We start from the raw sequence: 142,705 nt of genomic DNA, 5'->3' as shown, positions 1-142,705 counted from the left end.
TGCCATCAAATGAGTTACCAAAAAATATTTTCATTTGCATAGATTTTCCGGATTTCAGACATTCCGGTAAGTGATTTTTGATATGTGATCTAATTTGTGCTGATGGAGGCTATAGACATTCACAACATACCTGGAAGAAAAGATTGTGCAAAGACTGGGGCTGCGTAACAAATCTTCACAGAAGGGGAACCTGAAAAGGAGTTAGGAAAGATCTGGTGTCTACTAAGGAATGGAAGCCTGAGAGAGTGTGGCATGTCTGAAGAAGAGTAAAATTTTCAGGATGGCTGGAATATGTACATGAGAAAGCATCAGGGGCCAGATCATGAAGAGTCTTAGAAACCATATTGTGGAATCTGGATTTCATCTTGTAGAGACAGTGTGAGTCCAATTAACGATTTTAAGCAGGAGAGGGATGTGATCATATTTGCTCTTCAGAATGACTGTTTTTGGTGCCGGACTGTAGATCACGGGAAATGAGAATGGAATTCACTGAAGAAGCTCCTCAGCAGGCAGCTGGAGTTGATGCCTGCCCAATATAAGAGCAAGGAAGAACTGTTGCATTTAGCTGCCATTTCTTTTTGTGCTATAGGTCAGAATAAATTAAGAAAAGCACAATGGGAGTTCCCGTCGTGGTGCAGTGGTTAACGAATCCGACTAGGAACCATGAGGTTGTGAGTTCAGTCCCTGCCCTTGTTCAGTGGGTTAAGGATCCGGCGTTGCCGTGAGCTGTGGTGTAGGTTGCAGACGCGGCTCAGATCCTGCGTTGCTGTGGCTCTGGTGTAGGCCAGTGGCTACAGCTCCGATTAGACCCCTAGCCTGGGAACCTCCATATGCCGCGGGAGCAGCCCAAGAAATGGCAAAAAGACAAAAAAAAAAAAAAAAAAAAAAAAAAAAAAAAAAAGAAAAAGAAAGAAAGAAAAAGAAAAAAAAGAAAAGCACAATGTGGGGATGGACATAGGTTGTCAGACTGTCCCTTTTCTAATTTATTTTTTTTTTATCCAAGCAGTGTGTATGTCTTTACAATGTGAAATAGCACAAGGCATAGAATGAAAACCAATACCACATCTCTGTACCACATCTCATTATGCATAGTCTTACTCTATAAAAGCTCCCATTTTCACTCCTTTCAATGGTTTCTTCTTGGATTTACCTCCATGATCTATGTAATGTGTTACATATGTTACAAGTAACAGGAAAAAAAAAAGTGAAAATGACTTAAGTAATAACACTTATTCTCACATAACAAGAAATTCAGATTGGACAAGCTTCGGACCCTGTGAGTGCCTTCATCTCAACTGGCTCCTCTCATGATCATAAGATGAATTCTTTGGTTCCAGGACTCACATGGGGAAAAAAATAATCCCGTAGGAGCTGAAGAGGGACTGTTGTATGATTCTTTGTTTGATTTAGTTTATCAGCAAATAAATCTTTTTTAGATACCCTCCAGCTTCCTTTCCCTCCTGTACCTTTGGCTGATTTGGGTCACATGCCCTGTGTTGGATTATCCGTTATCACCACCCTTTCTGAGGTCTCCTTTGCTTTGAAGAGGAGAAGCCAGGAGCTACATTTGCCAGAATCCCACTTGTCCTATGGTTCCAAGCTAGAAAATGTTGAGCCAGAGTAATGGAGAGATTTGTGAGTCTGTTTCAGCCAGGATTTTGACTGGAGGTGGTACTCAGAGAAACTTCAAGGTGAGTTTTGAGAGCAATCTGCTGGAGTGCCTCAAGTTGAGAAGTGCCTCAAGTTATCTGACCATTGCTCCCTTAGGCCTTTTTTCTGGGTAAGCCACAAATTTTGTGTATTAAAACCCTTTCTATCTAGCCTGCAAAGAGTAGCTTTTGGTTTCCTGACTGATATATGACCCTTCCTAAACATATCACTGAAGCAGGAGAAATGAATTACAAGATGGACACAGACAAATCAGGATTTACCCCCAGAGATATGTGGGAGAAAGATGGACATTTTAATAAAATTCCTGTTCTGCTAACAATGAAAAATGGGGTGGGGAATGGAGTGTGAGTCCAACATAGAGCAAAATAGTAATCCTGGGAAATCTGACTTCTGGTAATGCTGGAATAGCTTGGTTAGACTAACCCTCCCTTAGAGAACATAATAAATCTGGGTGGAAATATTAAGAATCAAGTATTTGTAAACACTGGACAGATACTAAAAGCAGGCAGAAATTGGAGAAGAGTCTACACTTCAGAGATTAGATTACACCCTTGTGATTTTGAGTTTATAGTTTTTGCCCAGAAATGCTCACTGGTCCACTAGGTAGCTCAGGATGAAATTGCCGTCCTTTCTGGCTGGTATTGTCAGAGTACAGAGTTCAGGACTGGAGGAAAAACTTGGAAGGTAGGGGGGTATCTTAGAAGGGAGGAAGCTGTAGAGGTGATGAGCCCCAAATCTGCGTATAAACTATGCCCACATTCTTTTCTGACCACTGGAATGTGTATAAGTGGAGGAGACCACAAAAAATGCAGTGAAAAGGGGCAACTCGAAACTGAAAGAATTGAGCAGAGGTTTCAGCTACAGCCTGAAGCAGAGGTGACAGACTTAGGAGTTTGAGTCTAGCCAAGGCAATAATCTGGGAGAACAGAAATCACATTCTTCTGAGCAAATAACAGAATTCAGAGTCTATAGTGTAATGTCCATATACAATAAAAATGACCAACCATGTAAAGAATCAGGGAAATGTGACCCATGTGCAAGAAAAAGAAAAAAAAAAACCTGTCAGTGGAAACCAAACCTAAGGTGATACTTAGCAGATAAAGACTTTAAAGCAGCTCTTGTAAATATGTTCAAGGACTTATAGGAAAATGTGCTCATAGTGAATGAACAGATGTAAATCTTAGGAGTAAAATATAAACAGTGAAAAGATTCCGTCTGGGCTGCTATAACAAAAATATCATAACAACAAACATTTGTTGCTCATCGTTCTGGAAGCTTGGAAGTCCAAGATCAAGGTATTTGGCAGATACGGTGTCTGGTGAGGCCCAGTTCCTGGTTCATAGATGGCTGTCTTCTCCCTGTATCCTCACATGGTTTAAGAAGTAAAGGAGCGCTCCTGGTTCTCTTTCATTTATTATTATTTTTTGTCTTTTGTCTTTTTAGGGCTGCACCTGCGGTAAACGGAGGTTCCCAGGCCAGGGGTTGAATTGGAGCTGAAGCTGCTGGCCTATGCCACAGCCACAGCAACGTGGGACCTGAGCCATGTCTGCACCTACACCAGAGCTCATGGCAACACTGGATCCTTAACCCACCAAGCAAGGCCAGGGATCGAACCTGCATCCTCCTGGGTACTAGACAGTTCATTAACCACTGAGCCATGAGGGGAACTCCAGGTTCTCTTTTATAACAGCACCAATCCCATTGATGAGGACTCCACTTTCATGTCCTAATCACCTCTCCGAGGTCTCACCTTCTAATACCATCACATTTGAGGGCCAGTGTTTCAACATATAAATTTTCAGAGAAGCACAAACATTCAGTCTATAGCAAATTCAAGTTAAAATTCTAAAAGGAAATACAGTAACTAAAATGAAAACTGCACTGGATATGAATAATGGCAGATTGAAGATGGCACAAGAATCATTCAATTTGAAAATAGATGAATGGAAATTGTCCAAATTTGAGAAAAAGGAGAAGAAGGGTAGGAGAAAAAGAGAAAGATCTTCAGAGAGCTGTAGGACAGTACCAAGCAGTCTAACATGTGTGATTGGAACCCCAGATGGAGCAAAGAGAGAGAAGAGGGAAGAAAAAACATTTGAAAAAATAATGGCTGAAAGCTTAGTAAAAATACTTAACGTATAGATCCAGGAAGATCAGGGAACCATAAGCAGAATAAATACAAAGAAAACCACACTAGGCACACCACAGACTGCTGAAATCTAAAGATAAAGGAGCCAAAAGAAAATAAGACCTATACATTGCATAAGGAGAAACAATAACACAAATGACGGCAGACTTCTCACCTAAAGCAATGAAGGCCAGAGGCTGTGATGCACACCCAGATCCCATGAGTAAAATACCTGTTGCCCCAGCTGCAAGGAGCACTGTTAGCAGACAGCCTTTAGTTGCCAGCCCCTTTCAAGCGCTGCCTCCTGTGGGAGAGAACTGTCCCACTCAAGGTCATGCACCTCCCTGGGATTCCTATAGCCAGTGATTGATCAATGCAGGATATAAAAACATGACCACCTCAGGAAGGGTTTATTATGAAATATAATTCTGAGACCATTTGAGAAACATTTAAAACAAACAAACAAACAAACAAAACAAAAAACCCCCCAAACAAACACATGACCATCTCAGCCCAATGCAAGACAATCTAAAGAGCCATTCTCCATCCAGATCTCCCCCAAAGGGTCGGCCAAGGCTGTTATAGGGCATGTATCATAGCCTAAACTTCCCTTTGGATTACTTTTTTTTTTTTTTTTTTTTGTCTTTTTGCCATTTCTTGGGCCGCTCCCGCGGCATATGGAGGTTCCCAGGCTAGGGCTCCAATCGGAGCTGTAGCTGCCAGCCTACGCCAGAGCCACAGCAACACAGGATCCGAGCCACATCTGTGACCTACACCACAGTTCACGGCAACGCCAGATCGTTAACCCACTGAGCAAGGGCAGGGATCGAACCCACAACCTCATGGTTCCTAGTCGGATTCTTTAACCACTGCACCACGACGAGAACTCCCTGAACTACTCTTGATTCCTTCTCCTTCCTAAGCTTTTAATACCAATGAAATGAGAGAAAGTGCGGAGAGTGGGGAGGAGAGTGTGAATAGGAAAAAGCACCGTGATGGATCCTCTGGGATGGAAATTGTTTTGACTGTGTTGATGTCAGTGTCCTGGTTGTGATTTGTGCTGTCTTTCTGTAATATGCTGCCACTGGAGAAACTATTTGAAGGGTATATGGGAGCTCTGGATTATTTCTAACAACTACATGTGCATCTATAATTATCTCAAGATTAAAAGTTTAATTTAAAAATACCAAGGAGGAGTTCCCGTCGTGGCGCAGTGGTTAACGAATCCGACTAGGAACCATGAGGTTGCGGGTTCGGTCCCTGCCCTTGCTCAGTGGGTTAACGATCCAGCGTTGCCGTGAGCTGTGGTGTATGTGGTGTAGGTTGCAGACGCAGCTCGGATCCCGTGTTGCTGTGGCTCTGGCGTAGGCCGGGGGCTACAGCTCTGATTCGACCCCTAGCCTGGGAACCTCCATATGCCGCGGGAGCGGCCCAAAGAAATAGCAAAAAGACAAAAATAAATAAATAAATAAAAATACCAAGGAAACTTCTTAGTAAACAAGCTGCTGCATAAACTCCATCTCTCAGGAAATCCAGCCCATAATGACAATTGAATAACGTTTTTAAGTAGTGAAATAAGTAAAACTGTTAACTCAGAATTTTATAGGCAGCAGAGTTGTCTTTCAAAAGTGACAGCAAATAGGAGTTCCTGTCGTGGCTTGGTGGTTAACGAGTCAGACTAGGAACCACGAGGTTGCGGGTTCGATCCCTGGCCTTGCTCAGTGGGTTAAGGATCCAGCGTTGCCGTGAGCTGTGGTGTAGGTCGCAGACACGGCTCGGATCCCACATTGCTGTGGCTGTGGTGTAGGCAGGCAGCTACAGCTCCGATTCGACCCCTAGCCTGGGAACCTCCATATGCCACGGAAGTGGTCCTAGGAAAAAGGCAAAAAGACAAAAAAAAAAAAAAATGATGGCAAATAAAGATATTTTCAGATAAAAGCTGAGAATATGTATCAGCAGCAGACCTATGCTATAAGACATACTAAAGGGAATTCTTCAAGTGAAAGGGGAATGACTCCAGATAGTAACTTGGATTCAATGGAAAGAATAAGGAGCACTGGAAATGATAAGTATTTGGGTAAAAATAAGAGTATGTACATATTTTCTTTTGTTTTCTTAACTTCTTAAAAAGTTGTATGATTGCATGCTGAAAATTATAACTGTGTTGTTGGGTATATAACATAAGTAGAGGTAATACATATGAGAAAGTTTTACAACATTTGGGGAGTACTAAGTAAAATTATAGTATAACAAGGTAGCTGTATTTTCTATAGAGCAGTACAGTATAAACTCTAAGTAGATTGTGACAGGTTAAAGATGTATATTGAAATCTGTAGAGCAACTACTATAAATTATGCAAGATATATAACCAAAACCCCGAAAGAGAAATCGAAGTGGAATACTATAAAATATACAAAAAACCCAAAAGAAGGCAGGAAAAGAGGAAGAGAGGAACAAAGAATGAATCTGACTAATAGAAAACGCATAGCAGAAAGCATATTAAGGGCAGTGGAAGCTAGGATTCTTATTGTCAGAGAAGGAGTTAAAAATAAAAGCAGAAAACTGGAATGAGCCAGTAGTATCAGAATTCATGTGAATCAATGGCTTTCAACATACTTAAGCAAACATATAAATGTAATATGTGTATAGGTTATGTGTTGATGAAAAAAAATATATATATATTGATTGATAGACACATACATCTGGGTAATTTCTAGCTCTGACCATAACAAGGATTGAAAGCATCAATGCCCCTGTTTTGAGTAATTGAGTAATTTTAGATAACTATGTAGGGTCATGGATGTTAACTGGACTTATTGTAGTGATCATTCTGCAATACATACAAATATATAAAAGTATTCACTCATTATATTGTATGTCAAAAACTAATACAATGTCAATTAAACCTCAATAAAAATAACTTAAAAAAAACACCCCAATAGCAATGAGCACATCCAGATGCCTAATCTTGAGTTCTGAAAACAGTTCTCAACTAAAAGAATCAAGGCTTTTTGAAGAAATGACCAATTTGAGAACTGGAGTTGGGAATGTACAAAATCAACCTGGGACATTTTGTGCCAGAAAGTAAGGAGATCTCCAAAGAATGGTGGTGATCTGTCAAAGGATGCAGAATCCAGCTTCAGCGGGCCCACTGGCAAAATCTGGGACACTATGCCATCAAAGTAAACAATAGTAACAAACTACAAGTGTTGACTAAAGCAAGTCCATGAGTCCATTGATATAAATTAATATGTGAATAAGGTGAAAGTTGGATGAGGAACAGATATTTCCATAGTCTGATAAAGCACTTATGAATTACAAAGGGAGAAAATAACTTTACAGTGAAGCACAGCAGACATCATCTTAAATGAGCAAAGATAGCATCACTAGCATCACTAGTAATGGGACCAATAGAAATGAGAGCCACCTGATGGGATGCAATGAAAAGAACACACACACACCACTTCCGCGGTGATCCTTCTGTCAAGGATTCGTACGTTGAATCTAATCGAGGGATGCTCTAAAAAATTATTGTTCTATAATCTTCAGCATTGTCAAGGTCATGAAAATCAAGGAAAGTCTGAGGAACTCTTCCAAACTGAAGGAGACTAAAGAAATGTGAAAAATAAGTGCCATGTATGTATATGATTCTGGGCTGGATCCTTTTGCTATAAAAGATACTATTGGTGAAATTTAAATGAGGTGAAAAGATTAAACAGAAGTAATGTATTAAGGCAAATATCCTGATTTTGATGATGGTGTTGTAATTATGCAGGAGAATATCCTTTTTTGTAGGAAATACTATTTGGGAGTAAGAAACATGATACTGGTAACTACTCTCAACTGGCTCAAGGAGGGAATGTACTTTGTACTTTAACTGCAACTTATCTTAAGCTCGAGATTGTTTCCAAAATGAACAAATAACTACTTGCAGAAACAAAACAAAACAAAAAAAAGCAAAGAAGCAAAACAAAATACAGAGTTCGCTGATGGCTCAGTAGGTTAAGGATTCAGCATTGCACTTTGGCTCTGGCTCTGGTTACTGCTGAGGCACGGGTTCTATCCTCGGCCTGGGAAATTCTGCATGCTGCAGGTGCAGACAAAAAAAAATTATATAGCACAACTAAGTAGGATTTATTCCAGTTATGCAAGGCTGGTTCAACAATTTGTTAATGTAATCCATCACACCGATAGGCTAAAGAAGAATTGTGTGTTCCTATCAATAATTGCAGAAAAATATTTTGACAAAATTGAATATTCATATGTAATAAAGACACTCAACAAACTAGGAGTAGAGGGGAACTTTCTAAAATTATTAGAGAACATCTATGGAAATATCTATAAACATCATACGGAGTGGTGGGAAACTTAATGTCCACCTGAAAACCTGCACGCAAATATTTAGAGCAGCTTTACTCATAACTGCCAAAACTTGGAAGCAACCAAGATGTCATTCAGTTGGTTAAATGGATCAACAGGCTGTGGTACATTCACACAATGGGATATTATTCAACAACGAGAAGAAATGAGCTCTCAAGCCACGAAAGGACATGGAAGAAACGTAACTGCATATGACTACGTGAAAGAAGCCAATTGGAAAAATCTGCACACTGTATGCTTTCAACAATATGACATTCTAGAAAGGGCAGAAACAATAAGATCAGTGGCTTCTAGGGATTGGGGGAAGGAGAGAGGGATGAGTTGGTGGAGCACAAGCGATTTTTAGGGCAGTGAAACTATTCCGTATTTTACCATAATGTGTGTGTGTGTGTGTGTGTGTGTGTGTGTGTGTGTGTGTGTGTGTGTGTGTGTGATTGCACATCTGCCAAAACCCACAGAATGTACAACACAAAGAGTGACCTGGAGGGTAAACTTTGGATTTTAGTTAATCATCATGTATCAATATATGCTCATCAATATAACAAAGGTACTATATTAATGCAAGATGTTAATAGTAAGGGAACAGTTCCCGTTGTGGCTCAGCAGGTTAAGAGTCTGACATAGTGTCCGTGAAGATGCGCGTTCGATCCCTGGCCTTGCTGAGTGGGTTAAGGATCCAGCATTGCCACAAGCTGCAGCATAGGTCACAGATGTGGCTGGGGACTTCCATATGCCATATGAGAACTTCCATATGCCACAGGTGCAACCCTAAAAAGAAAAGAAATTATAATTGTAAGGGAAACTTGGTTATGGATGTGAGGGGATATATGGGAACTCTGTACTTTCTGCATGCTTTTCTGTAATCCTAAAAATGCTCTTAAAGAATAAATTATATTAATTAAAAAAATAAAAATAGAAGAAATTTAAAAAGTCAATTCCATAAGGAGAGAGATGTAGCATTGGGAATATTTTTACCTTGACTAGGGGTGTTTCCACACGTGTGTACATTAATCAAATCTCATTTAATGGTACACTTAGAATCTGTACATTTAATTGAATGTAAGTTTTATCTCAATTTAAAAAAATCAACTCTGTATTATCATCTGTGCTTCATTTGGCTAGAGTCAACTAAATATGTGACACAGCACTGGAAAGTTTAAAGGAAGCAGGACTTGGCTATAAATAGGTGTTTGTGACCTTGAGGAGTCTGTCTTGTTCTTGAGCGTCATGAGTAGGTAGAGCAAGGCTCTCCAGCCTTGAATGGCTGGGCTTCCTTCAGGTTAACTAACATGCAGGGGGAAGAACCCTAGTTCCAGGTTTCACTTCTCTAACTGTGGCTTGTTGTTGATGCCTCATTGTGACTTTCCTTTCGAACTTAGTCAGAAGGGAAGTGCCACCTCCGGTGTGAGCCCACACGTGAGAGTAATCTTGGCAGAGAAGTGTTGTTGCCTGCTTGTTGTTGTTGCTGTTGTTCTTTTTCTTCCTCTTCTCCCTCTCCTTCTTTTTACAGCAGCACCTGCAGCATACGGAAGTTCCTGGGCTAGGGACTGAGTCCTAGCTGCAGTTGCAGCCACAGCCACAGCCACAGCCACACCAGATCCAAGCCACATCTTCGACCTGTGCTGCATTTTGCGGCACCAGATCCTTAACCCACTGATTGAGGCCAGGGATCAAACCTATATCCTCATAGGCACTATTTTGGATTCTTAACCTGCTGAGCCACAATGGGAACTCCAGTTGCCGGCTTGTCCTTGAGGGAGTTTGGGCAGGCACAGAGGTTTGGGATTCACAGTATCACCAGTGGCCGCAGTTCTCCAGTGAATGCTAGCAAACAGGAATGGCAGCGCTGACCTGACTCGAGCAAAGGCTTATAATCAGGAACCATGAAAACTAAACCCTTAAGTATAAGAATGAGAAATTTGGATTTGATCACAACATCTAGGAAGAGTTGGGAGAAGATTCACTTGTTGTGTTTTTCTCTCCCAAGCCCAAGAGTTCAGTGACTGATGTGTTTCATGGCTGTGATAGTTAATTTTATGTGGCCTACTTGGCTAGGCTGTGGTTCCCAGTTGTTGGGTCAAAGACCAGTTGAGGGAGTTCCTTTTGTGGCTTAGTGGAAACGCATCTGAATAGCATCCATGAGGATGCAGGTTTGATCCCTGGCCTCCCTCAGTGGGTTAAGGATCCAGCATTGCTGAGAGCTATGGTGTAGGTCGCAGATGAGGCTCTGATCTGGCGTTGCTGTGGCTCTGGCGTAGGCCAGAAGCTACAGCTCTGATTCGACCCCGAGCCTGAGAACCTCCATATGCCACAGGTGCGTCCCTAAAAAGACAAAACAATAAAACCCCAAAAAACCAAAAACCAGTTGAGAGGTTGCACTTTTCAGCGTGATGAACATTTAAAATCAGTAGACTTTGAGTAAAGAAGACTACCTTCCATAATGGGGGTGGGGTGGTCATCAATGCAATGAGGTCCTTAAGAGAAAATGACAGATGCTCCGCAAAGAAGGAGAAATTCTACCTTCTGGCTTTCTTGGGACACAAGACTGCAGCATCGCCTCTTCCCTGAGCCCAACCTGCTGTTCCATCTGTAGAATGTGGGTGAGCTGGCCCCACAACTGCATGCATCGATTCCATAAAATAAATCTCTCTCCCTCCCTTCACCCCTCTCTCTACTATTGGTTCTGTTTCCCTGGAGAATCCCAACAAATACCATGGCGAATAGTGTACCACCTGCTCTGAATTTCTCTTGCCTCTTTCCTTCCCTCAACCCAAATCAGCTTTCAGCTAATTCTCAATTTGTGGAGAAATAGATAATATACACTAAGTGCTATTTATGTGAAATTGATAGGGTATCATTTGTACATCTTTTTAACAATATAATGCCTCCTAACAAAAAAAGGGGGGGGGCTGAAAGTCTGGTGGGCTGCCCCAGATATGTGCTTTTTATTACACACATAGAAATGTGTGTTTTCCTTGCTTTGGCCTCTTATGGAGGATCTTCCTGGATGTCAGTCTCTGCCACCTACAGACAGTGGGCACCTGCATCAATAGGCTAAGTCTTCACCGTGTCTGAGTCATAGGGTTTTTGTTTTTTTGTTTTTTCTTTTTAGAGCTGCACTTGTGGCATAAGGAAGTTCCCAGGTTAGGGGTCCAATCAGAGTTACAGCTGCTGGCCTGCGCCACAGCAACACCAGATCCAAGCCCCATCTGTGACCTACACCATAGCTCACAGCAATGCCAGATCCTTAACCCACTGAGCGAGGCTAGGGATTGAACTGGTATCCTCATGGATCCTAGTTGCATTCATCAATTTGACTGAACCATGAAGGGAACTCCAAATTTCTTAGTTCATGGTAATAGATTAAGAACCAGGTCCACTAGTCCGAGTGTAACCTGCTGCTGTCAAAGCAGACAATCTAATGTGGTGATTCCTGCAAAACCTGATTGCTTACAAGCCTGCCTGATGCTTAGAGGCGCAGCCTTCCCTACTGCTCCCCACCAAGTTCTAGGTTCTACAACTGGGCTTCTGGCCTGATTCCTTGTTTGCACCCTGGTAGGCTGGTAGTTCTGGAACCATGGCACCAACTTAGACCCATCTGGCTGGACTCGGCTCCCCTGTCTAGCTTTTGCTGGGCTCCCAAGCGCAGGGTGTCTGACAGAGCTCTATCCACTCATTACCCCAGCCCTCTTCATGGCAACCACCTATAAGAAACTAACATGTCTGTCTACTGTCTAGCTTCATAGCAATGTTCACCTCTTTTACTTTACCAAGTCCCAATGTAAAAAGACTCAGGAGAAAGATCTGTAGAGAGCAGAGTCAGAAAGCATCAAAGAACAAACACTTTAAGATTGACAGGGTACAGCAAAAAGAGGTGTGGAGTGCTGTTCAAACTTGAAGGTGTAAATAATCCATTCAGTAACTGGCTCATGGACTCCAATCTCTCCTCTTTGTTACCTATGTTTCCTCATCTACCCCCGACTCTAACCTGTCTCCTCTTGGCTGGATCCAGGAGCTTGCTGGCTATTCTTCCTGATTAACCTCTTCCACTTGGCATTTTGACACTGGCCTGTACCCTCTCCCCACTGCTTGTCCCCCCTCCTGCCTATTGAGTATGGTTTGGTCGTCCTCACTGCTATGCTTTCTTTTGTTTCTAGGTATAGCTCTCATTGAACACTTTACCAACACTAGCCAGAAGGGATAGTCCTGAACACACCAGCTCTATCCTTTGGGCAACTGATACCTTTGAATAGGGCTAAATCTCCTAGGACAGGCAGGGCAATTTAGAAGAAAGGCGATTAAGCAATAGAAGGAGGGAATGAGGCAGAGTGTGCAGGAGATGGAAAAAGGTGAAACTGTGAGGGAAGAGCCATGGAGGAAGAGGAAGAATTTTAAAGTCATTCAGGTAATGTTTCAGGGGACACTTGAAAGGATGAGTATGAATGGTAAATAGAATTCTATGAGAACAAAATAAAGTCTGTGCAGGTGAGGGTTGAAAATAGGAAGAGAAATTGGGTATGTAATTTAGAGGGGAGGTGAAAGTTGGGAGTGAAGGCTGGGGAGAGGGGATATGGGGCCATTCTAAGGTGAAATTATAAGGTGGGAAACTAAAACAATTAGTGAAGGGCACTGTCATAGTTCTTGTCTTCAAGAAAGGTAGATTCTAAAAGATGACTTAAACAAGAACAAAAATAACTATACAAAGGCAGACTATTATCCACAACAAGAAAAGTATAAGGCTGATGGGAATACAAAAAAAAGGCAGGTGCCGTGAACAGTCAACACTCAGTGCTCTTCCTCGAATGCAGGTTGTACTCAACAAAACCAGGACCAGAGAGAAGCTGACATCGGAAAGTGTATTGTAGCACGTGTGTGATTTTTAAATTGCATAGCTGATGTTTAATTTGCTACTAGTGATTCTCAACTTTGGATCACATTAGAATCACCTGGAAGCTTTTAGAATGACTGATGTCCAGACTTCACACTCAGATTCGGATGTAAATGGTCTGGGACAAGTCCTGGGCGTTAATATTTTTCAAAAGTTCCCAGTTGATTCTAGCGAGCAGCCAGGTTTGAGAAACATTTGGTCTTTGTTTTTTGTTTTGAAAGGTTAAGGGGCTTAGAACCAAGGGAAGAAATGCAATTTTGGAAAGTAGGAAGTACAGATTATAGATCTAGCACTAGTGCCCACGAATGAATCTTTGATAATTTCCTTTCTTCAATACAATAAAAAGTGATATGCAGACCCAGAGTAATATTATTTCTGTCTCTTAGCTCTCTTAGAAATTCTGAGACCTAAATATAGGAATTCTTTAGCAGGAAGTTCCTATACAAATGTATTTAATTACTACAAATATTCATCAATTAAAAGAAAATGATTTTTAATTAAAAAAATTAAGGTATAATTGACAAATATCCATTTCAGAGTAACATGTTATTTTTGATAACAAAACCTATTATGATTAGAGTCTACTTATAATCATAAAAATCATAAAAAATAAGAATCATACATTTTGACACATGTAATTTCATTTGTTTCTCTTAAAATCTAAAGTGCAGTATTATCTTTATTTTGCAAATGACTGCCTTACAATACACCTACTTAAGTGACAGAGCCACTTTCTATTTCTCTTTTCTTCAGCCTTGTGTGTTTTTCTAGATTGTTGTTAGATGCCAACAGTTGGGATATTCCATGATGAATCAATAGTATTTGTTTTAATATAAAGAATAAAACTCTGGCTCCATTTTCAACTAATTGCTTAACTGGAAGGATGATGGAGCTGAAATAAAATACACTGAGGAGGGTAATTAAGACTTATGAAGGATTGGACATTTACCACTGGCTATTTTCAGTAGGTTAAAAAGATGTAAACAACAGTAACAAAATACAATAAACTCTTCAGCTCCTAGCATCATAACTGCAAAATATGCTTGTTGAAAGAATGAGTGAATAAATGGATATATTTAAAAATATTTATGGAAATGACTGTAATGATACACAAAATTACTGGGTACTTACCATATCCAGTCATTGTTTTTAGCTCATTGCATGTATTTTTTACAGGTTTTTTTAAAATCAATGTACTCATTCTGTTAGATTTGGTACTATTATTGTCTTTCATTTTACAGATAAAGGAACTGAAGTTAAATAAGAAAAGTGATTATAGTGAGTGGAGGGGCCCTGTCCTCTAGTCCACTATAGCACTGTGGCAAGTTCCTGGTAACCGAATTTGATAATGCAATTGGCCAACCATGCTCTTCCTCCAGCAAGCCAGGCCCAAACCCATCTGTTTGTCTTCTCTGCGGTGCCACCTGCTGGAGCTGGGACCTGCTCTTGCTACATTTCCCTGCCACTAATCCTTCCCGCAATTTCTCTAAGCAACTTCTTGTTCAGGAGTCTCTTGGCACCACTTGCCGGGGTACCTCCTCAGCTTTAGCAAAGGACAGGAATAGGTTAATTTCAAATGTAAGATGGAGACTCTGGCCCAGGATGTGAGTTCCAGTCCTCTGGATTCAGACTTAACTCTCATCTTTGCTGTCTTACCCCTGTAAGTCACAACGATGTCCTGCGCATCCTCTATCCAGCCATCCTGCAGTTTATTAACTCTGGGGATACCATCGGTTCTGAGGTACACCATTTAAATAAATTTATCATTGGAGTTCCCACTGTGGCTCAGCAGGTTAAGAACCTGACTAGTGTCCATGAGGATGCGGTTTCAATCCCTGGCCTTGCTCAGTGGGTTAAGGATCCAGTGTTGCTGCAAGTTGTTGTATAGGTCAAAGAATGTGGCTTGGATCCAGCATGGCTGTGGCTGAGGTATAGGCCGCAGCTGTAGCTCTGCTTCAACCCATGGCACAGGAACTTCCATATGCAGTAGGTGCAGCCCTAAAAAACGAATTTATCACTAAGAAAATGAAACATACTTAATTATAATTGCATGAGGTCATCGACTGAAGATGCATCCTCGTTTCAGAGAAGTTAAAATGTGGGGAAAAAAAAAGAGCATCTTAAAATTGATAAAATCTAGCATATAATTGTGTTATGATAGATTTTTCTAACACTTGGGGGCTGTTCATTGCCAGCTTTTCTCATGACTATTGCCATCGTCAGCTTGCAATGTTTTGTCCCTCCTTCTGGGTGCTATGAACTGTAGCAGTTGTGGTCGCACATAGTGCCCTCCCCCTGAAACTAGAGACGTGTATATATTTGGGGTGTGGTGGTTGGCACAAGAGAAGAGAGTGGTAGGACTTGCTAAGGAAAGGAGGTAATTGGAGGAGGATGGCCTATATCAGGTGACAGGAAGTTTAGGGAACATCTAGAAGTATCTTTTTTAAAAACCCCTTTATGGTATAGAAATATTTCCATCCTCACTGGTCTCTCATGATATTTCCATTTTTTTTTTGCCATCTTTTTTTTATTTCTTCCTTGGATCATACATTCTGCTATGTCTTAACATTCATTGATTCCCTCCCATGTCTAATCTGCAATGAATGCCATCAGTGTATTTTTCATTTCAGATGTTGTATCTTTCACCTCTAAAAGTTCTATTTGGGTCTTGATTTCTTCCATTTCTCTCTTTATTATGTTTGTTTTACTGTATATTCTTGATCATCTGGAACCTACTTTTTTTTATCTTTTTGTCTTTCGAGGGCTGAACCTGCGGCATATAGAGGTTCCTAGGCTAGGGGTCGAACCGGCCTACATCAGAGCCATAGCAACGCCAGATTCAAGCTGCATCTGTGACCTACACCACAGCTTACAGCCACGCTGGATCCTTAACCCACTGAGCGAGGCCAGGGATTGAACCCGCAACGTCATCGTTCCTAGTCGAACTCATTTCCACAGCGCCATGCTGGGAACTACTGAAGTTTTAATAGCTGGTTTAGAAGCTTTCCTATTTCATCATCTCTATCACTTCTAGGTTTATTTCTATTGATTTGTTTTCCTCTTAGTTATGGATTACATTTTCTGCATGCCTGGCAATTCTGTTTGGAGTTCAGGACACTGGATTTTTATATTGTGATGGACTTTTGTTGTATTCCTTCAAAAATATTGGTCTTTGACCTGACATGCAGTTAAGTGAGTGGGAATCAATTTGACTCTTTTGCGTTTGGCTTTTCTGCTTCGTAAGGGTGAGTCAGAGCAGTCTTTAAGATAAATTAGCCCCACTACATGAGTCATTCTGTTCTGAAGACTCTAATCTCTGCCTGGTGTATGCCTCTGCCTGCATGGGCTCTGCACATTGTGTGGCCTCTGCTTTACATGGTTCTTTACTCAGTCTTGGGAGTTTCATCTAAACATATGCAGGTCAGTGTCAGCCCATGATTTGAAGACACTTCTCTGCAGATTTCTTAAGATCTCCCCCTCAAAACTTCTCTTCCAGATTCTGCCCCACAAATGAAGCTTCCTTAGTTTCCAAGAATTCTTTGCCTCAACTCACTGAGACTGCTGGGTTCTGCTTGCATGTCCTGTACCTGTGCTGTATCCTGGAAACTGCCTCCAAGGAATATTCCAGAGCTAGGGATGACCTCATTGGTTTCCCTTTTCTTAGGAATTTCAGCCCTTGGCTGCTGCTTGTCCAATCTGTGAAAAACTGTTGTGGCATATATTTTGCCTGTTTTCCTAATTGTTTATGGTGAGACAGCACTTTGTGTAGCAGTTAGTCTGTCAGAGCAGAAACAAAAATCCATTACACTTTTTCACCATTTTTGTGACCATTATTGGACATATTTACTTCCATAGGACCTTTAAGATAATTTTCTCCTTGTATGAAATCCCACTCCATAAAAAGCCTAAGTGACTCATGGAATTTTTATATTACTTTTGGAGAAGTCAAATTTGCATTGAAGGTAAAAAGCAATGGTAAGTTCACTGATGCAGGGGCATGAATAAAAGCAGTGGCTCAAAACTGCACCACTGTTGGGTTGTTCATTCCTGAGCACTCTCTCACACACACAAAAGCCAGCTTCAGTTAAAAAGTTCTTAATAAAGCAGTAAAAATGATTAATTTTACCAACTCTTGCCACATGAGTAGGCATCTTTTTAATATTCTGTGAGATGAAACAGGAAGTACACATAAAGCACTTCTTTGCATACTGAAATCTGATGGTCGGTTTTAGGAAGAGCAAGTGCAATGTTTAAACTGCAGGCTGAACTAGCTCTTTTTTTTTCATGGCGTACTACTTTTACTTAAGAGAATGACCAATAAATGGAATGTGGTTATTCAGATAAGGGTATTTGGGAGGTTTTTTTTTTTTTTTTTTTTTTTTTTTTTTTGCAAATGAACAAAGGGAGCCTGTCACTGAATGCAAAGAACTGACAATATTTGTTGCTAGAGATAAAATGTGAGCTTTCAGTAAAAATTAGCATTTTACAATTAGTAAATTGTATCTGCCACCATGAGCTTAATGTCTTTCCTATAATTAAAAGGCTTTTCTAAGGAAATGGAGGAGGTGATATTAATCCATGTGATTTTAAAAATATGTAATATAGTGGGTCAATATTTGGAAGATCTGCATAAATTAGTGAACTAATATCTTCCAGACGACCAATGCATGATGTTACAAAATCCTGCAGAAGTAAAAGATCCATTTAAAGTTCAAGATAGAAGTTCCCGTCATGGCTCAGCAGAAATGAATTTGACTAGTATCCATGAGGATGCAGGTTTGATCCCTGACCTCGCTCGGTGGGTTAAGGATCTGGCGTTGCCATGAGCTGTGGTGTAGGTTGCAAACATGGCTTGGATCTGGCGTTGCTGTGGCTGTGGTGTAGCCCGGCAGCTACACCTCTGATTGGACCCCTAGCTTGGGAACCTCTATATGCTGTGGGTTTGGCCCTAAAAGGCAAAAAAATAAAAAATAAAAACAATCAAGTTCAAGATACACCAATGGATTTTTAATATAACAGAAGAGGAAAAGTTTATTGATATGGTTTCAGATTCCAGACTGCATCGAAGTTTTAGAAAATTACCATTTGTCATGTTTGGGTGAAGTGGCAAAGAGGAATGTCTACAATTATCTGACTAAGATATTCTTCTCTTTTCCCAAAACACAGCTGTGTGAGGTTAGGTTTTCTTCATAGGCTTCAAACAAGGTAACATTACAACAGATTGAATGCAGAAGCAGAAGTGCGAATTCAGATTTCTTTTTCTTTTTTTTTTTTTTTCTATTTCTTGGGCCGCTCCCGCGGCATATGGAGGTTCCCAGGCTAGGGGTCGAATCGGAGCTGCAGCCACTGGCCTACGCCAGAGCCACAGCAACGCGGGATCCGAGCCACGTACGCAACCTACACCACAGTTCACGGCAACACCAGATCGTCAACCCACTGAGCAAGGGCAGGGACCGAACCCGCAACCTCATGGTTCCTAGTCGGATTTGTTAACCACTGCGCCACGACGGGAACTCCTCCCGAATTCAGATTTCTTAGGCTAGACATTAAAGAAGTTTGCAACAATGTAAAAGAAACACCATTCTTCTCCTTAAATTTTTTTGGAAATATTTTTTTCCACAAAAACATATTATTTGTATTAAGATATAATGTGTTCGTCTTTGTTTTTTGTTTTTTTGTTTATTTGTTTTGTCTTTTTAGGGCCGCACCCATGGCATAATGAGGTGCCCAGGTTAGCAGCTGAATTGGAGTTACAGCCACCTGCCTACACCACAGCCACAGCAATGCCAGATCCAAGCCACATCTGCGACCTACACCACACCTCACAGCAACGCCAGATCCTTCACCCACTGAGAGGCCAGGGATTGAACTTGTGTCCTCCTGGATACTAATCAGATTCGTTTCCACTAAGCCATTATGGGAACTCCTGTCATTGTTATTTTGAAGTGAATTAATAATTTGAGATTTTTTTTCTGTTTTAATTTTTAGTATGATAAATATTGATAATCATAATCACATAAACAAAGACTTTCTGTAGTCCTCAAGAGTTTTTACAAATAGAAAGGGCTTCTGAGACCAGAAAGTCTGAGTTATCTGTTGTTTAAAGATTACATGGATCTCAGAGTTCTCATGTGGTGCAGTGGTTAGGGATCCGGTGTTGTCACTGCGGTGGCTTGGGTTGCTGCTGTGGCATAGGTTCCATAACCGGCCCAGGAACTTCTGCATGCTGCAGGTGTGGCCAAGGGGGGAAAAAGATTACATGGATCTTAGCAGTGAAAGCATCTGAATCTAGTGCCTTTTAAAATGGAAAATCCATGGAGTTCCCATTGTGGCTCAGTGGGTTAAGAATGCAACTAGTATCCATGAGGATGCGGGTTTGATTCCTGGGCTCGATCGGTGGGTTAAGGATCTGGCATTGCTGCAAGCTGTTGTGTAGGTCACAGATGTGGATTGAATCTAGGGTTGCTGTGACTGTGGCATAGACCAGCAGCTGCAGCTCCAATTAGACCCCTAGCCTGGGAACTTCCATAGGCTGTGGGCGTGGCCCTAAAAAGAAAAAAAAAAAAAAAAAGGAAAATCTACAATCACCTCTTCTTTCTCACTACTCTAATTGCTTATTTCAGTTTTCTACTTTTTGTTGAACAATTTCAGTAGCTTAGATTTTTGCTAGGAAATCATCCCTATAGTTTGGGTTTCAGATTTATTTCCATTGAGCTGCAGGTAGGATTTCTCCTCTTTCCTTTAACACTTTTTGTGTCCTTGTTTTTTTTTTTTTCTTCCTCATTCCTTATCTGATTTTTTTTCCTCCTCACTCTTTTAATTAATTTTTAAAGTTTAAAAATTATAATTCATTTTTCATTTATTTTAAAAAATTGAAGTATAATTGGTTTACAATATTATACCAGTTTCAACATAGTGATTCAATATTTTTAAAGATAATACTTGATTTAATATTATCATAAAACATTGGCCATATTCCCTGTGCTGTACAGTATATGCTTGTAGCTTTTTAAATTTTGTACCTATTAGTTTGTATCTCTTAATCCTCTTCCCCTTAAATGATTCCTCCCCCTTCCCTCTCCACACTGTAACCAAAGGTTTGTTCTCTATATCTGTGAGTCTGTTTCTATTTTGTAATATTCATTCATTTTCTTTTCCAGATTCCACCTGTAAATGAAAACATATACATACAAACGTGTATGTATATGTCTTTCTCTGACTTATTTCACTAAGCATAATATATGCTAGGTCCATCCATGTTGTTGCACATGGCACTGTACTCTTTTTTTTTTTTTTTTTTTTTGCTGCGCTTGCGCATATGGAAGTTCCTGAATTAAGGGTCCAACTGGAGCTGGAGCTGCTGGCCTATGCCACAGTCAGGGCAACACCAGATCTGAGCCACATCTGTTACCTACACTGCAGCTTGCAACAACGGTGGATCCTTAACCCACTGAGCAAGGCCAGGGATCCAACCTGCATCCTCATGGATACTCATCGGGTTCTTAACCACTGAGCCACGGTGGGAACTCCCAGGTACTCACTCTTTATTTTATTCATTTTACATGCCCCACCAATAAAACAGTACAAAAGCTTTGGGACAAATAAAATAGAATAGCCAGTAATTCAAGAAAGTAGGAATGGGGACTGGGGTGGTAGATGGCCTGACCCCCTCATCTGATCACTGGGAAAGTTCAAGAGAAAAAGATCTAAGTGGAAATTGTCCACTGGTCTCTCAACCTGATCTTCTCAAGGCCATTGATATTTACAAACCTACCAGGATCCAAGCTCTGCTTCTCAGCTTTTAGCATCCTTAACTTCCATTTTACTTGTGGCACCAGATTAGTGTCAGGGTCTGGAGTAACTGGATCACCATAGTCACAAAAATGACTGATGTAAAAACTAGCAGGCCAGGAGTTCCTGCTGTGGTGCAGTGGGTTAAGAATCTGATTTCAGCGGCTCAGGTCATTGTGGAGGTGCAGTTTCCATCCCTGACCAGAGCACTGGGTTAAGGATCTGGCATTGCCACAGCTGTGGCGTAGGTTGCAGCTATAGCTTGGATTCAGTCCCTGGCCCTGGAACTGGAGTATACCTCAGGTGCAGCCATAAAATTAAAACACAAACAGAATTCTAGCAGGCCAATTTAAGAGTCTCCTAACAACTGAACCACGATACCTGTGTCTACCAGTCAAAACATTTCTCTTCTCTGCATGCATGTGTTTGTGGTTTCCTGGAGACAGCTCTTGGAGAATTATCTGTTAGGAAATGAGGAAGGCAGGATTTGGCAAAGGAAGAAGCTCAACCGCAAACAAGTTGCAACTAAGATTCCCTGTGGTCCTTGGGAAGCTCTGGAGCTAGAACAGCCCTTTAGAGTTGTCCTAAGTTGAGGCAATGGAGCTGGGCTTTGGAATCTCCAGTCAGTCAGTGGTTGTGGGCATCCCCCCTCCCCAAGAGGAAATGTAGCCTTGGCTGCGGCAGTTCTCTGCAGCCTGGGTCTGTACCCAGTGAAGGAGGCAGCTGCCAGGTGCCCCCATTTTCCAGCAGATGGGGGGCGAGTGCTTTGGCCCTGAAGAGAGTGTCTGTGCAGAATACCACAGCACTCACTACAAACACATTGACTGTAAAATGCATCCTGAATTCAGAAACATTTAAAGGTGAAAAAAAGTACCTTCCAAAGGTAGATGCCGTGGTGTTTTGGGAATGGAGATGGACGTGAGACTCCAGGAAGAACCGGAGTAGAGAGCTGGAAATCCAGAGGCTTTGGGGATTAATCTCTATTCCCTGTCATTCCTGATGCTTCCTGCAAATCTGTTTTACTCTTTTTCTTTTTATGGCTGCACTTGCAGCATAGGGAGGTTCCCAGGCCAGGAGTTGAATTGGAGCTGCAGGTGTCAGCCTACATCACAGCCACAGCCACACTGGATCTGAGCTGCATCTGTGACCTATGCCGAAGCTTGCGGCAATGCTGGATCCTTAACCCACTGAATGAGGCCAGGAATTGAATCTGCATCCCCACAGAGACATCGTCAGATTCATAACCCGCTGAACCACAATGGGAGCTCCTACTCTTTTTCTTGAGACTCCAGTTTTCTTTGGTGAACATTTTAGCAAAGCCCACATAGGAGGTGGATGATGGCCATGCTGTGCTGCTAAATGTTTAAAAACTGGCTCTCTGGAGGAAAAGAAGAATGCACATATATTCACATAATCTTTACTGATATAAAAGATACAGAGGACAATTTATAGGCAATAATGTATGATACTCTTTATTGTAAATTCCATGTAGCTGATTGATTCTCACAGAATGCTTTAATTGATTTTCACGGAACTCTGCGTCTCTAGTCAACCTGTGGTTATAACTGATGAATGCGTCCGATTCTGACATGAATACTGGTTGATATTTTTGCTGAAATTAATGAATGCAACAAAAGTGAAACAATAAAGATCCACATCAGAACTTCACTTGGTTAATGATGTGAGAGGCTTTTTTAAAAAATTAAAGTATCGTTGATTTACAATGTTGTGCCAATTTCTGCTGTACAGCAAAGTGACCTAGTCATACACACACACACACACACACACACACACACACACACACGCACATGCACACGCACATGCACTCCCTTTCTCATATTATCTTCTATCATGTTCTATCCCAGGAGACTGGATCTAATTCCCTGTGCTGTCCAGTAGGACCTCATTGCTTATCCATGCTAAATGTAACAATTTGCATCTATTCACCCCAAACTCCCCGTCCATCTCACTCCTTCTCCCCTCCCCGTCGGCAACCACAAGTCTGTGCTATATGCAGAGACTTCTTTATGAATCACGTAATAGTTTTCAAATCCTGGACGAATATCTCCTTAAGTCTTGGTCCTGTTTACTATGTAATAGCTACAGACAGGATACTTCAACTTTCATTTGTGTCAGTGGTTCTCAGCTAGAGAGAGACCATGCCCCTCAGGGCAGTGTCCAGAGACATTTTTGGTTGTCATAACTAAAGAAGAGGTGTTACCAATATTTTTCTTCCCAAAAAGAGTTATCTGGCTCAAGATTGATAACTGTTCTCTGTATTGCTTACATTTTTCCCATAACTTTTTTTTTTTTTTTTTTTTTGGCTTCATCCTCAGCATGTGGAAGTTCCCAGGCCAGGGATCCACCCCGAGCCACAGGTGTAACCAGAGCCACAGCAGTGACAATGCTGGATCCTTAACCTGCTGGGCCACCAGGGAACTCCTTCCCATTACTTTTTAAAGCTTAGACAATCAACAAAGCAGTAAAGCCAAGATTTGTAGTATTTGCCAATTTCTGTGTGCAAATACTCCCGTTATGGCTGATTTGAGGCTACAAACAGGAGATCCTCAAGTGCAGAGTTGGGGAAAAACCTGCAACGGGTTATATAATATTTTAAACCTCAAAGATGCGGCAGTCATAACTAACTCCAAGAGCATAAATCATGGTAAAATGCAGTAATATAATTAGTAAGTAATAGGAGCTGTGTATTTATCACTGTTGTTTATAGCATGTAATTTTTAATTTTTATTTTAAAAATTTAAAAATTAATTTACACTGTTGTGCCAATCAACTTATGCTATACAGCAAAGTGACCCAGTCATACATATATATATATACATTAGTTTTCTCATATAATCCTCCATCATGTTCTATCCTAAGAAATTGTATACAGTTCCCTGTGCTATACAGCAGGACCCCATTGCCTATCCATTCTAAATGTAATAGTTTGCATCTACCAGTCCCAAACTCCAGGTCTATATCGCTCTCTTCCCCTCCTCTTTGCAACCACAAGTCTGTTGTCCATGTCTGTGAATCTGTTTCTGTTCCATAGATAGGTTCACTTGTGCCATATTTTAGATTCCACATGTAAGTGATAACATATGGTATTTGCTTTTCTCTTTCTTAGTTGCCTCACTTAGTATGTTACATCCATGTTGCTGCTAATGGCATTACTACATTCTTTTTCATGGCTGAGCAGTATTTCATTATATATATGTTCCACATCTTCTTAATCCATTCATCTGTCATGGACATTAAGTTGTTTCAATGTCTTGGCTATGGTGAATAGTGTTGCTACAAATATAGGGGTGCATGTATCTTTTTGAATTGTAGTTTTGTCCAGATATATGCTCAGGAGTGGGAGTGTTGGATTATGTAGTGTTAGTTAGTTTTCTGGGGCACCTCCATACGGTTTTCCATAGTGGTTGTACCAATTTACATTCTGAGCAACAGCATTAGAGGGTTCCCTTTTCTCCACACCCTCTCCAGCATTTGTTATTTGTAGACTTATTAATGATGGCCATTCTGACCAGTGTGAAGTGGTACCTCATTGTAGTTTTGATTTGCATTTCTCTCATAAGTGATGTTGAGCATTTTTTCATGTGCCTGCTAGCCATCCATTTGTCTTCTTTGGAGAAATGTCTATTTAGGTCGTCTGCCCGTGTTTCTTTTGTTGTTGTTGAGTTGTATGAGTTGTTTGTACATTTTGGAGATTAAGTCCTTGTCAGTTGCATCACTTCCAAAAATTTTCTCCCATTCTGTAGGTTGTCTTTTCATTTTTTTTTTTTTTTATGGTTTCCTTTGCCGTGCAAAAGCTTATGAGTTTGATTAGGTCTAATTTGTTTATTTTTGTTTTTATTTCTATTGACTTGGGAGACTGACCTAAGAAAACATTTATATGGTTTATGTCAGAGAGTATTTTGCCCATGAGAAAAGATAAAATTGTCACAATATATAGATGACATGATACTATACATAGAAAACCCTAAGTACTCTACACAAAAACTACTTGAACTGATCCATGAATTCAGCAAAGTAGCAGAGTACAAGATTAACATTGAGAAATTGGTTGCATTTCTGAATACTAACAATGAAATATTAGAAAAGGAATACAAAAATTTTAAATTTTAAAATTGAACCCCCAAAAATTAAATACCTAGGAATAAAGCTGACCAAGGAGCTGAAAAATTTATACATTGATGACTATAAGACATTAATCAAGAAAATTAAAGAGGATTCAAAGAAATGGAAAGATATCCCATGCTCCTGGATTGGAAGAATTAATATTGCTGAAATGGCCTATCTAAAGCAATCTATAGATTGAATGTGATTCCTATCAAATTACCCATGACATTCTTCACAGAAGTAGAGCAAATAATCCAAAAATTTGTATGGAACCATAAAAGACCCAGAATTGCCAAAGCAATCCTCAGGAGAAAAAAAAAAAAAAAAAAAAAAAAAAAAAAAAAAACAAGCAGGAGGCATAACTCTTCCAGACTTCAGATAAAATTATAAAGCTACAGAAATCAAGACAGTGTGATACTGGTACCAAAACTGACACAGATCAATGAAACAGAATAGAGAGCCCAGAAATAAACCAGACACCATAGTCAATTAATCTTTGATAAAGGAAGTAAGAATATAAAATGGGAAAAAGACAGTCTCTTCAAAAGGGGTGCTGGGAAAACTGAACAGCCGCATGTAAATCAATAAAACTAGAACACACCCTCACACCATGCAAAAAGTAAACTCAAAATGGCTTAAAGATTTTTAAAATTTATATATATATTTATTTGTTTGTTTATTTATTTATTTATTTTTAATGATCATAACAATCTAATTTCACAGGATTTCCATCCCACAGCCCAAGCACATCCCCCCACCCCCCAAACTGTCTCCTCTGGAGACCATAAGTTTTTTGATGTCTGTGAGTCAGCATCTGTTCTGCAAAGAAGTTCAGTCTGTCCTTTTTTCAGATTCCACATGTCAGTGAAAGCATTTGATGTTGGTGTCTCATTGTATGGCTGACTTCACTTAGCATGATAATTTCTAGGTCCACCTATATTGCTAAAAATGCCAGTATTTCATTCTTTTTAATGGCTGAGTAATATTCCATTGTGTATATGTACCAACTCTTCTTGATCCACTCCTCTGTCGATGGACATTTAGGTTGTTTCCATGTCTTGGCTATTGCAATAGTGCTGCAATGAACATCGGAGTACATGTGTCTTTGCAAGTTGTGGTTTTCTCTGGGTAGATGCCCAGGAGTGGGATTCCTGGATCAAATGGTAGTTCTATTTTTAGTTTTCTGAGGAATCTCCATACTGCTTTCCACAGTGGTTGCACCAATTTACATTCCCACCAACAGTGTACTAGGGTTCCTTTTTCTCCACACCCTCTCCAGCACTTATTGTTTGTAGACTTTTGGATGATGGCCATTCTGGCTGGTGCAAGGTGGTACCTCACAGTGGTTTTGATTTGCATTTCTCTAATAATGAGTGATGTTGAACATCTTTTCATGTGTTTTTTGGCCATCTGTATGTCTTCTTTGGAGAACTGTCTGTTTAGATATTCTGCCCATTTTTTGATGGGGTATTATTATTATTATTATTATTTTTTGGTATGGAGCTGCAGAAGGTGTTTATAAATTTTGGAGATTAATCCCTTATCAATTGATTCATTCGCAAAGATTTTCTCCCATTCTGTGTGTTGTCTTTTCGTTTTGTTTAAGATTTCCTTTGCTGTGCAGAAACTTTTAAGGTTGATGAGGTCCCATTTGTTTATTTTTGTTTTTATTGTCAATGCTCTAAGAGCTGGATCTGAGAAGATGTTGCTGTCATTTATGTTGGAGAGTGATTGGCCTATGTTTTCCTCTAAGAGTTTGATAGTGTCTGGTCTTATACCTAGGTCTCGAATCCATTTTGAGTTTATTTTTGTGTATGGTGTTAGGGAGTGTTCTAATTTCATTCTTTTCCATGTGGCTGTCTAGTTTTCCCAGCACCACCTATTGAACAAGCTGTCCTTTCTCCATTGTATATTCTTGCCTCCTTTGTCATAGGTGAGTTGGCTGTAGGTGTGTGGGTTTAATTCTGGGCTTTCTATGCTGTTCCACTGATCTATATTTCTGTCTTTGTGCCAGTACCATATGGTTTTGAAGATTGCTGCTTTGTAGTATAATCTGAAGTCCAGGAGCCTGATTCCTCCAGCTCCATTTTGCTTTTTCAGGATATCTTTGGCTATCCTGGGTCTTTTGTGCTTCCAAACAAACTGTGAAATATTTTGTTCGAGTTCTGTGAAAAATGTCCTTGGTAATTTGATAGGGATTGCATTAAATCTGTATATTGCCTTAGGTAGTATAGTCATTTTGATAATATTAACTTTTCTAATCCAAGCGCATGGTATGTCTTTCCATCTGTTTGTGATCTTTGATTTCTTTCATCAGTGTCTTATAGTTTTCAGAGTACAGGTTTTTTGTCTCTTTAGGTAGGTTTATTCCTAGGTATTTTATTCTTTTGGATGTGATGGTAAATGGGATTGCTTCCCTAATTTCTTTTTCTGCTCTTTCATTGTTAGTGTATAGAAATGCAGTCGATTTCTGTGTATTAATTTGGTATCCTGTGACTCTGCCAAATTCATGGATGAGCTCTAACAGTTTTCTGGTAGAGTCTTTAGGATTCTCTAGGTATAGTATCATGTCATCTGCAAATAGTGATAGTTTTACTTCTTTCTTTCCAATTTGGATTCCTTTTATTTCTTTTACTTCTCTGGTTGCTGTGGCTAGGACTTCCAAAACTGTGTTGAAGAGTAGTGGCGAGAGTGGACATCCTTGTCTTGTTCCTGATCTCAGTGGGAATTCTTTCAGCTTTTCACCTTTATCATGTTGAGGTAGGTTCCCACTATGAAAATGGCTTAAAGATTTAAACGTAAGACAAGACACCATAATGTATTTAATTATAAATAAACATTTAACTTTTAACCATGGCTATGCTTAACTGCTGACTCACGAAATTCTTAAAAATTGAGCAGTGGGCTCTTGCAGATCAGAATGGACTGGCTGGCTCCAGCAGGCCACTGAAATGGCACCCCTCTCCAATTCACACTTCCTTCACTTGCAAAGACTGACTCTCTTCCAATGTCAGTTTTCAAGGGAACAGGCTCTGATTGGCCCAGATTAGGTCAGGTACTAGCCCACCCTGTGACCACACAAAGCAGGTCTGTGAATGTGGCTGGATCCAAAGGGAGACTGCCCCTTCTATTAGGAAATGTCCAGAAGTACCTCAGAGAGGGGGCAGGCGCCCTGAGACGCTGACTGGCTTCCTCCCCTGTCCTGTTTACCAGGACTTCCTGCAATTTCTGACCCATTGCCCCCGCCCACTCCGCTAGAGAGTCTAAAATAGTATATTAGACCGTGGTTCTCACGGGGTGGTCCCTGGATCAGCAGCAGCTGCCTCACTTGGGAACTTGCTCAAACAGTAGGTTCTTGGGCTATATTGCAAACTTTTTGAATGAGACATTCTGGGGATGAGGACCCACAGTCTGGGTTTCAAAAAGTCCTCTGGATCCGGCACTGCTGTGAACTGTGGTGTAGGCTGGCAGCTGCAGCTCTGATTTGACCCCTGGCTGTCTGGGGAACTTCCATATGCCAGTGGTGTGGCCCTAAAAAAAGCAAAAACAAACAAACAAACAAACAAAACCCAAAAGTCCTCTGGGTTACTCTGAGGCATGCAGAAGATGGAGGACCACTGTTTGAGATTATACAGTTTTCAAAAAAGAAGTTACGTTCTATCCTTTAGGACAGCAAGAGAACAAACCCAGTCATCCCAATTAAATTGGCTATTTCCTCCATTCTCCAGAAATGACAAATGACCTCCTAGGATGGGTTATTCCAACAGGAATAATCTCATCAATCATACACATATTGACTTTTGCTATTTATTTTAATTTCTGTGAATATGTTTTCCACTGCTCCTATAGCATGTGGAAGTTCCCAGGCCAGGGATCAAACCCGTGCCACAGTAACAATGTGCTGGATCCTTCATTTTTATTTTTTGATTTTTAGGGCCACACCCATGGCATGTGGAAGTTCCCAGGCTGGGAGTCTAATTGGAGCTGCAGCTGCCGGCCTACACCACAGCCACAGCAACTCAGGATCTGAGCTACATCTTCAATCTACACCACAGCTCATGGCAACACTGGATCCCCAACTGACTGAGCAAGGCCAGGGTTTGAACCTACTTCCTCATGGACACCAGTCAGTTTCATTATTGCTGAGTCACAATGGGAAGTACAAAATGCTTGATCTTAATTGCCAGGCCACTGGGGAACTCCATCTGTGAATACTTTATTATTTTTTGTTTGTTTCCTTTTTATAGCTGGACCTGTGGCATATGGAAGTTCCCTGGCTGGGGGTTGAATGGGAGCTGTAGCTGTGGCCTGTGCCACAGCCATGGAAACACTGGATCTGAGCTGCATTTGTGACCTATGCTGCAGCTTGAAGCAACACTGGATCTTTAACTCACTGAGCAAGGCCAGGGATCGAACCCCCATTCTCATGGACACTAGTTGGGTTTTTAACCCACTGAGCCAGGCCAAGGATTGAACCACATCCTCACAGAGACAATGTTGGGTCCTTAACCTGCTGAGCCACAATGGGAACTACCATGTGTGAATACTTTAAGTAGCCCCATACATGCTACAAAATGCTATTAAATCATATTTATCTTATATAATTTAACTTTTAGCTAGTAACATTTCATTTATGCCACAGAACCTAATGTAGTACAGAGCTCTCAAATGGCATTTAATACTTGATTGAATAAATATGAAGCTTAAAAAAAATTCTTATCCTGGAGTTGCCATGGTGGCGCAGCAGAAACGAATCTGACTAGGAACCATGAGGTTGGGGGTTCGACCCCTGGCCTCGCTCAGTGGGTGAAGGATCCGGCGTTGCCGTGAGCTGTGGTGTAGGTTGCAGACATGGCTCAGATCTGGCGTTGCTGTGGCTGTGGCATAGGCTGGCAGCTACAGCTCCGATTAGACCCCTAACCTGGGAAACTCCATGTGCCATGGGTGCGGCCCTAAAAAGACAAAAAAAAAAAAAAAAAGAAATTTTCATCCTATCCTTTATTTTCTTTTACTGGCATTATTTAATATTTATTACGAGAGAGTTCTCATTGTGGTTCAGTGGGTTAAGGACCTGACATGGTGTCCATGTGGATACAGGTTTGATCCCTGGCCTCGCTCAATGGGTTAAGGAACCAGAGTCACCACAAACTGCAGTGATTGCAGATGTGGCTCGGGTCCAGTGTTGCTCTCCTGTGGTTTGGCTGGCAGCTGCAGCTCCAATTCAACCCCTAGCCTAGGAACTTCCATATTCCGCAGGTGTGGCCCTAAAAAGAAAAGAAAGTTTTATCACACATAATTTCTAAAGTATCAATGCCACAATTTTATGAAAAATTTCAATAATAATTAAATAAAACACAAAATGACTGCTCCCTGAATTCCACCCCCCCAAAATTATGGAATTTGTATAATTATAGTATAAAGCAGAAGAATTGCCAGGGGTTCCATTGTCAGATGAAAACGTGATATTTTGATATGTTTCCTTCCAATTATTTTTATCGGTTTATATGCTTTTCTTACTACATGGAGATGATACACTACATTTCTAGTTTTGTTATCCTCCTTTTTTTTTTTTTTCCCTAAGCCCACCTGTGGCCTATGGAAATTCCCAGGCCAGGGATCACATATGAGCTGCAGTTGCAACCTATACCACAGCTGTGGCATCCTTAACCCACTCCCCTGGGCTGGGTATCTGGGTATCAAACCTGTGCTTCCTCAGAGACAAGGCCAGATTCTTAACCTGCTGCCCCACAGTAGGAACTCCTGTTATCCTACTTTTTTTTTTTTTTAAACATAATGGATTTTATTACTGTTATCTTACTTTTAAAGTAAACATTATGTCATGAGCATTCTCATATCACTGAATGTGTTTTAATCATATTATTCAGTTGTATGTGTGAACTATGACTTTATTTAGTCATTCCTCCATTTATGACATTTGGGTTGTTTCCAATATTTCCTTTTTTAAATAACTGTCGTCGTGGAATGGGATGAATATTTTATTTTTATTTTTTGGCTGCCCCAGGGGATATGGAGTTCCTGGGCAGAGGATCAGATCTGAACCACAGTTGCAACCTATGCCACAGTTGCAGCAATGCTGGATCCTTACCTGATGTGCTGGTCTAGGGATCAAATCTGCATCCCAGAGCTGCAGAGATACCTCGGATCTCCTTGTGCCACAGAAGGATCTCTGGGACGAACATTTTAAAAGTGAGTCCTTAGAATCAGGACTGACTGGTTTGCTTGAGTGTTTCTAAGCTCCCCTGGTCATCTTTTCTCAAACTTTTATATTGAAAAGATACTCATCAGTTTGCTTGTTCATGTATTTCTCCTTCCCACTTGTCCATCTCGTGCCTTTATCAGGATTTAATGCACATGTTTACATAAACATCAAAATCAATGAGAGTCTGAAATTTTAAAGAAGCCTATTTACAGAAGCTACTGTCTTCTCTGGTTTACACTAGTATCTCCTATCTGGCCAGCTGTTCCTTTGTGTTCTCTATAAGCTTCCATTACTGTTACAATCATATATGTCAATCCTTCAGGTTTTTGTGTTGTGATCTTTAAAGCCTTAAATCAGGAAAATGGTAATAAATTATTATTTGCTCATTGAGCTCAGGATACAGAAATCCATGTAAGAATGTGACCATATTTCTTAGCTCAAGGACCTTTTCTTTGTGAAATATCTTAAGCTTTCAAAAGCCCTAAATATCAGCAAAGCATCTTAGGTCAGAGAGTTAATTAATTGACTATGCTGATTTATATCTGGGAAAAGTCAATTATCTTTAAGATGAAATATAGCCCCCACACACGTATACAGTAAAACTCCTTGGTAACGCCAGCTGGAGATTGGCACTTGCCATCGACCTCTTCAAGGATGATGTCATGAACCACTGTTGTTGCTGATCTTCAACACCCCCTGAAAGAGTTCAGGATGGAGACCAGGACTGAAGCACTCTGTGCTCTGGGAAAACTTGCAGAATAGGTCTTCAGATAGATATTTTCAGGGGAAGACTTTATGAGCCCAATTCTTGCATCTCCTCCTATCTAGAAAAGCATAAAATCCTTCATGGTGCTGTCTGCTCCTCATGACTAGCATCAGCCTTGTGCAAAATGTGTGTTTGGTTGCATGTACCTCCCCTTTCACCCAAGTCCCATTTACTGACGTCCCCCCTACCTCTTTGGAGCAGTGTCTCAGAGCACCCTGAAATGCTGCCTCCTGGGCTATGGTCCTCACTTTGCTCCAAATAAAACTTAATTCACAACTCTCAGGTTGTGCATTTAAAAAAAAAAAGTCAGCTGTAAATTGAAACAAACAATTCTCTTTCTTTTATTTTGTTAAACCATCTCACCCATTATCAAATGACTGAATAGTATTTCTTTCCCTTTTAGTGTGGACAAAGCAACATGCCATATACTGTTCATTTATGACTTAACCAGAAATTTAAAAACAGCTTCAGAGTTCCTGCTGTGGCACAGTGGGTTAAAGACCCAGTGTTGCCTCGGCTGTGGCAGAGGTTGCAGATGGGGCTTGAATCAGGAACTTCCATATGCCACAGCTCCAGCCAAAAAAGGAATAAATAAATAAATAAATAAATAAACAAACAAACAAACAAACACAGCTTCAATGGCATAGAAACAAAAAATGCATTGTAAACAGTTGTTAGGGTCTTTTAAAAATTAAAATCTCTGATAACATTTTGGTCCACTTTAATTGTTCTTCTTGGATTGGTCTTTAAAAAAAAAAAAGAATTTCTGATTAGACCTCCAATCATCTCACTGAAAATCTTGATTGCTGAACACATTAACTAAAGAAATTATTTCAGTTTGTTGGGGTAAATGTTCAATTATCACCAAAATATGTAAGCAATCTAGAACTCAGGTAGGAGAGACAAATTTACCTCAATGTATGTAGTGACTAGCCTATGTTTACAGGAAATTCACAGACTAGCAATGAATACCTTTTACTCTATACTTATGAGATGGTATATTGTTCAGGGTTTTCTTACTCTAGCACATTAATTTGGTAAGCAGGTAACTTCAGGAACTCTGCTATGAACTCCCTCTGTAATTAAGGATCTGGCCTTAATTAACGTAATTGAAGTGTTCGACTAAGAGGTTTCTTGCACCTGAGCTAGTAGGTACATGCAAGTATAGTTATGTCTTCCTTTTTTTATTGAAGTATAACTGACATAGTTATAATAATTTAACTTAAAAATGCAGCATCGATTCAGAATACTCGTATTCCATTTCAGTTCACGTTCATTGCATCTTTACTAATGGAAACTACAAGTGTGCTGTTGGAGGATGCCGCCAGGGGCGCTAATCCACAATGGCTTCGTCAACAATAGGTAACCCGGAGCGCTCTTTCCCCTCCTCTCGCTCAACTCAGCTTCCGCCGGAAGTGGCCATGTAAGTTGTTGTCGTTCGGTGTTTGGGTTCACTTCATGTAGTAGGTGCGCGGCGGCTGGCTGGGTGGAAAGGTTTGGTCCGAGGAGCCGCAGAGGGGCGACTCGAGCTTAAAGCCGGGCAGAAAAATGGACGTTCTTAAGTCCGAGATCCTCCGGAAGCGGCAGTTGGTGGAAGACAGGAACCTGTTGGTGGTGAGGATAGTTGGGGTCATGGGGCGTTGGCGCTGGAGGAGCTGAGAGTTTGCGTGGGGGAGGGGTTGGGGGAGGGCTACGGTACTGAAAGGGTCCTTGCTGGTGGGGCTTAGCCAGAGCCCCGCCACTGCTTCGGAGTGACTCTCTCTAGACCCACTGTGCCGTCGGTACTCACTCTAGAACCTTTGGGATGGAAGTGTGGGAATTGTAGGAAAAACCGAGATTTTGGAAGTCCCTCCCCTCTCCCCCCAACTGTTGCTTGTAGCCATTCCCATATGTAGGTATTCTTGCGACGTGTCCCATTTCCACTTCTGTCGTTTTACGAAGGATTTGTGCCCAACTGGAATGTAAAGGAAGAGCCGATTCGGAATTACTCCTTAGAATTCTTTGGTTTCTTTCTTTTAGTGTCAGAAGTTCTTAGATAACCGAAGTAAAGCGAATCACCGAAGTAGTAATTAGTAAAAGTTGACTGTGCGCACACCAGCAAACAATCCCAAAAATCAGTTCGCCACCCAAAACCTGGAATGAGGCCCAGGTGTAGGTTGTTATAAAGCAGCTTCTATGATGGGGAGGCAGTGACTGTTTTTTCTTCGCAGTGCTCATATATTAGAATTTTGTTAAATGATAGGGAATTGGCTAATGGTTACTTCATATCGTTTTGGGGAAACAGTTTTAAGTTTTGCTTATGATTTCCAGAGGCTTAAGCAAGAAATGGCTCAAGTCAAATTAGTCTTGTGGGATAAGCTAAATTGAGTTTTGACTGAATTGATTTTGTCTGGAGTGTTTAAGGCTGGTGTTTGTGTGTGATTTTAACCTCAGTAAAACCCAATTTAAAAAGGTTCCCCCACACCCCCAGCATATACAAAAGCTAATTGACGAGCTCTCGTCACTAAAGGAGAAGGTTAAGACGCGAGTTAGTAAAGAGGAGAAAGAATTACCTGATTGTAGAACTTCTTTCTTGAACCTCCATCATGGACGGATCACAGCATTTGGTGTCAGGATCTCTTTCTACTCATCCAGAATTATTGAGGGTCCCAAAGGGCTTTTGTTGGTGGGTTTATCAATATTTACTGTTAGAAGTGAAAGCTGAGAGGTTTTAAAAATGGGTAATTCAGGAGTTCCCGTCGTGGCTCAGTGGTTAACGAATCCGACTAGGAACCATGAGGTCACGGGTTCGGTCCCTGCCCTTGCTCAGTGGGTTAATGATCCGGCGTTGCCGTGAGCTGTGGTGTAGGTTGCAGACACGGCTCGGATCCCGCGTTGCTGTGGCTCTGGTGTAGGACGGGGGCTGCAGCTCCGATTCTACCCCTAGCCTGGGAACCTCCATATGCCGCGGGAGCGGCCCAAAGAAATAGCAAAAAAGACAAAAAAAAAAAAAAAAAGGGTAATTCATTGATCACAATCAGATCAATCAGAATTACTGCTTTTCTGAGTTGTGCGGCTTTTCCATGTGTTGACATATTTCATTACACAGTATTTTTAATTTTATTTTATTTTTTTGTCTTTTTGCCATTTCTTGGACTGCTCCCACAGCATATGGAGGTTCGCAGGTTAGGGGTTGAATTGGAGCTGTAGCCACCGGCCTACACCAGAGCCACAGCAACGCGGGATCCAAGCCGCATCTGCGACCTACACCACAGCTCATGGCATTGCCAGATCCTTAACCCACTGAGCAAGGCCAGGGATCGAACCCGTGACCTCATGGTTCCTAGTCGGATTCGTTAACCACTCAGCCACGACGGGAACTCCTACACAGTATTTTTTAAAAGAAATCACATTACAGGTTAGCCCTTGAACAACACGAGTTTGAACTGCATGGGTCCACCTGTAGGCGAATTTTTTTTCTAATGAATACTACAGTGCATGCATGACGGAGGTTGCTTGAATCCACAGATGTGGAATCCAGGGTATAGAGGGCCAACTATGAAGTTATGGGGGATGTCAGACTGCTTGAGGATGGGAACCCTAATCTCTTAATTGCCCAAGGGTCACCTGTGTTTAATATCACCACCAATCTTATGAGAAATTCCTTTAGGTATTGGGGAATTGATGGGCTTATGGTAACAGATCTAAATTGTCCCCCAATTTTTTTTTTTTTTTTGTCTTTTTGTCTTTTGTTGTTGTTGTTGTTGCTATTTCTTGGGCCGCTCCCGTGGCATATGGAGGTTCCCAGGCTATGGGTTGAATCGGAGCTGTAGCCACCGGCCTACGCCAGAGCCACAGCAACGCGGGATCCGAGCCGCGTCTGCAACCCACACCACAGCTCACGGCAACGCTGGATTCTTAACCCACTGAGCCAAGGGCAGGGACCGAACCCGCAACCTCATGGTTCCTAGTCGGATTCGTCAACCACTGCGCCACGACGGGAACTCCAGTCCACAACTTTTATTTTCACTTGAAAGCTGGCATTTTGTCATAGAGAGGAAATACTGTATCACTTGTTTCTGTGAAGTGGCAGAATCATTTTGTTCAGTTTGGGGATGTTTCCTGCCCAACACCCAGGGTCTGAATAACTGTACAGTCATTTCTTGATATCCATGGAGGATTGGTTCCTGGACACACCCCACCATCTCCACTAGGGTACAAGACATGCTCAGGTCTCATGTTTAAAATGGTGTAGTATTTGCATGTAATCTGCACACATCCTCCTGAATACTTAAAACCATCTCTAGATTACTTAGAATACCTAATACAATGTCAGTGCCATGGAAATAATTATAAATACAAGGTAAATGCCATGGAAGTAGTTTGTGGGCACAGCAAATTCGTTTTACTTTTTGGAACTTTCTGGAATTAAAAAAAAAATTAATTTACAGCTCATCTCCCTAAGTGCTTTTCCTTCAGATACCCATCATACATTGATATAAATGAGATGTGCTTTATGCATACTTGCTGTTTTGTCACACAGGATATTAAAAAGATGCGGTCAAGGACCAAGACTTAATAAATTAGTAATTTCACTACTTCATCAAGGAGATAGTTGAGTGAAATTGCTACCACTCCTCCATTAGTGCTTAGCATTTGAAGTGACAGCTGGTACAGTTTGGTGCTGCTGTCTTGATTCTTGTGATGCCTTCAGGAGGCTTACCATTGCTTTTCACCCTCGGTGTAAATGGCAGCAGAGAAAACAGGCAAGTAATGCCTTGGTACTGAAAATAGTCTTGGAGTATTGCGCTTTGACTGAACTATTTTTGTCTGCTCGGGAAACTGACCTCATGGACCATTGCAAAGGGTCTTAAGGACTCCAGAGGTCTGTGGACCACCTTTTGAGGACATCCAGCTTAGGTGTTTGGATGTAGTGTATGATTGATGTTTATGATGTAGTGTAAGCAAATTGTGATTGTTAGCTTGGCAGCTGGCAAATTTCATAATTGTTGCAACTTTATAATCAATTAGCAGAGTAGAGTTAATTGAATGTTATTTAGCAAATGGAGGTGGGGGAAGCTTGTCCATATATTTGTAACTTAATATTTTTGTCTCTAACTCAGGAGGCTTTTTCTTTAGATAAGTAGTTTCAGAGTATTTGAAAAAGCTAATTTAGATGTTGGAACACATAATGGGTGTTAGAAAGGGCCAGGTGTTAAAATCTAAAGTACCTTAGAGGAAAAATTGAATCATGAAAAGGTCAGCTTACGCTCAGGGTTTACAGCAGGTGTGTTTGCATAATCAGGTTCTTGGTCATGGAAATAGACCAATATTTTAATATGATCAGTTAAAAAATTACTGATTCTACATAATTGTTTGTGATGTATCATCATATATAAACTATTTTTCTGGGAGGTCTTTCATTTTGTAATTTGATAACTCTGGCCAGAAGGTAAGATTGATTTCCCAATTAGGACCAGCAAAGGGTGGACGTGAAATGAGGATAAAAACACTGAAAATCGTAGTTCTGGTAATAGTAACCTGCCAGGTGATGGAGAATGTTTTGTATCTGAAACTTCATGTGATTTGTGCAGCAGTTGTGTAAAGTTTACAGTTCCTACCACTTACTGATGAGGGAATGCAAGCTTGAAGAAGTGAGGTGATTTGCAGAATCGCACAGCTGGCAAGAGACAGAGCCTGAATTTGAATCCATCTCTCCCAGTTGAAAGCTTGCTCTCTTAACCATTACAAACAGGCTATTTATCTTTACCCTGTAAACCTGGGGTTTGTCTAAGAATTAAATTACTTTAAAATTAGATTTTAACATAACGTGATTTGTATTTTTCAAAGCACTCTGATATGCTTTCTCATTGGAGCTTTACAACAATTCTGCTTGGTGCCTAAGGCGGTTAATGTGCTCTTTCCATGGGCATTGAGGTTGAGGTTACATGACTCTCCAAGTCCCAGGCTAGACCTCCAGTTGCCCACTTCGTGGCTGAGGGCTTCTGCGTAACGTTGGAGAGTATGTGTTACTGGACGCCTTTTCTTTTTCATGCCTGCGAATACAGTCATTTGGTTCAAAGATGTATAGTTTTATGCAGAATCATTCTCTTTATAGCCTTTTATCTTTCTGTGTCATAGTGTCTGTCAACAACTTTCAGACTTTTTTTTTTTTTACTGCCCCAGCCATGGTAAGAAATATATATTTTGATCTGATATATATGAAGAAAGTTTCATGCAACATTTCTTTCCTTAACTCCATGTGTGTCTGTCAAACGTTTCATTGTTTTAGTCTGTTCTGTCAATTTTTTAAGAAAAATTTTAGTTGGGAATCTGAATTCCTTTCATTACCCTTTCTGTAGCTTTGAAACACCTGTCTTAGGTTGCATTGTTTTCCTAGAAGTGCCACCTCCTCTTTGGCCATTTTGAGTGGTGTCCCAACTTTTTTCTTGTTAGTCTGATAGTTGGGTGGTAAGTCCTCTGCCTGATTAATTTCGTTTGGCATAATGCCTTCCAAGTCCATCCATGTTGTTGCAGATGGCATTATTTCATTCATTTTTATGCCTGAGTAGTAATCCATTTTGCATGTAAACCACATCCTATCTTTCCATTCATCTCTTTATGAGCACTTAGGTTGCTCCTATATTGTGCTGTTTATTTTGAAACAGCTTTACTGAGGTATGATTGATAAGACAATAAACCACACATTTGAAGTGTACAACCTGGGGGGTTCCTGGTAACCTAGTGGTGCTTTCACTGCTGTGGCTTGGGTTCAGTCCCTGATCTGGGAACTGAGGTCCCACATCCAGTGGCTGCATGTGGTGGCCAAAATAATAAAAATAAAAATAAAACTATTCTCACATAAAAGGTTTCTTAAAAAAAAGCACACAACTTGGTTTTACCATGTTGACACCTGTGAGGCTATCACTGCAATGAGGAGAGTGAAAATGTTGGTCTCACCCCAGAGTTGCCTGTGCCCCTTTGAATCCTGCTTTCCTGCCCCTCCCTGTGCCCTACACCCCCTGTTTACAGGCTGCCATGGATCTGCCTTCTGTTACTTTAACATTAGTGTGCACTTTCTAGAATTATGTAAACAGAATTGTTCAATATGTTCTCTCTTAGTTGCTTTCTTTTCTTCTTCTTTTTTTTTTTTTGTCTTTGCTATTTCTTAGGCCGCTCCCGCGGCATATGGAGGTTCCCAGGCTAGGGGTCGAATCGGAGCTGTAGCCACCAGCCTACGCCAGAGCCACAGCAACGCAGGATCCGAGCCGCGTCTGCAACCTACACCACAGCTCACGGCAACGCTGGATTCTTAACCCACTGAGCCAAGGGCAGGGACCGAACCCACAACCTCATGGTTCCTAGTCGGATTCATTAACCACTGCACCACGACGGGAACTCCAGCTGCTTTCTTTTCAATCAGCCTAATTTTGAGATTCATTCATCAGTTTGTCTGTATCGAGACTTCATTGTTTTTGTTACTTGAACAGTTTCCCACCATTGTGTGGCTATACCCCAATTTGTTTATTCATTAGCTTGATTTTTTTTAAACTTTTTATCCAAATACAGTTGATTTATTGTGTTGTGCCAGTTTCTGCTGGATATTCATTAGCTTGTTGATGGGCATTTGGATTGTTTGCATTTTTTGGTTATTACGATAAAGCTGCTGTGAACATTGGTGTACACACGAGTACATGTTCTCTTGAGTACATGCCTAGGATTGGGATGGTTGCATCAAATAGTAAGATGTGTTTAAATGTATTTAAAAAGTTTGTGTAAGATTGTTATTTCTTGCATATATTTTTACATAATTTTATATGTAGTCATATGAATATATATAATTATGAAGCAAAGAGATTTCACCTGTGCAAGGTAGATCTTGGTATAGTTTCCTTCTTTTGGCTGCACCCACAACATATGTAGAACTTCCCAGGCTAGGGATTGAACCTGCTCCACAGCAGCAACCAGAGCTACTGCATTGACGACACGATGCTTTAACCTGCTGTGCAGCAGGGTAACTCTGACCTTGGTAGTTTTCTTCTTTGGTTGACATCATTGAGATCAATCATCAGTGACTGCCTAGCACTGAGAAAACAGGGCCCCTTGAAGGCTTATAGTTCTTTTCCTTTGAAAAGCATTGTCTCTCTTTAAATTGTGTTGGGGTGCCCACACATTTGGCTTATTACTTCAGATTTTTTATGGTTTATTTCCATTGTTCAGCAAGAAACTGACCCTGCCAGGTGGTTTGTGATCTCACGTGTATTGTTTTGCTTTGCATGTCCAGGCTGCATATTTGTTAGCTCTTAAGTGTCTTTTTGTAGAATTCTTGATGATATTTGTGTTTCATTTACATAAACACTAAAAACCCTAATCTGATTGAAGGAATGTTGATTCTCATTAATGAAATGGTGACGATCGTGTTGCATGTTTTAATGTTACCTCTCCTTCTTTAGTAAGGGCCAACAGTCTGGGCTGTGTGGTAGAAAAGCTTGTGTGCTTTAGACCTGGGGATCTCAGGCTTATCATCCAGACAGCACAACTTGGTCAGAGTCCAAGAACATTTGTGAAGCACCTCGCAGGAGTTGGACTCTGTCTTTAAATGGAGAGGCGCTCTTTATGTATACCCTCTTAAGCTTGTTTTTAAAATCTGTGGGGGGTGAGAGGCCCAGTGGAAATGTTAGGTGCTTTAGGAGAGAATCCAAATAAATTTACCATCAGTTCACATGCTGTCTTAAAATCCATACCAGCTACTCACAGACTTGTGTTTGCAGGACTCTAGTGTACATTCTGTCGTTAATTCAAAAAATTTTTTTCTAATCTTTTACTTATTTTTTCCCAGGCCAGGGATCAAATCTGTGCCACAGCTGTAACCAGAGTCATAACAGTGACAATGCTGGGTCCTTAATCGGCTGAGCCACAGGGGAACTCCTTAGAGTGTATTTTTTTTATTAATGTGTAGTTAATTTACAGTGTCCCTTTAGTTTCTGCTGTACAGCAAAGTGACCCAGCCACCCATACACACCCTTTTTTTCCCTTCTTTCCTTTGCCATCCAAGAGACTGAATACAGTTTGCTGTGCTATACAGCAGGGCTCCATCATCCATCTGTTCTAAATGTAGCAATCTGCATCTATGAACCCCAAACACCCTGTCATCCCCCCTCCGTTCCCCTTCCCCTCTGGCAAACACAAGTCTGCCCTCTATGTCTATGATATGTTACTGTTTTGTAGATAGGTCATTTTAGACTCCACATTTAAGTGGTATATGGTGTTTGGCCTTCTCTTTCTGACTTACTTCACTTAGTAAGAGTCTCTGGTTCCATCCATGTTGCTGCATATGGTATGATGTTTGTCCTTTTTTATGGCTGAATAGTATTCCATCGCATATATGAACCACATCTTAATCCATTCATCTGTCACTGGGTATTTAGGTTGTTTCCATGTTTTAGCTATTGTGAATAGTGCTGCAATGAACATACGGGTACATGTATTATTTTTTTCAGTGGAAAGTTTTGTCTGGTATATGCTCAGGAGTGGGATTGCTGGATTGTATGTAGTTCTATTTTTAGTTTTCTGAGGTTCCTCTATACTGTTTTCCATGGTGGTTATACCAGTTTACATTCCTGCCAGCAGTGTAGGAGGGTTCCCTTTTCTCCACACCCTCTCCAGCATTTGTTGTTTGTTGATTTGTTAATGATGGTCACTCTAACTGGTGTGAGGTGGTACCTCATAGTAGTTTTGATTTGCATTTCTCTAATAATTAGTGATGTTGAGCATTTTTTCGTGTGCCTTGTGGCTATCTGTATCTTCTTTGGAGAAAGGTCTGTTTAGGCCTTCTGCCCATTTTTCTATTGGGTTGTTTTTGCTGTTGTTGAGTTGTATGAGTTGTTGGTTAGAATGTATTTCTGGATAATTACTTTATTGGAAATTAAATATGAGACAGTAAAGTGTATGTTTATTTTCATTGTATGTTAACATAAATAATTTATGAAAACTGTGTTTCCAAAACAAAAGAATTAGTCAGTGAGAAAATGGCATATTTTACATTTCACAAATGTCTTTAATCTCTGGCATGTTAGAAGGCAGATTATCCTTTCTCTCCTTTCACACCTGTTGCCATCTGTTATTTTTGCTCAAGTATCTGAAGAAAGTTCAACCTGAAACAGGTAGTTGGAAAAGGGATTATTTAAATAGCCTTTTCAGGTAATTGTGAATGTTCTTCTTTGATACTACACCCAAACTGGACAAGTGGTAAGTTTCTTAAAAATTAGCTAAGAGTTTAGATTCTCACCCACATCAGTGGACTTTTCATACATTAAAATCCATTGATCTGTTCCGTTCTAGATCTGTTGCCTGTGCATAATTTTGTAACATCATGAGCTTTTCTTTGCCTTTTAGTTTCCTGTTGTGTTCTTTTTTTTTTTTTTCCTTTTTTTTTTTTTTCAGGGCCACACCCGAGGCATATGGAGGTTCCCAGGCTAAGGGTCAAATTGGAGCTGTAGCTGCCGGCCTACACCACAGCCATAGCAATGTGGGAACCAAGCTGCGTCTGTGACCTACACCACAGCTCACAGCAACACTGGATCCTTAACCCGTTGAGCGAGGCCAAGGATCGAACCTGCATCCTCATGGATGCTAGTCAGATTCGTTTCTGCTGAGCCATGATGGGAACTCCACATTATGAGCTTTTCAACTTTGCTGAGTTAGGCAGAGCTACTAAATGTTGATGTATTTCATTAGAGAATATTTTTAAAAATCATTTTTTTAATGTCACTGCTGATTTCATCAGATAAGTACCGGTACGCTATCAAGTTCACAGTGATGGATACCGGTTTTCTACCATTCTAATTTTTGCTTGACAAGTGGAATTTTATCCTGAGCAATAAGTTCTGTCATTGTTTTCCTTTAGGTAACAGGTTTGCTTTGTTTAGTTTGAGAAAATGTTTGCCAAATAACCAGTTGCACAAGTGCTTTTCTTTGAGAGGACTACTCTACTTCATTATGTAGCAGAAGTGTTTCATGTGTTTCATTTCATTTTATCATACCAGATATTAAAAGGCCATGTATTCAAGGGTTGAGATTAAGTAAAATTGTACTTTATCAAGACATTCTTAAGAGAAACTGGCCTTTTTGTTTTCCTGTAAGTGCACGGTGGTAAAGAATATAGTGACCACTGGTACATAAACAGCCTTTATTTCTGCTAAAGTTCCAGTAGTTTTTTTCTTCATCATTCCTTTTGTACCATCAATGCAAATGTGAGCACAGTGTGGGGGTGGGGGCACATAATGTCTTAGTATTATTTTGAGAATAAATTTGACCTTGTGGAACCTCTCTAAAGGTCTTAGGGGCCCCCAGAAGTGCACATTTTGAGAATTGAGAAGTGATGTTCTAGGCTTAAGGTTTTATTCAGTGTGTTCAATGGAATTGAGACATGGCAGTAAAAGATAGCATAGTTCAAGATTGGACTGTGGTCTCTGGCCTGGAGAGTTCTTTTACGTTATTCCTGCATATCAGCTCTTTCTGAGAGGCTTCAGGACGTGTTTGTCAACTCATTTATTTGAAATATGACCAGTACATGCTGTGTAGTCAAAAGAAATTATGATGCTAAAATGCGTCTTGGGAGTGAAGAACTTAATCTTGGAATACTAGATCAGCATAGGATTTAAGGACCAGAATTCTGAGTCTCATTTATGAGGTTCACTGAGTTCAGGGAACATTGCCTGACTTTTCTATTTCTCAGGTTTCTCCCCTCTGCAGTGGGATTAATGTTATTTGCACCCACCTTTCTCAGAGTAGTTTTGATGTTCAGACGATGCCATCAGTTCCTTACCTCAGATAACGTCGTTATCTTTATATATGTAAGGCTGTGCTTAGTATGCAACAGAGAAGTTGTTAATATTTAGTGAGTTAATGAACTTAAGAAAACTGTTAATTATGAACTGTTAAACATACACACAAGTAGAGTTGTGTAATGAACGCCTGTCTGTCTTTCCCCTAACAAATATAACTCTGGAAAATAAGAACATGTTATTAGAGTTAAGATCACATCCAGCAGAATTAAAATTGGGTCCTTAATATTAATACTTTCAAATACTCCTCTCATGTTCAAATATCCTCAGTTGAATTAAATACGTAGATAGGTTTTTTTTTTTTTTTTTTTTTTTTTTTACAGTTGATTTGTTCAAATCAAATCCACACAAAGTCCACTTACTGCATTTGTTTATGATAACTTGGTTTCTTATAATCAAGAACATTTTTGTTTCTCCAGCTATCTTACTTTAAAAAATTTATTTATTTTTCCCACTGAAGTTTTCAGGCTAGGGATCAAACCTCTGCCAGAGCAGTGATAACACTGAATCCTTAACCACTAAGCCACCAGGGAAACCCCCCCCCCCCTTTTTAATGTATAAACTTTGGAGAAACAGACTAATTTTGTAAAATGTGCCAGTGTTTGGTTGCTTCTGAGTGGTATCAATGAGCTTTTTCCTCTATTTATTAAGTTTCTAGTAAACTGGAAGTTAATTGTTTGATTCAGTTCTGAATTCGATTTTTAGGGAGAACACTTATTGCTGTGTACTTCGTATGTGTTTCACGTAGGAGGTGCAGTGTTTCACCGATGCCAAACTTGATTAGTGGGTTCAAGTATGGCAGCCTGGTCGTACCATTGTTCACCACTGGCTTTTCTAATAGTGGTTTTAACATCTATTGATGGTCACTGTCGGAGTGAGCTTTCAAACTTTGAGGTGCTAAATACATGTGTGGAGGTATTATTAAGGCACTGCCATGGTTACTACAAATAGATTAGGGCAGTATCTTTATTTGAGCTAAGTCATCAATGAAATAATAAGAGGCAGAGCTGTGGATAGTAACAAGCCTCTGGATTAGGGACTGTATTTTTTTTATTATAATTGATAACACAGTATTATGTTTCAGGTGTACAGCATAGTGATTTGATACTTTTATCTGTTATGAGATGATCAAGGGACTGCATTTTAACAGCATAATTTTACGTATAGCAGGGAAAGAACTAGCACTTTTCCTGATGCAGTAGATTTAGAGCTTGTCTTTTAACATCATGTCTTTAAAACAAATACCTTTCAAGCATATTTTTACTAAAAAGACTCTCCAAAACCATTCTACATCTACATTATTTTTAAAAGTTGATTAATACAAATACAATTAATTGACTGTTACAGTAAGCTTCCAGATGGCAAAAAAGAATTGAGATAACACCTTCGGAGCTCTCTTGGTAATGAGACAAGATGTGTTGCTACCATATTTTTTGTTTGATTGGTTCTGTTTGGAGAAAGTAATTAAAGCATCCCATTCTATGTAGTTCATAAGAATCTGCTTGTAGAAGTTGAATTTAGACACTGGGAAATGAAATCAAGACAGTGCGAACATTTGGAAAATGTGGTTGGTGTCTTCTCTGTGTTGTCGGATATGCCTGTTAAAATGGGTGCTGCAAGAAAAATACCTCATATTTAGATCGTGGTGGGGGACAGTTGGTGTGTTCGGGAAATCAGTATAATCTCTTTGGGGCCAAAAAACTACCAGTTCTTGAAAAACTGAAGACTGTTCAGGTTATTAATCAAGGTGCATGAAATTTTATCCAAAGACATATTAATAACTTACTTCTTTCTTCACTAGGAAAATAAAAAATACTTCAAGCGTAGTGAACTTGCAAAAAAAGAAGAGGAAGCATATTTTGAAAGATGTGGCTACAAGGTAGGAATGCCTACTTTTATGTTAAATTATATATTTCTGAGTTTAAATTTATACAGCTGTTGGTAAAGTGACAAAACAATTGATCTCTGTTCAATTTATCAATGTTATACATTAGCCTATAAATGAGAAGCCGTCTGGAGAGGTATGAGTTTTTGTTTTTTCTTTTATTTTTTAATCTTGAATTCAGGAAAATACGTGCATGACTTTTGGCTTGGAATGGTTTGGCTTTCTGTGGACAGCATGAAGTGGCTTGAGAACAAAGCTTGAATTGATTTATTTTTTTAAATTAAGTCTTGGATCTGATACTACCTCCTTTTTATCACCAACACCACTCCTCCCCCCACCTCTCCCAATAAAAGTCCATTTTTAAAAGGCTCAAAACATTTTATTCATTTGACAGCAGTGCCATTAGCAGTGGTATTTTCCCTGCTTTCTCCTGAGTATTTTAAGTCATTGTTTTTATGTTTGCAGTGTTAATAATCCCTTTGGCCTTAAGTACCTCTGCCTGAGGTAGAGTGTCATTGTGTATAATATCACATTTCAAACACTGCTTAGTTTGTTAGATAGAAAATGTGATCTTGAAATATTTGTTAGAAATACGTGATCTGGAATTCTGTTGTGGCTCAGCAGAAACGAATCTGACTAGTATCCATGAGGACGCAGGTTTGATCCCTGGCCTTGCTCAGTGGGTTAAGGATCCAGTGTTTCTGTGAACTGTATGTCCCAGGCACTGCTCAGATCCCAAGTTGCTGTGGCTGTGGCGTAGGCTGGCAGCTACATAAAGCTCTGATTCGACCCCTAGCCTGGTGACTTCCATATGCTGTGGGAGCGGCCCTAAAAAAAACAAAAAAAAAAGAGAAAGAAATACATGATCTGTTTGGAAGACCTTGTGTACTTTAGAAGCATGACTAAAATTACCTTTTAGATTACCTAATTAATAATGTATTGGGGTTTTTATTGGGAGGGGTTAAAGGTTAAGAGGTGAAGTTATGTTTAAATTATTTTAAAGGAAGACTGTATCTAGTTTAGTAATTTTTTAAACATTTCAGAGGTTCTATTGAAATATTTTTTTTGAGTCACAAATTTGAAATGAACTTTCTGCTTGTGAAACATTGATATAAGATAATATTCCTGTGCATGTAATGGGGAGAGTTCTAGAAATCTTATCTGGCCTAGCTCTTCTAGAAGGAAGCATGAGGAATGCATATGGTATGTATATGCCTTTGGTTTCATTTTGTACTTTTGGGAGAGGGCAGGTGCTAAAAATGTAGTTGTATTTCTGATAGGCTTCTAAAAAATGAAAGTTTATATATATATTTTTTTTTGATATTTCCCACAAATATATTGATTTCATTTGCTTCTAGTTTAGGAAGTTAAAATACATTTTATGTCAGTAACCATCACGTAGAAATTCAGAAAGAATTCTCTTCTCCTTGCTCAGCATTATCACATTCACACTTGACCTAGAATGAGAGTCACTTACCATGGGTTTAGTTTGCTGACTTGTTGCTTTCCCAGATTCTTAAATTTGAACCTTTTCAACTTTTTGATAAGGTAGGAAAATAATTTAAAACCTCGGCAGTTTTGCTCTGTTTAGTTTGTTTAAGCGATACAGTGGCTGCTTATGTAGAGGAAGGCACTGAAGCAAAATGATGATGCTGAAGATATTGCTTGTAACCTTGAGTGGAGCTGACGAAATCTGTTAGGTCCTTAAAGCTGTTAACTAAAAAAAAAAAAAAAGCTATTAACTGCCATTCTATAATTAAAAATGCTTTTCATCCTAAGATTTTGGGAGAGAAATATGTGTTTTTATGCTTAAAAAGAAAGCACATGGCTTTCTAAAGCATTTTTGTTATTTTCTTTTTGGTAGTAATGGGAATGTAGCATATGTTACTTTTATTCCTTTATAAAAACTTGTTACTGTTTTTTAAGGCTTGATGCTGATTTGGTTTGTGAAAATACGTAAGTTTAGTTTTTTATCTAAATTTTCTGTTAACATGGATTAATATAACCTTTAACTTTATAGAATCATAAATTATCTAATTTTGACCATATAGCCTTTCTTAACTGAATGTGAGTTTTTCTGTAATGTTGATTTTTTTTTTTTTTTTTTTTTCGGTCCTACTAGGGCTGCACTTGAGGCATATCGAGGTTCCCAGGCTAGGGGTCGAATCAGAGCTATAGCTGCCAACCTGCACCATAGCCACAGCAACTTGGGATCCAAGCCATATCCACAACTTGCACCACAGCTCATGGCAATGCCAGATCCTTAACCCACTGAGTGAGGCCGGGGATTGAAACCGCACACTCATGGATGCTAGTTGGGTTCGTTAACCATGAGCCATGATGGGAACTCCCTGATTTTTTTTTTTTAATCTTTATTTGGCTTTTCCTTTTTAAAAATTTTTATGGCCACACCTGCATCATATGGAAATTCCCTGCCCAGGGATTGAATCTGAGCTGTGGTGACCTACACCACAGCTGCGGGAATGCCAGATCCTTTAACCCACGGCCCTGGCCAGGGGTTGAACCTACACCTCTGCGGAGACCTGAGCCACCACAGTCGGATTCTTAACCACAGGGGCAACTCCTTTTGGCATTTTAGATTCGTCTTATGGTCAGATGGAAAACCACGTTTCAGTATCTTTTTACAGACCACACAGTGGGGCTTGTGTATTACTGACCCCAGTTTTCCTAAATTGTGACTTAGGTTGGAAAATATATGAAGAGACTTTTTTCCCTGCAGGTTCATAGAAATAAGAATGGCACTCTGTTCTTTGTGTGCTCTGAGTGGACAGGTGCTGGTTTTCATTATTTTCCCACAAGGATCCTAGCTCAGTTTGTGGGCAGGTTTTGTGTAGCATTAGGAGGTTTTCTTCCTATCCAGTGGCTACTCGTGCACTTGGAATGACACCTTTCAAAGATAAGGATAGAGAAATGCTGGAGCTTGAGGTTTTATAAGGTTTTTGTTTAGCAATTTTTTTCTATGGTTGTCATTATAAAACCCACAGCAAGGGTCAAATAACTTTGTAAGATGATTTTCTCAAAGAGGAGAAGCAAACCGATTGTTTTTTAAGAAAAAGTAAAAATCTTAGAGTGGAGGGAAAAAATGAGTCTACATTTCAGCCCTTTAAAATTTTTGCTTTGGAAACCATTGAACTTGGTCACTCCTCTGTAGCAAGAACGCTGTCTCCTGTGTGTGCTGCCCTCAGGGTGTCCATGAAATGGACAAGTGTGATGAGCTCTCACAAGCATGTGCATCAATTATGAGCTTTTTGCTGGGAGGAACATTTTGGGAAACTGCAGTACCTAAAACATTTTTAGTTTAATTTTGTTTAATAGCCATTGTCAGCCAGTAGACTGACAAATACTAATTACACTATATTTTAAAAGGAGAATTTCATTTCTTTTGGCTATTAATGTAGATACAGCCAAAAGAGGAGGACCAGAAACCATTAACTTCATCAAATCCAGTATTAGAACTTGAACTGGCAGAGGAAAAATTACCCATGACTCTTTCTCGGCAAGAGGTAAGTTTTATAAGATTTTAATTTTTTCCATTATAGTTGATTTACAGTGTTCTGTCAGTTTCTCCTGTACAGCAAAGTGACCCAGTCATATGTATGTATATATTCTTTTTCTCACATTATCCTCCATCATGTTCCATCACAAGTGACTAGACGTAGTTCTCTGTGCTACACAGCAGGATCTCATCACTTATCCACTCCAAATGCAATAGTTTGCGTCTGTTAACTCCCTACTCCCATTCCCTCCCCCACCCGCTTCAGCAACCACAAGTCTCTTAAGTCCATGAGTTTCTTTTCTGTTGAAAGTTCATTTGTGCCATATATTAGACTCCAGATACAAGTGATACCATATGGTGTTTGTCTTTTCTCTTTCTGACTTTACTTAGCATGAGAGTCTCTGGTTCCAGCCATGTTGCTACAAATGGCATGATTTTGTCCTTTTTTTGTGGCTGAATAGTACTCCATTGTATATATGTACCACATCTTCTTAATGCATTCATCTGTCAGTGGACATTTAGGTTGTTTCTATGTCTAGGCATTGTGAATAGTGCTGCAGTGAACATACAGGTGCATATATCTTTTTCAGTGAAAGTTTTGTTCAGGTATATGCCCAAGAGTGGGATTGCTAGGTTGTATGGTGGTTCTATATTTAGTTTTCTGAGGTACCTCCGTACTGTTTTCCACAGTGGTTGTACCAATTTACATTCCCACCAACAGTGTAGAAGGGTTCCCTCTTCTCCACACCCTCTCTAGCATTTGTTGTTTGTTGACTTGTTAATGATGGCCATTCTGACAGGTGTGAGGTGGTACCTCATTGTAGTTTTGATTTGTGTTTCTCTAATAATTAGTGATGTTGAGCATTTTTTCATGTGCCTCTTGGCCATCTGTATATCATCTTTGGAGAAATGTCTGTTCAGGTCTTCTGCCCATTTGTCATTTGGGCTGTTGTTTTCTTTGCCATTGAGTTGTATAAGTTGTTTGTATATTTTAGAGGTTCAGCCCTTGTCAGTTGCATCGTTTGAAACTGTTTTCTCCCATTCCGTAGGTTGTCTTTGTTTTTTTGTTTGTTTGTTTTTTTTATGGTTTGCTTTGCTATGGAAAAGCTTGTCGGTTTGAGTAGGTCCCATTGGTTTATTTTTGCTTTTATTTATGTAGCTTTGAGAGACCGACTTCAAACATTTGTATGGTCGATGTCAGGGAGTATTTAGCCTGTGTTCACTTCTAGGTGTCTTCAGGTGTCTTTCTTATGTTTAAGTCTTTAAGCCATTTTGAGTTTATTTTTGTGCGTGGTGTGAGGATGTGTTCCAGTTTCATTGACTTACATGCAATTGCCCAGTTGCTTGCTGTTGTCCAGTACCACTTGCTGAAAAGACTGTCATCTTCCCATTGTATCACGCCTCCTTTGTTGAGATTAATTGACTCTAGGTGTCTGGCTTTATTTCTGGGTTCTCTATTCTCTTCCATTGGTCTGTATGTCTGTTTTGGTACCAGTACCACACTGTCTTAATTATTGTAGCTTTGTAATATTGTCTAAAGTCTGGGAGAATTATGCCTCCTGCTTGGTTTTTGTTCTCCAGGATTGCTTTGGCAATTCTAGGTCTTTTGTGGTTCCATATAAATTTTTGGATTGTTTGTTCTCGTTCTGTGAAAAATGTCATGGATAATTTGATAGGGATTGCATTGAATCTGTAGATTGCTTTGGGTAGTATGGCCATTTTTACAAAATTTCTTCCAATCCAGGAGCATGGAATATCTTTCCATTTCTCTGAATCCTCTTTAATTTCCTTGATTAATGTTTTATAGTTCTCAGTATATAAGTCTTTCACTTCCTTAGTCAGGTTTATTCCTAGGTATTTAATTTTTTTTGGGTGTGATTTTAAAAGGTATTGCAATTTTATATTCCTTTTCTAATATTTCAATGCAACCAATTTCCCAATGTTAATCTTGTATCCTGTTACTTTGCTGAATTCACTTATCAGTTTTAGTAGTTTTTGTGTGGAGTACTGAGGGTTTTCTATATATAGTATCATGTCATCTGCATACAGTGACAGTTTTAAGAGGTGAGTTTATGTATGACTGTTTGGTGAAATAAAGAAAAATCTCCACAGCACTTGACTGTATCTTTAGTTCTTTCTAATAAATTTCATGTCATTATTTCCCAAATATGGTGACCTCTTGAAGTTCCTTGTTGCATTTCAGGTTAAGTATCCAGCATTGTCACTGTAGTAGCCTGGTTTGGATTCCTAGCCCAGGTACTTCCATATGTTGCAGCTGTGGCCAAAAAAAAAAAGACTTCTTAAACTAAAGTACTGTCTAGCCAGCCAGTTTTCTTCCTTAGGTTCTACTGTAATCTCTGCTTTTTTTTTTTTTTTTTTTTTTTTTTTTTTTTTTTTGGTCTTTTGTCTTTTTTTAGCGCCACAGCTGTGGCATATGGAGGTTCCCAGGCTGGGGGTCCAATTGGAGCTATGGCTGCCTGCCACAGCAACGCCAGATCCAAGCCACATCTGTGATCTACACCTCAGCTCAGGGCAACGCCAGATCCTTAACCCACTGAGTGAGGCCAGGGATCGAACCCACAACCTCATGGTTCCTAGTCACATTCATTTGCACTGTGCCACGATGGGAACTCCAATCTCTGCTTTTCTTGATACTGTTAAATTTTTTAGAGATTCTATCCTTATAAACTTTAAATACGTTCTAAGTAAGTATAATTAAATGCATATATTCTAAATAATTATACTTATTTGTCTCAATTATTTTAAATATTATACTATTTTGTAACTTTCTATTAATCCATATTTCTACGATGTAGAAAATATAGAGATCTATATAATTTTTTATGACTATAATGTCCTATATTTTAAAAACTACTCTATTATTTTTAATACTCATGTTGCAGCAGAACAAAGGGTGGGGGAAAAAACGTAATTGTAATGTATACATGTAAGGATAACCTGACCCCCTTGCTGTACAGTGGGAAAATTAAAAAATAAATAAATAAATAAATAAATAAATAAAAACTACTCTATTATTTTTAAAAGGAGTTTATGAATAGTTATTTGGATTGCCTCAGCATTTCCCTTTGATAAGTCATACTAAGATGAATATTCTCATACATGAGTATTAATATGATTATTTCCTTCTTAAAAATTTCTGGAAGCATATTCATACCAGTTCATACTCTTACCTGTAGTGTTCACCCATACCCTGGTCAATGCCAACTATTTTTTTCTTTAAGCAGCAGCAGTAACACAGTTTTAAGATGTCCATGTGAAAAAAGAATTCAAACTATATCCAAGGGTACACAACAAAAATGAACTTCGAGCAAAAGGAAACTTACAGAGGAAAGGAGTTTCACGTGACTCTAGAAGTTATGTGAAAATTAGGTGAAGGACTTGTGAATACTTAGCCTAGAGAGAGAACACTAGAAATTTTTTAAAAAGACCCATTGGCCACAGCTCTAATTTTGAAAAAGAATTGAATGTTCTCTGTGGTTTCATAAAGTAGAACTGAGTTAAATGGGTGTCAGTTTGAGGGAGGTAGGTTTTCATTTATTCTAAGAAGGAAAACCTACCTGCCAAAAAATGAAGTGTGATTTGTCAGGCAGGGACCTGATGAGGTGTTTTTGAGGCCATTTCTTCCTTGATTGGAGATAGCGCTAGATGACCTCTTACTTTTTTTTTTCTTTTAAACTCCCAAGTTTCAGTTAATCTAGTGGGAACTCCACCAGTGGCTTCTAAGTGTGGTACTATTTATGTTTCCAAATAAAGTTCTTGGCTTTTTCCCCCTTTAATTACAGTGTACTGTTTTAATTATTTTTGTCCTTTTTATGAAATATTTGTGTATAAAACATGTGCAGTATAGTGGGTAATTACAAAACAAACACACAACGATCACCAAAGTTGAGAAGGAATATTTTCAGCCTCTCAAAAGCCCTGTGCTTCCCCACCCCAGCCCCTCCATCATAACTCACTTTATCTTCTGAGGGACTGGTTTTTGGTTTTGATTTATTAGTATTACAGTGCTGAATTTTCACTGTCTGTGGTCACTGAGTTACCAGCTGACTCTGGGCTTAATTTTTTTTCTCTGTATGAATGTTATTACTCCTTTCCATCTTCATGGTTTTCTTACGAATTCAGTTGGTCCTTTCTGAAATACTGTCCAAATGACTTAAACTGTTAGGGTTATTCAAGATGTGACAATAGTTCAGTATATCTCTTCATAGAAAACTAAAGAGAAAACAAATATAACTTACTTTTATATCTGCGTTTCACAATGTGTTTGGTTCCTAAAATAGGAATTACTGTTACTAATTACATAAGGAATTAATATTGTTTGATTTTTTTTTAATAGGTTATCAGAAGATTGAGAGAAAGAGGAGAACCAATCAGACTATTTGGAGAAACTGATTATGATGCTTTTCAACGTTTAAGAAAGATAGAGATCCTCACACCGGAAGTTAACAAGGTAAGAAGTCAGAACAAAGCTAGAAGAATATCCCTCCACTGAATATAAACGGGAATAGTATGAACTCTGATGGAGTTCCAGGACTAATTGCGTCATTATAGGCATAAAAGGAAAAATAAAGTTACCAGATTACTGCTGCTGAATGTAAGTTTTCTTTAAATTTCTTTTAAAAAGCACTCATCTTAAGCCTGTAGTTCAGTGCATATTGAGAAATACATACAAGCCTGTAGCCACTACCCGAATGAAGATAGAGTATTTTCATTACACCCACGTAAAAAGTTCCCTAGCAACCCTTCCTAGCTAGTCCTCATGTTCCTCCTCTTCCTCCACTGGGCAGTCACTTTTAAAAATTCTGTCCCCATCAATGAATGGTGTGTGTTCCAGTATTTCACTTTAGGTGGAGTCACAGGAATATCCTGGCTTCTTTTGCTCAGTGTGGTATTTTTTTAGATTCATTCATGTTAATTTAAAAATTTTTTTTTTATTAAAGTATAGTTGATTTACAGTGTTGTGCCAATTTCTGTTGTACTGCAAAGTGACTCCAGTTATATATATGTATATATATATATACACATATATATATACACACATTGTTTTTGTATATTATTTTCCGTCATGGTCTATCCCAAGAGACTGGATATAGTTCCCTTTGCTGTACAGTAGGACCTCATTGCTTATCCATTCTAAATGGAATAGTTTGCATCTACTGACCCCAAACTCCCAATCCCTCCCCCTCTCCCTTGGCAACCACGTTCTCTTTGTCTGTGAGTCTCTTTCTGTTTTGTAGGTAGGTGCATCTGTGCCATATATTAGATTCCAGATATAAGTGATAGCAGATGGTCTTTGTCTTTCTGTCTTTGACTTACTTCACTTAGGATGATAATCTCTAGTTACGTCTGTCCATGTGATTGTTGATATTGGTAATTTGTTCCTTTTCATTGCTGGTGATACTCAGTCAGGAGTATATGACAATATGTTTCCAGTTTTGGCCTTTGAGGAATAAAACTTCTGTGAACATTCTTTTTTTTTGGTCTTTTAGGGCCGCTTCCAGGGCATATGGAGATTTCCAGGCTAGGGTCTAATCAGAGCTGTAGCTGCTGGCCTATGCCAGAGCCATAGCAACATGGGATCCAAGCCACATCTGTGACCTACGCTATAGCTACCACAGCTCACAGCAATGCCACATCCTTAACCCACTGAGCAAGGCCAGGGATCAAACCCGCAACCTCATGGTTCCTAGTCGGAATCGTTTCCACTACGCCACGACAGGAACTCCCTATGAACATTCTTACATGAATCTTTTTTTGGACCTGTTACTTCTTTTGGGTGAATATGTTTTTATCTCTCTGGTAAATACTTAGAAGTGAAATTGCTGAATAGTAAGAGTAAATGCATGCTCAACTTCTAAGAAATGCCAAAGATGTCCAGTATTTCATCAGTGTTTGTTATTGTTAGCCTTTTAAATTTTAATCATTGTCTTGTATGTGTGGGCGTATCTCATTGTGCTTTTAGTCACAATTCCTTGATAACTAAAGATTATGAGTGTCTTTCGTCCACTTATTGGCCATCTCTGTCTTCATGCAGTGTGTTTCTCTTGTTCATATTTTAATTGGGTTGTTTGTCTTTTTATTTTTGCATTGTAGGGGTTCTTTATGTATATTTTGGATACACATTGGTTGTCACGTATACAGATTCATGTTTTGTCTATTTTTTTCTAGTCTCGGCCTTACCTGTTTACTTTATGGTGTCTTTTCATGGGCAGAACTTTTTTTCTTTCCCTTCCGCTTTTTAGGGCCACACCCATGGCTTATGGGGATCGAATCAGAGCTACAGCTGCTGACCTACGCCACAGCCACAGCAACACAGGATCCAAGCCGTGTCTGCAACCTATACCACGGCTCATGGCAAGGCCAGATCCTTAACCCACTGAACAAGGCCATGGATCAAACCTGAAACCTCATGGTTCCTAGTCAAATTAGTTTCCGTTGCACCATGAGGAACTCCCATGTGCAGGACTTCTAAGTTATGATGAGGCTCACTTTGTGGTTACTGCTTTTGGTGTTTTGCTTAATTAAGAAATTTTCGGAGTTCCCGTTGTGGCTCAATGGTAATCCTAACTAGTATCCGTGAGGATGAGGGAGCAGTCCCTGGCCTTGCTCAGTGGCTTAAGTATATGGCCTGCATCCTCATGGATGTTTTTATTTTCCTGTTTTTCTTTATTTTCAATCCTGTCTCAACTTTCCTAATCTAAATTCTTAGAAAGAGTAGGTGGTTTTGTAATGCTTCATTTCACCAATATTTATTTCTCTTTGACAACTTGAGTCACTTTCCTTATCAAAAGATAGTCTCAAATGCTAATGTAAACTGTGCAATTTTTGTTACCTGATTTAATTTTTCTAATATTCATCTTTCATTACTTGAAAAATTTTCTAGCTTTTAATATTACAACTTGCTGTATTCTAATCTTATTCAGTGTGTCGCAAATACTAGAGTTCCTTATTTATCCTTTTAAAAATTGAGGTATAATTGACTATAACATGAGTTTTAGGTGTAGCATAATGATTTGATATTTGTATATGTGGCAAAATGATAACCACAATAATTCTAGTTAATATTCATCATTATGCATGGATACAAATTTTTTTTCCTTGTGATGAGGGCTTTTTAAAGATCTACTCTGAGTAACTTTCAGGTACATAATACACTGTTACCAACTTCAGACACCATGCTGTGCATTATATCCCTGTGACTTATTTAATAAGTGGAGCAGTCTGAAAGTTGATAACTAAAATTTGGTCGGGTTTTTTTTTTTTTTGGTCTTTTTAGGGCTCCACCTGTGGCACATGGAGCTTCCTAGGCTAGGGGTCTAGTCGGAGCTGTTGCTACTGGCCTCTGACACAGCAACGCGGGATCTGAGCCACGTCTGCGACCTACACCACAGCTCACGGCAACGTTGGATCCTTAACCCACTGAGCGAGGCCAGAGCTGGAACCCGAAACCTCATGGTTCCTAGTCAGAATCGTTTCTGCTGTGTCACAGTGGGAACTCTGATAACTAAAATTTGAACATAGTCTGAAGCTCTGCATGTTCACTCTCTTCCCTCCACGTTTTATGTTTCTAATACTACAATTTACATCTTTTTTTTTTGTCTTGTGTAGCCCTGAGCTATTATCGTTATTTTTACTGTTTTTCTCTTAATCTTCATACTAGCTTTATAAGTGATTAAATTGCCACCTTTACCAGTGAGATTTGTACATTCGTATGTTTTCTTGTTCTTAATTAGTACCCTTTCTTTTCAGTTTAAAGAAGTTCCTTTAACATTTCTTGTAAGCTTGTTTAGTGGAGATGAACTCCTCTAACTTTTTCTGGAAACTCTTACGTCTCCTTCAATTCTGAATGATAACTTTGCTGGGTAGAGTGTTCTTGGAAGTTTTTTCTTGTAGCATTTAGAATATATCATGCCACTCTCGTCTGTCCTACAAAGGTTCTGCTTAAAAATGTGCTGATAGGAGTTCCCATTGTGGCACAGCAGAAATGAATCCAGCTCGTAACCATGAGGTTGTGGGTTCGATCCTTGGCCTCACTCAGTGGGTTAAGGATCCAGCATTGCTGTGAGCTGTGGTGTAGGTCGAAGACGTGGCTTCGATCCTGCAGTGCTGTGGCTGTGGTGTAGGCCAGCAGCTGTAGCTCCGATTTGACTCCTAGCCTGGGAACCTCCATATGCTCCCTAAAAAGCAAAAAAAAAAAAAAAAAAATCTGCTGATTGTCTCATGGTGTGGGGGGGAATCCCTTGTATGAACGAGTCGTTTTCTCTTCCTGTGCTTTTAAGATTCTCTCTTTGTCTTTAACTTATTTAAAAAATTGAATTATAGTTGATAACTGATTTAAAAAATTACAGTATTGTGTTAAATTCAGGTATGGAGCAGTGATTCACTATGCAGATTATACTCCATTATAGGTTGTTAAAAGATAATGAGTATAATTCTCTGTACTATCTAGTATATCTTGGTTGCTTATCTATTTTAAATATAGTAGTTTGCATCTTTTAATCCCATACCCCTAATTTGTCCATTTCCTCTTTCCTTTCCCCTTTGAAAACAAGTTTGTTTTCTATATCTGTGAGTCTGTTTCCGTTTTGCATATACATTCATCCGTATTATTTTTCAGATGCCACAAATAAGTGATATCATACAGTGTTTGTCTTTCTCTGACTTATTTTACTAAGCATAATGCTCTCCAGGTCCATCCATGTTGTTGAAAATGACAGAATTTTGCTCTTTTTTTTTTATGGCTAGTACCTCTGTGTGTGTGGGTGCACGTGCGCGCACATATGGACACACCACATCATCTTAATCCATTCGTCTTTTAGGCACTCAGGTTGCTTCCATGTCTTAGCTATTGTAAATAGTGCTGTTATGAACACTGGGATGCATGTATCTTTTCAAATGAGTTGTTTTCATTTTTTCCAGATGCATACCCAGGAGTGGAATTGCTGAATCATATGGTAGTTCTGTTTTTAGTTTTTTAAGGAACCACCATACATTTCCACAATGTCTGCACCAGTTTACGTACCACCAACAGTGAATGAAGGTTCCCTTTTCTCCACAGCCTCTTCAATGTTTACCGTTGGTAGACTTTGTCGATAGCCATTCTGACAGGTGTGAAGGGATACCTCATTGTGGCTTTGATTTTTTTGTCTTTTTTTTTTTTTTTTTTTTTTTTTTTTTGCTATTTCTTGGGCCGCTCCCTCGGCATATGGAGGTTCCCAGGCTAGGAGTTGAATCGGAGCTGTAGCCACCGGCTTAGGCCAGAGCCACAGCAATGCTGGATCCGAGCCGCGTCTGCAACCTACACCACAGCTCATGGCAACGCCGGATCGTTAACCCACTGAGCAAGGGCAGGGACTGAACCCGCAACCTCATGGTTCCTAGTCGGATTCGTTAACCACTGCACCATGACGGGAACTCCTGTGGCTTTGATTTTTATTGCTCTAATAATTAGCAGTGTTGAGCATCTTTTCATGTGCCTATGGCCTATTAGCCATTTGTATGTCTACTTTGGAGAAGCATCTATTCAGGTTCTTCTGACCATTTTGGATTGGTACGTAGTTGTTTGAGCTGTTTGGATATTTTGGCTATTAACCCCTTGTCAGTCAGATCATTTGTAAATATTTTCTCCTATTTCTTAGATTGACTTCTTGTTTTGTTGATGGTCTCCTTGCTGTGCAAAAGCTTTTAAGTTTAGGGTGCCTTAATTTATTTTTATTTTTTTTTTACAGAATAAAATACATACATTTACACACAATTACATTCACACAGATTATTATAACATGGATCTTAAGAAACAGATTAAGTGACTCCCACTGGAGAAGTGGAATGGAAAATATGCTGAGACAAATAGGAAATTTATTCTATACTTTATCCCAATTTTATGGCTTTTGTCTTTACTACTTAGTTTTATCTATTACATTTCAGTTTTTCTTTAAAAATTAGCATTATATTAAATTGTTATATTATGCAACTAAAGTTTATAAAGAAGAAAGCCTTATGTACCATTAAATATTTTATATAACATAGTAAAAAGAATAACTTAACTGGTAAGCATAACAAAAATAATACACCCCCTGAAAATAAGTAAAATATAAAATGCATAAGTTGGTTAAAAAACAATGTAATTATATAAATATGTCCTCACAATTTGTTCCATCTCATTGTTTCTTCAATAAAGGCATTACACCATTCTAGGTGATATGATAAACAAGACATTATGGACTTTACATTGTACCATGGAGAGAAATGGTTATTAATAATACAGTTGTGGAACTGTATTATTTAATTGTACAGTGGCATTATTTAATTATAATTATCATAAATTCTTCGATGGAGAGGAAATCAGAATCAGATCTAAGAAGACTTCAGCATTCCGAGAATGATGTCACATGACCCCCTTCATGGTGGATTATGCACTTATTTACTATGAGATATATTTCTTCTCCAGAGATTCCTTGTTTGTGTATCAATTGTAGATTTTTGGTTTGCAGTTATTCTGAAGTTTTGATGTAAGAGTCTATATGTATATGAGATTGTTTTAAGTTGTTGTTCTCTTAATTGCAAGTTCATCTCTGGTGTACTGCATTTGTACCCACCTCTTCTCATGATTTCTGATTTTGGTGGTATAATTGTGCATGGATGATTTCATATCTTTACTGTATATATGCCTTTACTGGTGAGCCTTGTCATTTGTGGAATTTTTGTTTCCTGTTGCTGATCTTTTCTTTCCTGCCTAGAGAAGTTCCTTTAGTATTTGTTGTAAGGCTGGTTTAGTGTTGCTGAATTCTCTCAGCTTTTGCTTATCTGAGGAAGTTTTGATTTCTCCTTCAAATCTGAATGAGAGCCTTGCTGGGTAGAGTATTCTTGGTTGGAGGTTTTTTCCTTTCATCACGATAAGTATATCATGCCACTCCCTTCTGGCCTGCAGAGTTTCTGCTGAAAAATCTGCTGATAACCTCATCAGGGTTCCCTTGTATGTTACTTGTATTTTTTCCCTAGCTGCTTTCAAGATTTTCTCTTTGTCTTTAATTTTGGTAAGTTTGATTATTATGTGTCTCGGTGTGTTCCTCCTTGGGTTTATTTTATATGGTACTCGTTATGCTTCCTGGATTTGAGTGAGTGGTTCCTTTCCCATGTTAGGGAAATTTTTGGCTATTATCTCTTGGAATATTTTTTCTGTCCCCTTCTCTCTCTTCTCCTTCTGGCACCCCTATAATACGGATGTTGGTGCGTTTAACATTGTCCCAGAGTTCCCTGAGACTCTCTTCATTTGTTTTCAGTCTTTTTTCTCTTTTCTGTTCTGCATCCGTAATTTCCGCTAATCTGTCCTCCACCTCACTTATTTGTTCTTCTGCCTCCTGTATTCTGCTGTTAGCTGCTTCTAGTGCATTTTTTAATTTCAGTTATTGTATTTTGCATCTCTTCTTGTTTAAGTTTTATATCTTGTATCTCTTTGGTCAGTGTTTCCTGTAAGTTATCCATCTTTGCCTCCAGTTTATTTCCAATGTCTTGCATCATCTTCAGCATCAACAGTCTAAAGTCTTTTTCCTGGAGGCTGAGAATCTCCTCATTGCTTAGCTGATTTTCTGGGGTTTTTCCTTTCTCCCTCATCTGAGTTATAGTTCTCTGTCTTTTCATTTTTGTAGGTTTTTGGTGTAGTGACCTTTTTATAGGTAATAGAGTTGTAGCCTCTTTTACTTCTGGTGTCTGCCCCCCTTGTGGCTGAAGTCGGTATGGGGGGCTTGCTGTAGGCTTCCTGATGGGAGGGGCTGATGTCTGCCCACTGGTAGGTGGAGCTGATGTTAATCCCTCTGGTGGGTGGGCTTAGTCTCTGGATGTGATTAGGGGCTGCTGTGTGCCTGAGGCTCTTAAGGTAGCCTGTTTACTGAGGGGTGGGGCTGTGATCCCACCTGGATTGTTGTTTGCCCTGGGGCTTCTCAGCACTGACTGATGGGGTGGGGCCAGATTTTCCCAAAATGGCCACCTCCAGTGAAAGGCACTGCTGCTGGATATTCCTGAGAGCTTTGCCTTCAATGTCCTTCCCTCACAGCAAGCCACATTCACCCCTGTTTTCCCATGATGTCCTCCAAGAACTGCAGTCAGGTTTGACCTAGGTTCCTGTGGAGACCTCACTCTGCCCTGGGACCCAGTGCACGTGAAAATCTGCGCCTTTTAAGAATGGGGTCTCTGTTTCCCCCAGTCCTGTGGAGCTCCTGCACACAAGCCCCGCTGGCCTTCAATGCCAGATGCTCCAGGGGCTCTTTCTCCCAGTGACAGATCCCAGCATGTGAGGGTTTGATGTGTGGCTCAGAACTCTCACTCCTGTATGTGAGTCTCTGTGAGCCAGTTTTCATTCTGTGGAGCTTGCCACCTGGGAGGTATGGGGTTGTTTATATCGTGAATTGCCCCTCCTACCTGTGGATGTGGCCTCCTCTTTTTCTTCTGGAGAAGGTTATGGGTTTCCGGTCCATTTGGGTGGAGATTGCTCAGTCTTTGTTGAGAATTTTGTTGTTTTTAGGAGAGAAGTTGAGCTCCAAACCTTCTATTCTGCCATCTTAATCCCGTCTCCCAAAAGCTTTTAAGTTTAATCAGCCCCCATTTGTTTAGTTTTGCTTTTATTTCTTTTGCCTTAGATGATTAAAGAAAATAATACTGCAATTTAATGTCAGAATGTTTTGCCTGTGTTCTCTTCTAGGCATCATCTTTAACTTTTGAAATTTTAATTATAATGTATCTTGGTGTGGCTATGTTTACCTTTTTCAGGTATTGCCAGTTTTCCATAGCAACTGCACCTTTCAGCGGTACCCAAAGGTTCTCTTTCTCCATATCCTAGCCAAGTTGTTATGTCCTCTTGGTAATAGTCATCCTAATGGGTGTGAAGTGGTAATTCCCTGTGGTTTACTTGCTTTTCCCTAATGTCTAGTGATGTTGAGCATCTTTTCATTTACTTACTTACCATTTGTATGTCATCTTTTCAAGTCCTTTGCCCATTTTAAGTCAGATTGTTTGTTTTCTGTTGTAGTTAAGTCTAATAAGAGTTTTATAGTTTTTGCTCTTACATTTAGGTCCTGGATCCATTTTGAGTTATTTTTTATATGTGGTGTAAGGAAGGGTCCAATTTCAAGGCTTCCATTTTTACCATATGCTCACAAACAAGATGTCAGTAGAATGTAGAATTTGCTGGTTTGTTAGAAACATAGTGAAATCCTAGGATATCGTTGCCTCTGGTTTTATACTGTTGACATTACCAAAGGTTTTGGGAGTTTAGAGTAGTTGCAGTAAGCTTAGACATTTTAAGTGAACTGGGAAAACCAGTTAGGGACTCTAGTGGAGACTGAAAATTACAGCGTTGATGCATATTCTTGTGGGTTTTTTTTCCCCCAGTTTTTATGGCGCACCCACAGCACATGGAAGTTTCCAGGCCAGGGATTGAGCTTGAGCCACAGCTGTGACCTGTGCTGCAGCTGTGGCAACACCAGATACTTTAACCCAGTGCACCATGAATTGAACCCACAGCTACTCAAGCCATTGTAGTCAGATTCTTAACCCACTGCACCACAGTGGAACGCTGATTTTGTACTCTTAATTTGGATAAATAAGTTCATAAGAATTGACTTTGAGGAGTTCTCATTGTGGCTCAACAGTAATGAGCCTGACTAGTATCCATGAGGACGTGGGTTAGATCCCTGGCCTCACTTAATTGGGTTAAGGATCTGGCGTTGCTGTGAGCTGCAGTGTAGGTTGAAGATGGGGCGTGGATCCTATGTTCCTGTGGCTGTGGTATAGACCTGCAGCTACAGCTCCGATTCAACTCTTGGCCTGGGAACTTCCATATGCTGTGGGTGCGGCCATAAAAAGACCAAAAAAACCACAAAACTGCCTTTGAATAGACAGTGGTGGTAGCCGTATAATATAATAAATTGAAATGTCACCCGAGTCTCCTGGTGGAGAAAGAAATGAGTTGTATTCATTATTAGAGGAAAAAATCAGAAGTGAAATATCAGTGAGGTTTCATACTAGGTATAATTTTTTGCCTTTCCTCAGGGGTTGAGGAATGATCTGAAAGCAGCTTTGGATAAGATCGATCAGCAGTATCTCAATGAACTTGTGGGTGGCCAAGAACCTGGGGAGGAAGACACCCAGAATGATTTGAAAGTTCATGAAGAAAACACCACAATTGAGGAGTTAGAGGTAATCCCTGCAGCAGCTTCCTTCTTCCCCCACCATGCCTTTCACTCCCTGGAGCAGGTGTTGACTGCATCAGACTGTTCAGCTCACAGCACATTGGTTGTACTTTAGTCATTACAAAGGCGCTTCTTTTATTTCATGCTTTTTGTTTGTTCACTTTCCCTTTTGTCATTTTCCTTGCACATTCCACTACTTCCCACCTTCAAAAGTAATCATTCTAATATGTTTGATATGCATTTGTCGATGGTCTTGTAAAACAGGTAGTGTTTTATGCATGTGTTTGGTGTACCCAAATGAGTTTTATTGTGAAATTCTTCATCCTGTTTTTTTTTTAACTCGTTCTTTTTCCTGTTAGAACTGTGTTTTTAAATTCCATCCTTGTTGCTTTTATGCATCTCTAAACCTTTGATTTTAGCTGTGACATAGCTGTGGCATTCACTGCCTTTTACTTTTTGTTCCTCCTAATGACATACAGCAAGATGGCTCCCAGCCCCCAGTTACTACAGAAAGCTTTGTGATAAACAGTCTTGTACATAGCCCTCTGGACTGAGAGGGGGATTGCTGGATTTATGTATGTTTAACTTGAGTACTGTCAAATGGCTCTCTAGAATGGGTTTACCAGTCTTCACCTGCTAGCAGCAGAGTGTGTCTTGCATCCCTACATTCCTTCCAGCACTTGGCAATATTTTGCCTTTTTGGGGGGGATGGAGGGCACCTGCATTGTGCAGAAATTCTCGGACCTGGGATCAAACCTGCACCACAGCAGTGACCCAGTCCACTGCAGTGACAGTGCCAGATCCTTAACCCACTGTGCCACAAGAGAGCTCTTAGATTGCCTTTTTACTTTTGCCATTTTGTTGAACTTGGAGTGATAGATGTAATCTTAATTAAAGGTAATATATTAGCTAAATATCTAGCGTGACCAAAAAAATATGACTTAATTTAAAGCTCTTAACACTTAATACAACAGAGTTGTTTTTCTGTTACCTTTCATTCGTGGCTTTTAACACATGTTGCATGCTGTACATGAGATCATAGTTGAGCTAAGGAGTTCTGGATTTTTTTCTTATGTTTTAAACCACTTTTGAGATAGTCACATACTATGCAATTTAACCATTTAAAGTATACAGTTCCATAGGTTTTAGTGTATTTACAGGTTGGTATAACCATCATCACAATCTAATTTTAGAGCATTTTTTGTTCCCTTAAAAGGAAATCTCATGTTCATTAGCAGTCGCTCTTTTTACTTCCTGTTTTTATCTTTTGATTCATAAAAGATAACATGCTGTCTAAATTTAGATGGCACGTTGGTGGTGGGGTTTTTTTTTTTAAATTTCCTTTTTAACCTATCTAGAAGTTCCATCAGACTTTTAAATGAGACTTGTACGCTCTGATGTAATGAAAGAGCATGTTCAGTCTGGAGTTGATAATGTGTGGGTTCCGCGGTTGCTCCTGACTAACAAGCAGAAGCATTATTTTTCTCCAGGCCCTGGGAGAGTCTTTAGGAAAAGGTGATGATCATAAAGACATGGACATCATTACCAAATTCCTTAAGGTATGTACTTTTTGGCTAGGAAAGGGGGACAGTTTTTTTGATTAAGAACTGGTCTTAGATTTTTGGATTATATTGAGTTAAAGGCTGGAAAGGGCAGCCCTCATTAAATGTTTCTCCATGTACGGTGTTCATGATACTGCTGTGTCATTGGATATAGAGGTTAAACAAAGAAAATGTGTATTTTCTTTCTGGCTTTTTCTGTAAAGCTGGCTTATTAATGTCAGCACAGAAGGAATCATAGCAGTGGAAGGAATAAATTTTGAGAATTAAAATTTTTTTCAAACACATTCTGGAGAGAAAAAAAAATTCTGGAAAGGAATGCAATGAGGAGAGGGTTCCGGAAGCTTTTCTTAGAGATGATGACAGGAAGGAAGGAAGGAGGAGAGAGGACATTGGCAGCCACACCCTTGAGTAACCTTTCAGAGATGGTCCAGTTCTGTGAGGTCTACCAGTTGCTGCTTCTTGCTCTGATTAGTTCATTCTGTCTTTATCCCCAGCATTTCCCTCTTCAGTGGTTTGGGGAGAGTGTGCAAGTCCCCGATTGCTTGGAACATTTATTCACAAATTATTTGTGTTCAGACCAGGAGATTTAAGTGTGAGAAATACTTCTACTTGTATTTACAGTTTGAATACGATGTATTGGTCAAGATTGTCAGTCCATTGAGGATTTGACATGAAATTAGCTAGGGCGTGGGAACTAGTATGAGCTAGAATTTCCTCTTTGAGTGATGGCCTCTCCATGTAGGACATGCATAGGTAGCGCCGCTAGGAGAGTGTGGCCTCCTCAGCCTTTACTATCTACCTGAGTCTAGAAAGGATGCTCTTTGTGCAGTTAAATGCACAGGGCACCTGGCTAGTTTTGGGGGGCAGGTTGAGGGCTGGTTATAGTTTACTTTGGTTCCTTTTTTCTTTCCTTCTTCTTTGGTCACGTGCTTTAGTGGGAATTTTTAATTGAATTGTGATCCCTACTGCAGTAGTAGGAAGTGTAAATGCTACAGCATCCTCGGAAGATTGGTTAAAATCACAGCACATCTGGCATTATGACTCATACGTCTAGACGGTTGAATTTTATGTGATAGAAATACGAGTTGGGAGTTCCTGTTGTGGCGCAGTGGTTGACAAATCCGACTAGGAACCATGAGGTTGCGGGTTCAGTCCCTGCCCTTGCTCAGTGGGTTAACGATCCGGCGTTGCCGTGAGCTGTGGTGTAGGTTGCAGACGCGGCTCGGATCCTGCGTTGCTGTGGCTCTGGCGTAGGCTGGTGGCTACAGCTCCGATTCAACCCCTAGCCTGGGAACCTCCATATGCCGCGGGAGTGGCCCAAAGAAATAGCAAAAAAGACAAAAAAAAAAAAAAAAAAGAAAGAAAAGAAATAAGAGTAAAAGTTTATTTCTATCAAATAGTTGTCTGTGAAATTTGGTAATTCTTTTTAGGGGAAATGGATCATCTCTGAGCCAGAAATAAGTATAGAATAGGGAAGTTTGTGACTTGCACAAGGCACTGCTCAACAACATACGTTATTACATAATAAACAGAAATAGTTCATTGATGAGGTTTTAATCAGTTAAGACATTTACTCTAAGGTTGAGTGTATTCCATTTGGTGTGACAGAGAACTGTTAAACAGTGGAACCACTGGGTGGCGTTATAGTCTAAATTTATCCTTTCTTTCCACAGTTTCTTCTTGGTGTTTGGGCTAAGGAGTTGAATGCCAGAGAAGATTATGTAAAAAGGAGTGTGCAGGGTAAACTGAACAGTGCTACTCAAAAACAGACTGAGTCCTATCTCAGACCCCTTTTCAGAAAGCTCCGGAAGAGGGTGAGATTTCTCAGAAAATGCTCTTATTAACTGATTTTTTTAAAATGGAGTATATAAAGTTAGAATAAATACAGTTTGTAACTGTACACTGTGGCTTCCAAAATTAGTTTTTTTTTTCTTTCTTTTCCAGAATCTTCCTGCTGATATTAAAGAATCCATAACAGATATTATTAAATTCATGTTGCAGAGGGAATATGTGAAGGTACATTACCATGCTATGCATTGAAATTATGTTTAATGAGCATCTCTAGGTTGTGTACAGAATATGTCCGTCTCTTGTGGGAGTATTTTAATTGAGTTAAGAATAAATGTGAAGTGAATCAGTAGTTAAAAAAGAACCCTTTGATTTTCTGATATATTGTCAGCTTTATTGTTAGGCATGAATAATACATTTTCAGACCACACTTTTTTTTTTTTCTTGGTCATTTTAAGGTAAAAATTCTTCAGAGCATGAACTGGATATAGGCAGTATTCATTTCATGAATGGGATTGAATTTCAGTTTGTAGATTGTTGATTATGGCTTGGAACAGATTTTCCCATAGAAACAATGTTATGGAGATTAGTTTCCCAGGCCAGCTATAAAAGCCTCCTTAGTCCATAATATAGCTGAGCTATTGTACTAACGATACAGTGGAATTTAACCACCCTTTATACCGGTTTCTCTGAAAAGAATGTTCCAAGTGAGGCTGCCATAGTCGTCTCTCCCTTTCAGTCCTACAACAATAACAGAGCCTCATAAGTGAGATGCCCTTGCCGCCACGTCTTTACTCCTGAGCAGACTCTGGGAGGAGGTGGCAGAGGACGGCACCGTGGTGTCCCTGTGCTTCTGGGATGGGCTTTAGAAAGGGGGGTGGAAGGCTGTCAGTCAGTGGTGGCAAACAGGAAGAGAAGGGCCTCCTGGGCCACCGGTGGGATGGAAACGTGTCCCTGCTTTTGGGCCATGAGCCAAGTTAGAGCTGGGAGGTTTCCTGTGGCTCTGCCTCCCAGGAGAGAGGGGGAGGAGAGAATATAGTGCAGCCCCTCCAGGGACAGTTCCAGAAGGGGGCGTGGCATTGCTCATCCCTGTGCTCTGAGCGTCTGTCCTCATAAGGGACTGTTGGTCCTCCTGGGTGACTGGAGGGCTGCTGGATTAGACCCTCATGCTCATGGGCTAAAGTAGTGGTTTTAGGACATCTGGATGAGAGCCACTTGGTCAGTCAAGGAAAATGTTTCTGTTTTATGGCTATCAATTTTATTCGGGGATAGCTTCTATTGCCTGGTACTTTCCGAGGGTGTTTGCATTGGGCTGGACAGATAAAGTCCCCATTGTTGCAGAAGGAATTCAGATCGCTTGGCTACTAGAAAGGATGCCTTCCCTCTTCTTACTTTTCTCATTTGTGTGTGTGAGAAGCAGGTGAAAGTTTATTTTCTATAAAGTATAGAAATAAAATTTCAGTATTTGGACAGTTTTCTTTGGAAATTTGGGGAAATTGCATATTGGAAATTTTATCTGTTAATGTCCAGTGTTAAAACTTATACACATGAGTATCAGTGATTTAAAAAAAAGAGCATATATGCCCTTTAAAATTCTACATGGCAACCTCATAGGTGTTTGATTTTTGTCTTTTTGCCTTTTCCAGAGCTGCTCCTGTGGCATATGGAGGTTCCCAGGCTAGGGATCTAATCGGAGCTATAGCCACCGGCCTAGGCCAGAGCCACAGCAACGTGGGATCCGAGCTACATCTGCGACCCACACCACAGCTCAAGGCAACGCCAGATCGTTAACCCACTGAGCAAGGGCAGGGACCGAACCTGCAACCTCATTGGTTCCTAGCTGGATTCATTAACCACTGCGCCACGACGGGAACTCCTGTTTGATTTTTAAAATCTTTTTGAGACCTGGCTATATAAGCCTCTCTGAAACTCTTGGGGTCTTCCTAATTTTTTTACCTTTTGGTTTTTTTCGGGCCACATCTGCAGCATATGGAAGTTCCAGGCTAGGGGTCCAATTGGAGCTGCATCTGCGGGCCTACACCACAGCCGCAGCAACCCGGGATCCAGGCCATGTTCGAAACCGACACCATGGCTCACAGCAACACCAGAGCCTTAACCCACTGAGTGAGGCCAGGGATCTAACCCACATTCTCATGGATTCTAGTCGAGTTTATAACCTGCTGAGACACAACAGGAACTTCCCCTTGGGGTCTTTTTAAAATTTACTTGCTTTCTGTTTTGTTTTTCTCCTTGCTCCCTCCCCCGTCCTCTGGTAGTAGGCTTGGTTTACAGAAAGAGCAGTTTGTCTTCATTGCTTTCTGTCCTCTAATTTTGTGGCTTTTAAGGATCTTGGCAGGTGGGAGGTTTGGGGGGACCAGAGTGTGAAACGATCTCATCCTTCAGCTATTTGATTCGAGGGCCAGTATTGAATTCTGTTTACACATCTGCTGTGGACCCAGCACACACAGCACCTCCCACCCCCTGCTTTCAGAGGTCTGCACTGCTGTGCAGGGAGTGGATGTAGGTTGGATCATGAACATCAGTTTGCTTCTGTCTTCTATGGGGCCACCTCAGTCTAAAGGAGACTCAGGCTAGACTTTCTGTCAGTGCTTTGAATTACCTACCTGGTAATCCTAGATCTGAACTGTAGCTTTGAGGACACCAAGGCTGCAAAGGAATGTTTTCTTTTTACTCACTGGGTTAGCGTTGGCTTCTGTTTTCCAGACATTTGTGGCCCTGGGCAGGACAAGTCACCCTTATGTTAATTTCTTTTATTTGAATAATGGGAATGGTCATATTTTTACCATGCCCAAGAAAAAGATGAAAATTACATCATGAAAGACTATGAACTGCTTTAAATCAAAATTTGGATGAGCAGAGTATTTCTGCTTTTCTGATCTCTTCTTAAAACTTTCTTTTTAGGCTAATGATGCTTACCTTCAGATGGCCATTGGAAATGCCCCTTGGCCCATTGGTGTCACTATGGTTGGTATCCACGCCAGAACTGGTAGGGAAAAGATTTTTTCCAAGCATGTTGCACATGTTTTAAATGATGAAACACAGCGGAAATATATTCAGGTAAGCAATTTGGAGGGAAAGAATCATCCTTCTGGTGTGAGGTGGTAACCTTACTGTAGTTTTGATTTGCATTTCTCTAATAATTAATGATGTTGAGCATCTTTTCATGTGCCAGTTGGCCATATGTATGTCTTCTTGGGGAAATGTCTTCTTAGGTCTTTTGCCCATTGGGTGGTTTGGTTTTTTGATACTGAGTTGTATGAGTTGTTTGCATATTTTGGAGGTTAAGCCATTGTCAGTTGTATCATTTGCAAGTATTTTCTTCTGGCCGTGGGTCGTCTTTTCATTTTGTTTATGGTGTTCTTTGCTGTGCAAAAGCTTTTAAGTTTGATTAGGCCCCATTTGTTTATTTATTTTTTTGTATTTCTATTGCCTTAGGAAATTGACCTATGAAAACTGGTGTGATTGATTTTCAGAGAATGTTTTGCCTATGTTCTCTTTATAGGAGTTTTATAGTATCTTGTCTTCAGTTTAAGTCTTTAAGGCATTTTTCTTTTTTAGGGGGCTGTGCTTGTGGCATACAAAAGAACTCAGGTCAGGGATGGAACCTGCACCACCATGGTGACATGGCCAGGTCCTTAACCACTAGGGTACCAGGGAACTGCAGTCAGTCCTAAAGCCATTTTTCTAACTTCATTTATTTACATGCAGCTGTCCAGCAATCCCAGCACCACGTGTTGAAGAGACTCTCTTCCCCATTGTATACTCTTGCCTCCTTTGTTGAAGATTAATTGTCCATAGGTGCGTAGGTTTATTTCTGGGCTTTCTTTTTTGCTCTATTGATCTGTATGTCTGTTTTTGTGCCAGTATCACGGTGTTTTGATTACCGCGGCTTTGTAATATTGTCTGAAGTTTGGGAAGGTTAGGCCTCCTGCTTTGTTGTTTTTCCTCAAGATTGTTTTGGTAACGCTGGCTTTTTATGGTTCTTTATAAATTTTAAGATTATTCTAGTTCTGTGAAAAATGTCATGGGTAATTTGACAGGGGTCACATTAAATCTGTAGTTTGCTTTGAGTAGTATGGTCATTTTAATGATATTAATTCTTCCAGTCCAGGGGTGTGGAATATCTTTCCATTTCTTTGAATCACCTTCAGTTTCCTTTATTGATATTTTGTAGTTCTCAGCCTATAAATCTTTCACTTCTTTGGTGAGATTTATTCCTAAGTATTTTATTTGATACAGTTTTAAAAAGGATTGTTTACATTCCCTTTCTGATACTTCATTGTTAATGTAAAGAAATGCAAATGATTTCTGTATGTTAATCTTGTATCCTGCTACACTGCTTACTTTATCAGTTCTAGTAGTTTTTGTGTGGAGTCTTTATAGTTTTTCATATATAGTATCACGTCATCCACATATAGTGGCAGTTTTACCTCTTCCTTACAGATCTGAATACCTTTTATTTCTTTTTCTTGTCTGATTGCTGTGGCTAGGACTTACAGTACTGTGTGGAACTGGTGAGAGTGGCATCTTTGCCTTGTTTCAGATTTTAGTGGCAAGGCTTTCAACTGTTCACCACTGAATATTTTATTGGCTGTGAGTATGTCATAAATGGCTTTTACTACATTGAGATATGTTCCCTCTACCCCACTTTTATAAGGGTTTTTATCATGAATAGATGATGAATTTTATCAAATTCTTCTTATGCATCTATTGAGATGATCATGTGGTTTTGTCTTTTTGTTGATGGGGCTTATCATATTTATTGATTTGTGTATGCTGAACCATCATTCTGACCCTGGGATGATCCAGCTTGATGGTGGTTATGTGTTGTTGGATTCGGCTTGCTAATATTTTGTTGAGAAATTTTCTATCTATATTCGTCAAAGATACTGGCTTGTAATTTCTGTTTTGGTAGTATCTTTGTCTGGTTTTGGTATCAGGGTCATGGTGGTTTCAGAGAGTGTCTTTGGGGGAGTGTTCCTTCCTCTTCGGTCTTTTGGAAAAATTTGAAAAGGATCAGCATGAGCTCTTTGTATGTTTGATAGAATTCGACTGTGAAGCCATCTGGTCCTGAACTTTTCTTTATAGGGAGTTTTTTTCAATCACAGATTCTTTTTCACTTCTAGTGATCAGTCTATTCAGATTATTTGTTTTTTAATTCAGTTTTGATGGGCTCTATGTTTCTAGAAACTTGTCCATTTTTTCTAGGTTGTCTAATTTGTTGACATAACACTTCACAGTAGTCTCTTAGGGTTTTTTTTTGTATTTCCACAGTATTCATTATTATTTATCCTGTTTCTTTTTTCTTTCTTTCTTTTTTTTTTCTTTTTAGGGCTGCACATGTGGCATATGGAAGTTCCAGGCAAAGGGTGGAACTGGAGCTGCATCTGCCAGCATACACCACAGCAACTACAGGATCTGAGCCACGTCTGCAACTTACACCACAGCTCATGGCAATGCCAGGTCCTTAATCCACTGAGAGTTATTATTATTAAACACTCATTCTTAGTTTGAGTCTTCTCTTTTCTTGGTGAGCCTGGCCAGAGGTTTGTCAATTTTGTTTACCCTTTCAAAGAACCGGCTCTTGGTTTCATTGATTTTTTTTTTTTTCCTATTTTTAAAAATCTACTTATTTCCTCTCTGATCTTTATTATCTCCTTTCTGCTGACTTTAGGTTTTGTTTGTTCTAATTCTTTTAGGTGGCGGGGTAGGTTGAGGTTTTTCTTGTTTCTTAAAGAAGGCCTTCTTTCTAAGAACTGCTTTTGTTGCATCCATAGATTTTGTATGGTTGTTTTCATTGTCATTTGCCTGAAGGTATTTTTTAATTTCTTCTGTGATTTCATCATTGACTTAATTGGTTTTTCAGTAGCATGTTGTTTAGTCTCCATCTAATTTTTTTTCTCATTTCTTTTTCTATGGCTGAGTTCAAGTTTCATGCCATTGTGCTTAGAAAAGACATTTGAAATGATTTCTATGCTCTTATATTTGTTGAGGCTTGATTTGTGCCCTACTATGTGCTAATAGCTTTTAAATAATGTATATCAGCACTTATCTTCACAAAGGACTTAAAGTATTTATAATTTATTTTCTTAAAGTTAGACGTGCCTCACATAAACTTTGACTATGCTGCTATTGGGTTAAACTTTTCCTTTTAGTAAGAAAAAAGCATCAGCTGTAATCTAGCTTTTGCCAGATTGTCAAAAATCCCAGCTTGTGTTTGTATAATGACTTTGCTGGATGTTAACCCTGAAGTTTGAAGATGATACTCCGAAAGTTTATTCAAAGTGTAAAATTCACTTAAAATTCAAAAAGTGCTTTCAGATTTTGTGCCAGACAGCAATCATTATTCGTATTCATGAATTATCTTTTTATTTTATTTCAATTCCAAGTGCTAAAGGTTATCCTTTATGACTTATTCATATGTATTAGCATTTTAAAATAGGATTTCAATCTGACTCTCTAATGTGAACTGTAGAATTTATAGAGTTCAAATACACTTACAGAAATACGAAAACATTTCCATTTTTTATTAACTACCGTTGACTATATTGAAGGCAGACAGCTTTTAGTTGGGGAAAAAACTTATTTGACCTTAACAATAGAAAAGAGTTTCCAGTGTTTAAATTTGCTAATTGTGTTTAGCTATTCTGTGGCCAAAGCTTGGTAGGTATAAAAGTTTATATAATTAGATAAATTGTCTTAAAGATAGCATATGTTTTCTTTTCTGTCCTTTTTTAAATGGCTGCAGCTTTTGCATATGGAAATTCCCAGACCAGGGATTGAATCTGAGCCACAGCTGTGACCTGTGCCACTGCATTCAGATTCTTAACCCACTGCACCACAGTGGGAACTCTTTTTTTTTTAGACAGTAGTGACGACCATCATCTCATAAACTGATTTTCTTTTAAAAGACATACCTAGTATTTATCTTTAAAGATTTCTGGCTTCTTTTGTAAGCTATACAATAATCTGTCCTACCTCCATTGTTCTTTTTAACTGTGTGATTCCCATTAAAATTTTTTTTCACCCTATTTTCTCAAAGTGATTAGGGAAGATTGGCAAACATACTGTGTCTGAAGTTTAGGAAGATGTTTGACATAAACCCAGTAGTAGTCTGTGGACAGATGTAAATATGATAATATGAGCAGGTGGACTTAGCTTGTTGAGTGAGAGAAGCCATGAGTACTGAGTAATGGATGCATCCTTGTTTGTTTGGGTAGTTGCTGGTGACATGGGTTTCTAAGTAACCTCAGTACTGTTCTGTTCAACATTTTAATGACTGATTTGATTGTACTTAGAGGTATATTTATCAGATTTAAGACAACAAGAAACAAGGGGTATGGTATGTGTTAAGGTGGAAAAGAAATTTGCATTCCAGAAGTTCTTGACAAACTGAAAAGAAGGGCAGATTTCTATAAAGAGAGTATTTAACAATGATGACCATAAAGAAGTTTGGATCTGTAACTCAGTTGCTTGAGCATACAGTGTGAGCAATGTATTTGAGAAAGAATTAGGGAATTTAGCGTTCTATGAGTGCAATAATAGTAGTACGATATGGCCACTAGGAAGTCTGTTGATAGCTTATGCTACATTATTAAACAATAATTTAGTGTAAGTTCCACAAAGCAAGAGCACTTGTTGTATCCCCAGAGTCTAGAACGTGTCTGACTCATGGTGGACTCTCACTATTTGCTGATTGAGAATACTCGAGAGGGCAAGAGAGGTGAAAGTTTTGCTTTTTTTCTAGTCTTGAGAAAGGAGACTGTTGGTGGGAGTCTGGGTAACTATAGATAATGAAAGGACTTTCTGGTGGAAGAGGGCTTAAACTTGGCCTCTGCAGTTAAGGAATGAGTAAGGTGGAAGAATGAAGATGTGCTTCTAATCAGTGTAACAAAAGGTCTCTTTGTTTTTGAAACAATGACAGACTTGTAAAGAATTGCAAAAATAGTATGAAGTGGCTTTTTAACAGGCAGAATTGCCCCAAGATAGGAGTTGGGCTGCTTTGGAAGATAGGGGGCGTGCCATCCCCCTTGTTTGTAAGCATCCAGTTAACTATGGCCCTTTCTAGTCTTTTGATGTCCTAACTCTTCTCTGCCTTCTTCCCTATAGGTCATTGGTTAAATCTAAAGTTGCAAACATACACGCCCAGGATAGTCAAGTAACAAGTGAGCTGAGTGTTAAGTAGCCCCTGAGTCTCTGTCTTGTCCTTCTCCTTTTCACATAGGCACAGATAGAGGCAGTATTTGAGTTTCCTCTCAACCTCTGCTGTAAGAAAGGTGGGCAGTGCAAGTAGTGTGAAGTGTCAGTTAAATCTTGGCCTCAGCGTTGCTGCAGTCCTTATAGGAATATGGCTCTAATGTTGTTCCATCTTCCTTAATTTTTTTAATGAGATGCCAAAATCCTTAATTTTTTAAAAAAGTGGCAACAACAAAATCAAAAAATTAGCATTTTGTGTGGCCAAATAAAGTGCCAGTTTTTGACGTCTTAAACCCACAGTGCAGCAGCAGTTCAAGGCAAAAGAATGCTGCCACCTGCATGTTAGCATTTTATGAAATTCTTTTTTTTAAATGATTTTATTTTTTCCATTATAGTTGATTGACATGAAATTCTTGATTACAATTAACTGAGTGGTTTACTAAGCTGTCTTTGGAATCTTTCTGCTCTTACTTTGGTGTTTGAGTGGGGTTGATTTGAATTATCTGTCCAAAGGGACAGTTTGAATATATATTTGAAGTTTAAGTCAGGGAGTGACATACTTTTTCTTGAACAGGTAGTAAATATTTTCAGCTTTGTGCTTCATAGGTCTGTGCTGCAACTATTCAACCCTGCAGTTGTGTGAAAGTAGCCAGTGGTCCTGTTCCAGTAAAACTCCACTTAAGGGACCATGGCCTCTTAGCCATAGTTTGCTGACTCCTAGTAAGTGTTTTAACGCAAACCTTTTCTATGTTAGGATATTTGCTGAGGAGGTAATTGCGAAAGTCATTTAAGTATAATCAACCTTGGCAAACAGTGGAGTATGTCAGGTGTACTAATCTTAATTGTACAGCTCAATGATTCTTTATGTATGTGATATTTATCAAGACATAAAGTGAGGTCTAGATGTAGGAAATTTCTAGCAGCACCCCAGAAGTTTCCCTCATTCCTTTTCTTAGCTTAAGTCCTCTTTCCATCAGAAATAATCTCTACTCTGGAGTTCCCTCAGTGGCACAGCAGGTTAAGGATCCAGCATTGCCACAGCTGTGGCTTGGATTCAGTCCCTGGCCTGGGAACTTCCATATGCTGCAGTGCAGCCAAAAAAATAATAACCACTATTCTGACTTTTGTCATTATTGGTTAATTTTGCTGGTTCTTGGACATCATTTAAATGAACTCTTGCAATATATGGAATAATTACTTTTTTGTCTAGAAACACTGGTGAGAAATACTTGTTTTCCGAAATATGTAAAAATTCAAGGGACTCTTTCACTGTAACATGAGTTTTGAGTTTTATGCCGACTTCTGTAGAATTTACACTCAGAGTTGTTTAAAGTGTTCTCTTTCTCACAAAAATTAAACACAACACAGAGCATGCAGATCAAAGAAAAGTTGCATAGCTTATTAGCTGGCCTCAAACCTAGGGTGAGATGTAAATTGGTGGTAGTAACTTCAAGGACTCTGGTTGGTTTGCCAAATGCGGATGTAACCTTTGGCCTAGATTTGGGTAATGCTTCTTTTACCCAGATTAAAGGAAGTTCTTGATTATTTAGAGTCTTCAAGTCATTTCGAGATGTCTCTTGAGAAGGTTTACATTTTGGGCCTTCTTTACTTGTTAGTAAACAAAAGGGAAAAAAAGCTGAAATTGACATCAAATGGGGTTTTGCTGTCCAGATCCCCTCCACGCTTTCTCACCTCGTCCGGTGCCCCGGAAACCTGGCTTTCATGGTTGACATTGACAGGCTCCCTTGCCCTCTGGTTTCTGATCAGGGCAGGCGGTGAGAGAGGGACGGGAAGGCATTTTGTAGGTAGGAGAAGAGCGAGTGTGGTAGATTTATTTCCCTGGCTTCCTCCCTGTAGCGACATAGGGTCAGCTGCACCCCTCCACCCAAGGCCACCACTGTCTCCTTACAGTTATGCTCTCTGGGTTTCAGTGACCTCTCTGCTCCCCTGCCCCTTAGAAAACAGGCTGGCACAGCTTCCCAGCACTGCCAGCTCTGCAGGGTCTTCTGTCTCTTGCCCAGACGTTTGTAAAGTCCTTAGAACCTCTCTACCCATCACGTTACCCAGTTTGAGTGTGCCCTTCATTTCCTGCTGTTACCCTCCCTGATTCCTATAGATTAATTGATCTGTGTGCTATGTGATATTACAGGCTTTTTTGGGGATCAGAAGATTAAGGAGTAATACTCCAATTAATTTTTCTCAAGTTTTCACTATTCCAAAAGGCAAAATGTCCAATAATAGTCATCTCTGGTCAAGTCGTATTCAGTAACCTTAAGTTTGTAAATTCCTTGGTAAATACATCATTCCAACATTTTGTGTTAGATATTTCAATCTGTATTTCAGATTTTGGTGTATTTCATCTGTACTGGCTTTTTTCTGAGGGCCAAACCCACGGCATGTGGAGGTTCCCAGGGTAGGGGTCAAAGCTGTAGCTACTTACCTACACCACAACCACAGCAACGCAGGATCCGAGCCACGTCTTCGACCTACACCACAGCTCATGGCAACATCAGATTCTTAAGCCACTGAGCGAGGCCAGGGATCAAACCTGTGGCCTCATGGGTGCCAGTCAGATTCATTTTTGCTGAGCCATGACGGGAACTCCCTCATCTGTACTGGCATTTGCTAAGTTTATTTGCTCTGGAACATTTGTAAATTTATAATATGTTCATATATTGCTGCAAATGGTGTAGCAAACACCTTTATTCCTGTAGTGAGTGATCACAACTTGATCTCTCTGTTGGGTATACAACATCATGGTTAGTTGGTAAAATAATCCTGTGCATCAGGTTATACATCACACATTCGTGGCTTTATGCCACCTCCTGGCATTCTTGGCTCTGATAAACCATTTTTTAAAGGCAAGTTATTTCGATAACTGTCTACCCATTTAATGACATCTTGACATATTCAAACAAATGTTTGGAGAAAAATACTGTTAACATTCTCATTCACATACATCACCTTTAGGTATCACAGTGCTGGGTGGAAGCACATTTTGGGGAATGCTGGTCTAAACTGTGCCGTGCTTTGTTTTAGCTGACAACTAAGTAGACCTTTCACTTCCGGTATTAACTGTTACTTCTCAACCACACGCTTGGGAAAAAAGATCACCCTGCACTGTGAAGGCCTTCTAGTCAAATAAATAAAATCTACCCCCAAATTGGTCATTTGGCATATGTTTTTGCCTTTGTTAAGTAGGTGAGTACTTTTTCAAAATGGAATCGTCACATGTAATTTGTTGTTACTTTCTGTGAAATGATAACCTTTGAACTGGAAATAGTGTTCTTTTATATAACAAACATTCAGACGTGTAAATTGAGAGCAGCTCTGTTTCTCAACATAGATGGTAAAAGCAGATTGAGTTAGTCCCTAACTATAAGTTTTCTTTTGTTTCCCACTAAGTCCTACAGGTCCTGAGCATTTTACTGCATTTGATACTAGTGTTAGGACTCTTCATTAGAAGCAGTGTGAGGTTGCCTTCATTTGCCATCATCCCAAGTAGCTAGACCCACCTCAGTTACTGAAAAGTCTAGGAGTTACTTAGGTAAACTCAGTTTTCATAGTATACTTCGATGAAAAGAATTCCGATGGACACTTTTTGTAGAACTGGTCGTTGGTGCATCACTGCCTGTATTAGTTGTAATTGTGCTTAATTTTTCATCAAGTACGCCTTTTTTTTTCTTTTGTGGCCATTCCCGAGGCACGCATAAGTTCCCAAGCCACAGCAGTGACAGTGTCAGATCCTTAAGCCACTGTGCCATCAGGGAAACACCTAAGTACATACACATTTTTTGAAAATCATGTCTCTGGCTAAATGACTATTCCTTCAGTCTGAAGTTAGGATTTATTTTATTTTATTTATTTGTTTGTTTATTTATTTATCTGTCTTTTAGTGCCACACCCATGGCACATGGAAGTTCCGGGCTAGGGGTTGAATCGGAGCTGCAGCTGCCAGCCTACACCACAGCCACAGCAATGCCAGATCTGAGCCGTGTCTGTGACCTACACCACAGCTCATGGCAATGCCGGATCCTTAACCCACTGAGGGAGGCCAGGGATGAATCTGTGTCCTCATGGATACTAATTGGGTTCGTTACTGCTGTGCCACCGCAGGAACTCCTAGGATTAATTTTTAACAAATATCTCATGTAAATTCATTCCTTTATTAGAACTTTTGGCAGTTCATTGGCAGAATTTTAAGTAGTTGAGAAAACTGGTCAACTTTCTGAGGGATTTGTGCCCTCAGACAGGGAATCTGATCGCTTCCTACTACCTCCACTGCTGGCACATGAATTCAGCCACCAACCTCCTTCGCTAGGTAATTGCCTTGCCCTCTTCTGTTCAGTGTCTGTACAGCACCCAAAGTGATATGGTTAAAGTACAAACCAGACTGCGATGCTCTGTTGCTCAGAGCCCTGCAGTGGTTTCCTAGTTCACTTGCAGAGAAAGCCAGAGTCCTTTCAGTCCTTGCCCACATCCACACACACTTTTTCCTGCTAATTCTTCTCCATAGCACTTAGCGGTCTCCAACACGTTAGATATTTTACATACTCATTTTGTTTCTTACCTGTTTGGCATGTTTTGTTTCTTGTCTGTCTTATTAGAATATAATATCAAAGAGGGGTATTTTTTCTCTTTAGTTCTCTGCTATATTTTCAGAGTATAGAACAAGTGCTTGGCACATAGTTTGGCACTTGAACAAGGAGTTATTAAATAAATATGCTGCTTTTATAAAAGTAAAAATTACATTTAGAAATACTACTAGTTTTTAAGAAGCTATTTGCAGTAAGCTATTAAGTTAGGCAGCTCATTGTCTTACTGGCCTAAGCATCCTCAAGCAGTTTGAAACTAAAATCCTGAAGGGCCTGATTGAAAAGGTTTGTTTCCATTTGGAAAATACTCGTATGTGAGATTATGCCCCTGTAAAAATCTGTGCTGTGTGCTATCACTCTGTATCGCAAAAATCTACTGAAATGTTCCACAGTAACTCTTTATGACAGGAACTGTTGAGTTTTTCACAGCTGTTTGGCAGCTAAGATTTCAGGGTACTCCTAATATTTATTTTTAAATCATAGAATCTGCCTAGTGAATATATATAAGCATCACAGATATATTCTATAAGGTACAAACATGTAAAATTCTAAATCCTGCAGTATAAGGAAAATGACCCCTGGCTGTCAGTTTGCCTTTTATTGGCTCATAATAATTCTTGCTGTGTTTTGCTATGGACCGAAGTGATTCATATTTAATTGGAATATTCCTTTTCTTAGCTTTGCTTCTCCTCACCTATTCCTTGGGAAACCTAAGATCCCAAATTTATGATACCACATGCATTTCCACGGCTGTAATCCAGTTCTACATCCACGTGATTAGAATTCACAGCATAAAAGCTGGACTATGAGAGGGAAGGATCTCTATCTTAAAGCAAATACATGATTAGGTGCAAGGAACAAGTACTGCAACAGAATGAGGAGCATAGCAAATTACCTGGTCTTTCTTAGCACTTAACTGCACAAGGCTTTCTTATTGGAAGTCAGCTGAAAGATAACTTCCCTCTACACTTCTCTAATTCTTAAATAGCATACTCTGGACAGTCTTTCAATCCACAAAGGACTTTAAAATTTCTTAAATTGTGTTTCTCTGATGCCGCATCTCTTAGATTATAGGTTACTTCATAGAAGTAATTTTATATTTGTGTGGTTTGTTATGGGTTGAGAGATTTTGTCGGCTTTTTTCATTGTTTTGTTTTTGGTGATTTCACTTATCCTAAAAAGATGTTTGAATATATAGGTAATTACAGAGTAAGAGTTCTAAATCCTTGGTAATGTTTTCATACCTGTTACATGAGCTTGTGGGGTTTTTTTTTTTATTCTTTGTTATGATTAATTTACAGTGTTCTGTCAATTTCTGCTGTACAGCAGAGTGACCCAGTCATACATATATATATATACACATTCTTTTTCTCACATTACCCTCCATCATGTTCCATCACAAATGGTTAGATACATAGTTCCCTGCACTCTACAGCAGGATCTCACTGCCCATCCACTCCAAGTGCAGGAGTTTTCATCTACTAACCCCAGACCCCCACTCCTCCCTTTCCCCTGTGGCAAACATGAGTCTCTCCTGTATGTCCATGATCTTTTCTGTTTTGCAGATAGATCATTTGTGCCCTATTTTAGATTCCACATGTAAGTGATACCATATGGTGTCTGTCTTTCTATTTCTGACTTACTTCACTCGGTGTGAGAGTCTCTGGTTGGATCCTTGTTGCTGCAATTAGCATTATTTTGTCTTTTTATGGCTGAATAGTATTCCATTGTATGTATGTACCACGTCTTCCTAATCCATTCATCTGTCAGTGGGTATTTAGGTTGTTTCCGTGTCTTGGCTATTGTGAATAGTGCTGTGATGAACATACGGGTACATGTATCTTTTTCAATGAAATTTTTGTCAGGATACATGCCCAGGAGTGCTATTGCTGCGTCATATGGTACTTCTATATTTAGTTATCTCAGGTATTTCCATAGTGGTTGTATCAGTTTACACTCCCACCAACAGTGTAGGAGGGTTCCCTTTCTCCACATCCTCTTCAGCATTTGTTATTTGTTGACTTGCTAATGATGGTCACTCTGACTGGCGTGAGGTGGTACCTCGTAGTAGTTTTGATTTGCATTTCTCTAATAATTAGTGATGAGCAATTTTTTTTGTCTTTTTTGTCTTTTCTAGGGCCACACCCACTTCATATGGAGGTTCCCAGCGTAGGGGTCTGCTCCGAACTGTAGCCACCAGCCTGTGCCAGAGCCGCAGCAATGCAGGAGCCGAGCTGCATCTGCAGCCTACACCACAGCTCACAGCAACGCCAGATCCTTAACCCACTGAGTGAGGCCAGGTATCGAACCCACAGCTTCATGGTTCCTAGTCGGATTCGTTAACCACTGTGCCATAATGGAAACTCCTTTTTGAGCATTTTTTTCATGTGCCTACTGGCCATCTGTATGTCTTCTTTGGTGAAATGTCTATTTAGGTCTTCTGCCCATTTTTTGATTGGGTTGTTTGTTTTTTTGTTGTTGAGTTGTATGAGTTGTTTGTATATTTTGGAGATTAAACCTTTTTTGAGTAATTTGCAAAAGATTTCTCCCATTCTGTGGTTTGTCTTTTCGTTTATTGTATGGTTTCCTTTGCTGTGCAGAAGCTTTTGAGTTTAATTAGGTCCCATTAGGTATTTACGTCTTTATTGTCTTCATTCCAGGAGGTGGATCAAATAAGATGTTGCTGTGACTTATGTCAAAGAGCGTTCTTCCTATGTTTTCCTCTAGGAGTTTTATAGTGTCCAGCCTTAAATTTAGGTCTTTAATCCATTTTGAGCTTATTTTTGTGTATGATGTTAGACAGTGTTCTGATTTCATTCTCTTACATGCAGTTGTCCAGTTTTCCCAGCACCATTTATTGAAGAGACTGTCTTTCCTCCACTGTATGTTCTTGCCTCCTTTGTCGTAGATTAATTGACCACAGGTGTTGGAGTTTATTTCTGGGCTTTCTTTTTTTTGCTTTTCAGGGCCACACCTATGGCATGTGGAGGTTCCCAGACTTAGGGTCCAGTCAGAGCTACAGCTGCTGGCCACAGCCACAGCAATGCCAGATCTGAGCCACATCTGTGACCTATACCTCAGCTCACGACAACACCAGATCCTTAACCCACTGAGCGAGGCCAAGGATCACAACCCCTATCCTCATGGATCCTAGTTGGGTTCGTTAACCGCTCAGCCACAACAGGAACTCTTATTTCTGGGCTTTCTATTCTGTTCTATTGATTTATATTTCTGTTTTTGTGCCAGTACCGTACCGTTTTGATGACTGTAGCTTTGTGGTAGAGTCTGAAGTCTGGGAGCCTGATTCCTCAGTTCTGTTTTTTATTTTCAATATTGCTTTGGTTATTTGAGGTCTTTTGTGTTGCTGTAAAATTTTTAAATATTTTGTTCTAGTTCTATAAATAATTATTGGTAATTTCATAGGGATTGCATAGAATGTGTAGATTGTATGAGGTAGTATTGTCATTTTGGCTATATTGATTCTTCCAACCTAAGAGCGTGGTATATTTTTCTATCTATTTGTTTCTTCTTTGATTTCTTTCATCAGTGTCTTTAGTTTTCTTAGTACAGGTCTTTTGTCTCTTTAGGTAGGTTTATTCCTAGGTATTTTATACTTGTTTGATGCAATGGTAAATGGGATTGTTTCTCCAATTTCTCTTTCTTATCTTTCATTGTTAGTATATAGAAATGCAACCTATTTCTGTGTATTAATTTTGTATTCTGCAACTACCAGATTCATTGATGAGCTCTAATAGTTTTCTGGTAGTGTCTTTAGGATTTTCTAGATATAGAATCATGTCATCTGCTAACAGTGATAGTTTTACTTCTTTTTTTCCAATTTGAATTCCTTTTCTTTTTCTTCTCTGATTGCCATGGCTAGGACTTCCAAGGCTGTGTTGAATAACATTGGTGAAAGCTGACATCCTTGTTTTTTGTTCCTGATCTTAGTGGAAACACTTTCAGTTTTTCACCATTGAGAATGCTGTTAGCTGTGGGTTTGTCATAAATGGCTTTTATTATATTGAGGTATTTCCCCTCTATGCTCACTCTCTGGAGAGTTTTTTTTTATCAGGAATGGGTGTTGAATTTTGTCAGAAGCTTTTTCTACAACTATTGAGATGATCATATGGTTTTTATATTTCAGTTTGTTGATGTGTTATCACATTGATAGATTTGCAGATACTGAAGTATCATTGCAACCCTGGGATAAATCCTACTTGATCATTATGTATGATCTTTTTCATGTATATTTGTATACGGTTTGCTAATATTTTGTTGATTTTTACATCTGTGTTCATCAGTGATATTAGTCTGTCATTTCTTTTTTTGTGGTATCTTTGTCTGGTTTTGGTGTCAGGGTAATGGTGGCTTCATAGAATGAGCTTGGGAGTTTTCCTTCCTCTGCAATTTTCTGGAGAAGTTTCAGAAGAAGAGTTAACTCTTCTCTGAATGTTTGGTGGAACTCAGCTGTGAAGCCATCAGGTCCTAGACTTTTGTTTTTTGGAAGTTTTTTAATCACATTTTCAATTTCAGTACTTGTGATTGATCTGTTCATTTTTCTATTTCTTTCTGGTTCAGTCTTGGTAGGTTGTACCTTTGTAAGAATCTGTCCATTTCTTCTAGGTTGTCCAGTTCATTGGCATACAGTTGCTTGCAGTAGTCTCTCATGATCCTCTGTATTTCTGCAGTGTCAGTTGTAACTTCTTGTTTTTCATTTCTAATTTTATTGATTCAAACCCTTTCTCTTTTTTTCTTAAATAGTCTGGCTAATGGTTTATCAGTTTTGTTGATCTTTTCAAAGAACCAACTTTTGGTTTCATTGATCTTCTCAATTGTTTTCTTTGTCTGTTACTAATTTCTGCTCTAATCTTTATGATTTCTTATGATTTGGGGCTTTGTTCTTCCTTCTTTAGATGTTTAAGGTGTAAGTTTAGGTTGTTTATTTGCATTTTTTTCCTTCTTTGCTGAGATAAGATTGTATTGCTATAAACTTCCCTCTCAGAACTGCTTTTGCTGTTTCACATAGGTTTTGGATTGTTGTATCTTCATTGTCTCCATGTATCTTTTAATTTCCTCTTTGATTTTTTTCAATGATTTATTGATTGTTTAGTAGCATATTGTTTTAGCTTCCAAGAGTATGTGTTTTTTGCTATTTTTTTTTCTTGTAGTTTATTTCTTGTCTCATAGCATTGTGATTGCAGAAAATGCTTGAAATAATTGCAGATTTTTAAAATTTATCAAGCCCTCATCTGTGGCCCAAGATGTAATCTATCCTGGAGAATGTTTGGCATACACTTGAGAAGAAAGTATGCTCTGCTGCTGTGGAATAAAAAGTTCTATAGATAGGAGTTAAGTCTATTTGGTCTAGTGTATCATTTAAGGTCTGTGTTTCCTTGGTTGATTTTCTGTCTGAATGATCTGTCCATTGCTGTAAGTGGGGTGTTAAAGTCTCCCACTATTATTGTGTTGCTGTCAGTTTTCCCTTTTGTGCCTGTTAGTAGTTGCCTTATATATTATGCTCCTCCTATGTCAGGAGGAGCACAATATTTAAAATTGTTATTTCTTCTTCTTAGATTAATCCTTTGATCATTATGTAATGTCCTTCTTTGTCTCTTGTGACCTTCTTTATTTTAAACTATTTTGTCTGATATGAGTGTTGCTACTCCTGCTTTTCTGTAATTTCCCTTTGCATTTTATATTTTTCTCCATCCCCTCACTTTAAGTCTGTATGTGTCCTTAGATCTGAAGTGGGTCTCCTGTAGACAGCATATATATGGGTCTTGCTTTTGAATCCATTCAGCTAGTCTTTTTCCTTTAGTTGGAGCATTTAATCTGTTTACTTTCAATGTAATTATGGATAAGTATGTATTTATTGTCACTTAAAATTTTTTAGAGGGAGGATTGCTATTTTGGGTCTTTTGTCTTCCCTTCCTCTTTTTGTTGTCTTTTCTTACAATTTGCTGACCATGTTTAGTGTTATGTTTGGATTGGTTTTTCTTTTTTATGTGTGTGACCATTATAGTTAGTTGACTAGTGGTTCCCCTTATATTTTGATATATCCATCTGTAAGACAAGGTCTTTCAGTGTAAACAAAGACATTTGTATGTTGGTAGATAAAAGAGTTAATATATTGAGTACTGATTACAAAACTCCTGCAGAATTGCTCTGAAGAAGGCCATGGTGGCATGTCACAGGTTTCTGTCCTTGCCCCTGGCCTGATGGTGAATTTGGATAATGACTTGGAGGCATGTTTGCTCACTGGAAGATGAGAAAGCTAAGAGGAATAACTGAAAACAAAGTGGCAACTAAGGATTTTAAAAGACTACAGACTGAAGGATGTGTTGAAAGGGACTGAATGATGGAGTTCCCTTTATGGCTCAGCGGTTAACAAACCTGACTAGGATCCATGAGGGTGCAGGTTTGATCCTTGGTCTAGCTCAGTGGGTTAAGGAGCCAGCGTTGGCATGAGCTGTGGTGTAGGTCACAGACGTGGCTTGGATCCCATGTTGCTGTGGCTGTGATGTAGGCGGGCAGCTGGAGCTCTGATTTGACTGCTAGCCTGGGAACTTCCATATGCTGCAGGTGCGGCCCTAAAAAGCAAAAGCAAAAAAAAAAAAAAAAAAAAGAGGACTGAATGAATCTTAAATTGTGAAAGTTGTTGTCATGAGTTAAAAATACTGCTATAAGGTTTTAGACTAGATGAGAACTGGCCAAATTGTAGGAAAGATAGTGCTTGAAATTTGTGACATCATGGGAAGTAGTGATGTGTATTGTATTTGTCCAAAAAGTACCGAAGACCATAGTAACAGATGCCAGAGGTATAGAACAAAGGGAGTGTAGTGATACTAAGACTAAATTCTGCAGAATTGGCTAGGTCCCATTTGAAATGTTGCACTAGTATTTATAATTATAGTACGTAGAGAAGAACTCATGTAACATGTAAGTTATAAACAATAAAACAGATATGTAAAGGCCTTAATCCCACTCTAAGAACTAGAATATTCTAAAGATCAGGCACTCTGTATTTTTCTCCTCTACCCCAGAAGTAAACCATTATCCTGAATTTGTCATTTCCTTTTTCAAAAATAATTCTACCATATTGTGTGTTATATTGTTTTAAACTTGTTTTTGAGTTATATTAAAATGGTATAATACTATAAGAATCAAGTATTGTTAAAATGACTGCACTGCCCAAGGCACCTACAGATTAAACGCAATCCCTATCAAATTCCATTGGCATTTTTCACAGAACTAAAACAATAATTCTAAAATTTGTATAGAAACACAGAAGACCCCAAATAACCAAAACAATCTTGAGAAAGAACAGGGCTGGAAGAATCAGGTGCCCTAACTTCAGGCAACACTACAAAGCTACAGTCATCAAAACAGTATGCTACTGGCACAAAACCAGACATATAGATCAGTGGAACAGGATAAAAAACCCAGAAATAAACCCACACGCTTATGGTCACTTAATGTACGACCAAGGAGGCAAGAATATCCAGTGGAGAAAAGTCAGTTTCTTCAATAAGTGGTTCTGGGAAAACTGGACAGCTACATGCAGAAGAATGAAGTTGGAACATTGTCTAACACGAAGCACAAATGTAAACTCAAACCATAAAGACCTAAATGTAAGACCAGGTACTATAAAACAGCTAGGGGAAAACATAGGCAAAACACTCCCTGACATGAATCAAACCATTGTTTTAAAATCCATCTCTTAGAGTAATGGCAACAAAATAAACAAATGGAACCTAATTAAATTTATAAACTTTTGAACAGCAAAGGAATCTGTTGATAAAACAGAAAGACAGCTTACTGAATGGAAAAAAATATTTACAAATGATATGACCAGTTAATACCCAACTTATGTAAAGAGCTTGTATACCTCAACATTGAACAGACAACCCAATTAAAAATGTGTAGAAGAACTGAATAGCTATTTTTTCAGAGAGGAAATACAGATGCTCAGCAGGCACAGGAAAAGATGCTCAACAGCATTAATCATCAGGGAGATGCAAATCAAAGCTGCAATGAGATATCACCTCACACCTGTTAGAATAGCTGTCATCGAAGTCTACAAATACCAAGTGTTGGCAAGGACGTGGACAAACGGAAGACCTTGTACACTGTTGGTGAGAATGTGAATTGGTGCAGCCATTGCAGAGAACAGGGTGGAGGTTTCTCAAAAGTGTAAAAATAGAAGTACCATGTGACCCAGCAATTCCACTGCTGGGTATATATCAGAAAAAAACCAGAAGCCAGCAATTCAGAAAGATGCTTGCTCCCCAGGGTTCATGGCAGCATTATTTATAATGGCCAAGATGTGGCAAGCAACCTGTATCCATCAATAGATAAATGGATAAAGAAGATACGGTTCATACACACAATGGAATACTACTCAGCCATAAAAAGAATGAAGTAATGTCATTTGCAGTGACATGGATGGACTTGGAGAGCATTATGCAAAGTGAAATAAGTCAGAAAAATAAATACTATGCAATATCACTTAGAGGTGGAATCTAAATAAATATAAAGAAACTAGTGAATATAACATAAAAGAATCAGACTCACAGATAAAGACGACAAACTAGTAGTTACCAATATAGGGTGGGGGAGTGGCAGGCACGAACTTTTGGGTGTGAGATAGCCTCAGGGATGGATTGTACAACGCAGGGAATATAGCCAGTATTTTGTAATAACTGTAAATGGGAAGTAACCTTAAAAAACTGTGTAAAATACAGAGTTCCCGTCGTGGTGCAGCAGAAAAGAATCGGACTAGGGACCATGAGGTTGTGGGTTTGATCCCTGGCCTCACTTGGTGGGTTAAGGATCTGGCATTGCCGTGAGGTGTGGTGTAGGTCGCAGATGTGGCTTGGATCCTACGTTCCTGTAGCTGTGGTGGAGGCCGGAAGCTGTAGCTCCGATTTGACCCCTAGCTTGGGAACCTCCATATGCTGAGGGTGTGGCACTAAAAAGATAAAACACACACAAAAAAAACAAAAAACCTAAAAAAATTAAATGTGTAAAATACAAATTTTTTTTTGAGTTTTTTCCTTTTTTTTTTTCTGCTGTACAGTATGGCGACCCAGTTACACATACATGTATACATTCTTTCTTCCTCACACTATACAAAAAAAAAAAAAAAGTATAATACTGTATGGCCTTTTGTTCTAAGATTGGTGTGTATTGTTCTAAACCGGAGTTCCTCATCTGGGTCATAGAACACAGAAGGTGATTTGAGTGCCCATTTTCTCACTTTTCCCACGGATGGTGTGCACATAGCACCCTTTTAGGCTGCATAGGAGAGGAACTGTCTCACTGCAGGGACTGGATGCTTTAGGCTGGACAGCAGGGCTTGATTATCTATTGAAACTGGTGGAGAAAGGCTAAATTGTTACCTGTAGCTCTAGGTAGTTCGTGTTCACTGATGTGATATGTTCCATTTGTGAGCATACGAAAACTTTATTCACATATTCTCCCTATGATGGATGTTGGGACTGTTTCTGGTGCTTTGGATGTTATGTTTGTGAAGAGCACTGCTGTGACCATCTTGTGCCTTTCTCTGGGTGCACATGGATAAACATTTCTCTCAGTAAGCGTCTGAGTGGTACTGCAGGGGATGGCCTGCTCCATTTTAGTGGGGACATTGGTAAACTGGAGTGAGTACAGAGGAGGGCAATTAAGATTTGTTTAACCAGATTATAAGCAACTTGTTTTCCTTATTTTTTTAGGGATTAAAGAGGTTGATGACCATTTGCCAGAAGCACTTTCCTACAGATCCGTCAAAATGTGTGGAATACAATGCACTATGAGACCTGTATGTGATGTGTAAATATCAACAAGAAACTTAAGGAAGCGTGGCATGGACTTCCGGAGTTACCAGCGGGAATGAGGAAAGAAGACAAAAGGAGTTTCTGGTCTCTGAGTTCTGCCTAATGCAACTTGGTTTTAAGAACTGTATTGGCTCCCATGTCATATCTGACTGCAGAGTGATTTTTGTGTCTTGCTTTTATTTTAAATAGTTGAAAATTTAAGTTCTAAAGACTTTTTCTTCATAATTTGAATGTGTAGACAGCAGTCCCAGGAGGTGTTTTAAAATGACTTTTCCCTTCCAGATCTGAAAGTTAGAAGATTAAAAAGGAACTTTTGAGGATGGACTTAATTGTCTTTGTAAAATATAATTTTCACACTGACTTTTATGTAGTATTTATAGAAAAAATATTTTTATATTTTTCAACAAAAATACAGAACCATTTAATGACCCTTAATAGTCCTTAAATGTTGCTGAAGTTTTGCCATCTTGTAGTAGATTTGAGTGTAAGTGTTACTACTGTTGAGTGTTAAGCAAGGTAGCTGCTCCCACTTTGAGCTGGTTCTGAGCCCTCAAGGGTAGAGGATGTGGGAACCGGAGTCAGCTGATTGGGGGGTATAGATTTACTTACCCTGGCCTCTCCTGGGAAGGCTTGGAAGCCAGTTTTGGCCACCTGTGGGTCTGTGGCTGTGCCTGTCTGATCATGTCGGCTGCTTATTTGTGCAATGATGGCTGAGGGTCCTCCCCCCCCCCGCCCCGGAACTGAATCAGGGTTGTGTGCCTCCCCACCCCACTTTAGAAACTGTTTCTTGTTATTAAATTAGTTGGAAGGGAGCTTTCTTAAGATACGACAACAGTGTAGACCTGTATTACACAATCTTGTATAGAACTTGTTTATACATACTGGCAAGTGAATGCTCCCCACATCCCTTTTTTTCTATCCACAGTCAGGCCACAGCATGGTGGTCAGCTAATTTCATGTTATCTTCCCATTTGCTCTTAGTTATTATTACACACAAAGAAGAAACTGCATCATGTGACACTAGTACCTTCTAAAACTGACAAGTATGGATATATGGTTTGGGGGAAAAAAGCTTGTAACATTCAGTGGTGCTGTGAATGTTTAATCATTTTGGGCTCAGGTAGAGGGAGGCAGGTTGAAAGAAGTATATCTCATGTAGAAAAGTTTCCCTGAAGTTAAAGCTGTACAGGTAACTGCATCTATCATGGGGACATACTTAAAAAAGGAACTCTCATAGTTCCCAAATCGTGAAAATTTTAGTTTTGCAGATGTCTGGTTTTTAGATATTTCTAAAGTAATAACGGCCCATCTTTTAACATCAGTCATAGTCCTGAAATAAGAATATTCTTCCTTTTCTTCCTCCCCAGACACCTTCCAAGCTGTGTCTTTCTGGATTCAGATTCAGTGAAACATTGGTTTTCCCTTGGAAGTCAACACTGCATTTCTTAGTGTTCCTGCCAACTGCAAAGACTGACCAGTATTTGTCAGCATTGCAGCACAGGGCTATGGCAGTCTGGAAGTCACGGCTGTGATTTCAGCCTCTGGGGAAAACTAGGAAAATAAAGCTGAGGCCAAAGGTGATTGGCACATAGCAGGAAGAGAGAGGACGGTCCGGATCTTGTAGGAAGAAGGGGGAGGTCTCTCGAGAGACCAGAACGAGGCAGGCTGCTGTCATTAATAGCAGCCTTTGGCATGCACCATGTCTGTGGGCTGTCAGGAAGAATTTGGAGGAATAGAAGATAGGGCCCAGAGCAGTGTGACTTCGTAATGGCAAGTTCTTCCTTCTGATCATCTCCTGACCCAGCCAGCACTTTAGATTGTCCTGGGATTTGACGGATATAGTTGTCTTTTTATTTGAAAGAAAGTTAAGTGTTTGGTCAGTTCGAATCAGGGGGATTCCCATTACTGGCTCCTTTTCAGCCCACGATAACCCCCTTTAATGCCTCTGGACATGGAGGGACGGTAGAACTAAGTGGGGCTGATTGTGAAAGGGGAAGTTGAGATGGGGCTGTTGCCTTTGACTGAATATCTCCAAGCGCGTAACTTGGCGGATCGTGTCTCCTTCCTCCCCCATCCTCCACCAGGAGACACCCATGGAGCCCCTGGAAGAATAACTTGATCCCATAGAAGTTGTGGGGTGGAATCGTGTTGGGAGTCTTGAAACAAAAGCACTTTCTCACGGCAGGTTTATGTAAGAGTTTCCAGCTGTTGAGAGTGTGAGGAGCCAGCTCCAGTCCCGAGAGGGTCACTGTGAGAACACTGTTATGGCAACTGGTTCTCATCACAGACTCTGCCTTTCAATGGGCTGCATTATAACTTACACTAGTACTGGAATGGTTAACAGTAACCTTAAAATCTTCCGAAATTTAAAAATCAGTTCTGGTAGCGTGGACTAATTGGAGGGAATGCCGTGTGGTTAGCGGCTGCTATGGTGTGAGCCGACCCCATTTAAGACTTTGGAACTGTCCTCATTAAAAAGTTCTTTACATTTACCAAAACAGTTTATTTTGTTTTCAAAACTATTTATTTTTGAAAGCATTGATTATTGATTTTTCCACATCGTAAACTTTTGGGCACTTTATACAGCTTGCTCTGACTCATCTGTGTGTTGTTGGTAATAGTTACTCTACTTAACTAGGTCACTTCCTTTTGCTTAGTCTCTCATCTCTGTCCCCAAGCACCAGCTTTGAAATAATTGTCAGCCTTCTCACAGCATTTCAGATGAACATGCACTTTGACCACAGAGGGCAGCTTAGACGTTTCGAGCTTCATTTTGAGTGTCGTTGGTGATCATGGATCCAGTCACCGAGCTTCCTGCCAAGGCAGTCGAGAGTCATTTGCACAGTCTGCTCTCCTTGCCCTCTGAGCTCCCAGATTCTATGAATTGACAAAACCAAGTTGTCGTTGCTCCCAAACTGCTCTTGCTTTGAGACTTAGATCGTGAACCGGTCAGTGTTGTTGCTTGAACCTGGCTTCGAGCTTCTGTCATCCTGGGAAGGAGGAGATTTAAAGTTGTAGCTTCGGAGCCTTTTGACTACAACTCACAGCAGTAACGGGTGTGGAGACCCAGCATTATGTGCATTTATGAGTACCCAGCAGAAGCGCTGACGATACCATGTGCGGTACATTCTTAGGTTTTTTGTTGTATTTCTATAAGAAATAAGCTGGCTGGTTTTGACTTCAAAAAGTGGATGACAACCCATTAATATATGTTGTGACCAGCAGTTTGAAAACCATGGATTATAAATAATTATCAGCAGAGTTGCAGAAGGAAGTGAATTCAGGGCAAAATGACTCTGCTTTTTTATTTTATTTTTTTTTTAATACAGAGGTAGAGAACACTTAGCTCTCAAGGTTAATGCAAAATTTAGCAGATGGTAAAACTTTGAGTACTTCAGATGTTAAATACCTTTGAAGCAACAATTCTTAGGCTTCAAATGAGGAGACTTGTCCATAGAGGAAACGGGACAAGCCACATACAGTCCTAAGAGAATTGGCAGTAGGGGTAGATGACTACCTTGGGTTGGCTGTACGTTGCATAAAGCAAGAATGAATAAGATATTATAAAAACAAATAGTTGGTCGTTTAAAGTATGAGGGTTGAGGCAGAGAGAGATACCAGGAGTGGAGATTGGGCATTAGTTACCTGTTGAGGGTTTGTTTGGCCCTTTGAAGATTATTTCCCAAGACTCGGGGCTACATTACATTTCCTTTATTGTAAGTTGTTTTTATTCAAATGTAACATGAGGGAAAATGCACACATCAGAAGAGTTACCATTTCAGGATAGCTTTTCCAAAGTGAACATCCCTGAGACTAACTGGGACCCACATCAGGGAAGATAATGCTGTTAATGCCCCCAAATCTCTTTATTCTGGTCAGACCCACGGTCCTGATTTCTGCTGTCATCAGGAGAAAAAAAAAAAAAACAAACCTTTTTGATGTATGATGCATATGCTGTGAGATTTGCCCTTTTTAAAAGTTTTTAAAGTATAAGTGACTTACAGTGTGATAATTTCAAGCGATTCAGTTATACATATACACATATGCATTCTTTTCCCATATAGGTCGTCACAGGGTAGCGTTCCCTGTGCTATACAGCAGGTCCCTGTTGACTGTCCATTCCATATATAGTAGTGTGCATATGCCAGTCCCAAACCCCCAGTCCATCCCTCCCTACCACCTGTCCTCTTTGGTATCTGTAAGTTTGTGTTTGGAGTCAGTGAGTCTGTTTCTGTTTTATAAATAAGTTCATTTGTATCATTTTTTAAGATTCCACATATAAGTGATACCAAATGGTTTTATTTCTCTGTCTGACTTAGTATGATAATTTCTAGGTCTGTCCATGTTGCCGCAAGTGGAATTACTTCATTCACTTATGGCTGAGTAATATTCCATTGTATACATGTACTGCATTTTTTTTCATTATGCCTCTGTTAATGGACATTTAGGTTGCTTCCAGATCTTGGCAACTATAAATAATGCTGCTATGAAGATTGGGGTGCATGTATCTTTTCAAATTAGTGGGGTTTTTTTTCTTTCTTTCTGGTATATACCTAGGGGTATGATTAATGGATGATACAGTAAGTAGCTCTTTTCTTAGTTGTTTTTTGAGGAACCTTGATACTGTTTTTCCATAGCATTTGTACCAGTTTATGTTTCTACCAACAGTGTAGTTATTTTTTGTAGACTTTTTTTTTTTTTTGATTGTACTCACAGCATACAAAAGTTCCTGAGCCAAGGATTGAATTCTGTGCCACAGTTGCAATGGGAACCACAGCAGTAACAATGCCGAATCCTTAACCTGTTGAGCCACGAGGGAACACCTGATGGTAGACTTTTTTTTTGTCTTTTAGGGCTGCACCTATAGCATATGGAAGTTCCCGGGCTAGGGGGTCCAGTCAGCTGTAGCTGCCAGCATACACTGCAGCCACAGCAACTCCAGATCCGAGCCGCGTCTGCCACGTACACCACAGCTCATGGCAGTGCAGGATACTTAACCCACTGAGTGAGGACAGGGATAGAACCTGCAGCCTCATGGTTACTAATCAGGTTTGTTAACCACTGAGCCATGATGGGAATTCCAGGGTTGGTGTTTTTTTTTTTAATATTGACCTGCAGAAGTTGTTTGTGTATTTTGGAGATTAATCTCTTGTTGGTTGCTTCGTTTGCAAATATTTTCTCCCAAATATTTCTGTGGGGTGACTTTTTTTTTTATGGTTTCCTTTGCTTTACAAAAGCTTTTAATTAGGTCCTTTGTTTTCATTTCTATTACTCTAGGAGGTGGATCTGAAAAGATACTGCTATGGTTTACGTCAGAGTGTTCTGCCTATGTTTTCCTCTTAAGAGTTTTATAATATCCAGTACTTAATCCATTTTGAGTTTATTTTTGTGTATGTTGTTAGAGAATGTTCCTATTTTGTTCTTTTATGTGTAGCTGTCCAGTTTTCCCAGCACTGCTTCTCTTTTTTTTAATTGTACAGTTGCATTATTTAATTATAATTATCATAAATTCTTTGATGGAGAGGAAATCAGAATCAGATCTAAGAAGACTTCAGCATTCCAAGAATGATGTCAGATGACCCCCTTCATGGTGGATTATGCACTTATTTACTATGAGATATATTTCTTCTCCAGAGATTCTTTGTGTATCAATTGTAGATTTTTGATTTGCAGTTATTCTGAAGTTTTGATGTAAGAGTCTATATGTATATGAGATTGTTTTAGGTTGTTCTCTTAATTGCAAGTTCATCTCCAGTGTCCTTCATTTGTACCCACCTCTTCTCAGGATTTTTTATTTTGGTGGTATAATTGTGCATGGATGATTTCATATCTTTACTGTATATATACCTTTACTGGTGAGCCTTGTCATTTGTAGAGTTTTTCTTTCCTGTTGCTGTCTTGTCTTTTCTGCCTAGAGAAGTTCCTTTAGTATTTGTTGTAAGGTTAGTTTAGTGTTGCTGAATTCTCTCAGCTTTTGCTTATCTGAGGAGGTTTTGATTTCTCCTTCAAATCTGAATGAGAGCCTTGCTGGGTAGAGTATTCTTGGTTGAAGGCTTTTTCTTTTCATCATGTTAAGTGTATCATGCCACTCCCTTCTGGCCTGCAGAGTTTCTGCTGAAAAATCTGCTGATAACCTTATCGGGGTTCCCTTGTATGTTACTTGTTTCTTTTCCCTAGCTGCTTTCAAGATTTTCTCTTTGTCTTTAATTTTGGTTAGTTTGATTAATATGTGTCTCAATGTATTCCTCCTTGGGTTTATTTTATATGGTACTCGTTATGCTTCCTGGATTTGAGTGAGTGGTTCCTTTCCCATGTTAGGGAAGTTTTCGGCTATTATCTCTTGGAATATTTTTTCTGTCCCCTTCTCTCTCTTCTCCTTCTGGCACCCCTATAATACGGATGTTGATGTGTTTAACGTTGTCTCAGAGTTCTCCAAGACTCTCTTTGTTTGTTTTCAGTCTTTTTTCTCTTTTCTGTTCTGCATCCGTAATTTCCGCTAATCTGTCCTCCACCTCACTTATTTGTTCTTCTGCCTCCTGTATTCTGCTGTTAGCTGCTTCTAGTGCATTTTTTAATTTCAGTTATTGTATTTTGCATCTCTTCTTGTTTAAGTTTTATATCTTGTATCTCTTTGGTCAGTGTTTCCTGTAAGTTATCCATCTTTGCCTCCAGTTTATTTCCAATGTCTTGCATCATCTTCAGCATCAACAGTCTAAAGTCTTTTTCCTGGAGGCTGAGAATCTCCTCATTGCTTAGCTGATTTTCTGGGGTTTTTCCTTTCTCCCTCATCTGAGTTATAGTTCTCTGTCTTTTCATTTTTGTAGGTTTTTGGTGTAGTGACCTTTTTATAGGTAATAGAGTTGTAGCCTCTTTTACTTCTGGTGTCTGCCCCCCTTGTGGCTGAAGTCGGTATGGGGGGCTTGCTGTAGGCTTCCTGATGGGAGGGGCTGATGTCTGCCCACTGGTAGGTGGAGCTGATTTTAATCCCTCTGGTGGGTGGGCTTAGTCTCTGGATGGGATTAGAGGCAGCTGTGTGCCTGGGGGGGTCTTTAGGTAGCCTGTTTACTGAGGGGTGGGGCTGTGATCCCACCTGGATTGTTGTTTGCCCTGGGGCTTCTCAGCACTGACTGATGGGGTGGGGCCAGATTTTCCCAAAATGGCCACCTCCAGAGAAAGGCACTGCTGCTGAATATTCCCGAGAGCTCTGCCTTCAATGTCCCTCCCTCACAACAAGCCACATTCACCCCTGTTTTCCCATGATGTCCTCCAAGAACTGCAGTCAGGTTTGACCTAGGTTCCTGTGGAGACCTCACTCTGCCCTGGGACCCAGTGCATGTGAAAGTCCGTGTGTGCCTTTTAAGAATGGGGTCTCTGTTTCCCCCAGTCCTGTGGAGCTCCTGCAAACAAGTCCCACTGGCCTTCAATGCCAGATGCTCCAGGGGCTCTTTCTCCCAGTGCCAGATCCCCGCACATGAGGGTTTGATGTGTGGCTCAGAACTCTCACTCCTGTATGTGAGTCTCTGTGAGCCAGTTTTCATTCTGTGGAGCTTGCCACCTGGGAGGTATGGGGTTGTTTATATCGTGAAATCGCCCCTCCTACCTCTTGATGTGGCCTCCTCTTTTTCTTCTGGAGTAGGGTATCTTTCTTAAGGTTTCCGGTCCATTTGGGTGGAGATTGCTCAGCCTTTAGTTGTGAATTTTGTTGTTTTTGGGAGAGAAGTTGAGCTCCAAACCTTCTATTCCACCATCTTAATCCTCTCTCACCAGCACCACTTCTTAAAGAGACTGTCTTTCCTTCATTGGCTATTCTTGCCTCCATTGTTGTAGATTAGTTGACCATAGGTGCATGGGTTTATTTCTGGGCTTTCTATCCTGTTCCATTGATCTGTGTTTCTGTTTTTGTGCCGGTACCATACTGTTTTGATGACTGTAGCTTTGTAGTAAACTCTGAAGTCAGGGAGCCTGATTCTTGCAGTAGCATTTTTCTAAGGATTGCCTTGGCTTTTTAGGGAAGATTCACCCCTTTAAAGTGTATATTGGTCTTTAGTCACAGTCATGCCATCAGCAGCATGATCTAAATTTAGAACATTTTTATCACCCCCAAAAGAAACCTGGGAGTTCCCTTGTGGCCTGGTTAAGGATCCAGCATTGTCACTGCTGTGGCTCAGATGGCTACTACCATGGTGCAGGTTCGATCCTTGCCCCAGGAACTTCTACATGCCATGAATTCAGAGAACAAAACCCAGTACCCATTAGTAGTAGTCATTTCCCACGTGGATGAGTTTGCTTGTTATTTGCTTCATAAATGGAAGTCAAACACTTAGTTTTAGGTGGCTTCTTTTATGTCTTATTCCTTTGTTTCACCTTAATGGTTTCTGATACACATCCTTGTGTGTGGTTCTTTCATTCTCAGTCAAAACAGATTGTTTTGTCCTGTTCTACTCCTGGTAGAGGAATTGTTTCCAGTGTTTGTGGACATTGCATATGCATTTTTTTTGGTGACTATAAATGTCTGTGGGGTATATACCAAGTTGAGAAATTTCTGGGATATGGGAAATGCATGTACTAGAAGGTACTGCCAAGGAGTTTTCTAAAGGGTTTGTACCAGTTTACACGCCCCCAGGCAGGATTTGAGAGTTCCAGGTGCTCCACATCCTGGCCTCTCCAGTTTAGCCGCTGTTGTCGCTTCTGATGGGTTAAAATGGTATCATGCTGTGGTTTTAATTAGCATTTCACTGAGGACGAGTAAAGTTGAGCATTTTTCATATATACTCAGTGGCCATTTGGATTTTAACTTTGGTGAAGTTGCTGTTCAAGATTTTATTTTTGTTCACTTTTTTCTATTGAATTTTCTGTCTTTTTCTTACTGACTTACAGTTCTTTATATATCCTGGCTATGAGTCCTGTGTTAAATATGTATTACAAATGCTTTTGTTCCGTGCCCTGCCTTTGTGCTAGGTTTTCTCTGCATAGGGGAAATAATCTTTTTTTTTTTCTCTTTGCTTTTTAGGGCTGCACCTTCAGCATATGGAGATTCCTAGGCTAGGGGTCAAAACAGAGCTACAGATGCCGGCCTATGCCATAGCCACGGGAACACAGAATCTGAGCTGTGTCTGCGACCTACACCATAGCTCAACGGCAATGCCGGATCCTTAACCCACTGAACAAGGCCAGGGATCGAACCTGCAACCTCATGGTTCCTAGTTAGACTTGTTTCCACTGCACCACAGTGGGAACTCTGAGGAAATAATCTTATAACCAGCTCAGATATTGATGTAAACTTTGCTGTCTTTGCCAGATATTTTATAAAAACCAACTCATGCGAATCTTAAATAGCAATCTTTTCACAGTGGCATGCCTGAATATAGAATTTGAGAGAAGAATAAATTGTGAGTTTTTGTATTTTTGTTAAACGTTATAGTTTTATTAGATTATTATTTCATTAAGACTTGGTTTTTATTTTTCTTCTTTCGACTTCTAGTGTGTATACCATATATGTGTGGTGTAGACACTGCCAGCTGCTTATTCTGTTTTCATTCTCTTCTCTAATGACAGAGCCCTACTTTGTCAGAGCTGCAGTGTGCACAGTTGAAGCTGCTTGATCTCCTGGGACCCTTTGAAGTTAGAGTTGGTTGTGTGACAGGTTCTGCCAATAACATGGATACAAGTCTTGGATGGGACTTCCAGGAAAACTTTTGCTTTTCTTAAGGGGAGGAAAAAAAAAAAAAAAAAAGATACTGGAGTTCCCACTGTGGCACAGTAGGTTAAGAGTCCAACTGCATGGGCTTTGATCCTCAGCCTGGTGCAGTGGGTTAAAGGATCCACCATTGCCACTGCTGTGGTGTAGGCTGTGGCTCGAATTCAGTCCCCAACTTGGGAACTTCCTTATGCCTGGTTTGGCCATAAAATTTTTAAAAAAGAGATACTTAGTCAACAGACGTGTTATCCTTTCTCCTTTCCTGGGAAGTAGTCGTGATGCTTAAATGCTTTGCAGCCATTCTGCAGTCTTGACAATGGGAGACATATGCCAAAGCTTGGGCAGAGTTCTTTAATGCCATCATGGAATCATTGTACAAACCTTGAACTACTTTATATGGGTCAAGGTTCTCCACAAAAACTGAACTAGTAGATTTTATATATGTATATGTATTATGTGTATATATATAATGTGTGTGTGTGTGTGTGCATGTGGGTTTGATTCACATGGTTGTGGAGGCTGAGAAGTCCCACCATCTGTTACCTGCAAAACGGAGAGCCGATGGTAAAAATTCCAGTCTGAGTCCAAAGGCTTGAAGACCAGAAGAGCTGATGGTAAGTTGAGGACCAGTGTCCCAGCTCAGCAGTCAGTCCGGGAGCAAATTCTCCCTTATCCCATCTTTTGTTCTATTTGGGTCCTCAGCAAATCAGCTGAGGCCCACCCACATTCACTTCACTGATTCAAATGTTAATCTCATCCGGAAGCACCCTCACAGACACACCCAGAATGTTGAACCAGACACCTAGGCACCTGTGCCCTCGTGAACTTGACCCATAAATCAACCATCACAGCTGTCTTCCTCTGGGCCTCACATTCTAGGAGAATACTGGGTAAAATGCTATAGTTGGGCTTCCGTATATTCTGCTGAATTCAGCCCCTAAGCAGTATCTTGGCTTTCCAAAGCATCGAGGCTTGTAGCAGCTGTGCCCTGGGGCTCCTAGGTCGCATTACCTGGACTGGAGTAAACCTGACTTTGCCGCACTCTTGAGAGCTGCAGGTAAGTGTGACAGCATTCACTTGAATGAGCTCTCTGGATATTGGCACCAGGTCATTCACCTGCGGAAAAGTCGCTAAGCATACAGATGTTAAAGGCAGTTCAAAGACATCTGGGTTTTAGAGCAGACAGAGGCCAAGAGGAGTGCTTCTGGCCTGTAGTGCTTGCTTGTCATACTGTTGGACAGAAGCATCTAGCTATTGTTCCTTTCGTGTTATTCCAAAGTCTCGTTAGAATGACTTTGAGAGGAATGAATCCCCAAATCCTATGAGTGTAAAACGTATTTGAGAAAACCGAACAATGGTGATTTCCTCATTTGGGGGAAAAGTATCTTGTTAGGCTTTGACCTGTTTTTACCACAGTTCCTTCTAAGATGGTAACTCACATGGCACTAACCTGGGCTGAAATGTACATGTGCTTTTTGTCCTTCATAAATTTTTTTTAGGGGTTCCCGTCGTGGGTCAGCGAGCTATGAACCCAACTAGTTCCATGAGGAGGTGTGAGGAGTCTCTCTTTGATTTTAGAGCCTTTTAGTTGGTCCTTTGGCCTGACAGCCTCTCACCCACTCCCACCACACCCTGCTTCTGCTTCTCCTTCACATGAGGCTCTGCGAACCCTGTTTCTCCGCTGCTGATGGCTTTTATGGGTTCTGCCTATCACGGGGTGCCCGGAGATGGGTACCCGGAGGAGGACAGAGGGGCCTGTTCCCTGATGGTGGCTTCCTGTTCCCTGATGGTGACAGCCCAGCCAGGTCTACAGCCCAGCAGAGCCAGCCTGTTCCTGGCTGGAGCCGAGATCCTGGCCTACGGCTTTTCCACACTTTCCTAGACCCAGCGTCATCTTGCCACTCAGCGACTGCAGCACCATCAGCTGGCACCCCTCCTCCGGCATTTGCATCTGGGCTCTTCAAGGTCCTGCCAAGTTCCTGAGGCTCTGGTGCCAGCCGGGCAGCATCCACACCTAAGAGGTTTGACTCCCAGCTCCACCAGGCACCTCCTTCCAGCTTCGAGGGCCCATGGTCCCCACTTTTGTTTCCCAGCCCTGAGGGGTGGCTGCTTCTCGTGCGATCTCAGCGTCCCCCTTTTTGCTGTCACCTCTTCACTCTCTGGTTACCAGTCCTTTCTGTTAAGTCATTTCTGTTAAAATAATTGGTGCGGTCTCGTTCTCCTGATGGAACAGGCGGCCAGGTTTGCGGTTCCTGCACCAGGGGGTTGAGACGGGCCCTCTTTTTAGCAGCCTAGGCTCACATGGGCTTCCTTGCCAGATCACGGCCTTCAGCCCTGGCTGACGATGATGATGGGAGGCTGGCCGTGAAGTCCTGCCCTTGCTCCCTCCCTCCTTTATCCCCACTCTGCTCTTAGCCTCTTGAAGGCCTTCTGTCCCCACGCATTCCTCTGCTTTCTTCGACTTTGTCGGCAGCTTCTTGGCTTTGCTTTTCTCTGGAGTCCATCTAGATCCCGTTATCATCACCTCCCTTTCTCACCAGGGCCGACCTCTCTCTTCCCCTTAGTCTTCCTGTCACACTGCCACGCCCAGGGCTGGAGAGAACTCATGCCCCCAAGGGTCCAGTGTCAGCTGGGCCCTGAGGACACGCGCCACCTCTTTTCCTCACGGGGCTGTTCTCATCTGTGACTCTGCTCCATCCTGAGCCTGCCTCCTTGTCTGTCCCTTCTCACTTGGAGGGTGGCTTCACCTGTCTTTTTACACCAGGTTGAATACGGAGGTCTGTCTGGACCTCCCCGCTCACCAACTTTGCGTAGCTTACTTGGAGGCAAAGCTGTTCCTCCTGTTGTCAGAGGCTGGGCCTTCCACTGCCCGGCCTTGCTTTCTTCCTCTCTTCTTATGCCTTAAATAGTTTACTTGTATCTTCTCCCTCCTCCCACCCCCAGTAGAAGATCCATCTCCTCGGGGCAGGGATTTCGCATCCTTTTGGTTAGCTGTGGATGGGAGGTGCAAAGGGAACGTCATCGTGGTGATTACAAGGATTTTGGCCTGAGCCCTGGAAGATTGGAGTTGCCTGTAACTGAGCTGAGGCAGGTCATTGATGGAGCGGGTTTGGAAGGAAGGTCAGAAACTCAGTTTGGGACGTGTTAGCCTGTTAGACACTCACCTGGAGATGTTGAGTGGGCTGGAGGATATACAAGTTTCAGACAGGGGGTCCAGGCTATAGGGATGAATACAGGTGGCATCAGCCTACAGATGACATTTAAAACCACGGGACAAGGTGAGAGCTACAGGAAGTGGCTGCGGACAATAAAGAGGAAGACTTGAGTTCCTGTCATGGCACAGCAGAAATGAATCTGACTAGGAGGAGCCATGAGGTTTCGGGTTCAATCCCTGGCCTCAGGGGGTTAAGGATCCGGCATTGCTGTGAACTGTGGTGTAGGTCGCAGATGTGGCTCGGATCTGACGTTGCTGTGGCTGTGGTGTAGGCTGGCAGCTGTAGCTCTGATTCGACCCCGATCCTGGGAACCTCCATATGCCGTGGGTGTATCCTTAAAAAGACAGGAAAAGGAGAAAAAAAAGAAAAAGAGGAAGCTGAGCTCTGGGACCTTGGGAATGTGAAGAAAAGCTACCAAGGAGATTGGAAGGAGGGCAACCTGGAGAATGCAGCGTCCTGGAATTCAAGTGACAAGACTGTTCCCATGAAGGAAGCAGGAGGGATCAGCTGTGTCCGGTGCTGCTGGTAAGTCACATAACAGAGAACAGAATTAACCATTGGATTTGGCCTTGTGGGGCATCATCCTTGATCTTGACAAGCATGGTTTTGGTGGAGTGGGAGGAATGGAAGCATGCTTGGAGAGAGCTTGACAGAAAATGGATCAATGAGTGAAAAACAAAAGGAACCTCCTCGTTTGTGGGGTGAAAAATTATGTAGAGAAAAATGGTTTTTTATATATATTAAAAAAATGTTGGAAAAGTTCCCACTATTGCTCAGTGGTAATGAACCCAGCTAGTATCCATGAAGCTGCAGGTTTGACCCCTGGCCTCGTTCGGTGGGTTAAGGATCCGGTGTTGCCGTCAGCTGCGGTGTAGGTTGAAGACGTGGCTCGGATCCTGAGTTGCTGTGGTGTAGGTCAGCAGCTACAGCTCTGATTCGACCCCTAGCCTGGGAACTTCCATGCACCGTGGGTGTGGCCTTTAAAACACACACACACACACACACACATACACACAAAGGAAAAAACCGTGGTGCAATTACACATATGGGCCCTATCAGTTAGTCTGCTTATGTTCATACTCCTGAATTGCAATCCAGGCCTTTCAGCCCTTACCTGAATATTGTTGTTAAACCTTTGTTTTTTGTTTTTGTCTGCGTCGTGCAGCACTTGATGTAGGATCTCAGTTCTCAGACTAGAGATTGATCCTGGGCTGCTGTGGCGAAAGCACTGAATCCTAACCACTAGACCACCAGGGAACTCCCAGCTCTTACCTGAATAGATAGTGACTCTGCTGGAGGAGTGACTTTGTGTGTGGCCAAGAGGTTATACCTCTGCACATGCTTCCACCTTTTCCCTGCCATCTCTTTGACCAGGCAGCTCCTTGAGTGAGATCCATGAGATGCCGTTGACATACTCGATGATCTCTTATCATGGGACTCATTTTACTCTCCTCCTTCCATGTGTTTAATGCCTGTGACCTCATTTCCTCGTGTGGTGGCCACCTGCCTGTGTGTCTGGTCCACGAGAGTCTAAGCTTTGGAAGGACTGCTCATGGACCACGCGGTGAATGAATGACTTCAGCTGCGGCCCACTGACTGCCTGCTGGCCGACATCAGTGGGTCTCTGATGTTGCTCTTTTTTAGAGAGAATTTCATGCCTGAGCTTATTTTGAGCTGTTGTTCTCGGAGTAAGGAAGGCAGGCCTGGCTCTTGTTAATGCTTTCTACTGAGATCAAGTGATTATGTTGTGTTCTCTATGAACTGAAATAATGACTTTTTGGAATTGCCTTGTTGGAACAATGTAAAGAGCCTGTGCGTGTGCGTGTGTGTGTGTGTGTGTGTGCGCGTGCGCAGGCGTGTGTAGCAAAAAGCAGGAAGGCGTAGGAAACAAGAAAGTCAACTTCCTGTGGGCTGGTTGCTTTCACGTGGTAGAGCTTAATGAGGAGACAGTAGGTGTATTTCCTGAGTAGAAAGATCTATATTTATATCTACATGTAAAAGACTGAAGAGCTGAAGAGGATCCTATTTGTTTGAATCAGTGTCAGTCATCTTGATACAGAAGCCCTGGTTGCTCTGCCAAGGACAGGCTTAGGAGTTTTGTTTTTTTTGGTTTTTTGTCTTTTTTGCCATTTCTTGGGCCGCTCCCATGGCATATGGGGGTTCCCAGGCTAGGGGTCGAATCGGAGCTGTAGCCACCGGCCTACGCCACAGCCACAGCAACACAGGATCTGAGCTGCATCTGCAGCCTTCACCACAGCTCACGGCAATGCCGGATCCTTAACCCACTGAGCAAGGCCAGTGACCGAACCCACAACCTCATGGTTCCCAGTCAGATTCGTTAACCACTGAACCACGACGGGAACTCCCAGGCTTAGGAGTCTTAAGCTGTCCTGATGTGCTCGGAGCCCCCATGGCTTGTTTCCATCGTTGACAGGGTTAGCCTGCACTGGTGGCAGATGCTTCAGCAAGGGTTCTCCATCCTAGGGATGCTCCTGGCTGCCAGACTTCTAGTTTGGTGCTAGTGCATTGATGCAGTGGTGGGTTAGGGGGCCAGGGGTGCAGTTACAGCAGAGGCTCCGCCAAAGTAAGCCAGTCATCCATTTGCCCATCAGACTGAGACTGTCTGTACCTGCAGGCCTGGCTGCTTTGGTGACAGGATGTAGAGCGTGGGTGACAGCGTCTGCGCTGTGGCATGATGAACAGTGTCCGTAAAGAGCCCGAGCTTCCTGCCTGTCTCCCCAGTTGCCCCTTTGTGTCCTACACGGAACCAGGGACCACCTGCAACAGAGACCGAGATACCCCCAGAGCCCAGATGGCTCAGTATTTATTATTTCTTTGTCTTTTTTGGCTGCCCTGTGGCATAAGGAATGCCCTCCAGGTGTGGCACCCAAGCCACAGCTGCAGCAGCACCCGTGTCTTTTAACGCACTGCACCGGGCCAGGGATTGAACCCGAATTCTAGCACTGCAGAGACGTCACTGATTCCGTGAGGCCACAGTGAGAACTCCCCACCCTCAGCGTTCCTTCCACGTTGGGTTGTCCTGTGGGAACTATGCCCTGCCTAGCATATACTGCACCAGGGTAACTATTTGTCATGAACAAATTCTAAAGCAACATCCTAACCAAAGGATGACCTCCTGTCTCAAACCCTTTTTGTAAAAGAATTACCTGAGAATGTTTTATCTTTGCATAACTAACAAAAGGAAACCAGAATAAGAATTAGCCTTTACTAAACAAACTTGTCTACATCATGGAGCAAGCCAGTGAGACCATCATCTGTATAGAGTGACTTTAAAAATGAGCTGGGGAGCTCCCAGTGTGGCACAAAGGGATCAGTGGTGTCTCTGGAGTACTGGGATGCATGTTGGATCCCAGGCCTGGCACAGTGGGTTAAGGATCCGGTGTTGTTGCACCTGTGGCTTGGCTCTGATACCTGGCCTGGGAACACCATGTGCCACCGGGCGGCAAAAAAAAAAGAAAGCCTGATGATGATACAGGCAACTGAATGCTGATTCAGGAACGTGCTCAGGCATATTTATCAGTGAGAAACATACAGAATGTCCAAGAGGCCAGTGAGATCTTTTCATTTTGAAAATGCTTTTAATAAGTGTTGACAACACCGTTTTGCAAAATGTAAAGGTACTATACAAATTCTTAATACAAAAAGAATAAATTAAAAGCAGATTTCTTTTTAATTTCTGCCACTTTGTCTACAACATACATCTTTGTCATTGATTACAGTTGAACAGAATCCAGTCAAATCATTTTACATGCTCTACAGTCAGTTTCAGGAGCAACCTAATCCTTTTCTCCCCATTTTTAAACTAGAGTCCGTTTTACACAACTTGTAATAAACTATTGACATTAATGTGTATGTCAAACTTTACACCGAGTTAATTAAGCAGTAACTGGTCATCTGATAGCACCTGGATGGGGTTTGCTATGTATGTGGAGAACTAAACTAATACTGGATGAAAACAAATTGGAATTTTAACAGTTTCGACACTCACCTGCATATAATAAAATTAAAAAAAAAAAAAGTCTGATGTAGGTATTTTCACCAGCCTTCTGGCTAAACAGGCAATTTCTTACACGTAACCAAAGAATCCAATAGGGGCTGTATAGCAGACCAGGGGTTTCCTATTTCATCTGAATTTGCTTTAAAGAAATAGGGGTCTATAAAGAGCTTGCCAGTGCTTGTGTACAGTAACTCTCGTTTCCCACCATACGGATCATCAAGCATGTCCGTCTCAAAGGACCAACACTTTATGTACATCTCGTAGGAACTGAACGCAGCGCAACAGTAAAACCTGTTTTACTTAATCTCTGTCTTTACTACCAGACTCTCACGATGTTTGTGAACTGTGATTACGCTCCCCTTCCCCAGCTCCATTCCTTCCGGCCTCCCGGTTCCCAAACCCAGGGGCGGAGAAAGGATTTTCCTCTCCTTCCTTGTAACCCAGCTGGGCTGAAACACGCGATCTGACTTCAGCCTTGGTTTCTAACGACGAGCCACGTCGTATAACCTGCAGCCATGGAGCCTTGTCCGCTCCTCTCTTTCCCTGTGGCACAGAGTTCAGTTTGCTTATTCCTGCGTCCTCTTTGGGGAAAAAAGAACGCAGCCTAAGACATAGTGTTTCCAAACAGGGGAGGCAGTAACCCTGCTTTGTGTACCTCTGACCATCAAAACAAGAGCAAACTGCTCCTCCCATTTCAATCCCCAGAATCATTTACTAGTACAGTGGGTCTATTTCTCCTGCAGGGGTTATCCTAACAGATTCTGCGACTCTCTGTCCTTACCACAGGCTGGTGTGGCCAGCCCAGCTGCGTGCAGGGCCGGGGAGCCCAGGCCCTGCATTGTCCAGACCGGCCCCAGCCTGCTGCGAGCCCCGCTGGAGTCACCCCCATGGTGCTTTTCCAGTTACAGCAGGGGGACCACCATGGTGATTTATTTCATTTTAGTGTCCATTCTTACCCTCTGGGTCTGGTAGAGTCTATTGTTATTCTTGGATTACCTACACATTAAAAAAAACAGAGTTCTCTTTTTACGCCAAAGCTAACCTCCATTCTGCTTGCCCGAGTATCTAGCCCCACCCCAGCTCCTGTCCCTGGCTGTCCAATACCTTTCCCATAGGATGTCATGACAAGTGAGAAAAAAAATAATCCCTCCAACCCACCCCACCTCCCCCCTTGAGCCAATAAGCACAGCGTACCACCTCTGTGGAGACCGTGTTTGTGCCATTTGAAATAACCCAACGAAGAGTGTGCACTTGTTATTACTATAAAAGTATTTTTGAGGCCTTTGAAGATTGATGGCTTTCCAGTTGTGCGTTAAGCAAAGCTCAAAACACATGTAAACGTGCAGCTCCCACACACCTCTTTCCTCTTCCTTTCTTGGTATCTGCAGATCAGTGACACATGTCAGGGTGGCTGATGGTGTTGTAGGCATACGGGCCCTCTGGGAGCTGATATATTTTTTTTTTTTCCCCAACCCTGCTCTGCCTGCCAGCTAGTAGACACGTAAGGACTCCCTTCCTCCCTAAGGGCACAGTTGGGTCCTTGGAATAAGTGACATCTTGAGAAAGACCAAAGACATCTGAGCTCTTTGTCACACAAGTGCTAACAGAAGATGGGCCACAACAGTTAAAACACTTGAATGGATGGCAGTGTGCTTTTCCCTTGGCTTCGCATACAAAAGAAAATGAAACACCTTGTGCAGGGGGGGAAAAAACAGGATTCACTTTTACTGGTTGTTTTAATGAGAATCACTTTGAGCGATCATCATCTTATGTTTCCTACAAGGCCCCAGAGGAAAGCAGCTCTGTGTCTAGGCCTGAACCCCTACCCCTCCAAAGGCCAGGGCTGGGCGTCCACTCGGCTACTCCCCGCCCTCTGCCCGGGTCTGTTCTCCTTCAGGTCCAGGCTCATGGAGCTCCAAGTCAGCAACGCCAGCCAAGCCGCCTCCCCCGACTGGACCCTCACAGTGGGTTAGTGTCTCGGGCTCTCGGTGGAGGCGGGAGGTGGAATGTTAAGGGAGCGGGGACAAGAGGGGGACAGTACAGACGGTTGACTTTCACGGGGCGGGGGGAATACAGTAGCAGTTGAGGATTTAAAAGAGACGTCATTGCAGAAAGAATGTCTTCTTGGCCCCTCTTAATTTTTTGTGTATTTTTTCATTTTTTTAAAATCTTTGGCAGCATAGAACTGATTGTGATCTTCTGATGCATCTCTTGATGTGTTCAGCTTCTTTTTTTTTTCCCCTTCTCCCCTCCCTCCCCCAACAGCCACTGCTCCCAGGAAGGATTTCAGCTGTGCACCGACTATTCCACGAGGCACCCTCTTCGCCAAGTGTTTGGATGGCCTACAGGTGGCAGCTTGGCCTCGGCTTTTATCGTCTTTCTGGACCACCCTGTACGTAAGTCCCCGTCCTGTTCTCTACCAATGCCACTCGTCCACAGGAATTTGATGTCAGCCAGCCTCCCTGACGGTTCCTGGCCTGGAGGCTGTCACGGCAGGTGGGGGAGCCACCAAGGGGCCATTGAGGATTGGTGCCTGGCTCTCTGGGCAAGAGAGCCAGGGGACACACAGTGGGACCGGAACCTTCCAGAATGTCTCCTCGGTCAGGTTTTTTTGTGTTTGTTTTTGAGGGTGAGGGGATGCGGAGACGGGAGAGCGAAAGTGCTGGGGGCCGAAGCTGGTGCAGGGTGACAGTGCGTCTGGGTAAGGCAAATGAGAGGCAGTGAGGTGATCTCAGAATGGCGTCGAGGTGGTCAGATGGAGGCCGGCTGGCTCACACGAGGGTTCCGGGCTTGGCTTTCTCCTGCCCGTACCACTGGACATCAGCTAGTTCTGGATAGAGGGCGGAGTCCAGGAAGCAGCTGTCACCGTAGCTCCTGCAGGGGACGCAAGAAGAGAGGGGGCGGTGAGCGGAGAATGACACGGGCCGGTCTGCGCTCAGATGTACGTGCTTCTAGGGGGCCCGACCCTGATCGGGAGGAACCAGGCCTGAGACAGAGCTGAGTTTATGGAAGGTTCTCGTAGACTGCAGCAAATTCATGCAGCGGAGACCGAAACTGAACGTCTGTGGAGGAGAATGGCGCTAACCCTCATGCAGCGGTCCTGACACTCAGCTGCTCGGGGGAGTTGCCTGGGGGCCCCCAGAACACTTGTGTGTGGGCCCCACCCCAGGGCGGCAGGTTTAACTGGCCCGTGGTGGATTTGAGTGTTGGGAGCTTTCCAAGCCCCCAACTGATTTGCCTGTGCAGCTGAGGCCAGGACCCCTTGGCCTGGATCCCTTCAGAGTTCACACTGGATTTGTATTCTGTCCTGGAAGCACATTTCTGGAAAATGAGGGGATTCAATAGACTGTTAAAACAGTGCTGTTTAAATAACATACAGTTGTGTGATTATTTAAAAAGCACGGAGGAGTTCCCTTGTGGCTCAGTGGGTTAAGAACCCGACAAGTATCCATGAGGATGTGGGTACGATCCCTGACCTTGATCAGTGGGTTAAGGATCTGGCGTTGCTGTGAGCTGTGCTGCAGGTCACCCAGATGTGGCTCGGATCTGGCATCGCTGTGGTTGTGATATAGGTCAGCAGCTGCAGCTCCGATTTGACCCTTAGCCTGGGAACTTCCATATGCTGAAGGTGCAGCTCTAAAAAGAAAAAAAGTACTGAAAATACATAGGAATGTATATAGAAAAAACTTTTTAAAAAAGTCTGTTGGGGGAGTTCCTGTCGTGGCTCAGTAGTTAACGAATCTGACTAGGAACCATGAGGTTTCGGGTTCAATCTCTGCCCTTGCTCAGTGGGTTAACGTTGCCGTGAGCTGTGGTGTAGGTCGCAGACGCGGCTCAGATCCCGAGTTGCTGTGGCTGTGGTGTAGGCTGGCAGCTACAGCTCCGATTCGACCCCTAGCCTGGGAACCTCCCTATGCCGAGGGAGCAGCCCAAGAAATGGCAAAAAGAAAAAAAAAAAAAGTCTGTTGGGGATGCATCCTGATGTGGACTGGGCAGAGGTACAGTCATTCCTTGGTACCCACAGGGGCGGGGTTCCCAGAGCCCCGTGGATGCCAAAGTCCGAGGAGGCTCAATCCCTGATCCAAAGTGCTGCGGTACAGCTGGTACTGCGTGGGCGGTACCTTCACATGTGCGGATCCACATCAGCAGATAGGGAGGGATAACTGTATATTTAGTGGGAAAAATCGAAGCAGACCAGGGCAGTTCAAATCTGTTGGAGGGTCCGCTGAAGCCTCATCACGAAAAAGAGCCCCTGTCCCGTGACCCTAAACCAGCTCTTGCAGGGCAAGCTCCAGATCACCCTTCATCTCACTGCCCAGAGGTGGGAAGTTGCCCAGGAGGTGCCAGAGGCTGCGTAATCAAGCAGTCCAGGTGGCCTGAGCAGAGAGTCCGCCCTCTGTCCTGTCCTCCTGTGGCTGCAGTGTCCGGGCTTATCTCTGTGCTCATCCTTGGCTTTCAGCTTTCCCCCATCGTCACCTCTGAGGGTTCATTTGTGCCGACTCCTAAAGGGATAAACCCTGGAGGCTTTCACCACAGCCTTCGGTTTGGGGAAGAACATTCCTGTGTCTGACACTGGTTTGTGTCTCTAGCTGAGTAGGTCTGGGTGGTGTTCAGGCTGGGTCTGCAGGTCTGACCTCCCCAGAGCACGTGCTGTTTGGGGGTGGGGGGGAAGGGATATCTATGGGGAAACAGCACAAGGATTTTCCATCAATGTCAGAAGGTGATTTCTTCCCCTGATGCTGATCTCATACCTTGCGTTGGGGTCCCGGTTGGGGGTCGGGGACAGGCAGAGATGCAAAGGAGAGCAGTTGCAAGAGCATCTTTTTTTTTGTCTTTCGTTTTTTTAGGGCTGTGCCCAAGGCATACGGAGGACCCCAGGCTGGGGATTGAATTGGAGCTGCAGCTGCCAGCCTATGCCACAGCCACAGCCACACGGGACCAGAGCCAGGTCTGCGACCTCCATCACAACTCAGAGCAATGCCAGATCCTTAACCCACTGAGCAAGGCCAGGGATTGAACCTAAGTCCTCATGGATGCTCGTCAGATTCGTTTCTGCTGAGCCACGATGGGAGCTCCTCAAGAGCATCTTAAACACAACCCTGTGAACCAGTTTATGGCTGAGAATAAGCAGCCACTGATATTTTTCTATTGAATTTACTGACTTCTCTACCAGCAAACAGATGAAGGCATACTGGATTTTGTGACTCTTTCTCATCTGGTTTTTAAAAAACCCATTAACGTTAGTTGATAAAAGAACAGTTGGATCCTAACCATGTTTCTGGAAGTTGGAATAAATGAAGGTCACCTGCTCCGTTGCGGAGAAGACACGTAACATTTTTCATGCACCAAAGCTAAGTTCTGAATAGCCTTGACTCTCTTTTTCTTCCTTTTGCTAAGAATTACCCCCTGCTGAAGTTTGCATTTCTAAGAGCTGTGCTGGGTAACAATTCCTGAGACACCGGGTGGGTGACTGACATCTCAAAGGCATAGGGAAGGGGTGAGGGTTCCTCTAAGAAGGCCTTTTCTTTCCTAAATTCAGGTCTTTCACAGTGTCTGCAGGCCTCCTGAGATGAACGGGGTGTTTGGGGATTGACAAAAAAGGATACATGTGCTTTGAATTGCTCCCAGGGCTACATTTCTGTTCTTGTAAAGACTAGGTTTGTAAGACAAAGACAGTTTCTAATTCCACAAGGAACTGGGCTGCAACTTGAGTGAAGTTGATTTTTTCCTTTTTTTGGGGGGGGGGCTCTTTTTAGGACCGTACCCACAACATATGGAGGGTCCCAGGCTAGGGGTTGAATCAGAGCTGTAGCCGCTGGCCTACACCACAGCCGCAGCCATGTGAGATCCAAGCCGCGTCTTCAACCTACACCACGGCTCACAGCAACGCCAGGGATCGAACCTGAGTCTTCATGGGTACGAGTTGGGTTTGTTAACTGCTGAGTCACAATGGGAACTCGGACAGTTTTTTTTGTTTGTTTGTTTTTTTAAAGTTTGGAGGCAGCCATGGCATCTGAGGGATACGGCTGATTTCAAGCTCCCTCCGTTTGGTTGACATGTCCAACTTTATTTGGGATTTGGACACAGACAGTCTGTCTTCTGGTGAGTACTCTTTTGGTTCCTGAATGAGAATGGACTTGGTTTAGATTTAAAAGTGTCGTTTTCCTGAGCACAAAACTAAAAAATTGGAAGGCAGGTGGCGAGCACCTAAGGAGACACAACTGTCTCCACACTACACGAGGCTCCCAGGTCAGGATAAGGTGGCCACAGACAAGCAAGGTTCACAACAGGTCGCTGACCACCTGCAAGAACATTCCTTGTAACGAGGGACACCTGCTGCCGGATCCGGCATCCAGGGCCGAAAAAAGAAGCCTCTTGTGAAAGGCAAGCTGTCAAACAAAACCCGGACCCCAGCCCTAAGCACACCCCTCAGGCCATCTTAGGATTCTTTTCTGTGCTCTAGGAAAAACGCCAAAGATGGGATCCCAGGCCTCTGAATGCTTTAAGGGTGCCCCTCCCACCTCAGGACACCCCCCACCCTCGCCCCAGCGGTTTTACGTGAAAAGAGACAATGGTCTGTCCGTGTGCACACCGACCCATCTTACTCAAGGCAAACTAGAACAAACGGCGGGGTCACCGTGAGGAATGGGCCCATCAGCCTTGTTCATGCGAGGAAGTGCACTCCAAGTTCCCTGGGGGGTGCAGTGGCTTGAGGATCTGGCGGCGTCGCGGCTGTGATGCAGTTTGCAACTGCAGCACAGGTTTGATCCCTGGCCTGGGAACTTTCACAGGCCGTGGGTTGGTTCGGCCACAAAAAAGAAGGGAAAGCAGTGCGCTCAAAAGAGGGCTCCCCCGATCGAGCAAGTGGAAGGGGAACCTGTTGTGCTTGGAAGCCTCCAAAATTCCCAAACAGCTTCATGGGCAGATTCATTGCACGAGGCTAATCCAAACATTAAAGGGTACAGAGAGACCAAAACTAAAAGACTGGGACACTGGCAGTAGCCCCTACTGCTCCCCTCTCGACCAGGAGCAGGGTTGGTTGCGCCCCCCAACCCTCCTCCTGATCATCCCGCCGCCTGAGGACACTGTGCACCTGTAAACAAAAGCCCCCCACATCTCCAAGGAGGACCCCGGCTGAGCTCTGGCAGGGTTGATGGGACTCTGAGGGACTGTCCTGTAGCTGCTACCAACGGTCCTGCTGTTACTCCCTTCAATAGCCAAGCAGAAATGAGTATGAAAATGAATGGAAAACCTTGCCCAATTCTGGGAGACACTGGAGCTACACTCTCCACTTTATTATTATTATCAATTTTTGCTTTTTAGGGCCGCACCTTCGGCATATGGAGGTTTCCAGGCTAGGGGCCAAATTGGAGCTGCAGCCGCCGGCCGACGCCACGGCCACAGGAACACGGGCTCCACGCCTCATCTTCGGCCTACACCCCAGCTCAGGGCAACGCCGGATCCTTAACCCACTGAGCGAGGCCAGGGATCGAACCTCATCCTCAAGGACACTATGTTGAGTTCGTAACGTGCTGAGCCACATCAGGAGCTCCTTTACTCTGCACTTTAAGCCCTACTCGCTCCGGAGCCTGCAGGTGCGATCTGGTACAGGTGGGAAATCCCAACAGCACCGGCTCCCCTGCATCTGCAGTGCTCCATTGAGAAAGGTCAGCTTTCACGTCCTTTCCTTTCCGTATCCCGACCCCACTGGATGGGCGTTCCTCTCCCTGGGACAGCTGTTGCCTCCGTGTTTGTCTCATCTTTTGTGTCCTGACTTTGGTGATGTTGGGGGGGGGGGGATGTGATCGAAATGGAAGTAGCCCCCCCATTGGAGGCTGCGTGCCCTGCGAGGGGCGCCGGCCCTTGGGGACTGACTAGGTCGGTCTTCCTGGCTGTCCCTGGGACTGGCTCTGCACCCTCCTTGGGAAGGCCCCTTGCGTCCACGGGGTCTTTCAGTGCTGCCCAGAATATTTACCGTTTGTCCCCCTGACAAGATACTGGAAAGGCTTGTTTCAGCAGCTCGCTGGTCACAAATTGGCCAAACTGGAAGCTGATATTCAGAGCCTGTAGGAACTTTTTTTTTTTTTTTTTTTTAATCTCCTAAATCTAAGTGAACCCATGTGCCCGGAGGGAAAGGAAAACATTCCAGAGACAAAGCGCTACATGCAGGGCGCAGGAATCTTCTGCTCTGTTGGTTGAAGAGCATCTTCCTGATCTAAAGCAGCAAACGGAAGACAGTGTAGTTGGGTGGGAGGGACAGGCTGTGACGTCCGTCACCCTGCAGCCTCATTCCCCAACTGTCCCTGTTTTAGAAAGCTGGGCTTGGCAGGGACAGAAATGCAGCTCCAGAAGCAACTCAAAGCCCCTCTATCCTGTGCAGCAGCCCCAGAATGTTCCCTGATGATCACAAAAGGTTGCAGAGCCTGTAAAAGACCTGGACTAGGGAAAGAAAAGTCCCTTTCGGAGGAACCTGCACTCTTTTCCTGTGCCTCTGAGATGTGACCGTCCCACCTGGCCTCTCCAGGAACTGGTCCCCAGGCCAGCTTCTTAGAAACGCTAACTTCTTGCCAGAAGGAGGAAAAAAAAGGAGAAGGCTATTTGGAACTTAGGTGAATGAAAAATCTTAAGTGTCTTTTCCACAAACGGTAATGAACGACAAAGGGTTTGCCATCGGAGCAGGTAACCTTCACTCACTCCAACGTCCAGAAATGGGATTTGGCTAAAACTGTTCTTCTACAAACTAATGAGTTTTGCATTATTGTACTTATCTCATGGCTAAAATTTTACAACAAAAGCTTTACGATCTCTGCATCTGTCTATGTGTGTATGTTGCAAATTTGTAATGTTTTCCTACCTCTGAATGCTACTGCCAAAATTAATTTGTAAAAGAGCATATTTAATTGGCTGAACCATTAAGGGCTTACCCAATTATGTATTCCAAACCTGAGAAATATAGAAACTTAACCCGGATGTTTTTCAAGTTCACATGGTTTAGGAAAAATCTTGAGTGAAAAAAAGCTAGCGTACGTTTGTTGGTCTAATCCAAGTAGGTATGTTAAATACAATGCAGACACGTACAACGTTTATTCTGGGTCAAATAAGTTCATGTTATCTCTGTTCCAAAATGTGTCAGCAAGGAAGCTAACGTCAGACGCTGGCTAGCTGTTTAATGTCTCGAGAAATTTTCAGACGCAACACAATTGTTGAGAACAAGTGAACAAATGTGTACTGGGCGTGACCTGTTAGGTTTCTCACTGGGTGGAAGCTTTTGCCTACCGATAAGCGACTGCCTCTTTTATAGCAAAGAAATTACTTCCAAACACCATCCTTCTATGCGGCGCCCCCATCATTTTTGCACAGTGACTGTGGCGCTCATTTTCCTGGTCAGGTAACCCAAGAACTCTGCAGAGTCCTTCTGTTACAGAGGCTGCCTTCAGGACTAATGGAAAAGACGAATGACGTCGTGAAAGCCCAGTGAGGCAAAGTTTCTGAGACTTTGAAACTTCCCTTGATGAAGGTGCTGTCATGGTCCTTTCCAACCTCAAGTCCTCGCCTTTTGCAAAACATACGCTCACTCCCTATGAAATAGTATTCCACGCCTCTGCCTCATTCTCCATACTCTGACCCTCAAACTGCCCAACAGGACCTATTAAAAATAAATCACTAGTCACCTATTCTCTATTCCTCCTACAGGTTCAAGAAGCTCATGAACAAGAATACACCCTGACCCTTGCCTGACTTCCTGGAGAATTTTCCACTGGAAAAGACAGTGATGAAAGGACTCCTGCCTCCCCCCCGGGAAGGGTGTTTTCTGGTACCGCTCACCAGTTCCTACATGGCTGAACTTGAAGGCATCCGCCCCAACTGAGAGGAGTCACAGGACCAGCAAAGCCACCGGTGATCTGACTCAAAACCTCCTGGCCCCAGAAGTGGACGACACCGGCTGTGGACAGCTGTCCCCAGATGCTGGACCAGGCCTGTACCTGTCTTGATTTCTGCCATGTTCTCCTGTACTGTGAAAATCACCATCGCCCGACGCCTCCACTCCCTTGTAGGTTTGTTCTGCCTCCCGTTGGCCCCTTTCCGTCGCTCCCCGCTCCCCGATCTGGATGGCTCAGGCTTTGCCTGCATCTCCTGGGCGCCAGGCCAGGGAGGTCATCTTTCATTCTGCTGCCTTTGCTGTTTAGAACTGCAGGAGTGCCCGTGGTGGCTCAGTGGTTAACAAATCCGACTGGGAGCCATGAGGTTGTGGGTTTGATCCCTGGCCTTGCTCAGTGGGTTAAGCATCTGGCGTTGCCGTGAGCTGTGGTGTAGGGTCAGGGATGTGGCTCGGATCCCTCGTTGCTGTGGCTCTGGCATGGGCTGGTGGCTACAGCTCCGATGAGACCCCTAGCCTGGGAACCTCCATGTGCTGCAGGTGTAGCCTTAAAAAAAAATAGAACTCCAGTGTGGCCCATGGTGCTGGGGCTCCCTGGCCTGTCCTGTAACATGATTTTTCTTCTCTCCCTGATGCTGTCATAAACACCACCTGAAGGCCTCCCCTGCTTTTTTTGGCTTTTCGGTTGGATTTGGTTCTGCCTGGCCGACTCCACACTAACATCTTGTCAACTGAATGCATGTGTCCCCTCGTTCTTATGGTGACCTAAGCCAGGTTTCAAACATCAGTTCCTCACCTCAGGAGAGCTGTTACACGGATGGGGTTCAGTGCGCACTTCCACGGGAAGCATTGTCAACCAAGCGGTGGTCAACCTTCTGAGTTATTTGTATGGAAGCATGTTTTTAATCCAAGTAAGTATTCTAGAAATGGAGTGAAATTCCTAGAAATGTGATATGTCTTGGCATAATGTTATTGCTCCTACTCTTAAAATGCCGTCTATCACAGAAACAACCAAACTTCCTTCGTCAATTCTAAGTGAACTCTCATTAGATCGTTAGCAGCAGGCATTGTCTTTTGTCATTTACAGTTAGTTATTGTTTTACTTGGACTTTTTTTTTTTTTTTTAAGCTTTTCTTTGCTTTTTAGGGTTGTACCCATGGCATATGAAGGTTCCCAGGCTAGGGGTCGAATCGGGGCTATCCCTGCCGGCCTACACCATAGCCACAGCAATGCAGGATCCAAGCCTCATCTGCAACCTCCAGCACAGCTCACAGTAACACGGGATCCTTAATCCACTGAACGAGGCTAGGGATCGAACACACAACCTCATGGATACTAGTTGGGTTCGTTAACCACTGAGCCATGAAGGGAACTCTCTACTCTGATGCTTTTTTTGCAAAAGTGATTCATGGAAAGGAACCTACCAAGAACTCTTGACCACCAGCTGCCATACTACGTGGTATCAGGCCTTGGGTATACATTTTTTTTTTTTTTTGTCTTTTGTCTTTTTGTTGTTGTTGTTGTTGTTGTTGCTATTTCTTGGGCTGCTCCCACGGCATATGGAGGTTCCCAGGCTAGGGGTTGAATCGGAGCTGTAGCCACCGGCCTACGCCAGAGCCACAGCAACGCGGGATCCGAGCCGTGTCTGCAACCTACACCACAGCTCACGGCAACGCCGGATCCTTAACCCCCTGAGCAAGGGCAGGGACCGAACCCGCAACCTCATGATTCCTAGTCGGATTCGTTAACCACTGCGCCACGACGGGAACTCCGGGTATACATTTTACCACTGATGAAGGTTCCCCTTGACCTCTGGTCTCGTGCCAAAGCTGGAGACCTCGAATCAGACTGACTAGGAAGAGAAGTGGCTGCCGCCGAGGTAGACTGCTTCCTCTCCAGATGGCAGGCGAAGGACATCTCTCTCCCGTCCTCCTGCCCTCTCTGACCATCCTATTCCTAACACTGACACCGTGAGGGTGTTCCTTTTTTGTCCATCTTTTCGCTTGGCTTTGTCCTGGAAAGATACTGCCATTGTTCACATATCTCGGGCCATTGCAAGGGGGAGGGATAAATTCAACCGCCAAACAACTGTTTGATTGACCTCTCTGCTGCTGATGACATGGGTCTGCCCATCACAGAGCTCTGCCTGGTTTCCAGGGTCTCTGTTTCTCTGGGTCAAGCTCAGCCAGCACCCCCTCTCTCTACTGTATCCAACTCCCTAACCCTGGGGGTTTGTTTCTGTGTCTCTGGTTAACAACCCCGGGGAACCTTGCATCCAGGCCCTGTGCAAAGACAGGGACACAAGGCAAGGCAAGCAGACTAAAACCCATGTGCTGTGTACAGAGCCTTCACTTCTACTGGCCTCCAGGCATTCACCTTTTGAAGGCTGAGCCACAGCCTGCAACACGAATTACCAGGAAGCACTCACGATGCAAAATTTGCTTCCCCTGGCAGGTCCCTGCTGCCCTGGCTGCGAGGTGGCACACGTGAAGCTCTGATCAGGAATCTCTCCTCAACTCTTCAAGAAATTGCAGAATCTGCTGCTAAAGCAATAGCTGCCCAACAAAAATCCCTCGACTTTCAGGCCAAAGTTGTTCTTGAAAAGACAGCCCCTTGACTGTCCTGTAGCTGAGCAAGGTGTCTGTGCTGTGACCAACACCACTGCTGCACCTGGGCCGACGCTTCTGGAGAGGTTGAGACTCAGCTCTGGAAGATCACAAAACTAGCCAGGTAGCTTTACAAAGGGACTCCTTCAATGGTCTCTTTCTTGGATTCACTTGGTTCTGATTAGTCTGGGTCTTGGGGAACCATGGCTCCGAAGTCAACTCCAGGCACTGGGCATGCCTCGGCTTAGTCAGCACAGGGGCCACCCTCGTGTGCTCTGTTCTCTCAAAAGCTTCCAATGCAACTTTGCAGCCACCAAGTAAATGAGCTCCCTCAGAAGAGAACAGCAGAAAAAGAACAAAGAGAACGGTCTCCTCAAAAAACCTGACCCAATGTCACAAACCACGAACACCACACAGAGATTCAGCAAAACCTGGGAAGAGCCCCAGAGCAGCAGCTGGAAGCAGCACGCATACATTTTGACCACCTGTCTTAGGCTGAGAGTCTGCTGAAAAGGCGGACATTGTTAATAAGACAACAGGTCCAAAATGAAGTCACTTAGGCTAAGCTCCACATCACCAAACCAAGACCTGGCTTCAGCTGTGAAATGGAATCCTGAACCCGTCCCGTCCCGACGCGCCTGCTCATCACAGTGAGGGCGTCTGCCTGACGGAGCCCTGGCCAGAACCAGCCCACCTCTCACCTGGGACAACTTCCCTGATCCTGCTCCCTCCTGCCTGTTAGTCCCCTTTTGTTCAGCTCCTCAGAGCTCCTATCTGCTTGACTGAATGCGGCCTGATTCATGAGTCACTGAAATAAAGCCGCTAAGATCTTGCAAATTTACTCAATTTTTTTTTTTTCTTTTTGTCTTTTTAGGGGCTGCACCCGTGGCATATAGCGGCTCGCAGGCTAGGGGTTGACTTGGAGCTACAGCTGCTGGCCTACACCACAGCAACACAAGGTCTGAGCCACGTCTGCGACCTACCCTCCAGCTCATGGCAAGGCTGGATCCTTAACTCTCTGAGCCAGGCCAGGGATGGACCCTGTGTCCTCATGGATGTTAGTCAGATTCATTTCCACTGAGCCACAACAGCAACTTTTTAAACACCATCTTTCTCTCAAAGGCTAAGTCCCTGTTCTCCTTAAGCCCCCATCTGCCAGCTCAGGGCACCTGCAGTAAAAACGGCTCCATGTCTCCCTCCTTTGGTGCAAGATCTTATCCCTACCCTACTTTTGAGGCTGGAATCTAGCTCCTTTCTTCAGCAAAATGACACTAAGTGCTGCAATTTCTTACTCCCCTTGTGCGTGTCCTCATTGATAGATTTTCAAATGGATTTGAACTTGAACTCTGGTCTCTCGCAGGGTTTCTGAAATAGGGTTCCAATTTTTGATTGACAAATTTTAAAAAAATCCACTCCTGAATGGCATCCTTTTTAGTTAACCCTTGAAAGCCGGTACATTCAATGCCTTGTCTCTCAGCTCGATTGTGGCCCCTGCAGCCAGGAACCAGACTGGGGAATAATGTTTTTTTCTGGCCCACAAGAGCAGGGCTTGTGCAAATTCCAACATGGTTTTGACTCACCCCAGGATCGCACTAAAACGCAGATCTGAACTCTGCAGGTCCTGACAAGGAGGAGGGTCACCTGTGGACCACATTTCGGAAAACAGGGAGGGCCCTGCCCCACACGGTAGAGTATCCCGCTGTCATTCAAAACCATTGGGATGACATCATGGGTGAGCTTCAGGTGCTTCTGCATCAAATGCCCTTGGCTTTTGTGATGTAAACTACGCAGTGCTGTCCTTCTCAATAAACAGTGGCGTACTACACCAGTAAAAGTGTCTACAAGAACCTGCATGGACGTAGAGCCTGGGAGAGTCTAAAACACCCTTTGAGGGCTTTTCTGGGAAGCGGCAGTGGGAATAGCTAACATCCGATGTTAAAAACATACACACAGACAGCAAGCTGCACATGTATCTAGAAAGAAGACACGACAGTAACAGCTTCCACACCACCCACGTGTTTCCTTCTGGAAGTTCTCCTGGGGACAAAGGCAACACATAGGCAGCACATCTGAGATCACAGACTCATGAGCAGTGAAGCGAGGGGGGCGGGGAAGGGCCATAAGAACAAAAACGCCCCCTTACGATACCTCTATTCATCAGTACTTTGGTGAGTTGGAGACTCAGACCCATCCATAATGGGCGAGTTTTCCGTTGCTTCTCTGAACACAGGCAGGCAGAAGAAGGAAGAGAAGAGAGGTCATGTTAGAGAAAGGCAGCGACAGAGACATGATTAGTAGCTTATGAATACACTGGAAGGCCCGGCTGACCACACACCCAGGCATTAGTGACAAATAACCCAGGCCGTGTGGAACTTTCAGCTCCCCCCAGGTATGAGGCAGAGGCCTCTTTAGATCTGTCAGGAAGGCGGGCAGGCTTTGGCACTTGGACGCGTTTCTCATCGCATTGCAGAGAATAGTTATGGTTCCTTAAGGATAATTCCACTCCATCTGATAAAAGGGGTTAAGGACCGACATTTCAAATGCATCTTGCATCCTCGCTGGCTGTGTCTGATCAAACACAGGCACGCTGCCAGATCCCCTCCCGTGTAAAAGCATGTGACGGGTGCTTGTAAGTTCCAAAGCCTGCTGTTGGCCAAGTGACAATCCTATATGTGGAGCAGGTGAGACAAGGCTGTGAGCTCGAAAATCCAGAGGAGCCAGAGAGCCTGAAATCTGAAGGTCCTTAATTGGGGAGAGGTGGGTTAGCCACAAAGGAACCATCTACACAGATTATCTGTCCTTCTCGCATGAATCCTCTTGCAATTCTTGGGCCCTGAGCCTTGCAGCAGCTGCCTGACCACACAAGCGAGAGCTGGGGGAGGGATGGTACATACGGGAGTGTTCTAAGGATCTGTCATAAGGACAGAGGGCGTAGCTGCTGCCCCAGAGACAGACCAAAGCAGTGAGAGTGGACACAAGGGCCTTGGCAGTTGAGACTGCGAGGTTTCTTCCTTCAATAAGAGTAAGAGGCAGTGGGGGTGGGGGTAGGGGGGTCAGTGATGGACTGTCAAATTCAAGTGCATTAGAATCCTGGGGAGGGCTTGTTAAAGCTCCACTTCTCAGTTTTCTGATTCAGTGGGTCATGGATGGGCCTGAGATGTGAGCTTCTAATGAGATTCAGTGACGCTTATACTGCTGGTCTGGGTACCACTTTTTTTTTTTTGTCTTCTTTATGGCCACACCCAGGGCAGATGGAGATTCCCCGGCTAGGGGTCAAATTGGAGCTGTAGCTGCTGGCCTACACCACAGCTCACGGTGATGCTGCGTCCTTAGCCCACTGAGCAAGGCCGGGGAGAGAATCTGCATCCTCGTGGATGCTAGTCAGATTCACTTCCCTGAGCCACAACGGGAACTCCCTGGTACCATATTTTAAGAGCCACCGGCTTAGTGGGAAAAGACAGGGCTTTGGGGGTCACAGAGTGCAGGGGCTGAAATTCTAGTGCCATCCAGCTGTGCGACACTGGCAAGGCACTGGTGTTCTCTGAGCCTCATCTATAAAACTCAAGGAATCTGGGACCCTTCCCTGGCAAGACCACAGTGAGGATGACAGGAGCTCAGGTGTTTTAGAAGAAGCTCACAGCCTCTGAGTACACAGCAAGCACGCAAACGTCAGCTCCCCTTCTCTTCTGTCAACTACTCGGCCAAAGAAAGGCTGGTTGAGAGTCGCTAGACAGAAATTGGCAGAAACAAAAAAATGTCTGCCAAGCAGGAAGCCTGAAGTGCAGTCAGTGGAGGCAGTTGTGGTCCTGCTGTTTCCCCCGGTTTAACTTGCCCACAGCTGTCAGATTTTCCCAGACAACCCCACCGATGCTCCAGCCAATGAGAAACTGCATAAAGCTGGGTAACAGGACCTCTTACTCCTTTAACCACCGGGCATTGGTAGAACATAATAGCCACTTCGATGCAGTGTCTTAAGAGCAACAGAGGAGACAGGGAGGGGAGGGAGGCAGGAAGCAGGTTACCTGTTTCTGCCGGACCCTTCCGAACTCAAGGACAGCCTAGGTGTCCGCGAGATCTGGTGTTCCAGGCCTACATTTAAAGCTAAAAAAGGAGCTGAATTTTGGTTCTGTTCATTCACCATGGGTCCCCTCTTAAGGGTCTCAAGGTACTGGATCCCCTTTGATTGGTGGTTATAACCAAAGGGTTGACCGGGACAGAGAGGGGATCTGAGCCCAACACACTGAGACGCAGGTAAAACATCGGGCGGGGGCTCGGCCCAGGAGGCAGCTTAAATCTCTCCTTGGCTGGGGTCCCAGATGGAACCCCAGCCAAATGGCATCTGGGATTCTGGCCAAAGAAGTGCAGTTCGACTTCCGGCACCCACCGCTCCCTCCACGTTTCTGGGACCATCACCAACATTAAAAGAGAGTAGAGAGAATTCACCCGGAGAAAGAGACAGCGAGGGAAAGGAGAGGAGTGGGAGGGAAGCAGCAATGCCCGGGGCTCGTCTGGAAAGGAAAACCTTTCCCGCTATGAAGAACACATCATTCTTTTGCCCACAAACCCTCCGTCACTAGGATCTCATCCTGTGATGCTCTGACGGACAAGGAACACAGGCTCATCCCAGAACCTAGGGGTGGGGAAGGGAAGGCTGAAGGGGGAACTCACCCAGTCTGCCAGGTTAGGATGTGGTGGGGACTGCTGGGGGGGGTCGCTCCAATCTCACTCGATGGTGTTGAGCTTCTCTGGCTTTGAGGTAAGGCAGCTGCATGCAGGTGGCGCAGAAAAGACAGGGGTCAGACAGCAGGCAAGTAAAGAAGCTTCTTTCCAGAGATGCTGCGTGTGACCCACCCCTGGGCAGGGTCTTGGCGTGGAAACGCCCACCCCTCTCCCCACACTGGGCTCATGACATGTCTTCCCCCCTAACTGGCAGCAGTCAGGGTCGAGGTCGCCTGGGGTCCTGGAGCACCACTTTGCCACTGGGGAGCGGCCACAGGGATGGTGACGGCCCCCACAGTCCTCAGAGGCAGACCTGGGCTGGTCTAGTGCCCTGGGAGCCTATTTCTTTGATGCCAGTGAGATACGCCCCAGGGGGCTACCAGATGTGGCCCCAAGTTTACAACTGGGCTCTTCATCATGAGCAGATGACCTCGGAAAGGTCCTTGGAGCTTGTGGTCTCTGCCATTTCGAGCTTATAATTTACCACGCGAGGATACTTCACGCAGGGAAAGGCTTTTCAGAGCTCATCCAAATGTGACTAGTAGGAGCTAAGGGATGTGGACAGAATTTTTTTTCAGTTGGGAAGATTTAGTAGGAAGTAAATCCTATTTAAATACATCCCTTTGCTTCCCGGGGAAACTTTTTCATCAGCAGCACCCAAATACAGCTTCTTGGAATCTTCAGTCTAAACTATGTTCCAAAAGATATACCGAATCTCTTTGGGAAAAGCAAATTTAGTGGATAAATGCTACGATTTCGATGAAACATAAATACTCCTGACCTGCCCAACCCCGGCCTCTTGTAACAGAATTACGGAGCACTGTGTGCAAAATACATTCATCAATTATTCTCAAAAACCTCCTAGGGGAGTTGCCGTCGTGGCTCAATGGTTAACGATTCCGACTAGGAACCATGAGGTTGCGGGTTCGATCCCTGGCCTTGCTCAGTGGGTTAACGATCTGGTGTTGCCGTGAGCTGTGGTGTATGTTGCAGACGCGGCTCGGATCTGGGGTTGCTGTAGCTCTGGCGTAGGCGGGTGGCTACAGCTCCAATTAGACCCCTAGCCTGGGAACCTCCATATGCCGCAGGAGTGGTCCTAGAAATGACAAAAAGAACAAAAAAAAAAAAAAAAAAAAAAAAACAAACCTCCTAGGAAGTTAATGGCAAATTTCACTGGGCTGGCTGATTATTACAGACAACAGGGGAATATGGAGATGATGCTCAAGTCCCTGATTCTCTCATGAGTGCCTGAATCATATTCATTCCTGTCTCTGCAACTTTGCATTCGGCCAAGCCGCCATATTGAACAAGTCAATGGGATATGAGGACAGGTGTGGCCTGGCACACACCAGGGCTGCCGGCTGGCTGGAGCTTCTTCTTTGCCCTGTTCTCCCCAGGCCCCAAGAATCCCTTTCAGTCCCCCAAAGACAACCCCCCCCATTTCCTGTCTTTAAGATCACTCCCACTTTCTCTGGATTTCCCCCTCACGTAACCTTTTCCCCATTACAAGTCACATTCTGACGTGGACTAACATTTGCTGCTCTCATTCTGTTCATATACTGTGAAAGCAATCCTTATTGATGTCTCAACGCCCCCCTTCTTTCCTACAGTCAGTACAATGCCGTCCCGCCTGTCTTTTTCTTTGGTTTTATCAGGTGATTCATGATCAGGCAGCATCCAGTTAACCACCTAGAAGTCTCTTAGCCACCCCCCCCCACCCATCTCCCCTCTCTGTGGGCGCTAGGATGTGTAAGTGAGTTAGCATCTGCCGGTGCTGAGAACCCTGCAGGCACAGGGAGACCGCTGGCCAGATACTGGTTATCATCACACCCTTATTCTCTCCCAGAAAGCGAGTGGGAAGGGAATGGAACGTCTAAAGGGAAAGGATGGTTTCTTCCATTTTCCACTTGCTTCGGTACTGCTCAAATGCCCTGCGTACAAGGATATAAGGTAACCAGGATGAAAAGTTTAAGATGTAATAATGGGGCACTGAAAGCACTTTACACAAATGACTTTGGTTTGATCATAACATTGAAATGGGCATGGGAGGAACAGTCAGGAGTTATCTATGAAGTGCCCGGGGAAGACTCAAGCAGAGCTCGCCATGTCACTCTGTGACTGGTCTGCCCCACCTGGGGAGATACCGGCCAAACCTCAGAGCTTCAAGACCAAGCGATGCCCAGAGCGAGCTTCCCTCTGCAGGGTTACGGCTCAGGTCTCTAACCTACTACTGTCTCCCTCTTCCCTGGAGTAAGGGTGCACCTCAGACGGATAAACCTGAGACACCCACTTCATCACTTCTCGGATCACTGTCCTTGCAAGGAGAAGGGGCTGGAGGAGTGGTCTGCACCTCTACTCGGGAAGCTGAGGTGGCAGATGCCTCAGCTCACTGTAGGAGGCGGAGCGCGGGGCGGGGTGGGTATCAGATGCATTGCCCCCCCTCCACCCTGTCTCTGGGCAAAACCAAGGCTAGGATGGAAGGGGTGGGGAAGAAGAAGAAGAAGAAGGAAGGTCTTGGATCTCATACATCTGCCTGCGAAGTTTCTAGAATTCACCGTCTCTCCTTACTGCATGCTCGAAAAAAATCTGCAAGCCCTCGAAACGAGTCCCCACCGCTTCACATCCAGCCCGACCACCTGCGCGCAGGTAGCCCGCGTCCCGCCTCTCACCTGACGTGGCCTTGCACATCTGGGGCATCCTGGTGACCCTGCTGTGCGCCACGAAGGTGCTCTGGGAGGAGGTGCTGTACTGGGAGCCGCTGTCAGAGGAGGTGGAGCTGGTGTGCGACAGGCGGCTGTGCTCCCTGTGCGAGGCGCTCGAGCGCTGGTACCACTGGCGCAGCTCGTCCGAGACGGCGGCGCGTCCCGCCCCCTTGTCGTGGGCGCCGTCGCGGCCCAGCGACGGAGTCCGCAGGATCTGAGAGCGCGATGGCGTCAGGCGACCCGCGTCGCCCTCGTCGCCGCCGCGCCAGCTCTCTCGGAACAGGCCGCCCGCCGTGTACGAGTTGGAGGTCTTGAACTGCGCCTTGACGCTGTAGTGGCCCTCCTGGTCGCTCTCCAGGCTGCGCACCACCACAGGCGTGGCGCCTCCCTCGATGTACAGCGGGTACTCCTTGATGCGGTACTGCGAGCTGGGCTGGCTCTGGCTGTGCAGGTAGACGCCGTGCCCGCCGCCGCGCGCCGCCAGGTTGGGCATGCTGCCCGAGTTCGCCGCGCCCAGCGCGCCCGCCGCCCGCTGTCGCTGCCGTGCGCGCGCCTTGGACGGCGAGTCCTCGGCCAGCGTGGAGTAGTTGGCGTTCATCTGCGCCGGGTAGTAGTGCTCCGAGCTCGAGTGGCTGGTGCACGATGAGCAGTCGTCCATGGGGTCCGAGCCATTGCTGCTACGAGTCCGTGGCGTGTAGAAGTCGGGGCTCCCTGTGTCATTCTCCGAGCCCAGGAGCTTGCCCTGGGACTCCAAGCTGGAGCTCCGGTGCCTAAAGTGCAGGGCGAGGCTGTGCAGCCGCGTGGGGCTGAGGTCCACCGACCTGTGGGGAAAGGGCACGGTGGGTCTAGGGGCGCCCGGGGAAGAGGGCAGAGGCTCTGCAGTCGCTGGATCGGGTGCCACCCAGGAAACAGACTGACGGATACCCTGGGAATTCAGGTGCTCCCCTTCCCATCACTCCCAGGTGAAGACTGGGCAGGAGAGGACTCCCCATCCCGGGAGGAGAGAGTGAGCCATGGGGACAGAAGACAGCACACACTGAAGGGTTCCTTCTGAAAAATGTATGCCAATTGCCAGACTTTCTTTTTTCTTTTAAAGGTGGGAAGGGATTCTATAGACAAGGAGGACCAGAAGAATCCCTGTTCTAGTATTATGCTAAACCAGATGAAATGCCCCCTTTGGTAGGCCAAGGGATGGCCCAGCAGAAGCATTTTTATGGTCCTACCCAGTACTATGATGAAACCCAGGTAAACATTTCCATGTCCCTGCCTAAAAGGGAAGGCTAGTGGCACATGGGAAATTTAAAAACGACTGAGGCAAGTACTTCCCACTCCACTACTCCATTTACAACCCATTCTGCTTATCTGAGCCACATGATAAATATCCACCAATATGGCAGCGCACAGTACAAGGACTCCATAGAAATCCACCAGGGCTGGGTCAGCCAAGTTCAGGAAGAGGTGAGTCCCAGGGTTGTCACGCAGGGAAGACCCTAAAGTCCCCACTGTATGGCCATCCTTGGCTTGGGCCTCAGTTTCCTCCCTGATCCCACCCGCCTCCATCACTTGTTCTGGCCACACTCGTCTCCTGGGAACAGCCAAGTGCACATCTAGGTCTGGGGCTCTGACCCTCTTATTTACTGAATATCTGTAGAGCTTGCCAGCCCATCCATCAAGGTCTCTGCTCAAATGTCATCTTATTAGAGAAACCTCTGATGCTCCCATTTAAGTGATGACCTCTCCCTTCACTCTCTAGCCTTTGCCCTGATCCTTTTTCTTCTGAATACTTAGCACCCTTCACTTACTACTTTACAGGCACTTGGTTCCCTAAAATGTCAGTCTGATGAGAGTATGGTGTGGTCTGTTCTGTCCAGTGCTTTGGGCCCAAGAATAGCACCTGGTACATAGAGGCACTTGATGAATATCTGCTGCATGAATGAGTGAACGAATGAATGACAAGAGACGCTCGCCTGGAGAGCTCAATCTTATCCCCTTATAGACAGATCACCGCTTATGGAAGATCACACCACCCACCCTTCAGCTACAGTCCCCATGGACTTGGCTTTAAAGAAATCAGGGCAGAGTTCCCGTCGTGGCGCAGTGGTTAACGAATCCGACTAGGAAACATGAGGTTGCGGGTTCGGTCCCTGCCCTTGGCTCAGTGGGTTAACGATCCGGCGTTGCCGTGAGCTGTGGTGTAGGTTGCAGACGCGGCTCGGATCCTGCGTTGCTGTGGCTCTGGTGTAGGCCGGTGGCTGCAGCTCCGATTCGACCCCTAGCCTGGGAACCTCCATATGCCGCAGGAGCGGCCCAAGAAATAGCAAAAAGACAAAAAAAAGAAAAAAAAAAAAGAAAAAGAAATCAGGGCGATGGCTTTGGTTTGGTGTCTTTTTAGCAGAGGAAGGTGTGATTCACTGAAGCCTCACTTTTGCTCATTAATGAATTTATACCTTGGGACCCTAAAGGAAGTCTGGGATAAACTCAGGCTCTAGTGGAAAGATACATGAGGACAGATCAATAAAGATCACCCCATCCGGGCAATGCGGTTCTGGTTCCCATGTGCTTCCCCTGCTGATCTGGGGAGCTGCTCCTGCTTCCGTTTCAATTAGGAAGGCTCCTTCCATGCCCACAGTCTCCAGGGAATTCGCTAACCAACTCCCTGTATCCACTGGATGTGGACAGAGGGACAGAATGGATCCCTTAGCTAGCACGGGCTTCCAGCTGCCAGATCAGTTTTTTTTTTTAAAAAGTTGGTATGGTTGATTTACAAGGTTCTGTCAATTTTTGCTGTATAGCCAAAGTGGCCCAGACACACACACACACATATACATTCTTTTTCTCATGTTATCTTCTATCATGCTGTATCACAAGTGACTGGATCTAGTTCCCCGTGCTGAACAGCAGGACCCCATTGCTTATCTGTTCTAAATGTGGCCAGCCCAGTTTCTGATTGTTTCACTTTAAGAAGAACCTACCTCCTTGGTTCAGTCCTGACTCCAGTTCACCAGTCATCTGGACCAGTTTGCCGGCCGGCAACACCCAATCTTACAAAGGAAGGTCTGGTCTAGGGAGGGAGGTGGGTGGACTCACCTCGTGGAATGGACGTAGTGGGGACTGCGGACTCGGAGGTCTGGCGTGGACGGCATGCTGGACTGCGAGTTCCAGTGCGGGAGGCTGCGGACTGGGCTGTTCTGCAGGGAGCCGCTTCCCCCTCCTGCTTCGGCACAGCTCCCCGTGCTGGGGAAGCGCTTGTGGCTGCTGCGAACCAGAGGAGGCCCGGCTGGTCACTACTGGACAGAACCACACCTCTTCCCCAGGGAGCGGACTATGGCCTTGGGACAGCAAGCTCAGGGGTCATGAAAGCTTGCCCAGCACTCCCGCCCAGGACTCCCACCCTCGACCTTCAGACCTCCACTTTGGCTCTCAGCCTTTCCCCCAGAAGTGGGTGGGTGACCTTAATCCTGACCCTGGGAGAAAAAGACCCTCCCCAGGCGTCTCAGAACAGGCAGTGTGACTGTTCTGTGAAGCCCCTGTCCTCAACCACAGCCTCTGATATATATATATATTTTTTCTTTCCAAGAGACGTATATTTACCTGTCTGGGCACCCACTGGGAGCTTTGTAAGGTATAATGAAAGGAAATGAGAAAAACAGAGGAGCAGACTGAAAACGGCTTCCCAGACCCCTCTCTCCAATATCGGCTGAGTAACGAGCTGATAATACGCAGCTACGATTACAGCTGTTTGGCTCCGGAATTCTGTCGGATGATGGTGTCGGGTTCTGAGCCACTTTGGGAGTCTTATGAATGGACTCTCATTTGCCGTTTCGGAACAGTGCTGCCTCAGATTTCCTAATTAACTCCTGGGGAATTTAACAACCCTCAAGCTAGCTGCCAACGCGGGGACGGGAGCCAAAACCCTAGCCGTAAACGACAAATCTGCATCTCCAGAGGATCAGCAGCAGAGGGCGCTGTGGGTGCAGCCCGAGGTGGCGCGGTCTGGGCTCTGGGGCTGTTATTTAGGGCAGCCCTGGGGTTCTTCCCAGGAATGGGCAGTGACCTCCTGCGGCCCTCCCGGCCCAGTTTACCTGGAGTGACTGTGGGACGAACGTTTCTTGACCTTCTCATAAGGCTCATCTAAAGAGGACTCGCTCCACATTTTGGGCTTTATGGGCGACTTGTCATAGTCGTTGCGGTGATAGTGCATCTGCCTGAGTCCCTCCAGGGACTGAGGAGGAGGCGGCCTGTTGTGCGATGGTGGCCGAGGAGGGAGCCCCTTGTGAGGGGACTGTAAGGGGGACAGTGTGCTGGTGACCTGAGAGTCTTCTGTGCAAAGACGGAAAAAGAAGACATGAGCAAGAGTCATCCTTCCCACCTGCCCGGCAGACCCCGCCGCACCTCCGCCAGGACAGCAGACATCAGCGCCGGGGAGCCCGGGGGCACTCACAGCATCACAGAGAGGCCCCCTCCTCCACCCCACCCTGCCCTTCCCCAGCTGCCCAGTCACGTCAAACCAGAACACACAGTCTGAACTTCGGGCAGCATCCAATAGGAAGAGAGATGTCATTTCTAATTAAGGACAAATGAAGTGAAGCCTCGATTTCGTTCAGTACCAACAAATGGCTGCTTCATACCAATAGCAAAAGGTAGTCATCCTTGCATTTACTGTACGTTTTCTTTCAAGAGACTGTAAGCATCTCATCTGCTTCGGGGCAGTTTCAGGTCTATCAGGTTCTGCTTTGTTCACTGCTCTATCCTCCCTGTCTAGACTGATTCTCGACACAGAGTAGGTGCTCAATCAATATTTGTTGGAAAAAAAAATGAATGGAAGTCTGTTGAGTATCCTATTCTGCTGGTGGCTCTGGGCATCTACCCTGTTTTTTTTTTTTTTTTTTTCTTTCAGAACTCTCTCTCATCTTTTAATATGTCCCTGTATGATTTTTTTTTACATGATTGAAAGTTTATTTATCAATTCAATGCATTTTATATTTATAGTTGAACAACCAATCATCACAACCTAATTTCAGAACATTTCCATCCCAAACCCCCAGGTCACCTGTCCCTCCCCCTGTATGATTTTTTCATTGTGGAAATGCCTCAGGTTCTTTGGGAAGAAAAGGGGCCACAAATACAAGATTTTCCCCTGCCTTCATGGGAGAAAGGCTCTAACACATCTGAGCCTTATTCATTTCAGGGCCTAATTCTCCATCTCCTAACCTTGAAATCCAGCCCAAGGCTACAGTTCTACTCTTCTGCCCCTCAAGTCAGTAAAGGAAAGGGCCCTTGGAAGGAGCAAGCCTGTGATTGGGGGCGGGGGGCGGGGGCAGCAATGCCCCTTGGGAGGCCCAGGGGCTGGAGCTTTGGGAGGAAACCCTGATCACAAGCGATGCATCAAAATCAGCCACTGATATGCCCCCCTCCCCAACCCCGCCAACTCCTTGCAAAGGAATCTGCCCCCAGTGTTCCAGTTTCCTCCCCTGCAGGGACTGGAGTCCACAGAGGCCAAAACCAGGGTGGGGTCTCTGATATTCAAAAGACCCTTCTGCTCCCCCCAGGCCCAAAGTTTCCTCCCACCTGTGTAACGAATAAAAATATGAAGATCTGACTGAGTAGCAGGCCTGAGACAATGGGGTAAATAGTCTGCCAGCCTCTCCCCACATCAGTGATGATTATTCTCCTTGCAATTATCATTATGACCAGGAGCTGGGGACATCTTCTGTGTCTGCTGTCTGAACAGCCACTTATCACTGCCCAGCTGAAGTTTTGCTAAAGGGCAAAAAAATTCACCGCCATGTCATTAGTGCCTTGACCTCCCCAGTTTGGGTTTAAATCCACCCGAACATTCTTGGCGTGGGTTTTGTGTTTGGGGTTCCTTGGTCCCTGATGGGCAGTGGTGGTGACAGTGCTGATGGTGGTGGTGATGGTGGCAGAAGGGGTGACGTGATGATGGCAGTGGTGGTGGCGGTGACGATGGGCTGGGGGATCACCTCTATTTGGGTAAAAATGTCCCAGAAAAACATCCTGAGAATCACTAGGTTTTTTGAGGTCAGCGGGAACAGAGACCGTTTTCTAGGCCTGACCAGGAGTCTCTAGAGACAGCTTTCCTTCACTTTCACTATTTCTCAGGAAGAAAAGAGGCTTGTTTTCTTCCAGCCGCCCCCAGGGGCCCCTAGACGGTTTCAATCTTTGTGATCCAAACCCATGTCCACCTCTTTCCTCCAGAAATTTATAAATACGCAAAAGGAAACTATGCTTGGTGTTTAAATTATCTGTTTAGGTAAAAATGGGATTGGGGGCACCTAAAAAAGCAGACCACCACTCAGCAGCTATCACCTTAGCTTACCTCGGGGCCACAGGACATAATAAAACTCCAATAGATACGTCTTTCTGTAGCACCTGCCCACCCTCGGCCACACAGGTGACTGCGGGGAAGTGAAAGAATCGCAGGGAACCTGGCACCCTCTTGGTCTGGCTCCCGCTTTACACTGGGCTGTCCCAGGCTACACACAGCTTAATCCCCGTTTAATCAGGGCTCCAAGCTCTCACGCGGGAAACAGACAACCTACCATCTTCCAGAACAAGCGCATCTGACAGGGAACTGTCTTCACTGGCAATATTTCCATCTGAGAAGAGAAAAAAACAAAGAGTCTGTGAGTTTGGCACATCCCTTAGACAAAGCCCTGTCTTTCATGAACATCGTGGGTTTCCCACCATCCCATATCCTCCACTTTCTCACCAGAAAGAACCCATGAAACACAATGAAAATGCAGTTGGGCACTTCCTCTGACAGTCCTGCAGTGGGTCATGACTCACGCCCCATCCCTGACACTGCAATGGGCTCGGTCTTTGTTTCACTGGCGCCGGCAATGCCGAGCAGCTTCATAGCGAATACAAAGGCTGCCTGGCCCGGCCCAGCCACGTCAGCGTCCCAGCACAGCTCAGGACGTGTTCCGACTGAACCCAAGGAATTGAAGGGCCATTTATTCTACACATGCGAAACTAGGGCAAGGAACTGGGTTTGGCTCCAATGGCAGTAAACGGCTCCCCCAAAAGCTTCTCAAGTCATTAGCAGACAAAACAAGCGTCTAAATACTGCCTCTTTCTCCAAAGCTCATTTTCAGAGACACCATTCACTTAGCCAGGAGAACTCGCCCAGAGGGAGACAGTACAGTAATTCTTCCCCTTTCGCAGCCAGGGAAACGGGGGCATCGAGGGACAGGTGGCTTGTCCAGGGCTGCTCTCATCTTGGCTACATTAGCAAAAGGTCCCAGGTCTTCAGATCCCAAGTTTAGTGTTTTATCTTTGGAAATGAGAAGCCAGGCTAAAGAACGAAGAAGAACGTGAATTATGTCTCTAATTCAAGTGGGCTTCATGTGATGAGACATGATTTCAAAGAGGCAGCAGATTAGAGAAGGTATATTCCTTTTTTTTTTTATGGCTCTGCCTGCAGAATATAGAAGTTCCCCAGATAGGGGTTGAATTGGAGCTGCAGCTGCTGGCCTACACCACAGCCACAGCAATGCCAGGTCCGAGCCACCTCGGTGACCTACGTTGCAGCTTGTGGCAATGCCTGATCCTTAACCCACTGAGCGAGGCCAGGGATGGAACCCACATCCTCACAGATGCTATGTTGGGCTCTTTAACTTGCTGAGCCACAACGGGAACTCCCAAGAAGGTACATCCTTGAGTGGTTAGACACAAACAGCTACGAGCTTGGATGGGACCATTCACCAGCTGATCACAGAGTGACTGAGAAACAGGCTCTGCTGGCTGTCCTCACGGTCCTCATGCTTGTCTGAGGCCGTCCAGCGAGATGACTGTCCCTCTGGTGCCTCTGGCAGACTGTCAGCCTTGCTGCTGTTTCCGAAGAGTTGGGACCCGCCCATGTCCCTTCAAGGGGGCAGAAGGAGGCCCCAGGAGGCATCAGAGAAGGGCCCAGACTATAGCTCCATCAGGAAGTTGGGGGAAAGTGACAGTCTTGGCCAGGGATGACAGGGCGAGACGGGGAAGGGCAGTTATTCCAACTTTTCTAGGGTAAAAAGGATTTTCTTGTTAAAACGATCTCTCTCTGTAGCTAGGAATTTGCTTTATTCATATTGCTTAAGGAGGAGTTCCCACTGTGGCTCAGTAGTAACCAACTGGTATCGTGAGGAGGCGGGTTCATTTCCTGACCTTGCTCAGTGGGTTAAGGATCCGACGTTGCTGTGCGCTGTGGTGTAGGTTACCGATGCGGCTCAGATCTGGCGTTGCTGTGGCTGTAACTCCAATTCGACCTCTAGCCTTGGAACCTCCATGTGCCTTGGGTGCAGCCCTAAGAAGACAACAAAACGAAACTAAAACGTATTGCTTAAGGAACCATGAACAACTAGGAGACAGAGCCTTGCTAGCATCTTGAAATCACCTGTATATCATTCCGTCCCCTGGATGCTCACATTTTTAGGCTGCAGCAAAAATATACGAATTATTTTTTATTTTATATATATAAATTTTGTTATATCTTATAAATTTTACATATATATAACATATAGAATATATAAAATATATAATGGTGGTAATATACACACCATGTACAATTTACCATTTAATATCATTTTAAGTGTCCAGCTCAGTGCCACTGAGAACATTCATGCTATTAGGCAGCCACCACCACCTTCCACCTCCTGAACTTCTGTCATTGTCCCAAACTGAAACTCTGTCCCCATTAAATGGTAACACACTGTTCTACCTCCCCTAGGCCCTGGTAACTTCTCTTCTACTTCCTGTCTTCCTGGAGCAAAAGCACTTCAAATGTGTATCAACTATAAAGGAATACCTGACATACATTTATTTATTTATTGCTTTTTTAGGTTCGCACTCACAGCATATGGAGGTTCCCAGGCTAGGGGTCAAATTGGAGTTGCAGCTGCCAGCCTACACCACAGCCACAGCAACACCACATCCGAGCTGCGTCTGCGACCTATACCACAGCTCACAGCAACACTGGATCTTTAACCCACTGAGCAAGGCCAGGGGTCGAACCTGCAACCTCATGGTTCCTAGTCAGATTCATTTCCGCCATGCCACGACAGGAACTCCTTGACATATGTTTTAAAGAATTTGATAAACAACAAGGACCTCCTGTATAGCACGGGGAATTATATTCTATATCTTATAATAACCTAGAATGGAAAAGACTCTGAAAAAGCACAGATATATACACCTATTCTTTTGTGGAGTGCTTGGCTGTACATCTGAAACTAAATCAAACAAACTACTACTCTTTTTTTCTTTCTAGGGCTGCATCTGAGGCATATGGAAATTCCCAGGCTAGGGGTTGAATCCGAGCTGCAGCTGAGGCCTACACCACAGCCATGCCAGATCTGAGCTGCCTCTGTGACCTACACTGTAGCTTGAGGCAACACAGGATCCTTAACCCACTGAGTGAGGCCAGGGTTTGAACCTGCATCCTCACAGACACTATGTTGGGTTCTTAACCCGCGGAGCCAGACGGAACTCATAAACTTCTACTTTAAAAAGTATTTTCTAATCAATCAATAAATAAGTGAAAAGTACTTGCTTACTTAGAAAAAAAGGCATCATAAGAGTTCGAGACACTTGGGGGTTGGTGATGAAATCTAGGATATTTCTTTCTAGCATTCACCAAATATAATCCCCACCAATTTCAAATCCCTCCTGATCAGAGTCTGGGGGCTCTAGGCCATCCAAAGGGGAAGGTCCAGTCCTGCCCAGCTTCAGCATTAGGACAGGAACCCCTGGATACAGGAGAGGCACCCCAGCCCCCCACCTTTCCTTCACCCTGGGAAGGGTGAAGCAGGTCCCTGAGGATGGTGGCATCTGGGCTGCCTCTGGGCTCAGCCCCGGGTGAGAGCTGAGCAGAGGTTTAGCACATCCCTACAGGTTCTCCCGACAGGACACAGCCATCATGGTACTGTGCTTTGCGTAATCCCTTTCATCTGGGGCCCCCAGTGCATCTTATTGTTCTCCTGGGTATCACGTCTTTCTAGCTTCACTTGATGGATAGAAAAATTAAGGCACAGAGAGGTTAAGCAGCTTGCTAGGACACTCTTGGGGGCTGGGCTTCCCGTCCCCTGGTCCCCTGAGGGCGGGGGCAGGGTGCTCCCTCCCCCTCCCCCCGCGGCAGGGAGTGGGCTCCGCACTGACCGTCGATGATCAGCGAGGCTCTCTGGGTGGGTTTCTTCCCAGACTTGACGCGGTTCTCATTGATTGCGCTTTCAATCTCTTGCAACTTCTTCAGTGCGTTCAGATAGGAGGTTTTCCTCTGCTTCTTGAGTTTTTTGCTGACGTTAGGGTCACTGGCCAGGCGGCGGGCAGCCTCTGTAATCTGGGACTGAATGGCAAACTCCCGCTCCAGGCGTTCCAGCTCGGCTTCCTGTGGGAGGGAGGGCAGAGGGCACACTTAGCGGGATGCTAGGGCGGGTGACACCAGTCTTCCCCCTCCACCCGTCCCGCTACTAGCGGGCCTTAGTCCTGGGAGACCCTGGCCCCGCCCTGCCCTGCAGTGGCCCCGCCCCTCCAATCCGGGCAGCTGGTTCCCTGGACACGCCCACTTTCGGGACTTCAAGCCAAGTTCCAGGTGGGTCCAGGGATGGGCGCCATCACCGAGAAGCAGAACTTCCTTGCTGCAGGCCTTGGGGTCACGGGGGTTCACTTCCAAGATCTCCAGCAAGGTTCTCCAACACCCAGCCTTCCTGGAGATCCAGAGCCCCCCGGGTGGGCATTTCCTTTCCATCTGCGGCAGCACTCTTTTTAGCTTGGTCTTTGTCTTGCTCTTCCTGAGTTTGCTAAGGAGGGGCTCACATGGGCACATCTCCCCAAACACAGGGCCCATCTGTCACACTTTGAGCCCTTCAGGCTGGGCATCAGCCCCTTCTCACGCCTCCTTGGGCAGCTCCTTTCGCCCAACGCCAGCTGTCCACTCACCTTTGGCTCTACATAGAACCTCTGCTGGGTTATTACTACCAGCCGCGCGGGAGTGTGGACGGAGGGCAGCAGAGCCTGGGCAGGAGGGCTCCCCTGCTCATGGGCGGTCCTTCCTCTCCTTTGTGCTTCCCTCCTTCCTGTACCCCTTACTCTGGCCAAAAGGAGCACATGGATGAATTTTCCCTCGGAGTTTTGGACCTGGGAGAAATGCAGCTGTGGGCACCAGAAGATGCCAGGTGGACCCAGAGCATGACAGTGGGGATCACGCCTTGGCGGCTGGCTTCTCTGCAACTCAGCCAGTGCCTCTCCCCAACACCGACCAGTGAGGCCAGGGGAGCCCAAGCATGCACCTTGCTCTGGGGGATCCACCATCTGGCTAAAGCCTGCAAAGAACTGATCTGACCATAGAAGCACAGATCACCAGGTTTGCTGGCATCAAGAAAGCTTCCTCATTAAGGCTGAATGAACCACCTTGCTCTGGTGGCACCACGTGTCAGGCTGGGTGCCTCCATCAAGCACAAAGCTCTGAGCTGGGGGGCACTTCCTGTAGACACTTCTAGAGCCTGAGGTGGGGGCAAGGGTGAGAGGGAAAGGGGAGGATTAAAGGAACTATTGAGGGGCCAACAGCCTCGCCAGTTCCTTCAAGTGGCCGTTGAATTTCTCCTTCTCTGGACAAGAAGAGAGATGGACTCCCGCCCGGGGCCTTTGAGACAAACAAGCCACTGAGGACAAAGACCGCTCTGTAAGTGACTCTGCCTCACAGCTGCTCCTGGGCAGTCAGGCCAGCCCTGGCCCAGGACACTGACCCGAGGTTTTGAGGGCACCCGGGACAAATCCTTGCTACTTAAATGGAGCCAGGGACAAGGGTGGTGGCCCATCTGCACAGATGGCTACCTGCTGTGTGAATCAGGAGGCCAAGGGCACTCCCAGGAGAAGCAGGGATTCCCAACAGTGAATGCGGGGGCTGGTGGGGATGGCAGGGGTGCAGTGGGATTCCGGGGGAGCCAAAGTCATCGCTTACTGGAATGTGCGAAGGAGGCACCATGAAAAGGCCTGGTGTGACCGTGGGAAGAGAGGAACACAGGTGGGGGGGTGCTCACTCAAGTGGGGTCTCCCTGGGAAAGTGTATTACAGGTGTCTCCCAGCACAAGAGGAGGAGGAGCTTCCGGGCAATCCTGATGACGGCTGGGTTAGAAAATGACTCCTCAAGATGGTCTTTGAAACCCCACCAGCCCACAGCCCACTTCTGACCCCAAAAAAATCCCAGCCCAGCACCTGTCTGCTAACAAGTCCTTGTGTCTACTGAGCATCCGCAGGTGTCAAGTGCCGAGTTAAATTTCCGGGCACTGGCTCCCTTAATCCTAGTGACAGTCCACAGAGAGGAGGGTCCGGAGCTTGACTTTACAGCAGATGGAAACAGCCTTCAAACCAGGATGCAGCAGGAGGTGGGGGACCTGCTTACAGATCTCAGGACACTAACGCCCCCTCCATTGATGCCGGGGCACGTGTGTTTTTCTTGGAACCCACCCTCACACTCACCCACCGCACGGTTCTGTGAGAACCGTGGTGTCTCTCACTTTTTATTTATTTTTTTATTTTGTTATTTATTTAGCTTTTTGGGGCCACACCTGCGGCATATGGAGGTTCCCAGGCTGGGGTCCAATTGGAGCTGCAGCTGCCGACCTACACCACAGCAATGGCAACTCGGGATCGGAGCCGCGTCTGCAACCTACACTGCAGCTCACGGCAATGCCGGATCCTTAACCCACTGAGCAAGGCCAGGGATCGAACCCACAACCTCATGGTTCCTAGTTGGATTCGTTAACCACTGAGCCACGGCGGGAACTCCTTTATTTTTTACTTTTTTGGCCATGTTTGCAGCATGGGGACATTCCTGGGCCAGGGACTGAACTTGTGCCACTGCAGTAACAACGCTGGATTCTTAACCTGCTGTGCCACCAGGGAACTCCACTCTCACTTTTTTAAAGGGACTAAACACTCAGAATATCCCCTTTTCCACTGGCTTAAATTCCTGCCCTTTTCAGCCCCCTGTTCGATAGCATTTTAATGAGTAACTGTATTCGGCATAAATTTGGAAAGACATTTCCTGGACACACCCCTGGGGTCTGTAGTGTGCCTGGCCTTGAATTGCTCTCGGTCTGAGACTGGATAACTTATTAACCAGATGGAGACCCAAGGCTCTGCTCCGGCCCAGATCTGCACGCTCCGCTTCTAGTCCCTGCCAATGTTTAGTCCTAAGACAGTAAAGTGAGGGGTGCTGCACCCGCCTCTCTGAACGCAGACGAGGGAGGCCAGGCATCTTGCTCATGCCCTGGAGGTGATATGAGTAGAACCTCTGGGGGCAGGCCTGACGGTCTCCCAGCCAAGGGCATCCTGGCACCTGCTGACATGGCTGCCATTTTCTTTTTGCGTTGTTTTCTTTTTCTTTCTTATGGCTGCTTCTGCGGCATATGGAAGTTTCTGGACTAGGGGTCAAATCAGAGCTGCAGCTGCCACAGTCACACCGGATCCTTAACCCACTTGATCGAGGCCAGTGATTGAACCCACATCCTCATGGACACTATGTCAGGTTCTTAACCCACCCGAGCCACAACGGGAACTCCTTTTTTGGGATTGTTTTCTGTCACAGATCAGACATTACACTTGGTTCTCGGTAACAAAGAGCTGTGAGGCCATTAAAAAGAAGCACACATGAAGTTCCTGCTGTACCTCAGTGGTAATGAACCTGACTAGTATCCACGAGGACGTGGGTTTGATCCCGGGCCCCGCTCAGTGGGTTAAGGATCTGGCATTGCCGTGAGCTGTGGTGTGGGTCGCAGATGGGGTTCAGATCTGGTTTGCTGTGTCTGTGACACAGGCTGACAGCTGTAGCTCCGATCTGACCCCTAGCTTGAGCACCTCCATATACCATGGATGCGGCCCTAAAAAGACAACAACAAAAAAATGTACACACAAGTGTATGTACGGCCTGGGCTTAACTTCACACTTGTGAGAGGCCTTTTTAAGACACAAAGCCTCCACACAAGTCAAAATGCTTACCCATCCATGCAAGCTAATCCTTCCCACGGGAGCCACGTACTGACTGACCAGCTAATTCAAGAAAAGGTAAAAGGCGAGATACTCAGGAGGAAAGAGGAAGTAGCATGTGACATCTGGCAGAGTGAAAACATTGTTACAGAAAGTCTAGGCGTCTGCACAAATGGGACAGTGAGGCGGGGGTAGGAGATCCGGCTGCAGAGGGAAAGCACGCACCTCTCCTTTGGGCAGGATTTTCTGTTCGTCCAGTTTGAAGGCTGTCCCGATTCTTCTTCGCACAATGGGTGGTTCCTCGCCTGGGTCCAGGGGATACTCAACGGGCAGTTTGCCAGTCAGCTCCTGCAGAAGGGGGACAGCACGGGGAGAGAAGGAACTCAGAGGAGGGGACGTGACTGGTTTCTAGGATGGACGGACGGACACACACACTTCGAAGCACCAACTCGGTGCATGGACTGGAAGTCATTGTCATATGCACTATTAAGGCTCACAGGAGTTCCCTCGATGCAGTTTTATTTCTCCAAACACGTCTGACAGCAGTCCTTCCATACGGAACAGACGCACTTGGAAAAGTTTTGCCCAAAGTAAATTCCTGTCAGATGAAGAAAACCACCATTGGCTTTCATCATGAAAACTCAAATTTCATTCATTCGTTAATTTCACAGGTGTCTGTGGTGCGCCTACTATGTGCCTGTCGAGCGGCCAGTGAGAGCAGAGCCAACATGAGATCTTGGGTCTTTCTGGCTCCAAATTCTGTGCTCTTTCCACTGCATCAAATAGTCCCTCTCAAGTATCTAAGTTTAAAGCGAGTCTTTCAAATGAATTTTGTTAGGAAGAGTGTATCTGTATGGCAAATCCCAGAAAGGGGCATTATTACATAAGTTAGAAACTGAGCAATAAATGTTCTACTCTGGCCAGGTTTTGGTCAAAAATGAAAATAGAACCCATATTAATAACAAGGCTATTACAAAAAAGTCTGATGCTTAGAGCTCTGGAAAATTGAAGTGCTGTGAGTTTAACAACAGTGAATTACTTGACTATAGGCATATCGCCAGTGAATTAGTTGTCACCACAGCGACAGTGGTCCCAGGCCATTACTAAAAGGTCTGTGGAAAGATTCAGGATTAGAATTAGGCTCTAGATGAGTGGGTTAATTCTGGGCCGAATACAGATCAAATTTGAGTTGGCAGCCAATCCATGTGGTGGTGGTGGAGCCAAAGGCAAGACGTCACTTCCAAGGACCAGAAAGCCCTGGGTGAGCCACATCCCCCCCCCCCCCAGGGGGACAGGTGGCGCTTGGAGACAGAGCCCGGACCTGGTCTCTGGTCCCAGATCAACACAGATGTTGCGCAAAGACCCAAGGGGCTACTCCAACAAGAAAGAGCTTGGCAGGCTCTTCGGGGGAACATCCGTCACCCACGCAGAGAGCTTTTGTGCTGGGCTGCCTCCCACGGCAGGAAAGGCCCCGATGATCAGGCTCTGGGCACAGACCGAGCTTCCGGCAGGAGTGATAGCGCTTCTCTGCACCCCTGGCTGCATGTGTGCCCTGGGGAGGGTGTGTGCACGTTGGGTGTGCGTCTGCACACGCTGGGGTATGTGAGTGGGGTGCACCCGGCACGTACAAGCACGCCCACTCCCCGTGATCCTGGGCCTCCTTCCTCCTGCATTCAGGCCACCGGGAAATGAACGCTCCAGCTTTTTGTTCTTCTGAGTAAGCATTTTGGAGCACAATGGTCGACTCTTTTGAGTATGAAATGCTCTGCAGTTTTTCTTCCCTGTTTTCTTCTTTTTTGAACTTGGTTCCAATGTCTCCAAAGTAGTTATGTGTTGATTCTGCAACATTTTTATCTGCTTCCCTAAAAGGCTGCCTATAAATAGCATGGCATACTGAGGATATGATACTGTTAGGATTTTTTTTTTTTTTACCTTGAAACTTAGAGAAAGGAAGGAAAAGTTGTTACAAGGGCCACTGACTGATAGCGGAGTCTGTGGTTTTAAAATCAAATATCTTTCTTTTTTCTTTTTAGGGCTGCATCCATGACATATGGAAGTTCCCAGGCTAAGGGTCGAATTGGAGCTGCAGCCGCCAGCCTACGCCACAGCCACACCAGATCCGAGCTGTATCTGCAACCTACACTCTAACTTGCCGCAATGCTGGATCCTTCACCCACTGAGCAAGGCCAGGGATCGAACCTGCATCCTCATGGATACTAGTCAGGCTCTTAACCTGCTAAGCCATAATGGGAACTCCTAAAACAAAATAGCTTAAAAAAAAAAATGAAAAAAAAAGAAGCTACTGATTTTCCACCATCTGCTTGATGGTATTTGAGTCCAAGCCCTGATTCTCCATATTTAATCTGATTTCACATGTAACCAGGGCCACATGGGGAAGGAGGAACTCAGCACACCCTTGCGGGGGGCTCGGTTCCCCTTATATTCTTAGGTTGGTCACATTCTGCCAAACGTCCCCACTCATTCTGGCCG

At 43.1% G+C, this 142,705-nt stretch overlaps 2 protein-coding genes and 1 long non-coding RNA gene across 39 annotated transcripts in view; 2 read left to right on the top strand and 1 right to left on the bottom strand.

Annotated features, from left to right (window-relative positions):
* Positions 1–33,394: 33,394 nt before the first annotated feature.
* Positions 33,395–91,896, top strand: PRPF18 (pre-mRNA processing factor 18). Of its 2 annotated transcripts, XM_021063991.2 has the most exons (11): positions 33,395–33,583; positions 45,596–45,673; positions 45,789–45,815; positions 49,099–49,203; positions 53,554–53,667; positions 63,261–63,407; positions 64,891–64,959; positions 66,636–66,776; positions 66,907–66,978; positions 69,673–69,828; positions 89,297–91,896. In XM_021063991.2, the coding sequence occupies exons 1-11, from the start codon at positions 33,518–33,520 to the stop codon at positions 89,375–89,377; spliced, it is 1,056 nt and encodes a 351-aa protein (XP_020919650.1). In that variant the 5' UTR covers positions 33,395–33,517; the 3' UTR covers positions 89,378–91,896.
* A 13,993-nt stretch (positions 91,897–105,889) lies between these two features.
* FRMD4A (FERM domain containing 4A) overlaps positions 105,890–142,705 on the bottom strand; it is a 665,655-nt gene continuing 628,839 nt past the window's right edge. For 10 of the 30 annotated variants that reach the window (XM_021064221.2, XM_021064222.2, XM_021064223.2 and 7 more), the window contains 8 exons: positions 140,441–140,563; positions 136,388–136,616; positions 132,793–132,849; positions 130,315–130,552; positions 129,320–129,487; positions 126,200–127,053; positions 123,480–123,576; positions 105,890–109,202 (listed from right to left, as the gene is read on the bottom strand). In XM_021064221.2, coding sequence (XP_020919880.1) covers positions 109,100–109,202; positions 123,480–123,576; positions 126,200–127,053; positions 129,320–129,487; positions 130,315–130,552; positions 132,793–132,849; positions 136,388–136,616; positions 140,441–140,563 — 1,869 coding nt within the window. In that variant the 3' untranslated portion in view covers positions 105,890–109,099. Of the gene's footprint in view, positions 109,203–120,767; positions 120,849–120,959; positions 121,032–123,479; positions 123,577–126,199; positions 127,054–129,319; positions 129,488–130,314; positions 130,553–132,792; positions 133,812–135,222; positions 136,617–140,440; positions 140,564–142,705 lie in introns of those variants that run through there. The other 20 variants (XM_084980227.1, XM_084980228.1, XM_084980229.1 and 17 more) reach the window with 5 other exon arrangements.
* On the top strand, positions 110,767–120,645 carry LOC146399522 (uncharacterized). 7 transcript variants are annotated; one of them, XR_014817979.1, is made up of 4 exons: positions 110,767–112,430; positions 116,022–116,379; positions 117,007–117,116; positions 118,660–119,648. It is a non-coding gene; the product is annotated as an uncharacterized LOC146399522 (long non-coding RNA). The 7 variants fall into 7 exon arrangements; XR_014817977.1 differs by having other exon boundaries at positions 111,198–112,430; positions 116,863–117,116; XR_014817980.1 differs by having other exon boundaries at positions 112,131–112,430; positions 116,022–116,383; positions 118,660–120,645.

Source organism: Sus scrofa, chromosome 10 (genome assembly GCF_054392235.1).
Source record: "Sus scrofa isolate SSC_HxYL_T2T_F1_AM1 chromosome 10, Sscrofa_HxYL_maternal_Yorkshire_Landrace_v2.0, whole genome shotgun sequence".
Lineage (NCBI taxonomy): Eukaryota > Metazoa > Chordata > Mammalia > Artiodactyla > Suidae > Sus > Sus scrofa.
Note: the sequence above shows the minus strand (reverse complement) of the source record. Positions and strands in the feature narration are given on the sequence as shown.

Excerpts from the sequence above, each read along its gene's own strand:
- PRPF18 (XM_021063991.2), top strand. The coding sequence starts at position 33,518 with ATGGACGTTCTTAAGTCCGAGATCCTCCGGAAGCGGCAGTTGGTGGAA. Across the intron at positions 64,960-66,635 it reads TCATTACCAAATTCCTTAAG|TTTCTTCTTGGTGTTTGGGC; the intron begins GTATGTACTTTT and ends TTCTTTCCACAG. Across the intron at positions 66,979-69,672 it reads TGCAGAGGGAATATGTGAAG|GCTAATGATGCTTACCTTCA; the intron begins GTACATTACCAT and ends CTTTCTTTTTAG.